The 144,179-nt window shown below is 42.5% G+C and overlaps 1 protein-coding gene across 8 annotated transcripts; it reads right to left on the minus strand.

Annotated features, from left to right (window-relative positions):
* Nucleotides 1-24,633: 24,633 nt before the first annotated feature.
* Nucleotides 24,634-77,073, minus strand: pcdh19 (protocadherin 19). 8 transcript variants are annotated; one of them, XM_047585032.1, is made up of 5 exons: nt 73,530-77,073; nt 70,854-70,968; nt 48,281-48,339; nt 46,421-46,605; nt 24,634-27,354 (listed from the first exon to the last, which is right to left on the minus strand). In XM_047585032.1, the coding sequence occupies exons 1-5, from the start codon at nt 75,674-75,676 to the stop codon at nt 26,795-26,797; spliced, it is 3,066 nt and encodes a 1,021-aa protein (XP_047440988.1). In that variant the 5' UTR covers nt 75,677-77,073; the 3' UTR covers nt 24,634-26,794. The 8 variants fall into 8 exon arrangements, with proteins under 8 accessions (XP_047440988.1, XP_047440987.1, XP_047440986.1 ...); XM_047585031.1 differs by having other exon boundaries at nt 46,421-46,593; nt 70,854-70,986; XM_047585030.1 differs by having other exon boundaries at nt 70,854-70,986.
* Nucleotides 77,074-144,179: the final 67,106 nt, after the last annotated feature.

Here is a 144,179-nt window from a genome sequence, read left to right on the forward strand (position 1 = left end):
CCCCACAGTTTCAAGAGCTGTCTGTTTGAAAGGCGAGTTGACCTAGACAAGACAGGAGCCTCTCTTTGCCTCGTGAGAAGCAAGAAGGAGGGCAATGGTCACCTCTGTTGGCCCACATAGCATTACCAAGACCTAATAGCAAATTGTCACTTCGGAACACACCTCAGCTGCAAAGAGGTCTTTCAGGGAAAGAGGAAAAAGCGACCAAGGTTTCAAGGTTTTAGTTTTGCATTGCTTCCAGTGGTCCTGCGATTTAAGGACTCCAGGCCAAAAAAAATAAGCAGATATTTCTGGTATTTCCTTTTTTTGTTTTAATGAACAAAAGGTGTGAAAGGTTCATCACTGGTTCTGGTTACGATTCACTCTATGCAGTGTCAAGTGTACTATATAAACATGCGTATTTGATTAAATTTACAGTAGATATATGGAGCATTTTCATTTAGTTACAAGTCATTACAGCTCTAGCTACAACGTTATATATTGTTATAATTAATTATAACTAAATATAATTATTATTAAATATAATTAATTACTATGTGTCATTAAACTTAATTTGTTGCTGCTGAGATAAAGGAAGCAATGGGGAGGTCTTTATAATGTATTGGTAATTAATTTCATATCATTTTCTCAAGATGGAATTTGAAATATCAAGTCCTTATTAGTGTTTTTGGCTTGTTTCAAAGTTGGGACGTTTGTGAACAAACCAAATCTACTGACCGTCTCTTTGAAACAAATCATGGAACTGTTGTGAGCATTTCTTTTTTTTTTTTTTTTTTTAATTTGTGTTTTTTGCTGTGTTTTACACATTTGCCCACAGAAGCTCCTGCTTTGCTTTGAGATGGTGTTGGTGACGGAGCTGGTATAGTGGTTGGCATAGCAGTGGACCTAGGTTCGATTCCCCATCAGTGTAAAGGTGTTTACCGAATATACCGAGAATATGTATTTGTGGGATGTCTTACACTATCACAGTACTTATTTCAACGATAAACTAAGTTACCCCGAGGCTGGCATCTTAAAAATAAATAAATATCAAAATAAGCCAGTCCTTTGAACAAATGGAATGGATCCACAAGATCCAGCTCCCTTCAAAGAGCCATAAATCCCACCTCTAGTCTGTTTCAAAAATACCTCTAGTACTGCTAAAATGTATATGCCTGTCTACAGGCTACATACAATATTATTTTTCCTAAAATATTACCAAATTGAACAGTTACGCAAGATCAATTACAGAATACATCACAATTCATCTCTTATGTGATTGAATTTTCCAGGGTTGGTTTGTGTCCAGGAAATGAATATCAAATACTGTCTTAACTTCTATTAAAGACTCTTGCACAGTATACATTACAACAGTGGTTCTCAATTGTTTTCTGTCACCCCTTTTTCTTTTCACCTCTGTTAGAAACTCTCTCATCTCTTCTCCTTTCTTTTCCTCTTCCTCAGATAGCCTACTACAGTCAGTTTGTTAATGTGCACAGCTTAATTGAGGTACGCTCGAAATTCGACTTTCTTTGACCAACTCTGTTTACGTTCTTCTTCTGCGACCAGGTTTCTTGGATGTTTTTGTTCCGGGGTCATATGCCAGAACAGTGATTGTGGAGCATGCATATATGCGTTGTCTAGTTTGAGTTGTATCTGGGTGTCGTGTCATGTAGGGCACAGAATTTAATTACTAAAGTTTCACCACTACAAAAATGGCAGTGGTGGATATCCCATCATGCATTACATCTCTAATGGCACCGCTGTTAGTGGCTGTTAGTGAGAAACATTTTGAAGTTTCGTCACGAAACAATATTTTACTTTTTATTTCATGAACATCACACATTTGTTTACCAAATCATCACGTTTTATGAATGTGCAAATGATATTGGGATAACCAGGGGAGTCGTGGCAGTCTGACACGTAATGATGCAACAGCAGTGACATCATTAACTGCGTTTCAGACGATGATACGATTATAGTGTCTGAAAGTTGTTTGGATTGAGCTCACTATAAAGGGAACAGGAGTTAGGGAGTGAGTGAACGATTTCGGACAGAGGGTTTGTTCCGAGGTCATGTGCCATGTGTGCCATATGTGGTGAATGTGCACATGCGTTGTCCAGTTAAACTCTAATTAAGCATATGTATATGCCGGAGAAAAACTATTACCAATCGCATTATCAGGGTGTCTTAATCGGAAAAGGAGAACTCAGATTTTAGTCAAAGTAATGTGTTTACATGCATTCAAGTTATCCAGTTAAAGTCGGAATAAAGCAATGATTAATTTCTTTCACGTGCATGTAAACGTACCGACTGTTTTTGCAGTATACTATGTTTTTGCAGGCAAGTGACACAATTATCAAAATATGCAGATCTGAGACCTCCTGAGGCCTCTCCTGATCACTGCGTGCCAAATTTCTCTCTCCACTGTACATTTTGCTCAAAGAAATTAATTTCCTAGGGAGGGAGGATTCATTTCCCCTCTATAATAAAATGTGATGTAAGCATATTTTCAACATCTCTAAATCCCAATTCTACTGCAGTGTAGTTCTCACCAACTCAAGTATCCACAAATTTACAGTGGCTGGCCCTCACAAGCCAATTTCTTTGGACCCAATGAACTATGCTCCAAATTGCATAGGAACACTACATTACAGTCATTCCTATTCTGCTGATTAGCTTGCAATCGAGGGCACTTATATGAAGATTACATTTCAGAAAAATTCTATAGCAACCCCTGCATATGTGAATAAGATGCTTTTTATTTGTGCAATTACTACTGTGACCAAACTTTTCACTGGAGACAGATTTGGTGTTTTTTGTTTTGACCCTCTAATTTTGTAATTTGTCCTCCGACAATATTTTGAAACTAAAGGAAGTCAGTTCTGCTGTTACCAGTCCAATTTCAATAAGTCATTTCCTCATCATCTTTTGATGCTTTTCTCCGTTATCTTGTCCACGCTGTACTTTGTATTGCGCTCCAACGTATTTACACGTGCACACAGCAAACCGACTACGGTCCAAAGTGCTGCTGACAGCTTCCTTCGGTCAGATAAAACAGCTGCTCAGGATTCTGCTTTAATTACAGTACATTTACGTGGAGCTGAATGGTAACAAGACACTGAAGTCGCATGGCAACCGTGAATAGCTTTGCTCAAACATAAGCTGACAACCTAGTTAATAATTAGGCGTCAACGTACACAGATAATTCTTTTTTATATCCACACTGCCATGACACTCATTTTCTAAAACGAGTCAAACATTTATCAATAGAAAGAATGAAGGTGTATATTTGTGCAACATTACACACACTTGTCTGGACTGGAAAATCAACCTGAAAAAAAAAACTGCAGGTGCTCCACAGACGTATTAGATGTCCTCAAATCACTCGCGGTTTCTTTAAATTGTTGGGTTTGTCACTTCAGTTTTGATGTGTCCATTTCTCCCCTATATTCATTTGTTCTGTCCATCAGTGTATCATACCCTTCACGTAGTGCTCTCAATATCAAAAAAGTGCAGTAAAACCTTCCTTTACAGACTGTATATAATTAGCTATTGCCTGATTTTATAGATGTTTTTATTGCAGGGCGGTCAGGAACCACTCTGTTGTGAACTGACTATGATCAAGCCAAAGATGTGAAGAGACATCAGATAATTTAGGCAGGCTTTATGTGAGGTATGTGAGAACAAAATGGCCATGATTGCTATTAAATAGCATGCAGAGGTATTTTTTTTTCTCTGCATTGGTTAAAAAATGCCCCATAATGGTAGTCCTATAGTATACTGTATGTGTAGTAAGAAAATAGTCAATTTTAACCCATATTTCTTGTGTGCACAAGTAACTATAAGTAACAACTATGACCTTGCAACAGATATATGTACTGACATACAGTGTCTACTGTGTCAACATAAGCTGCAGCAGTCTCCTCTGACAGCACAGACATCATTCAGTCCACCGTCGTTTTATATTCAAACCACAGAACACTACAAGGCCGGAATGTCATTAAGAAAAAGGAAGAGAACTCGCATCAAACTTAGATTAAAACAGAATAATAATGACTACATTTGATAGTCTGCCAGATGACTGCTGCAGCCCACAGTCACTTGAGCTCTAAGCAGTGAGACTCTGCGCACTGCAACAAAGGTAACAGACAGTCACAGAGCAATCACACCAACCACTGAGCGCAGCAACGGGCTGATGTGACAGCCTTGTGAAAACAAAGTCACCTCAAGGCAAACTGATGTTCATTGACAAGCGAAACATGCAGGGCAGACTAGCCACGATGGACATCTTACATCCGAGCTCTAAATATACTAAGAACAAAATTGTATCGCAGCACACAGGGTCAATGGAGTTTCTTCATTGTCCTTAAGTGTGCAAATGCATCGATCTAATCTTCAAATGCATGGATTCCTCCGGAATGAACTCCAGCAGTGAAGACAGCATTGTGTAGTGTTGGTTCTGGGCCAGTGGCCACACGTGCAGTCAAAACCCAACCTGCTGATGGTGATAAAATACAGTAAGTCTTTCTCTTGGGAGACTGTGCTGGGGAATCGGCCATGCAACAGGTCACTGGTAGGAGACGGTTCCTCTAATGCCTTGCAGGTTTCTCTGAACTATACACAGTATGTACTGTAGATATACTGTAATATTGTGTAGGTCTCCCTTGTGCCTTCCAAACAGATGTGACTCATCTGAGAATGGACATGGGTCCTCTGAGGGTGTCCTGTGGTACAGAATGTTATTGAGGGGAGGAGCCTCTGTGGATCAAATTTGTTACAGTTGCTGGGAATGGCTGCTGCCATCAAGGAGTCACTGCTATGGGGTTGGGGTGTCTGGTCTGGTCTATGTGGGTGGTACATGTCTTAGTAACAGCCACCTTAATGCCAGGTCGAAAAGCTTCCCAACAGAACGTTGAATTGTTACAAGATGTTTAATGTTATTAACTTGTTCCGTCAGTGGTTTTAATGTTATGCATGATCAGTGTAAGGCTGAAGAGGCAGCTCCGCTGGACTTCCTCATCATCATTTCTCCAAACACCCATCATCAGTGTGCTGCTGGTCCAGTTCCTCCTCTGGCTTGCCCTGATCCTTGCCCCGTTGAGTGCTCTCTCGTCTTTACTTTATCTGCCCCACAAGAGCTGTTGTTTAAAAGCCTTGCCAGGAAAACACTACTTCCGTTGCTGATGACAGCACTGATGTGGGCGGTGGGACTAATGTGTCCGCTCCAACACTACCACTATCTTTGCTGCAGATGTCTGACTGCAGCTACTCCTGGGAGTGGAGGTAACTGATGACAGCACCTGTTGCTGATGGTGTGATTTGAGAAGTTGTCTCTTCCTTCTACCACTGCCTACACAAGTGCCCAGTTAATAAAGCTAATAAGCTGCTAATAAAACTGCTCATTCAATATTTACTGTGACTACACAAACCGGAAGAAACATTCATAGACAGTTTAGATAAAAAAGTTTAGATAACCTAGAGATTTATTTCTTCTTCGTGGTTCACTGCAGTAAAAGCCACATTTCAGCATTGTGCGATCGTGGATGAGTGCCCCTAGTAGCCGGATGGAATATTGCAGGAATGCATGATGTTCTTAGTCTTCTTCTAATTCATTCTATTTGCAAAGTGGATTTTTCACCATATCCAAGAACAAGAATGACATTCCTAATGAAAATGTCTTGACAAGTGTTACAATTCTGAACTTAATCAAATATTAACAATAGGTATTATGATCAGGACTGAAATTGATTAAAAGATTTATGTAAAAAAGAAAGTAAGAAAGAAATAATATTTATCATTTTTAATGTTGCTTTTTAAGAGGACACCTCTGTCCCTTAATGTTAACAACATAACAATTCAGGTTACACAGTGAAAAAATAGAGTAATATGGGGTATCTGTTTGAATAAAAAAGATGAAATAAAAAAATAGATGCATTTGCTAAATATCATAGCAAAAACTATAACAGGCCAACAGGCCATGAGGGTTAAGTGCACCTTAAATACAAAGTACAAAATATTGTACATTTGCTCACATTTTCACAATGTAGTTGTTGTTGTACTGGCCTAGGTTAAGTAGGTTAAGATATATTTTAAATTTCCTTTCTCATTTACAGACATAAAGAAACAGAACATTTGAAACACTTCTCAACAAAACCAAATTGATGCAAAAAATGTAATTAAAATCTCTCTCTGTTGAGTGCCTATCGAGAAAATGCACTTCACGTGATAAATACTTCACACAATGCATTTTCCATCGATATTTTCATATGAATCAGATGTGAGCTCCTTGTCATTTTAATAAAGATTATCCAACAATCACTATGTTTGCATTCAGTAAATACAGCTCTTATGAGGCTCTCTGAGAGCCTCCCACTGGATAAGCCTCATAGGCAATCTTTACAGTTGACTGAAGGTTTACAGTTGGTTTATAAAAGGTTTAATGTCTGGTTTATATTTGGCTGCATCGTGCAGCTACAACAGAATCCTTAATTTAGCAAAACACAAGTGATGATAACTCCTGTTTGAATTTTGGCTGCTGGATTTGCTTTCATACCTGTTTCACTTAACTCGCTGTGCTTACACCACATAAAAATTAGAAAATCCTTGAATGGGCTGCAAATAATAGATGTCCTTTGAAAATAAGACTCGTGGTCCTTACCTAAGAAAGAGGTTTGCCTCATGGGAAAAGGCTTTTTTCCAGGTTTTTCAAAGAGATACAAAATAAAGCTATCATTAGCATCTCCTTGGTGTGAACTGTGACCAAGGATACTGCGCCTCTGAAAACAACACTTCCTATGACATTCCACTGTTTGATTCTCTGCAATAACCTTGGCAATTGCCTCAATCACAGAAAATTAATTCCAGTCATGCTGCTCCCTCCCCCTCCCCTGAGCTGTATCGGGACCGTGCATCGTACTATAGGCCCTGATTCACCCTGAATGCCAGCCAAGCCCAACGATTTTCAGGTCCCCAGGCCCCTATTGGTATCTGTCTGCCTCCACTCTAGAAATGGGCCAGTCTTTTGTCTGTACACACTTTCTAACTGCCAGACTGTGGCAGATTCAGTCCTTTCTCATTTCCATATTCTCGGAAGATGTCAAAGTGCAAAGGACTTTTTTTTTGTTTATGTGTTTTTCACCATTTCATATATATAAATATCTTTGAGAGAATGTTCATTTAATCCTTAGTTTTGCTCTATGTAGTATATAGAGGAGATATATTGCTGCCCATGGAATAAAAGATTTGGCATGGAATAAAAGATTTGAAAGTTAAGGATGAAACATTTGCAGCTGTCATGATGGGAACTTAATTACACGTTTCCTGTTCAGTGCAGTATATTTGCTCTGGTTAAAAAAAAAAAACACTGTTTAAAAAAAGTTACAAATCGTAAACTGGAGGCATGTAAAAATATATCTTTTTAACAACTTTATGGCAGCAATAAAATGCATTTTTGGTTAGATGTTCATTCCTTGGTCCATGCAGTCCTTGATCTAGGGAGCTCGGGCTGTAATCACCGCTCCCGGTCTCATCTTTGCTGCTTGCTGCAATTGTGCCATACCACTGCACTTTCTTACTCAAAGGGCCATGTACTTGTGCTATCCAGTATCAAGGATGCTGTGATTTCAGACAAGCAAGTCTTATTTCCACTGCCTGAGATTTGTAATGCACAATTAATGAGCCATCTCACACGGGTTAGACAAGGCCTTTTAATACTAAGGCACTTTCAAGAGCACTCTGATTTAGAGTCATCTTTGTTCTGCTAGGCTGACCACCTAGATGATGAAGTTTAATTTATATTTATTTATTTGTTTGAAGCTGCTGTACGACAGTTTTATTGTGAGCCATTATTCATGTTCTTACAGTGCTTTTGGAAAGGTTTTGATGAATTATAATTGCCTAATGGATACAGTCACCTATGGGTTTAAACCCAACTCAGCCAGGACCCTTTCTGTGGTTTGAGTTTAAGGCTAAAACAGCTCAAAGAATGCAGGTTGCAAATAAGGTAAATCAGAGATTATAAAATGATCAGTAGATGTGACTCTGCATATTTATAAATTTATATCTCCAGAGATGTATTGGTGACCCACACATAGTGTGCGCTGCCTCGTGGGTGTAGAAATACGCTCCATTCCTCCTGTGACCCTGAGCAGTAGCAATTCAGAGAATGGACGGATGGATAAGTGACAAGCAATTAAATAAAGCATTTCTTAAATTCGCAGGATAAAAAAAATTGGGTTAACAGAACATTTAGTTTTTTTTAGGACTTTTAGAAGCTTTCCTCTTCATATTCCATTGTCAGTGGCTATTTTATCAGCAAAAAAAAAAAAAAAAAAAAAAAAACATGCATAATGTATGCGCAGAATGGATTTTTGTCTGGGGGACATGATGTATGTGTGCTCATGTAAAGGAATGGCGACTGGGAGGAGGTGAGGGTTGAGTCTTCAGTGGGAGGTTGCCTTGGACCAAAGGCATCTGTCTGGGAGTGGCTGTAATTGGCTGCAGTGTGGCATTGTCTCATTAATATGGGGCCCAGGGGAAGGAGACAGCCAACTTCCTCCCTCTGTGTTTGGTTGTTTGACTGTATCTCCATTGATGCTAAACGCAGTGCTCCCGGGGCACCCCATGCTTGTTGCCTGCTTCGTTAAAACCATGAAAATGAATATTAATATTACACAGACTGGAAGCTTCAGAAGCAGAAAGGGGTCATCAGTCGAAAAGGCTGTTACCGCTGATTGCTGGGTGTACTTAATAGGGTCTATTTGGGAGGGTCCCATCCCGCAGGAAGACATGCTCTATCAACACGCAGAGTGCTGCTGACACCTTATTTCCTTGCCCACAGGGGCTCATGGCACATGGCATCCCTAATAAAATGTGCAGGATACATACGAGAAAAAAAAGCCAGCTATTAATCATTTGGAAGTATATGACTTAAACATGCTGGATATACTTTCATGTTCTAATTCTCATCAGTCACATACACACTGCAGAGTGTAAATATATATTGATACTTCCCCTGCCCTAGAGTGAAGTCATCTTTTTTTTTCCTTGGTCCTGGGAGGCTGTAAATAGCCTGTCTTACCACCACAGTAACATTTATGACAGCTACCACCACCTGTTTTCAATTTACCTGACACCAGTAACACCAGAAAGCAGCCTTGTCAATTCATCCGCGGCCATCAGCAAACAGCCCCAGACTGCTGCATCATACACTCTTTCTCCAGCTGATGAACTTACTGGAAGGACACCGGTTCGATCAGATTTCAGAGAATCTCTCAGCGCACTCAAAAAATCTTTCCCACTTATTGGCACATATTCCGAGCGTAGACATACTGTGTGTCCCAGAATAACTGCTGAGACAACAGAGATGTTTTGAGAAGCACCTTTCTTGCTGAAAATAGATGAGGGCGCTCATACAATATGGGCTGTTTGAATCCAAGGGTACAATCCGAAGATAAGCTGAGCATAAAATAAGTTATAACAGCTATCCTGGCTCTGTATGATAAGTGTTGTCTACTAAAAGACTATTCGTTCTATGCCTTGAAAGAAAATGACACCATATTTTCAGGGAGGATGTGTTTGTCTTATTAAGTATCCTAAATCAAATCGTGATAGGCTAGCAGCTGCCATACAATTCCAGGCTTTTAAGTAAGCTAAGCTAACTTTTGGCTACAAGTTGTAGCTGAATTTAAGAATGACATATAACTCCTACTAAGTGATCGAATACTGGTGTTTCCCAGATCATAAATGTATTTCTCCAGCATTGTCCAGTAGGTTTCTGGTTCACAAAGACTAAAAGCTTTGTTTATTCTTCGTATGATGGCGGTTGTGCGCTTTAGCCAATGATGTGCCACAGCTCCCCTATGGGATTGATATTTGCAGAGCACAATTGATTGGCAGTCCATCGCCGCTGGACGACTCAGTCGCCTCACGTGAGGTCGAGTCACGTCTTGTGCTGGTTGCGGACAAGGAAATACATTTTGGAGTCAACACAATAGTAACATTTCAGGCTACGGTGTAGGGTATGGAGCCACGACACATATAAGAAAAATATAATAGAGCTAAACTGCTTTTGCACTCAGATTCTTAAATGCAGTCAGTGCCTCAGCAAAAATAGAAGGCTGCAGCCAGACTTTTAGAGGCTGATTGTATCTTTAACTGTGTGCGGCTTAAGATAAAATAAAATGCTGCACATGGACAATATTAAAAGAATGGTAAAAGCTTTCTTTCTGAATAGTCAGAATGCTTTTGGAGAAGAGTGCGGTCAGTTGCGGGGGAAGAGTCCATGTTGAATATACATTTTATGCAATCTACTATAAACATCTCATTGAGGCTCAGTTAAGAGACTGCCCCCACACTACTAATGTGTGAGTCCCTCCACCAGGCTGCTATCTGTTAGCCATGAGCTGATGAATTATTAATTATAGAATACATAGAATACTCACTAGGGAGCCCCTCTGTACCTCAGAGCAGACGACCACAGAGGGACATTCAAGGTCAAATAAGATGGGATTCTTTGCCAACTGTGTGAGGATAAAGACACGGGAAAATACCTATAATTGGTTTAAAACACTGCAACGTGGAAGGCGCCCCACTAGCCCCGCGGTCATACTGGCTTCTTTCCCGACGCATTTCCGCGGCATTAATAAAACTTCAATTAACCATCAGGGGTCCATCTTCCAGCTCACCTTCCTAATCTAGTTCGATGGAGGCAGTTAAAGAATCAGCAGAGCCAATTTATCCCACTCCCGCCTTAGTAGTGAGCGAGTGTATTAGATACTTGTAGTTATAACAGGGACACGCTTTCACTGTCAGACAAAGTGTGCAAGGCTGCGTCATGTAGCGCCACACTTTCTTAACCCCGTTTCTCTATAGCGTTGCCAGTAATTTGTAGCTCCATAAACACTGCCACAATATAGACCTGATGTCACACTGGTTAATAGGATCTGACCCCTGATGGTTAAATTATTTAGGTGCTTTGAAGAGAGGAACCCAACAAGCCTCCCTAATTGATACTCCCCCACACAAACGCACACACTGCTGTGAAAGGATGAGCAGATCCTCACTACTGCAGACGCCTCCTGCGCCCATTGTCATTCTTCTCTTTCCAAATTGCCGGTTTTTTAATGAGAGACCACCCTGTTTGTCCATGGCACAGCTATCCACAGCTGGACGTTAGGGTTTGAACCACCTTCCATTATGTTTTCTCAGTAAATAAAAAGAACCGCACTATTAGCTTCTCTTTCGGTGTCACACCTCCTCTCAAATACAACTTTCTGTGTACTTCTTTCCACACATCGTTCGCATCAGGAACAACACTCAGTAATGTTTTGTCAAATTTCACTAAATAAAATGAATCATGTTTGCAAAAGAGCGTGTTATTGATTGTAGTTTCCTTATGGCTGATTCAAATGCATTAGTCAAAATCATTTTGGATTTGTGAATTTTAGCACCACTGAGTTGACACACAACATTCAACAACGTGACATCAGTGTGAAAATACAAAGCACGCAGCGCGCTGTGGAATTAAATAGTCGTTAACTTTTTCAAGGTACTTTACTTCTTATTCATACTATGAGAAGCTTTTAGAGTGCTGCTGTGTAGGAGACCAAATGTGCTAAAAGAAAATAATATTCCATCAGGTCTGACGTTTGAAGACAGTACGGTGGACTTCTATTTTCCTTTAGGGGCTCTTCAGAACACACCTGAAGGACTTGAAGGACCAGAAAGTAACAAAATGGAAAAATGCCATTAGTGTGCATATATTTTTTTAGACTCGAAATACTTGAAAACAGTCTTTAAAATGTGTGTGTGTGTGTGTGTGTGTGTATATATATATATATTGCCTGACTTTAGCAAAATGAGTCATGGGAATATTTAAAGAGCACTTTCATGGATCAGGGATTCCATGTCTGCTTTAGAACAGATGTTTGGTCAAGGTAATACAGTACACAGTAAACAGCAAAGTTTCTAACAGAGAAAAGTTTGTATCTAACCCTGAATTGTATCTTCATAATCCCCGTTCCTGTCTACATAAACACTTTCCTGCAAATTATTTAAAGGGATATCTATATTTTAACATTTGAGTATTAAGAATAACCAGCCATACTCTGTTGAATTTCCCCCCTCTTATCAACTAATCGATTCTGATCCAAATCTCATCAACTGCTCAACCATAGCACCAAGTGTGTTTTGCTTGCCAGCTCATGCAGCCGCCCAGCACACTTCTACAGTATAAGGACCAGATTAACATTTTTTCATGCTCACTGTAGAGCAGCCACCCGCTGCCATCTGTTTACACATGTAACTGTGTAAATATGTACAAAATAAAAGGAGTGTCACCACACGGATAAAGTGAAAATGTCTCATTTGAGTATGCTGACATTTTCAAGGCTTCTGGTCAACAGCAGCGTGTTCCTGAGCTGTTCATTCATTACTATCGTTGGTATTTGTCCTGTTTTAGTGTTTCAGAGTACTTTTTAGAGATTTTTCTTTTAACTTTTTAATGGAAACACAATATGTGCATGGCGATGTGGGTCTGCTTTCTGTAGGTCAAGTTAGGATTGATTTAAAAATACATCCATATACTTAATCATGTAAAACACACAAACAAGGTGATGGGCATTCATCCCCATTTCCATGGTGAGCTGGTGAATGGATCCAACTATAAATAAAAATACTTTTTAATTATAGTTGTTTGATAGAAATAATAATAATAATCACAAACAAGTCTGTTTTATTTGCACCATCATTTGGTTCAGTATGGAACTGAACCCACGTGCACTGTAAACATTTAAAAGAAAAATGCACATCATCATCTTCTCCTCTAGTCGACCCCTTGTTATAGAATAAAAATGCAAGAGAGGAATACAAAGACAAACAAAAAAACAATATACTTAAATTAAATTCAGGTTAACAAGACACAGTTCTCTGCAAACCAAGTTCAAACTCCCTGGTCAAGCTTCATCAAGGTGCATCTCAGGTTTATGAAATTTGTGAAAGTGTGATTATGCCTTAGCTTTTCATCAGCTCAATATGTGTGAGGATGCATTTCCTGCAGTATCAACACATTTTCTGAATTTTCCGTCTTCTCCGATCAAACCAAATCAACAGAACAAAGGATCTAAAAGAATCTGCTTTTATACTACAGATTCAATGAATGTGAATATGTATGAGGTCTGACCTGGAACTCCATTACGGTCCACCTATGTAACGTGCTGTGAAGAGCCAGGTTGAAGAGCCAGGTACATTTGAAACATATCTACTGCAGAGTACGGCGCATGTTTGACCCCAACATCTATGCTTAAAATACTGGCAAACGGTAAAATGGCACGGGATGAACAAACGTCACTGTGACGCTAACAAACTGGATAACGTAGTTTCCCAGGCTGCGTGCCAGTGTTCATCAGCAAAGTGATCATATTTGGTGGTGGACTAATGCCGGCTGCCATTACTAATAGCTGCAGAATCTGATCTATCTATACGGTGTCAAACACCCACATCTTTATGTCACGATCAATTGTTGACACCTTTTCCACCGCCATCTATTAATTTTGACGGCGGCGTGAGCATGTGTGGCTGTTTGATCCAGCATTTGAAAAGGTTAAATTTTTCTGGTGTGTGAGTCGAACAAATATCAAACAAATGAAATGTCAAAGTTGGTACCCCTGAACAAATGAAATGTCAGGGACAATGCCTCCGCCTAGCCCTCCCTCACCTGGCTCATCATTTCAACTCAGTCATATTCGTAGTCAGACATACGAATCGAGACCAAATAGGCTTTCTTTCAGTGAGATGACCTATTAGCACCCTATTATTTGAAGAGCTGAATGAAAAGTGCTAGGGTTCTTTCAAACCGAAGCAGAAAGTTAGGGTCACAAAGTAAAATTGTCTGGTACTCTTCTCTGTCCTTTGGCTCCTGGCTCAGCTTTCTCCCGTTTCCTCAGCTTGGCACGGAGCCTCGATTCCTCCCTGTGTGGACAATCTCCCATGCACCAACTCTGACTATCAAAACAACAGTCATTAGGCAAATTTGCTTTGGTGCAGGATTACGTTAATTATCATGGAATTATCACTTCATTAAAGCAGGCAGAGATAAATTATCTCTGATGAAACGAATGCAAAATGAGGAAATAATGATCAGGCCCCCCAAAAAAAGGGGGAAGAAAAAATTAAGAGAGTACTCGTCGAAGGAAATCAAGTCATTGTGTTTCAGAGAGTTGATCCCTGAGAGGCATTGCAGCACAGCACAACATGACAGAGCATGTGGGGTTCCACAGAGAGGGGTAGGGACCACCCACCCTTTTACCCAATGCAGTCGAATATGTCTTCCCAAGACTTAATAGAGCCTGTACTCTTCCCTGCAAATTGCAAGTATCATTAATCATGCCAAATACCAATTTTAATGAATGCCTGCATCAACCCAGTACCACTCTTTGTTTCTGTTCAAAGGGCTCTGGTGCTGCAGCAGAACCAGAGTGGGACTTTTATAATGATTTTGTTCACTCAGTAATATTTTCATGGCCAGAAGCTCGGCTCTGTTGACACCAGTGCGGTCACGACGAGATGACGGGCGTCCAGATTAACCAGGTTATATGTGATTAAAAGGGAAATTATTAATACGTTTCAGCCCCTTGCTGCAATCTTTGTTCATTTGTGAAGACAGTGATGAAAAGAGGTATTTTATATTTATAGATATTTCTGAAGTCTTAACATTGGATTAATTATTGAGCACCCTAGTTTTGCACTTTTCAAAATTCATTTGACGCATTGGTATTGCAGCTTTTATGACCTATTTTCTGCTTGTTTAACTGAATATTTTGGCATCCTGCAAATCTTTTTGTCACACCTTTTTTTTCTGCGATCTTTCAAAGATGCTTGGAGAGAGAATTAAAGCCATTTGAGGTGATGATACTCTTTTCGTAGTTGTTTTTGTTTGTTTCTTTTTTTTTTTTTTTACCCAGACAACAATGTAAATGACTACAGAGGAAGAGAATCATCATATTTCTATGGCAACATTACGCAGTAGCATTTGTCCTATAATTCCATTGCTTAGAAATATTCAGTGACGTGCAGAGTCTAAGAAATAAAATGTTCCTATTAAGGTTCATCCATTTGTTAGGAGACATTTTGTAGGAGAATCAGGAAGGAAAATATTGCTTCAAATTATGCTTGACCTGTTATCTCCCTTCTAATTTATTTGTGCACTCAGTTATTGTTATGTGGGTAAAACTGCAGTGTTATTCCCTTTGTGTTGCAACAGGTTTGATGATCAATTTGTCTCCTATTCTTGAGATTTTAGATTGTAATTTGTGATGTCATGTTGACTGACAGATTGCTGCTCTACAAACAGAAAAAGCTTTTGTCTGAACACAACGTAATATTTTGGTGATCTCGGGCAAAATACTGCCTCAATTACTGTCTCCGAATGCATTGAAAAACATTTTGTAGCTTCTCCCCATCACCCAGCAAATGGCAGAAAATCTGCCGCAGACAAAGGATGCAGACCCTCGCGTAAGCATTATGGCCTAAACCATGGGTTTGTTACGCACAATAAAAATTAGGCCTACCCTCATTGCTGTTAACAATAACATTCGCTCTTCCCCTGCAACATTCTCTTGTACAATAATTTGCTGATCCAGGGGCTTGATGAGCTGCACCACTGAAGCTGTAACACAGACTTCACTAAATCCCTAAAGGACCCTCTCGTAATGGTAGCACATTCTTCTATAAAAATGCTAGTTTGCTTTGGAAATAGAGGTGCCGGTTCATTATATGCCACCCTGTTGAATTTGTGAATTGGTTCCCAAGTGAGTCCGGGGTAGCGAGGCCAAAACAATCAGCAGAGATGGGGGAGGCAGGTTTCTAATACTCCCAGTTTTTCTTTGTGTGCGCCTGGTAGCTTTTACCCCCTCTCTCCCTCTCCTGCAGTGTTGGTGGTATCACCCTGGTCTTCCATTGTTGAGGCATTTCGGGGGAAAACCTCACACCAGGCTACTTATTCTTCACAAAGTTGCATTAAACAAAGACTCCAACTCCCCAGGGTTTTCTGAAAGAATTGCATTGAGAGACTGAGATGCATTGGCTAAATGAGGCCGAACACAAGTTTCCAAAGGGGAAAAATGACTTTCAGCAATTTGAATAGAGAACAATGAAGATGGGACTTTTAAATAAAGATGTGGGAAACATTAAGCGTGCACAGGAAGACATCTTGCAGGCATACTAAATAAAATTTGGGCCAAAAGTGTTGGTAAATCTTCAGCTATTGTGTGCTGTACCAGAGAACCAATACAATACCCACAGCATGGAGATATATACACTGCTGTGCTGACTATCCTGGTGTCGGGTAACAAATTACATAAACCACCCACAAGAAATCTGTGAAGATGTATTTGTGATGATGCAGCTACTCGCCACAGTGGCCAGAACGCACCGTTTCTATCCTAACGCTTTATTCCAGGCACTATTTAATGTTCTGTTCTATTGTGTCCTGGGGAAATCTGTCTCCAACAATTTCTACAACTTAGGCTCAACGAAAACCATGTCCAATTTCTTCCACCAGCTGCACTAGAAGCCACACACACCTGTAGTCAAAGCTGGAGGCGATCCATTCACTTTTGTTCCGAGATTTAAATAACACAGAGAACAATGAGTAGCGAGCACTTCATACACACCGTTCCAATTTCAGCTCCGAGTAATCTCTTATTCTTCTCTGTAGAATGGTGAAATCCATTCAAACCTTTTTTTTTTGTCGCCTCCTCTTATAACAAATACAATGGTACAACTTACAGAAGTCCAGTGTAAATAATATGCATAAATACACGTGTAAGCATTTTATTTGCATTTAATGTTATGCATGTATATGTAAAGAGGATGTATACACACTCTATATTTATGGATGTCTGAGTACTGAAGAAATACATGAACAGCTAATGCTTCAACAAATTTGATACAATTTCTGTTTGTCATTCTCCAAACAAACACTCACTGGTATTTGATTAGGTTTGCAATTAGATCAAACTGGCTGGTTGGCACACAAGAAACTTATTAGGCAGAATAGGCTTTAGAATGAAATGGAAGAAGCTCAAGTGTTTATGTAAAACTTTTAAGCATCTTTGAGAAGTTTTAATGAGTCCTGAAGATGTTTTCAAGAAAAGATTTGTTTGGCTGTGGAAAAAGTCAAAAGTGAGCTGGAGGATAGGACATGTTTACCTCAGTAAACCACGGCTTTCCCTTAAAACCTAGGTCCGGGATAAGATACAAAACACAGCCGACAGAGAAATGTCAAGAATAACATAGTTGGTTCAGAATCCCTGTGAACAGTAATATGAGTATACATCTATATAGTAACTTGAATCCTGTGGTAGGGTAGGTATAGGGTTGGTGTACAAAATCACTATAACAGTGCAACAATTAATTGCTCATATTTTAAATCAGATGTTACTTTTTATGTTCTTTACAGTTGCTCAGAGAGGAACTCATTCTGTCACAATGAGAAATTACACAGAAATTAATTAGGTAACAACCAAAACAAAACATATGTGTTTTTTCGTGTACCAGCTGACAGGCCATTATCTTTCTACTGATTAGATTTCTGAATTTGCTCTAGCAGCATAGAAATTAAGCAACTCATGTCCTTGTGAACGAATGCCTGTTTTCTTTCTAAGAGCCACACAGTAGATTAGGTAATTGAGTACATGTGGAATGAGAGTTTATTGTCATGGGGATGTGTGGACCCAAATGCAGGACAAAAATTTGGGTTCCAAATAAAAGTATCTAATAAACAGAACTAAAGACGCTGCAAGAGGCAGGAAAATCAAAAAAGGAAACAGGCAAGAGGACAAAATCACGTTGGAAACGCAGGGAGACTGAAACTGAAGACTAACAACACGACAGGGAACAAAGGGAAATACAGGGCTATATACGTTGCACAAGAAGACTGCGGTATGACGAGACACAGGCGAAACTAATGAGGGCAATCACACAGGGAGAAACCAATGAGCAATCAATGGAAAACACAGGGAGGCACAAATGACAGGAAACCAAAGAACTTGACAAAATAAAACAGGAAACTCAAAACATATTCACAAATAAAAGACAAAGACACAGAACCATGATATTTATAGTCTTATTCCATTCAATCCATAGCCAGCAAGATACAATGACAAAACATGTGCTGTGCATCGGTGAGATCCACCAAAGAGCCAACAAATATGCATGATGGCTCTGAAGTTCTCTTTTCCACTTACAATAAGCTCAATAGTTGTAGAGTATGAACTCTACAAACCCGTCTGCCAAGAAGATTGTTTTCAGCGTTGTATTCTTCCTCACCTGCACACAATGGAGGCAGTATCTGCCCGGACGGCAATCCATTTAAAAAGGGAGGGCCAGAGAAAAAGCACTGAACCGTGTAAACTGTACAACTTGCCTAAAAGCTTGTGTTATACTGTATACACTGCCTGGTCACGCACTCTAATATTTCGTTGGACCTGCTTTTGCTTTGATTACAGCACGCATTAACTGTGGCATTGTTTTGATAAGTAGGTTCTCCAAAGTCACCAGATTTATTTCCATCCAGCGTATTGATGATGTGAGAGTCTGACCACTGCGCAAAGCCTTCTCCAGCACATCCCAAACATTCTCAGTGGGTTAAGATCTGGACTCTGTGGTGGCCAATCCATGTGTGAAAATGATGTCTCATGCTCCCTGAACCACTCTTTCATAATTTGACCACGATGAATCCTGGCATTGTCATCTTGGAATGTGCCCATGTCATCAGAGAAGAAAAAATCCATTGATGGATCTGGACTCATCAGACCACATGACCTTCCTCTATTGCTCCAGTGTCTTTACACTTCCTAGTAAATTAAATCCTTTTTTTCCAGTTAGCCTCACAGGTTAGTGCTTTTCTTAAGGCTCCACAGTCCCAGTCTCTTGAGTTCCCTTCACATTGCACGTGTGGAAATGCTCTTACTTTCATTATTAAACATAGCCCTGAGTTCTACTGTTGTTTTTCTTCGATTTGATTTCACTAAACGTTTAAGTGATCGCCGATCAATCAGGAGTTTTTTTCCGACCACATTTCTTCCTTCAAGACAATGGTTGTTGTGAAATTAGAAGCTACTCATTGCATCAGGGTTTAATAACTTGGTGCGAGCTGAAAGATAATCATCCATGCAGTAATTATCCAATTATCGTACTTATTTGCTTAGTTAAATCCAGGTGGTGACTTTTTTTTTTTTGGCCAGGCAGAGTATTAGCAGAACAACAAAGAGAAAGTTAAAAACCACATGTGAATAAATGTATTTAAAATGATCAATAAAGCAGGTTAAGCTCAGTATTAGTTTATATTTTGTGTTAAAAAAATCTATCAGTCAAACACACTTTAATTCAATGCAGCGAGAAGGTATGTCCAAACTTTTGACTGGTGGGGAACATTGTTGAAATATCATAAAAACAGAACAGAACAACAGCTAGTTACTCTACAAGAAGCGCTTTCATACTTGTTGTATCACATATTTTAGAAAACTACTCTCTTGTCTGCAAACAACCGGAGTGACATCCTCCGTTGGTTTTAGCTTTTCACAGCACATTTTGTCTCACTTTGGACTGAAATCCATCTTTCTGAATTACTGTAGTGGTGGAACAATTGATCCAATCTTTTTAGTCCCCGAGTATACTCCTGTACAATGCATCGTCCCACAGAGACAGGAAAACAGATTGAGATGGACTAAAAAATGAATTAAAAAGACTCCTAAAAAAATGTTGAAGAATTTATAACACTTACAATCCAAATTTTAACAATATCCTGCTATTTTCTGTCACTCCAAGGGGCCAGAGAGGTTATACCATGTACCTGTGCCAAGGTAAAATAAATCATTGGCAAGTAGAGAGTTTAGGTCAAATAATCACCCCTCCGATAATGCATGTCCATGGAGAGGCTGGTGAGATTCATTGCTCTGCTCCGGCTGACAATAATAGAGGCTTTCAAAGGCCACAGTCTTTAATTTCTAGTCCCTGCTATCAGCGTTTTTATCCTCTAGAGAGGGGGAGGTCAACTGCCCCTGTTCCACAGCCCCAGAGCCAGCATCCTGGGCATTAAGGGCTGGGAGAGGTGACCGGGGTCAGGATGTGATTGCTGCTGGAGATGGCAGGCTGACGGGTCCTGGGGCTCATCGGACTCTTTTCAGACAAAGAAGCTTTACAGAGCAGCGCCACGGTCAGTTTTATCAGGGCATCACTAATGGTTATGATATGATCTGTCTAGCATCACTTCCAATTAAAGCTTGCTGGGGAAATGTGGCAGACGCTTTTCCACATCTCACTGGGGCCTCAGTAGTGTTCAGTGAATGTAGACTATTGTTTGAGCTACTCATTTCAGTGGCGATCAAAGTCCCATTCTTTTGACCACAAAAGGAAGTGGCTACTGGCCAGGCCTATTAGATATGTAGCTGTGGTGGAAAGATGGAGAGGGTAATCAGTCTTCCAACTGACAGCAATGACCAGCCAACTCCTCACTGTGGCAAAGACTAACCTCCTCAATACAATATAAAGCTGTAACAAAAGCGTATTCTTCTTGTTGAGATAGCCTTGCCTTTCTCCGAGGAAAAATATATCTCAGAGAATCCTCATAATTTCTACAAACTTTCTCTGGCCTCAGACTATAGTCTTGGAGCCAATGTCCCATTCTTGAAGCTCGCCACTTTCAAATGACTGTGACTACAGCAAAACCTTAGCAAAGTCTAACCGTCATCCACGCTGCAGCACAAGCCAAAATCCACCAAGGACCTCAAATCTCTATCCTGGCCCAGACTGATGGCTGGGCAGATGTGGTGTGAGGACACATACAAAGCGAGGTGAACTCAGCTCCGGGTTCAATTTGATTTCTCTCCAGTCGGGGCGATAATTGTTTCTCTTATGGTGTGGATCTGAGGAACAGACCATTATTTGCTCTGTACCTGGTTGAGATAACTATGTAAAAACACTCAAAAAAAGAGACTGGTCAAGGACTAATAAAATATCAGCAATTTGCTTTGAAGATAATCAATAGGTTTAAATTTGCAAGTCTGAGTGGGAGTTACAAAGATTCGCTGTCAGTAAAAACTTTCGTTGAAATAGACTCTGCAGTCTGACCACTTCAACTGCTTTTCTCAGGAAGAAAAATACAAAAGAGATGTAAGCCTCAAGTGCCAAACATCCAACAGAGGCTCTTTATTCTATAGCTACAGGCAAAAAGGAGCTCTCCTCACACAAATGCCTCTAAAATGTTCATTTTAAGACGCCCTTAACCAACAGTGTTATTTTATTTTTATCCTGTTTGGCAGACTGCTTGTATTCAAAAGACCGCAATAAGCTTTGTGGCAGCAAGACATTGCAAGCATCAGGCATGTTTGTAGCTGTCACATAATCCTTTCGTCAACCTCGACTAGAGGTTAGTGAAAGGAGTAGTTGGTCATAATGAGGAAAGAGCAGCTGCGAGACCTTTTCATCGAATGAGGTCAACAGAGCAAGAGCTATCAGTGTGCCTGATTGGGGGCTGGTCAGGTCTCACTCAAAAGAACAGGCAACAAACTGTTTTGTAGTGAAGGAATGCAAAGCGGCAGGCCCTCCTCCGGCTCGATTTCAACGCATGTCTGTGGTTGAAATAAATTATATCAATTGTTCTCCGACTCCCCCGCTCACCGTTTTGCTAAATGATAATTCAAACATTAATAGGATCTTAATAGGATGTGTGTCCTGGTAACCTTTGATATAAATCTTGCCTTAATAGAGAATATACTCATGAATCAAGAGTGGAATTATGTGTGGACAAGCATCGGTTTGGGGGAATTTTGGGATTGAAAGTAAGATTTAATCAACAGGGACACTGGGTTGATAAAGGATATTTTTGTTGTCTTTTTTTTTTCTCTTACATACAGGTTTTAAAAAATTAATAATGACAATGTCAGGCTATAAGTCAGGCCTTTCATGTTAATAATAATGAGGCAGGTCTCTTTAACATGGATTTAAAAATGCATACTTTGCCCTTCAGTTGGAGGCAGGACTGCACCTTTGGTTTGTTGTGGAAACCCAGGGGTCTAAACGCTGCTGAAAGGGCATGAGTAATTCATATGAGTGGGGTAGGGCTAGAATAGTGGTATTGCCCATGAGAAGAGAACTTAGCTGGAAGAAACAAGATCCTCCTTATAGACTAATGGATGTGTTAGCAAGTGCGCTTTCAGACCAGCTTTCATGTTGGCTCCACCAGGGGGTATAGAGGGAATGGCAAATTAATTATAGAAATGAAGCCAACCTCTTTTTCTTATCGTAGAGGGCAGCTGTGTGGCAGCTGTGTGTTTCCCTTTGCTTGTTTGTTTCCTACTCTTTCTTACAGTGCTGGAATGTGTCCTGTTCTGCATCTATTCTTTGCTTCCTTTTATCATTCCTTGCAAGCTAACTGAAGAGGAGGCTCCGCTGTCAATAGTGGAGGTGAAAAGGGGAGACTTTATTGAGCAGAAATGTCATAAAAAGGGTTGCAGACTTGCAAGGGAAGAGGCCGTCTCCGTCTTGCTTCTCAACTTATTCCATAGCTTTTAGACCCTTCCAGTCAAAGTCAACTAATAAATCAATTTTTTAAGCGGGATCTGGGGTTTTGATGACATCATACTTTTGGCCGCAGAAGCACATTAACCACCAGCAGAATGAGAGTCTCAATGACAGGCTACACGGTCCTGATCAGTGTCTACATTGTAGAGTTTTGAGCGACATCTGGAGATGTTAAATGTCTCAGAAATGGCATGTCAGAACCACTCTAGAAAATGAAAAGAGCACTACTATCAGAAATAGACACCAACACACTCACTCCTCTCCTCACTTGTTGGACGATTCCCAAAGGTCTGCTTTGGAAATAATGGGAAAGAGCAACGGTGAATGCATGGAATATTAATGCAGATTTGCAGCCTGCCTGCAACTATCAAAGCAATTATCAAAACGAATAGAGGAGACATCAGCCCGTGTGTTATCATGCCGTTTGCCGACATGTATTGCAGACAGACCAATTTTGTTTGATAATGGAACATTATATACATATACTCATCTCCCACATAGGCTTGTAGGTCATTATTATGGTATTTTATAATGTATTTTATAATGTATTATGGTATAAATATTAATGTCAAAGTTGAACTGACATTCTAGGTTTGGGCATCTACTGGGTAAAAACTGATGCAGAAAATAAGTTCTATTTATTTTGCTGCATACATCAGCTACATTAACCATTGCTTAGAGTTGTTGCTGCTGCTGCAGCTTGAGTACCTTCTATATAGGTTTTATTTACATTTTGTATACTGAATGCTGTTTGAGCTGCAGAAAAAAAGTACGTACATTACCTGCATCTGCATCTATCAAGACGGATGAACCCTCTGTGACAGCACTCATAGGATTCCCCAAGAGCAGCTTTGAAGCTTCATGTCAGCGGCACTGGTTATCACCGTCTTGGTAGTGTCTGACCACCTGAGACAGCATGAACTTGTCACTAAAAGTGGCCTTAATTATGTATGACTTTAAGCCTTGATACAGTTAAACTGAGTAAACTCATCTTCATATTGTTTTTGGGAACAGCAAATTTTGCAAACACTGTCACTGTCAAACTGAAAATGTCGTCTGGCTGTATTTGGGGAGGCCAAAACCGAAAAAGCAATAACACTAGCTTTAAGTTTTATCGCAAACCAGCCGCTGCCAGTCGTAGACAACTTTGGTTGATCGCGATTAAAAAGAAGGACTGGAGTGAGACAATCATCAACAGCTCTCTATTTGCAACGCACATTCAACATCAGGTAAGATTAATATTTAATATATAATCATTTAAGCCTGAATAACGTTATGGGTTAGACTAAATTGAGACTGAAATAACGTTGAGTTAATCATCATTTGGGGGATTCTTGATACATGCTCATGCTAACCGCGAGCTAACGCAACGTTAACTGCGTGTTTCAAAGCAGAAGTTACATTTACTACGTTACTCTCCACAGTGGTTCCACTTACTTCTTGTTATCTTTGTTGGAGAGGCTTCACTTGATAAAGACAGACCAGACTTCGTCCCCTCTGTGTCCTCCTTTGGTCAAATCGTCCATCCAGTGAGTGACAGTGTAGGGGTCGGTGAATATAATCCTATCAGTCAGAGTCGGCTTTTTGAAATAACACTCACGGCCTCAGGGAGTGAATGTATTGGTAGGCTATATTCTCTAAAATACGTGTTTTCCTCATCCATTTGTGCCAGAACAGTCCATTGAAATAATGCTAACTGCCTATTTGTAGCCAGTTGCAGAATTAGTTTTTTTTTTTTTTTTTTTAAGATTTACCTGCACATTGTTTACATTTTTTTCCACTAAATTCAATCAATTCAATCAGAATCTGCTATTGGCCTTAGGATGTTTTGTGAAAATGGCAGTAGTGACTCAACTCTGCCTCTTGTCACTCATTAGACAATTCAAGTGAACCTTTAATTATGGGTATAATTACAAGAAACTTCTACAGGAATTGACTCACTTGGAGGCAGCCTCAAGTGGCCATTTGTGGAATTGCAGTTATCACCACACTCTTTCCTTCATTTTTCATCCCCAGAGGTTGTCACTGTAACAAAAGGTTAACAACTAACGACAAGCAAACAAAGCAGAGAACATTTAATAGTTTAATTATAATCTGCTGTATACATTCAGTGATTATTCCGATTTTCATGTTGCCAGAAGCCATGGGTGAGACCAGCAAAACATTCAGCTACAAGATCTAGTTTGTTGTATGCAATTTGTCCATTGTCATTCATATTTTCCACATTGTACATAGTTTACTGCAAAGCAACATAAAACCACATTGCTGATGTGCAACACGGTTCTTCCAAGACCTTAGATCGTTCAAACACGATTCCACCCAGTCTGTTGTGTGGCGCTCGTAGGAGGAAGGGGAGCCCTGTTTATACCACTGTGGTCGCAACTTTATCTTTGAGATCTGTCGAGCACAGATGGCACAGGGACGCAGCAGTGCTGAGCGAAGCTAGTCTGCACATCAGCATGCCCTCAGTTGAAGCTGAAAAAATCTGGATTTAACTTGATTGGGCCAAATAGGAAAGCCAACCTATTACACAGATAATAGGTGGAACCCTGTCACAGCCTGAAGAACACTGGAGGCCGTTCTGTGTCCTCCTTAGATACTAAGATTAAGCAACATCCTGCAATCGTTAAGGTTTTGTTTGCATCTTTTTTGGTTTCTTTTGCTATCTCACTCTAAGCTCATTGAACTGACACACTAATGTTGGTGCTGAAATCGCTTTTTTTGTCGTCGTTTTTTTTGTCTTTTTTTTTTTGTCTTTTTTTACATTTTCTAGTAGCCCACACAGAAACTGGATGGCACAAGAACTGACCAATAAGAAACTCTTTACAACAAGGTAGACTGCAAGTCAACAGTTGCCAGGGATCACACGGTAAACAAAAAAAAAAGAAAGAATCCAAGTTCATTTCAAGAAAAAAAAATCAGGTTCAATAGAAAAGCAAAAGACAAATGAACAAAAGCAAGTTAATTCCAAGTATAACTTACTCATAAAATAACTACACAGCATTAAATATTCTCATTATACATTTTTAAATTATTTATAAAATATATTTTGGCATATATGTTTTTTTATTTTTGTGTTTGTGTAACAAACGCTACTGTAGCTTCAGTTGAACACCAATGTTTATTTGTTTTTTTCTCTTGAAACAAAACATTAAAGGGATTGTCACATAACAACAGGTTATTAAAAATGATAATAGTAAACCCTATACAGAGTTTCACATAGCAAGACATGAGTGACGATCCCTTCTATCCTAGCCCCATAGTCAAAAGTCAAAAAAAGTACAAGACCAAAGCACAAGGTTCTAATTTGTGCTCCACTGGCTACAATCAAGGTTGGGCACAGGAGATTTCAAAAGCAGTGAGTCTTTTTTTTTTTTTCTTCATACAACTCAATTTGAACACAAGGATCTCTCTGTCGCACGTCCAGTGTTCAGGGCGGCTTGGCAGATAGCGACAGTTCATTTAGCTCCAACCGTGATAAAATAGAAACACTGTAAGGACCTCACAGTCTGATGACACTAGGACGTCCTCAGGGATACACAGAGAAAGTTTCTCCTATTACTCAACGAGAGGGTGCGAGGGGGGACCGACCGGGGGGGGCCTCCCGTTCCTTCCCGCGAACGTACTGAAAAGTGTTGAAAGAGGAAATCGACAACATTTTTGGATGAATCCTGTGTGTATCTGTTATTACAGTGACGGAGCTCACTATACAAAGGAACAAAGAGCGATTTTGGCAGCTAAAACGGACTGCAAAACCAAAGAAGGCAAATGTCAGTTTGTGATACAAAATAGTTCAAAAGGCATAACCGTACGTATGAACTGGCACCTCGGGCGTCCAAACATGTAGCATCCTGCTTTGGCTCGGGGGGGGGCTGGAGAGCTCCGCCGGCCATGTCCACGCAGTCAACAGTAACCTGCCTGTCCACTCGTTGCAGACCGATAGAAAGAAAACTCAACAAAAAGCAAACAAGGAAAAAGTACTGCGACTACAACAAAGCCACATCCACTACCTGGGCTTGAGCACACAACTAGTCGCAGCATACTACAGTTGATCATCATCATCATCATCATCATCAGCCCAGGCTGGTTCTTGGATTTTTGTATACTGCAAATGGGTGTGTCTCTCTAATTCCACAGCCTGCCTTTCTCCTGTGTACACACAGCTATTGCGGGGTATATATATGTGAGTTTACACTGTAATGCATGTTGGTGTGCGTCATTGAGAAGCTCGCTAAAGCACAATGTCCTTCAGGCGCTTGCTGCTGGGGGATTCCTTGTCCCGGCCATCGTGGAGAAGAGTGTTGATCTCCCTGACAGCCGGCTCACTGTCCTTCCCCTCCGGCTGTCTCAGCAGGCTGTGGTTGGCGATTCGCTCTGCGTCGCGGCATTTCAGCGTGTTGTAGGCAGACGATGGCTTGGAGGCTGGGCTCTTCAGGTGCACGGGGGAGGTGATGGGGCTGGCCGCCTCGCGCCCGTTGCCAGCTTCACGGACAGCCCCTCCATTGGCCTTGGGGCTGCACACCTGAGACTCCTGAGTCCGCTTTCCCTTAATCTCTCCCCGCTCCACGTCCTCGGGCCCATCCTTGCCGAAGGTGGCAAAAGTCCTCTTGGTGGTGCCGTCCTCGTAGTGCGGCACGTCCACCGTGGTGGCCTCGATGGACAGAGCGATGACGTTGCGAGCGTGGTCGGGCGACTTGGCGCGCGCCGAGATTGGAACGCGGGGCATCCAGCAGCGGTCCGAGTGGCCTAGGATGCGGCATTCGTCCTGGCAGTGGAAGCCCTCGCTGGGATCTGTGAAGGGAAAAGACAAAGCACGACGGTTAGGTTTGTTTTGGATTTTCAACTTTATACTAAATAAAAGGCATGAAAAAATAGAGGGAGCATTTTGTTTTCATTTAACCAGTCCAACGTTCGTGAACGATTTCCTTTCACTCGTGCCGCATTCCCTCCACATCCGCTGGAGACTGCAGCCCCCGTTAACACTGCTCACTGATAACTAGAGCTGGATGTTTGGGGCACGTCTAATATGCCAATTAAATTATGTATTGTTAAATCAAAAGTCCATTTGCAGCTTTTCTATAATTGGGTTTTCTGTAGCAACATTAGATGAAAGGCAGGTTTAAACAGTGCAATCAGATATCGCGGAGAAAGACACCAGATGAGTTGCGGTGTTGCTGCCTGGTTCATATCTCTCTCCCTCTCTGTCTCTGTCATCTGGCGCCGAGTTATAAATATGTAATGATGTTTAACGCTGGAGTAAAAGAAAAAAAAAAAAAACAGAGTTCGTCTGCATCCATGCAGCTGTGCTGGTCTGCACTTTGTTGTGATGGGTGAAGAACTTCCCAGAACAGCAAAAACTTGGCCTTGAAAATGGTCTTCATGACAACACATTTATGGCACATTAGCAGCAGCACTTGACGAGGGAAAATGGAACAATTCTTTTTCTTAAATCCCTACAGGCGACTATACTGTTTCAACCAGCTCCGCTCTTAAGAAACAACCTGCCACGCAGATACGCAGTGACATATTTCTGTGCTCCACTATTGCTTGTTTCCCTCCTAGCAAGAGCCATCCTCTGTTTCAGAGGCCCAAGGTGACAAGAAGGGATTGTGAGAGGGATTGCGATCGACCCAAATGCATACGCTTACATCTGGCAATCGCAGCTTGACAGATCACCTAATTAAAATCACTAATGATCTGTTTTTCTCCCTTCTTTTCTGCACTCATGAGAGGCACCTCTACTAAGGCCCTGGGAATCGATATTTAAAGATTGAAGACAGACTTTTCAGGGGCAGATATGTCGGAGCTGTCTCTCATAAAGTATAATCTGATGAGACTGACAGATAGCATGGTAACTAAATGACTGGATGAGTGAGTCAAGGGTGTCATGCGCTGTTTGAACTCGAACATGGGGAGCGGAATTCTGGAGGAATCATCTTGTTTGAGGGCATGAAAGCGTGAACACCAGCGCTAAGAATGCAGATCATGAGCGGGCAACGTCCTCATGACGGGTTCATACTGAGGCAGAAGAATCCTGAGATCATGTCTGGTATAAGGCTTCACCTTGCAAGCGAGAGGATTTCCTAATTTGTTTTAGACAATAACAATTGGATGTAGTCTACACGAGCATATAATGTAATATTAAAGGATTTATTCTTGTGGAAAATATTAACTTCATGAAACGTTATTACATAACGTTATGCACATTATGCTTGGAGCTGCATAAACAGGCCGGTTTATGAAATCGCTATACAGAAAAAATCATTTGATAAAGCCAAAACTAATAAATGAGCCAAAACCCGAATGCTCTCCACTTGTTATAATCCTGTATATATGTAAATCAGAATGAATGCTGATTGGCGCAAGGAACTGCAATGGCAGCAATCAAGGAGACAAAAGGCATTAAGCTGGAGGTTTTGTTTAAAGCTATCCAATCAGGATGTAATAATGCAATCACAACAGAAAGTCTTTACCAGGTACCAAGAACATAATGGCGGGTGATGAACGAAAAATAAATAAATAAAAATAAAAGAGCATGATTAGATTGTCCACTGCAGCAGCACTTTTCATTTCAAATCCCGCGTCCTTCCTTTTATAATCCTAAATCACTGCTTTGTCAGTATCCTTGTTGTGAAATGACCCCTTTGTGACACCTTTACGTTGATACATTGCAAATAATAAAGATGCATTAGGCAGCCACTTCTTAAGAAGCAGAGGTTCATTCCAAAAAATGACATTTCAGTGTTAATTTGCAATGAAAACGTATGTAGCTTTTGAATGACATGTGCATTCAGGAGCTGTAATATAAATTTTACCTCTGCATTTAATAATCTGAGATTTCACCAAAAACGTTCTTTGACACATTTGACAAAGTCGATCTTTCGACTGATTAAAATTTTGCAAGCATCTTGGTAATGAATGCAATTTCCTCTAAACACTTTGGCTTATTTCAACAGCCTAAAGCATTTTCTAAGGCATGAAAAGCCTGGAGGCACAAAGAAATGTGCACAAGTCTTGTGCTCTCTACTTAGCGGCACATGTGTAGGCAGTGAATGACATTTTCTCTCCTTTCCTTTAGGGGTCTATGGGAGAGCAACTGGGTTGTAAATGACATTGTTACAAAAGGCAAGTGCCATTAACGCTCACACATCCTGCCTTTGCTCGGAGCTTCGTAAACCGCAGATGTTGCTCTAAAAGACCCGCGAAAAATGGAGGCAGAATTAAAAAAAAAAAAAAAAAAAAGTGACAGGCCTTTAACCTCCAACAAAACAGAATCTCATCCTGTTCAGAAAGAAAAGAAAAGACAAACAAAAAATGGGCAAACTATAATGGAAACGGATGAATTTGATTTGGAAGTCAACAAGTACAGAATAGAAGACAGTGAACGCACCTCCTGCTGAGAGCGTGTATTCAAAGGCATCAGGAAAATAAGCCTGCCAATCAGTTCCAGGAACAGACTAAAAGCACAGTGGAGCGCAGGATGTCACTGGGAACATTTCCGATCTAGGATTTAATTCCTATTAATTACTGCGGGAGCTCCATCGGGAGTTGGAGGCTGCTGGTGTTTTTTTCGTGTTGTGCGTTGAAATGAAATACAATTTATTGGCAACGGAGTCCTAAAAACACATGCATCAATAGCACAACACCGCTGTCAAATCAGACGTAGTGCGCTTTAATACTCTACTAATGTCCAAAGGATGCTGACGGCATTAGGGAGCACTTTATAAATGTATGTGCTGACACCCACGGCACTGGAAAATAATAAATATTTCCCCTTCAGGTGCAAAAACAATATTCTCCTGATAGTGCTGTCCATATGTTTTCAGTTCGTTGTTACCTGGAATAGCATCACTTTGCACGCTGGGAAAAAAAATAATACACGTTCCCTGCCATTTCATCTCGCGTCTGCCGATTCAGCCCTGCCTCTCTCCCTCAATCAGACGCAGGCGCCTGAACTTCAAGTTACAGCAGACAGTTCTTTACGTTCAGCGTGGGAATCCCACAGCCTGACAAGCTCATTGCTCAATTTACCCCTGTGCGCCGCATATAATGTTCCTTCATGATATACAGCTGCAGGTGATATCTGTTTGCCTCTGATGCAGCAAAAACAGAGGCATCAGCAAACGTGTGAAATCCTCCGACACAAAAGGGAAGGGATGTGCTCAGCGAGCGAGGCAACTCCCTGCTAAACTCCCCGAGCTTTCGCCAGCTATTTTGCGTCCTGTTTGGCTAACACGCGGAGCCTTGCCTTGGAAAACACACACGCTTATCCCTACAAAAAGTAGCACAGACAGCCTCAAGGTTGAAAACCATAATGTAATCCCGTAAGACGAATGTAAGCAGGTGCAAAAAAAAAAAAAAAAAACAGAAGGCCAGACTGTAGGGCTGGGGCCGGGGTTGAGTTGATCTGAACTCAGATTCAGGTGACAAAATCTTCCTTCTGCATTTCTTTGTTTAATTGGAAGTACAACGCCAGGGGGACCTGCAGTATGACACAATTCAGTCAGTTCGGTTTAACAGCAGTATGAAGCAGTGTGGCATGATAAATCATTTTACAAATAATGTCTGCCACATTTGGCTTAAGTCACTTTTTTTGTATTTCCTCTGTAGGCTGTCATTTTCATCTTAGTGGTAACAATAGATGTCCTGATTCTGTTTGTCACATGAAAACAGATACTCCTGAACAGACAGCCAGACGGTATAATGAAATGCATCTTCCCTGTGATGCAGCTGTTATGAAAGAAAATAATTAAGAGCAATTTAAACCTAGACGTACTTTACTTGTGCCCTGCGCAGACCTTTACAATTGCCTTTGACTATTTCTGTTGTTTCCTGTCTGTCTTTGATATTAAACCCAAATAAAAGGCTGTTGAACGTAGCCTGTCCATAGATTGAAAAGACGGTCGTTGAGCTCTGTTGACTGAAATGGCAAACAGCATCACTGTTTCACCGCTGTGAAAGGACTGGTGTAAAATTCTAAGGAACCACGTCCAAAGAAAGTTAAATAAACGTGACCGCAGCGCCGATCCTTTTTTCTTTAGCATTGTCGACACACTCGTTGTCGTGACTGAGCGGTGTGCAGAAGGTTTGCGTTTGCTGCTAAAATGCCGTCCACTTTTTCTGCTCTCATCTTGGTATTCTAGAGTATCTTTGACAGCGAGATGGCTGTTTTCTAATTGCTCTCCATATTAATTTTCCATCCTGGCAGTCACATGGCAAAGATTGATTAAATCTAAATTGTTACTACGGAGTCTTGATGGAGCATGTGATGCAGAAGCTGATGAAAATATCACAAGGGAGGGGGGTAAAAAAAAAAGGGGAGATAAAAAAAAAAATAGCACCAGCAGAAGAGAGGGTGACTGTCCGTGGATGGTTGGTGCTCGGAGTCCAGATCATGCTCGAGACCTAACAGGCTTGGCCCCGTCTGATCCTAACACTGGGAATGGAGCTTAACATCTAGCCTGTCCTAACTACAGTAGAGGACAGTTCTACGGCCAGCTGAGGCTGAAGCTCGGCCAAGCAGCCTCCTACACTACTCACCAGGGAGAGTCCAAGCACTGCTGTCATCCCAGCCAGCCAATTCAGTCTGTGGGCCATAAATCAGCCCGGAGGCTTGGCTCCTGCGGGAGCGGCAAGATGGAGTGTGATGGTCTTGTTTTTACAAACAGTAGAGGGGCACCCTTACTGCGCCACGCAAGCCATCATTCTCTGCACAGCACTGAGTCCTCTCCGTCTCCCTACAGCATCTGGTTCAGTCACATCAAGCCATCCCCCTCCTGAAAACCCCAGATTCATTCCTCACAGCTCCCCGCACAAGGCCATCCTTTATGCTGCTCCTCCTTCTGTCCTCTTCTCTCACCGAATCAGTTCTGCCGTCTCACGTACACTGATGTAATTAAATGAATCCTTCAACGCAAAATCACTTCCTCTCATTTCTGCCTATCTGACCAGAATTCCTTCAGCTCTCTCAGTAAAACATTAATTGTCGGGAACATTAGACACGCCGGGGTGCCCTTGTTAGTACTCTCGTATGGCTGGTGAGGCCAGGGGTTCGTGTGGCCCTGGTTCTATTTCTGAGCATTAGCAGCAGTCAATTTATCGAGAACAAATTCACTGTCTCAACCGTCTAGTGCTGCAGAAAGTGTCTGACAGCTTGTCACTTCCAGCGGACCCACGGTATCCTCCCAAAAGCTGATGTAAAATGGCAAGTCAGCTTCATTCCGAGACAGTTGCTTTTCTTTAAAGTGCTCGGCAATAATTGTTTTCAAAAGCCAGCGACAGTTTAAACCAAATTCAGCAAATGTTTACTTCCTTTGTATGTTTCTTCGCTCGCTGCCGCCTTGGCCATCCAGCAGAGCCGATGTGTTCTATAACAGGTCCCGGTATAAAGAATGAATTTCCAAACTGGTGTTGACAAACAACGCACTAGCTTCTAAATTGGTACAAACAGCATCTGTTTAACAGCTGTGTAACAGCAGCGGGAGGGAAAAAAAGCAATCGCTACGCTGTTTTATAAATCACTATGTCATCGCAGAGCATTGTTTTGTTGGAAAGCAGGACCACTAGCCAATGGACTGTTTGATGTAGTGGAAAGAATGTGAGCTGGTGGTCATGATGACATACGTGGGTGGGATGGCTTCAGTGCCCAGGCAACAAATAGTTTATTATTGAGCGCCACTCCTACCATGACTGGTTTCAAAAGGTTGCGATGTCACGGCAACAGTTTTTACGCCTGTAAAAGAATTACCATCCCTTTTCATGAGTCCGTGTCTTTTTTTTGATCAGATCCGGGCAATATCATAATTCATGCCCTGGTTTTCATATATTACACGAGCCAGTGACCATTTAACTCTCTCAACAGGCACTCTGACTGGATTTAACCCAGGCAGAAAGCCATAATGAGCTAAGCCTGGATGCACAAGGCTGAGCGCCATTTAAGAGGTAGCAGAGAGGTTCTCGTCTGTGGCTACAGCACCAATGCCATACACTCATGTGCTCACAAAGCCCGTGGATAGGCAGACACCGTATCTGCCTGAAAAGTTCCCAACTGTTCAACCACGCTGCCAGTCACTGGAGATTTGGTAGAGAAAAATAAAACTCTGGACACTCGAAAAATTCAAAAACAGCTTATTTTTGGTGTAAATGTGCTCTCTTCAAGACATTTTTAAATTCTCATTTTAAAGGTTTAGTTTAAAAGTAAGAAAAAATATAACTTGGAGGAAAATATCTGACATATATTTAGAATACAATGTGCTTAAATAATCAAAAACTAATGGGCAAACGATGTCAGGAAATACATCCTTGCAAATAATGCTATAATGATGATGAGAGGAGTGTCATTAAGTGTATTTTGGCTTAGGGTTTAATTACACACAGCTAATAACTTCAAATTGTAAAAGAACTTGTACAGTATTACGCTCACACTTTCCTCCGCCGCGAGATAATGATGCCAACCATATCGCTGTCACTGGAACAAGAAATCAGCTTAATAACTTTGTGGTGGCAAATTAGATAATTTCGTGGCCATATATAACATTTCCAAGAAAAACTAATCAAGGATGTAATTCAGTGATGAATGTCATCGGAGGAAATTCATCTTTTTTAAAGGGACAATTATTTTAAAATACGAGAGATGGAAGATGAAGAAGAGCGCAATTAAAGTCAAAATTAAACTGAAACTTGAGCTCATCCTGTTGTAATTTGATGTATTTCTGGTTAAAATGGGATCGCACGGGGAGGAATTTCTCAAAAGTGTCCCGGTTGTAAATTTGTTTGATTGGAGGAGCATTTTGGGGTAGAAGATTTGCAGCGTAATTAGTTTAATAATGTCCCCATAAATCTAGGAAAACTACAATAATCATATGCTCCCTACCTTCGTTCCTTAACAGAGTTTTTAACCTTCATATCACTTTTCACTTTTAACACTTCAGTAGGAGACAGATAATAAAAATTTTATATCATTTAAAACTCCAATCTTTGTTTTTTTTCTGTTTTATATGTATTTTATTCATTTTATGGTTCGAAGCAGAAGCCCTTAATGCAGGTTTCATTTCAAAACTAATTACATTAGTATATGCGTTACACACTCCAAATATTGCGTTCTATTGTGATGTACTTCGCTATAATGGCATCGCAAATGTCACCCTTGTCAATTCTGAGCATCCAAATTGCCCCTCTAATGATGAGCTTCAAATTAACCTGTGCTCAGGCGCTCAAGGCCCACAGCAACCATACAACGCGCTCCCAAAACCCAGCACAGCGGGCGGCTGCTGCTGCTGCTGCTGCTGCCTCCGTCCTGGGTGCAGACCTGCTCGCTCCGACATGCCAGCCAGCCCACTCGCGAGCCTCTGTCAGCTTGGCTCAATTCCTCAAATACAATGCATCGGCAGAGGACATCTTTAAATACACTAGAACAAATGCGGCATTTCTGTGTTTAAGCTTGACCGAGCTAGCGAGCTAATTTCCTCCTAAACCCTGGAGTCTGGGAGAAGCGAGGGGGCAGAAGCAGACTCTTAAATTACATCCATAAATGGGGATAGGGGGGTAGATGGAAGATACGTGGCGAGCGGAGATCGAGAGGAGACAGATGGATGGCAGCGCCGTGGAACGAGATCATTTATGCACAGCGTTTTTGCGGAAAAAATAATCTGATTAGAATCTCGGATATTTCTTAAAATAAAATCTAAAGGCGTGTTATTAACTGGAAAAAATATCTATAAGGTTTCAGTTAATGGGCAGGAGGGAGAATACAAACTACAGATGTCAAGAAAAATGACACTAGGAAATAAAAATAAATGCTCGGTGAGGAATGAGGATTTCATTAATATTATAGGAGGCCATAACAAATGAAATATTTTCCCAACAACACCGAGATTTCTATTTGTAAATCCACATTTTTCACCCCAACCGTCAAATTATTCTTCATGAAATAGATCGAGTCTATAACCAATAAACAGTCTAGACAAAGGAACTATTTATTCTCGCACACTTGCCATAAAGATATATATTTCTAACACTTTCTCCTTCTGATTACTTTCTCCTCTCTTAAGAGCTATTTTTTCCTCAGCCGTCTGAAATAAACACGATACTTCAGCACTTGTCAATGTGTCCAAACAGCTGGTGGCTGGCACACCGGGCGGCAAACCAATATCTTAGGATTTCCTCTCCCTCTGCGAGCTTTGCCTCAAAAGAGTGCCCTTACATAATTAATATAATGTGGCTTCTCATTCAGCCGTGTTCACTTTGTGTTAGCCAGGACTGTGTGTTTTCATTCCATTTTATCTTGTCACAGAAGCACCAGCGTGGTTCCTTCTCTCTCATGCCCGTTTTTTTTCTTCCTTTAAAAAAAAAAACCTTGTCCCCCCCTCCTTTTTTTTTCAACAATTTTAACAACCTCTGGAAATAGGACACTGAACATAGGGATTATGCTGGGATGTAGCGTGATGGGCAGGTTTGGCTAAGTGTGCAGAAGCATGTATAAAATAGGAGGAGGTGGGCCACTTCGGGAGACGGATCACGGGTTGAAAAAAAAAAACAAATACACAATGTCACTTCTGGATGAGTGGCAGATGAAAGAAACGAAAAGGAAATAAAAAAGCAGCAAGGCCCCCATTGCGTAGAGATGCATTAGATTTCCACCTGCTGAGTGGAGGAAAGGCAGGAGGGAGGCGTTCTAACACACTTCTTATTTCCCTGTCACAAAGGCCAATCTGTTTGGCATCTGGGAGGCCTGCTGATTTTCTCCCAGGTTCTCCATTATCCGCCAGAGTGAGGTCTACACCATGATACCACTTAATATAAGACAGTCAGAACCAATGTCCGTAGCATTAGCTACCCACCAGCCAGTGCGGAACTATATAGAGGATTGTCAGCAGTGAGGCAGCACAAGAGCAGAGCTGCAGGTCGTATCTAAGACACACAGATTGAGATGGAGGTGGGAGACTGGTCTGAAGAAAAGAGAAGGAACTAATGGGCACATCTTTTCTGATTTGAGGAACATAACTATAGCATACTTTAGGATGATGGCAGGGGTCTGACACAGTGGTAGTAATTGGATTTCTCAGGCCCTGTGCCCACTCGTGATAACATGCTGAGCTGTGACATGAAAAGTCCTTATGTGTGGCAAGGGAGCAAGGTGCAGCAGAGTGGAAGTGACAGGTGTCAAAGATCCAATTCCCCCGCTCCTCTCGATCCTTGAGTTCCTTTTCTCTAGAGACAGCTGTGGAACAACCTGCCCTGTGGTAAAGCCAAACGCCAAGCTTGACATTCAGTTGCAAATCCAAGCTAGTTAAACCCACGTAGAGTGCTGCAGAGGAGGGGGGAGGCGGAGGAAGCGGGGTGGGGTTGTGTGTGTGTGTGTCTGCGAGCACTGTGGATATAAGAGGTCACGGCCTGATTGCTTGCTTTATTTATTTTCTGATGCTAATGCGAGCTGAATACAGAAGGAGCACAGGATGCCTACGATGAGCTGGGGAGCACACTAAGGCGCCTGAGACCCCCGCTGCAGATCTTACAGATGACGGGAGGGGGGGGGGGGCTGAGCAGTGTCTGACCACAGTCCCCTCCCTGTCCTCTCCCTTCGCATTCTGGCCTCGTCTTTAACGAGGACTGCATGAGAAGAGGCACATCATTAAAAAGAGCCATTCTGAGATTTTCCTGTCTGCCATTAAACTTAACAGCCGACCTCTCTCATTACCTTTTATCCTCCCCTTTAAAGAGGCGGGGGACAGAGGGGTTTCGAAAAGTCACATTTGCTTGGCGAGATGCATCAGCTGGGTGAATCTTGACTCCATTCTGCTGCGACGTTAAAGCCTCCTGAAGTTTACCAAAATAGACGCAGCAGATGAGCGTAGCCGCAGCATATACATGCTTCACACTAACTAACCTGGTTTTATGTTCTATACGCATGCGATATGATAATTAGGTTAATGCCCAGGAAGATATGAAGTAGCCTAAAGGAAATATCTTATTAGCAGCTCAATTCAAAAATAGAGGGCCTCCGCGAATGTGTTTCAACGCTGATGAATTTAACTTCATTATCCCCCGCCATCAGCTACGCCTTAATGTAGAAACAAAACTCTGAATGCCGTTCGCCTCTTGACCTTTTCCCACAGACGAACCGAGTCCAAAAATGCAGCGTTCGTACGGCACAGTGATTCAGCCTGACTGGCGCATGTTAATTCACTAAGGTATAAAGAGAGGGCAGAGGATGAAAAGGCGGAGGGTCTTGAATATGAAGACGTGCTGACAGACGCTACGCATGCAGGGTAGCCGGTGGAAACTGGCAGCCAAAAAAAAAAAAAAAAGAGAGAGAGAAAAGGAGGCTCTCGGGGTCCACACACACCTCGGCAGGTCCCTCCGCTCTGTTGGCCTGCCCTCACTCTCTCATCAATAGTTTATAATCTGGGTCACTAGCAGCCACAAGGTGCCTCCCACTATTGAGACCGAGTCAAAATGTTGAATTACAACATACTGAGCTCATCCCTGCAAGGTCAACTAGGGGACAGCGGGGGGAACACTGACACTAATTGGTGAATGAAAGATAGTAATGATAGAGGAGCTTTGGACGACTTCTCTTTAACCTCTGTTTAACTTCTGCTCAGTACAAATCCAATGAGTGCGATCCGCCGTGCCATGTTTTACAGTATTGTGCGGGGTCTCTGCGCGAGAAATTCTGCACTTCAACAGCTATAAAATGTTACAGAATAAATCACTTTCGCTGAATATACATGAGGGGTGCGAAATATGGAAATATTATAGCTCTCTGCCTGAGGTAGTAACCTTTTGTTGCCACAACTGAGGAGGAGGACGACGGAGCTTTACATATTCCTGCTACATATTCTGTCTGAGTTATAATGTTGTCAGGAGAGCCAAGGTGATGAGAACTAAGATAAAAAAAAAAAAAAAAACAGGATGGAGGTGACAAAGGCATTCGAGGAGACGGGAAAATGAAAGAAAAATAAAATGTGGGAAATCTCAAACAGATTAGAGAGGATGGAGGTGTAGTGTTTTTCCCACAGAAAGGAAGTAATAGGGGTTAAAAAAAGAAATGCACATTGCTGCAGCACAGGAGACCCCCCCTCTCTTCACACACACACACACACACACACACACCTCCCCCCCTCTTCCTCTCTTACCCAGCTGCAGTGATAAATGTCTCTTTGTATTCTGGACAGAAAACTGCAGGCTACAATGTACTTGTCAGAAGACAGCTGATTTCCCCTTTAAACAGAGCAGAGTATATTCATAATCTTTCCTTTCACAGGAGGGAAAGATAAAACAAATGCCTCGCGCCCCGAAACAAAATGCCCGGAAAATCTCTCGCCATTCACGTGTGCGTTATGAATTTATTCCCAGCGCAGTGCAACGTATGCGTCTGCAGCAGGCTGAGCAGTGGCATGTGCGTGCAATCTTCCATTCTTCCTTAATTTCGCAGCATCTTTAATCCCCGCAGCGTAGCTGTAGTTCCACTATGAGGACTCCTAAATGGGAGTCAGTGCTACAGGTAATGGAGCTGATTATAGCTATCTGGGCTGTGGGCCAGCTGCCAGATTCTGCCCTGCCTGGAGGGAGCACAGGCCGCCTGGTGTCTGATATCCTGGGATCCCTGTAATACAAGCCTCGCATTGGCAGTCATTCTGTGACTATCCTGCCCACTTCCAGCCACACACTGAGGCTCCTTTGAGTTAGTCTATGTGTATAGTATGTCCTCATCAGACTGTTTACTCCACGTGGTATCACTCCAGAGTCATACCATTTCAGCAACAAGGCTGTGGTAAGTAGTGCTTTTGTAAGGGAGCATTATGGGCTAAGTGACATGAAGTGAAGTTGTCAACAGAGGATCAAGATCTTCTGTCCTCGGGGCAGATTGTTTGGAGTGCCCAAGGTTAGCGTTACACACACAAATTGCACTCCTCACACAACAGACGACAATGGCTAATCGACTGGGAATGCTTTACCACGTCAGCTGACCAGTTACTGTTAAACTGTTACTTCATATGTTAAATTTCAACCAACACACAACAACACGGTACAATTCAAGGAGAAATAATTGGCTTTGGCCCACTTTGCCTTTTGCCATCACAATAGGTGTGCGCGCAACACTCTCGGCACTTGCTGCACCATGGCGCGGCGGCCGCTGTGGGTGCTAAGTTTAGTAAAGAACGCCACTGCAGAGAGGACGCTTTATTAACCTCTAGCAATTCTGAATCTACACCACATGAAGATAAGATTGTCACTGCAGAATGTAAATCAGTGTTTAGATTACGATCAGCTGTCCGTGGCAGAATGCTACATCAAGATGTCGTGGCACAAACACAATTCCTCAAAATAAAGAAGCAGAGAGTGCCTTCGCTCTCGCAAAGACAAAAAGTGCTGAGAATCTCCAGGAGGGTAAAATAGGGACAGACGGAACGGAAAAAAAAAATAAGAAAGAAAGAGAAAACTAATTACTCTCCCCGTTCAGAGTAGGAGTAAAATAATTTCATTGCAGCCAATATATTAAGATTAATGCATAATTAAAATATTTTTTTTCTGACCAACTTCTCCCAAACAACTCAATTAGATGGGGGCTGCAGTGCCAACAACCCCACAGCCCTGCCAGTACCGCGTGCTTTGTATTACTGTGGAGAAGGGGGCGTGTCCACGCGGTGACCTCAAAGAATTAAAAACACAATGGTGCTGCCTCAGTTTCTCAGACAAGAACTAAAATCAATCAGAGCCACAAAAGGCGAGTAGACTGGAGACAACGCTGCAGCTCTGCTCTGCCTCTTGAATTTCACTCTATTTCCCCCTACCCATAGTATTTCTCTCTAGTGCCATCTCTTTATCTTCCTCCCTCTTTCTTTCTCCTCCTCTGATTAACCTTTAAAGGCACACTTTTACAGCCACATGCACACGCACACACACACACACACACTATATATATACTCGGTACACACTCCCAGGCAGATTTAAAATTCAGGTACTCTCTCCTCTCCCCTTTCTGTTTAATACACACTCGGCCCCCATCAACTTCTGCACATTACCTGTTCTTAATCTACCTCCCTCTGCCTGGGATCATCCTGATCCCCCTGTTTTCCCATCTGCTGTCGATTGGGGCCCAGCTTGGCTAGGTGTTCAACAAACAACCGTGATTCACTTGGTTTCTGCGGAGATTATTAACACACCTAGCATGGCACAGCGTCATGAATAAGCAATGGAGATCCGGAGCCCCATTTTCTCTCTGCCTCTGTGTTTCTTCCCTCTCTTTCTGCTTCTCTCTCTCTCTCTCTCTCACTCTCTTTGCTGCGTTGTGAACTGAATGCCAGGATTGTCTAGAAAATGAGCTGTCAGTGGAGGGCCTGCAATGAGATACATCAGGCTCATTGTGAGCCCTAGAAAATAATGAACTATTCCAATTTCTCTCTCTGATATGTTCAATATGCTATCCATGACAAGTGCAAAGAGATAAGCAGTCCCCTCTTGAGCTGATTAAATACACTGGGTATATTCAGGAGAGCTTTGGCAGACTGAGGGTTCAGCGGATGCCATTATGGTATTCTAACATTACTGTGTTTTTAGTGTTGGCTGGAAACTTAGACATTTGCAAGCATTTTTTCGTTTTCGTCTGCTGTGGTAAGATGAAGGGCAACTAGAGGCAACGCTTGCCTGAAGTTGTCCGAGAATCAGAATGTGTCAGGTTTAGGTTCTTTTTTTAATATCTGTTCACTCGTCTGCGCATGAAATTAACAAAAAAGCTGAAGCAACGCGCTTAGTGCGAAAGTACTGCAAACTCAAACTACAAAGAGGCCACGGTCGAAACAGAAATAAAACCACAATCATTTTTGCTGTAACACTCTACACTTTGTGAGATATGTAAAAATTACATATTTCCTAAAGGTTTATTTTAGGCAAAATCAATATTGGCCAGCTCCGTTTTTATTACATTAAGCCACCCAATCCAATATGACAGAGCGAGACACTTCATTCGGCGCGATGAAAAATATGAGCCCAGATGGACACAGCTTGAAATGACATCTTATTTCCCTTTTTTTTTTTCTTCCTCATGTCTCTATATCTCTGAGGCAAAAATCTGCATCTTGGTTCTTCATTACAGACTTCACTACACCTGCTTTCAAGCATTCTCTGGTGTGCGTGAGCATGCGTTGTGTTTGCGCTCTATCTTCCTTAATGCTTGTATTGCATTGAGCTCTTTGTCACTGTCAGCCATTTTACCTCCACTGGTTCCACATTAGATTAGGCAAATACAAATCAAAATGGATGGTCCCAGTATAGAGTTTATCTGTTAATCTAATCATAAGGTATCACACCGCAACATGTGTTGTTGCCAGCCCGAATCACAAACAAGGGTTCTGACGCTTAATCCAATCAAGTGTTGTTTGAGTATCAGTCAAATCCTTTGGCAAATTCGAAGCTACCTTGGAGTGAGAGGGAGAAAAAAAAAAATACCCCTACCTGTCAGAGAGATTGTTTCTTCTCTTCCGCTTTTTATTTTCCCTCGCTAAGACTGCTTACTAGACTCTCAGCTCATCTCTCAATCTCTGTCTCCTCACACACGCAGACTCTTTCCTCCTCTCGTGTTGTCAGCACAGCCCCGTTCCTGTTGCCTTCCTGATTCTGACACCTGTCAGCATTTTCGTTAGTAGATCAGAGAACTGCAAACTAGAGATGTTCCCGTGGCGAATTTAGGGCAAGTTTGCGGCAGAAACATGTGAGGTGCCTTTACTGTTTCCTTAATTCAACAGGGAAAGGGAACTGCTTGACTGGCACAAAGTTGGGAGATGTGCGCTGGAGATGTTTGCAGTCAGTAGATGGAAACAGAGGAGAGAGACGTACGGAGGGAAAAGGGAAGAGAGAAAGAAAAGGTGGGGGGAGATGAAATCAATTAGGAACAGCGAAACCCTGTGGATCTGCTGATGAAAGAAGGGAATATGGAGAAATCTGCGGCCCACGGAGGGGGCTTCCATTCCTGGGCTACAGCTTCAGGCACACGCCCATAGGGAGCTAACAGATAGATGAGAGATATTCTCCAGAGGTGGAGGCCAAGGAATTTGTCAGAAATAAAAGAGGCCTGTTCCCTGCTCAAGCTAATTGAGCAGTCTTGGAGCCCTTTGAGTCTAATAAGCCGAGAGGAAGGGATTTTATTTGAAGAACGCTTACACATTGACCCGGAAACAATTCCAAAACCAAGACCACAAACCTCTAAACTCACAAATCGGACGCTGGAAAAACGACATCCCACTCTCCCCTTCTCTCCCCGCTGAGATAACTGGAGAGATTTAACAATACATGAATCTTAATCCTCGAAGACCATGGCTCATCCATATCCGGGAGGAATTAAAGTGTGAGCTATGACAATCAAAGGAAGTGGAAAAAAAGAAATAGATTAAGCCTCCTTTGTCACGAGCCCCCTCGGAGTCTGTTCCCTTGCTTCTCCCTTGACACTAATGGTTCTACAGAGCCAAAGCTAGCATGTCGCACGTTTCAACCAAATCCCCCTAACTTCACAGACATGCCTATAAAGATAAAGAAGAATTCATTTTATATAGCTCTTCTTCTCAGTTTATTGTTATAGCAATATCATCCATTTTTATTCTATTGGCAGATATGAGGGACCCATTACATGTTAAAGATATCCCTTGCTTTATAGATTTTAAGAGATTTAATGTAATTTGTTCTTCAGATACTTTCCTAATCTAATCCACCGTGTAAGGATATTTGAGGTCAGGTTTTCAAAAAGAGCACAGACGCCTCTTTAGATTCTTGGCATGGCTTCAACAAAGAGTTATTCACTCAGATTAAGGTCTAAAATCTCTTCACAAGCACTTCGCTGAAAGTTACCTTGGTAGTGGCTGGTGCAGGGATAATGAATAGCCTTGTTGAAATCATATCACTGAAGGTGGAATAAAAAAAAAAAACAGAAAAAGCATGACTGATGGACATAAGCCAAATATCAAGCTCCTAAATTTCTTCAAATGGGAAAAATGTCCACTGTGATACGGCGCGGGGTCAGTTAGCGGCTGCAGTCTCCTCACACAAATGCGCTCCTACATAAAAGTCAACAAGATGACGTGGATGGAGGATCTTTGTGTGAAGGTAACGGCCGGTCTCCTGGGCAAACAATATCTTTACATGGCACTAGGAATGGTAAACATTTGCACTGTAAAAGCCCCAGAGTTTAACCCTTCCTCCCTTCCTCCCTTTCAGCTTCCCTTTGTTCTCTGTGCTTATCAGCACAAGAAAACAGAACAATAAAAAAAAAAGAAATCACACAAAAAAACAAGGCTGCTCTATCCTCGGCTCGTGTGTGTTGTTGTCCTTTGGCAATTGCAGTCTCTCAACTTGTTTTCTGCTGGCAGGAGAGACGCACTACACAACAAAGTTATTCCCAAAAGACATATAAGCAGCGAGGTGGTTAGAAAGCACGCTTATTTGTTTTCTGACAATTTCCTTCATTCACTTAATAAGGCTGGTATAAAGCGTCCATTTTTGTCAATTAAGACAGATTGAGCACAAAGTCAAACCGCATTCAACGTACGACTGTAACCACGGCGCTCCTGATACTGTACAGGCAGCTTTATTTCTGCCTTTATTTCAGGGTATGGCTCTCACTTTGCACGCAAGCACGGAAATGATAAAAGCAGTGTTCTCCTGAGGAGTCCCAAAAAAATAAAAAAATAAAAAATCCTCACACAACACTAGAGATGGATCCTACCGTGCTTCATGCTGAGTCTGCCCATCACTGTCAGCCCACCATGCCCTTTAACTGCCGGATTAGACCGTAGAGATGGTAATAGAGGAACAATTTCATTTGCCATGTCATTACATTTCTGCACGTGATCTTCGGCGAATTCATTTAATAATAACAAACGGACTCTCATTACTCTCTGGTGTGACCAGTGCCGCCGACTGACTTCCAAAACAATGGGGAAGAGAAGTGAAGCCATTTTGTGAAGTCCTTGCTGAAGAAAAAGAAAATTGCTGGCCAGAGAGCTTATTGCAATATAAGAAATAAGACAAAAAAACAAAAGCACGATAACAAACCGCCTTATTACAATTCCAAACATACTTTGTTATCATCTATTTGTTCTGGTCAAAAGGATGGACAGTGCTGTGAAATAGCCTCTTGTTCTGTTTACCAGCTCTGTGGTGCTACATTACACATTCAGGAGGCATGCATCCATTTTGCTGAAACAGATACAATCATTGGTGGTGTTAATGAAAAAAGGACTGCCTCGGAGAGCTCTCCCCACTTGTAATATTCTTCATGTACATCACTTCTAATTGTCTCCAATAATGAGATCCCGCTACTGGAAGACCTGTCAGCATGCATTTTTTAGAGGGGCAGGAATTTTTGCAGGTTGTGAAGTAATTACAGCTGGCAAGCAATTGTCAGCAAATTCCCTTTTCATTGTTCATTATCGTCTGAAGCCGCCGGGAGGACACCCAGCGTACCCACACCGAGTTCACCCTAATGGTCACCAAACTTCCTTTAACCTGTGCTTGTACCACATCAGTTACTAAACCTGAGATATCGGAAAAGATGGCAGATTTTTGTACGATTCTTAAATAATGTAAAATGCAAATTGTCGAGTGTTATTATCACCCCAGTAAAACAATATCAACAGTCAAGCCGGTCCAAGAGAAGCATCTGGTTAGTGAAATATGCCAGTGCCTTACTGCTTTTTCAACCACACCCACATGCTTCACAGTCCACTGATAAAAATAGATAAATAATTGAAAAAAAAAATTCACACAATCTTCGCTCCGTTATGCATTTTAATAAAGTAGGATGTCTTGCTCATTAAAATTTACTCCTATATGAGCTGACAAAGAAGAAAGCAAAGCGGAGTAGGGAGAAAGTAGACAGCCTTACTAGAGCAGTGTTAGTGAAAAGGAACCAAAAAACAAAAAAAAACAAAACTAAATTTGGCACCGGTTCCCAAATTGCGTCAAAGCGTCGTGGTGCAAATGTAAAGTTCAGATACATCAAGTGGTATCTGTAAGTGCTGTCCTCCAGAGTGTGCTTCTAATGTAAATCGGCCAGCAGTGTTTCCTCCTCGCTCTCAATGAAAGCGCTAATGGGAGTCATCCTAAAATGTCTACAATTTTCACACACGCTGACTCCCGTGCTCTGCCGAGCCACTGCACCTGTGCGTGTGGTGTTTCCTTTTCGCTCGGTAAATACCCTCAGGTGCATATAGTAACGTCCCAGTCTGCCCCAGACGGCTTCATCCTGTGTTCTCTCCCTCGCACTGACCCGCTCTTCCACTCAGCCTGACTGGCAGTAGTTAAGAATGAACATGACCCTTACGCTGACTTCTGCCAACCAAGTGGATGCCTTTTTAAACGGAGAGTCAGAAATGAAGCATCAACGCTAATTCCCTGCTAAATGATCCCATTGAATAATGGATGAGGGCACATGGAGATATGTAGATTTCCACCTTCTACCTTTGTGAGCCTAATTGCTGCCATTCAAGCGCATCTGAAGTCAGCCCAGCTTCAAGAGCATACATGGCTACTATCAGTCAATAATGTTGCCTAAGCCTGTATCAAAGGGTAGCCTTAGCTGCCAGAGATGCTTCACATTAGCTGCATGAGCAGGACATCAAAGACAAAAAAAAAATAAAAAAAAATACCCGTTATGTTATTCACACTTGCACATCTGAGACCTGCAGTGGGCATAATGCATCTTAAAAGATTTTCTGGAAGCGTAAAAACAGTCAAGCATGCACACACACAAACACACACCGGCCTTATCTCGGAACTACCGAAAACACACTCCAAACGATGTTGCAATCCCTTTAAACACACAAAGCACGTACATATGCACACAGGCGTGCATTTTTTTTCTTACCTTGGTCTGGCAGCTGGCAAACATTTGGCGGGACGGTCATGTTCAGCACGTCATTGACAGCCGTATCAACGTAGTGTCCTCTCTGGACGTCATGTTCACTGTCGGTCTGATCGCTCTCCTCGTGGCCGCTGTCCTTCAGACTGTTCCCCTCCAGGTCCTTGAAAGTCGATGTGCTACATGGGGGCCAGGAGGGAGGAAAGGGAAATGTTGATTAACTGTCACATCACCTATTCTCACACGCTCTCCTTGTGTCTGGCGGCTCGCGACGAGCCGCGACCCGTCCCCTTTTTTATGATTTCTCCAGATCCTCTGTCCTTTAACACGGTCCATTTCCATGAATTTAAATGGCAGTTTGCTTTGCTGTAAGCCACTACACCTTAGCAAAGAGCTATCTCCAGGTTGTGTTTGCAGTAAACACATAATAAGAAAAAAAGATTAAAAAGCCCTCTTAGATTGAGTATACTTTTACTCGGCAGATAACGCAGCAGCTACAGGATGTCTCAGACAGGGACGTTTTTGATGGATGCCCTGACTTCAAGGACATCGCATTGAACAAACAGGAGGCACTCACTCACTACAATCAAACAAATACTGCGGTAATCAGGAATTCCTGGAAGGAAGATGGATGCAGGAAACGCTAGAAGCATACAAACTGAGCATCTGTCTTGTTTGGGGCTCACAGTCAATAAAGAGGGTGGGGTGCGCGGGCACAATCAACAGCTGCACAGTAACAGCGTGATTTCCCTTCATTTGATTTCTATCCCACTGGAACAAATTCTGGTTTACAAACAACACTAAATGGGGGTGGATATATGAACATGTGTTCACGCAGCAGAGAGAACAAAAGCCACGGTTCGCGTAAGGACAGGCAAGAGGTTAGGAAGGAGAAAATGAGAGTAAACTAAAATGGGCAAACGAAAAGGAACGCAGGGGAAGTGAAGGACAGTACAAGGTAGCTGCATTCCCCAGCCCCAGCCTCACATTCTCCAGCCTGGGAGAGAGGACTGCAGTGGAGGTAATGCTGGCTCTCTGATGTTATCACTGTAATTGCACCTGTCCCAGACCATAGGCTCACTGGCTCCTGAGGGGATTTCTTTGTAGTGTGCTGCAGAGGCCCACACTTGAATACTCTTTGTTTACATTAATGCGGGGAATCTTTTGGGGGGGAAATTGCCATAATGGGTTTTCAAAAGTCCGGGAAGGCTTCAGACAAAGGAAAGCCCGGAATGTTGTGTAGCTGCAGGTAAAAAGGGAGAGCTGTAGCGAGCCCGGTTACAAAAACCTCCGCGGCTGCAGGGTATTATTATGTGACCCCCACACCAACCCCCAACGCTGATATCCTGCTTCGGGTCGACCGAATGACAATGCACGGTGAAAACATTTATTCGTCACACGCGGAGGAAAAATAGACTATAATTATTGACTATTCATGAAACCGACCGTGGTCTCGAACAACACAGGAGAAATCTTCTGAGTATCATTTAATCACCCGGTAGTTGTTTTAAGCCGTAACCTGATGCAATTCAAGCCACACGTGTTGCTAATGAAGCAAATTACAAGAAAGTAATAAGGTTATCCGCAATACGAAAGCCATTACTCGCGGATTTTCGCTGCTCTGCGTAATTTAATAATCGGAAAGTACGACTGCGTGGCTTGTTTCAACAAGTGTCTGCTAAACACATTATGGAGTAACGCTATTTATCCCCCAAATCTTATCCTCCCCGTTGCAATTATACCAAATGAAAAACACGCAGGTACACATGCAGACTGCTGCAACGGTAGCTGTGCACTCATTAGATTAAACAGTTACAGATAACAATGGTAATGAGGTGCTGGTAACAATTCCTAATCAAGACATACCTTTTAATGAGGTGGGCTCTGCTGTTCACGTAACTGGAGTCAATGGAATAATTCTCCGTCTGTAAGAGAGTGATGAATGGGGCGCAGGAGCAGGTGGGGAAGGGAATGTGGCGGAGGGGTGATGGGGCAGAAGGAAGAGAGAGAGAGAGAGAGAGGTACTTTTAATAACGGAAGCAACCAAAATAATGTTACCAGTAATTGGCTTTCAGTTGAAATGTTATTTTACACAAAGGCCCTGGTGAGCAGCCTCTGCTTTCAAAGGGCTGAATCCTATTCTCTTTCAAAGCACACACACAGAGAGGCTGACTGGGAGTTGAGAGCTGAGAAGAGTGCTGCAGTGAGCATTGCCTCTCCTCTCCTCTTCACCCTCCCCTCTCTCGATCCCTTGCTCCCTCCCTCCCTCCCTCCCTGCCTCCCTCCACCGCCGGTCAGCCCAATGTCTTTAAAATGGAGTCATTAGGGAGGACAGACTATCACGCAGACAGAGGGAGAGGAAAAGTTTCCCTTTTTCTCTTCTCTGAACTCTTCACTTTTACCATGTTTGAGGAGACATTAATGTAGAAATATTAAATAAATAAATGCAAGAGAAGTAGATGAAATTAAGAGCGTACCAGGGGAATCTTAACTCCGCAATTGCAGATGAAAAGGCTTTTCAGAATATGCATGCGATAGATCTCTGACCCACATTAGAGAACACAGTTCAAAGGGATCCTACATTCATTTTTTTAAACATTTATTTAGCAAGGAGAGCGTCTGACGAGAGGAGTGCGTACGCAGACAAGAGAGCCAGTGTAGTCTAATGCACCTCCTACATCTGCCAAGCGTCTACTCGCACCGGCTGAGATGTCAGAGGGCCGTGGGGTAACAAAGCTCCTCCAAGGACTTTCCCCATTTTCATGAGGAGCCAGGATGTGACCCTTTCGACAAAGTTTGATAAGATGCAGGTGTTTTGCAGACAGAAAGCCGAGCCTTCACTTAAAATTCCACAGCGCTGATACTCCAGCCTGATAAAAGCCGTGAGTCAATGGCCGACTTCCGAGAGGAGTCTACCGATATCAAAGCCTCGTTTAAAGAAAAAGTCACCCCGATGGTAGGAAAGGTTAATGCCGCCACTGAAGCACAGTTGCTGATTATCAAGCGAGCTACACATATGACACAGTCCTGCTGTTGATGCAGCAGCGTCCCACGCAGCTGTCATACATGGTGACCAAACGGATTTGGATTAAAACTCCAGTGCACGACTGCACGAACACTCTCCTTATTAGATGGTAATTGGGTTGAACGTTTAGAACTACTTCGCCGTCTCCGTGGAAGTGAATCCACAATGACGAGGAGCCTGAGCGGCGACGATCGGGGAGCGGTAGAAATGTCAAACATTAGTCCCAGTCTTCTTAGATCTCTTTTGAAATAAATAAATAAATACATAAATAAATAAAAGGGATGCTGGCAGATCACAGCGGCAAATGTGTGGTGTTTACCTCTGGCAAATAGCTCCTACGACTGGTTTACAGTCTATGAAAAATGTAAGAGATTGTTAATGCTACCAAATGCATGTCCCTGTTTGCTCAGATTCTTGGTTTTGATGCCATTTTCACAGGTCTTCAAAGACAACATATAACGTGCGCTGTGCTGCATTTTTGTCTGACTGATCCGGATACCTCGTCTCGTCTCTTCAGTTGACGCAAACTTTAAGGAGTGCACACGGGTCTACCTCAAATCATCGCTTGCACCTCCTTCACGCTTTTTGCAGAACCGCTGTATGACGACAACGAGCGGCGCGGGGGAGGCCAGGAAGAAGTTACATTATGATGCATGCGCTAAAGGTTAGAATCCTTCCATCTCCACCACCTTTTTTTTTTTTTTTTTTTTTTACCATTTACCCCTAATCAAACTTCAACTCATTACTATACAGAAGATAATTTATGAAAGGGAATTTAATTAACATTTTATTATTGCCCCATAATTTGGAGAACGGTGTTTGTTCTTTTGCATTACCCCTGACTCCTTTTGTTCTCTTCAGCTTGACACCATTAAATATCAAAGGTAACGATTGTAAAAACACACCGCAGCTGAGATAAATGATTAACTTCACGAATTTCCAAATGATGCCACATTTTTACAACTTTATATGTGGCATTCTCTCAAACAATCAGCGGTTGTTTGGTAGATAACAGATTATCATATATATGGTCTAATGTTTATATGCTGCAGCAATCGCGTGCTGCATATGCATAATGTTTTCTGATCCACCTGTGCTCCACTTCGGTCCCGCTGTACAGGAATTAAACTGCCTCATCTGCTACAGTGACTGCGCATCCACTGAGAGACTAATGAAAATGCAAGGCATGAGTAACAAGGGGAAAACTTCATTTAAAAGACAAGATAGAATATTTCTTGTGAATGTCACTCTGGCTGCAGCCTGTAATTGGTTTGGCTGGCATGTTCTGCGTGAGCACGGATGGAGAGGAAGGCAGTATGCCCCTGCTCTCAAGCTGTTCCTGTCCTGAAATGGAACTGTACTTTCCATAATGCGATTCTCTCTCCCTCTTAAGGGTGTAGTAGGTGCCACCGAAGGAGACTCTTCACAGCGTTCCACCATCCAGTGGCTTTGCGTCCGCTCCGGCTCTTCTCCGGCTCGGCCGTTTCTCATTAATGGAGCCGCGTGGTCATTTTCACGGTTTATCAAACTACGAGTGGAAATAAACACCAAACCATGTGAGGGGCATAACCTTGGGCACTGATGAGTCACTCAAGAGTTCCTATTCTGAGGAAGAATCGGATGCATTAGTGGAGGCTTCCTGTAAAGAAATGTAATGTCTTCCCCCACATTTCTGACCGACCTCAAATTGTAGGACACGTCAATATATCTTGCTGGGGGGTCAAGTTTCAGGCAAGTGGATGAGGACTGCTTAACTACAGCGAGGACGCCACAAATGGCTACTTAATCAGGTTGGACAATGTGTTGTTGTGATTTGAGCGGCCCCAGTTTGGCGGCCAGAGCCACTCTACCCCCATAATTATTGTTCCGTTTCATCTGGAGGGCTGGGGGCAGGAATGTAGTCCCTGGTGTCGCCGGCTGACTGATAGGTAGTGTCAGGATGAGTAGGGAGAGAAGTGGAAAGAGAGTGGAGGGCGGGAGACGGTGAAGATGGGTGGAAATGGGTGAGACTTGACCTGCAGGAGACTTGCGGTCCAGCTGCTACAGCCCAGTAGCTTTTCCCCTTTTCACCCTTTCGCCTCTTTTTCTCCGGCAGCAAAAAACCTGAGGCGGACGATGGACTCTGCCACTGAGAGGAAAAGCAATCTCCTCGCCTAGTTGCTGCCGTAAGATTTGATTTGCCTTCCTCCCAGCGTGACAATTGGTTCTGTAGTCGGGATGCAAGTGTATTCATTGTGTGGGGGCATGGGGAGCACCAGAGAGGAGAGGAGGGGCAGGGGGAGCGAAGGCACCAGTTGTTACACCAGTAAACACCCGACAAGTTCAGCAGATGTCACACAGATAGGAGAGAAAAAGAGAGAAAAAAATGTCATACAGCTGCCCTACTGTATGTATTATCGAGGCTGATGCGGCACAGTTAAACATTTAAACAAGAAAGCAAGCTAGAAAAATATAGACATATGCAGCAACATGCACTAATAACATGCTACTTTGAAAAAAAAAAACTTGAGAATTGAATTACAATGTTAGGCAAAGTTGTATTTTTCTTCTCCGTTTACAAGTAAAAGTAGGACTAATGTGGCCACCCTTTGGTGAGTTCCATAGACAGATCAAACAAATGCATCGCGCATCTGCAAAATTGCTTAAAAAATGCCATGTTTAAGTATGGTGGGGGGGGGTTATCAAAACGGAGCATCAAGGAGAAGAAAAACTGATTACAGAAGTGTGTGGTTCATGTCTGTCATGGTGCAAGTCTTTAACGTCATCAATTTAGCTGACAAAAAACATCCAGCCATGCTTCATGAGGACGCAAAATGTTCTTACTGGCACACTAAAACGCACAGTTTAAACATACAGGACAACAGACGAGACAGAATCAATTAAAACTGTCAGATCAAATTTTGCTGCTTCATTTTATACTTGAGCAGCCTGAGGTTGTGCCTCAGTCTTGGTCACGGTCTCCCCTCAGTCCCGGAAATGACTGTTACACATAATGTCCATTGTTACTGATATTACACTGCTAAAGGAAGGGACTAGCAGACAGAGAGCCGAGGGGTTTTACAGGGCATGCCAGCTGCAATTAGGGAATAATAATAAAATAAAAAAAAAAAGCTTAATAAAAATATGTTTGGCTGTGGTAAAGTTAATAGAAAGGAGATTCGTAAAAAAAAAAATAAAAAAGAGTGGCGGAATATACAGAAAAATATACGAATATGTGAAAGTCGCTGTTTAGTGGAAATTTGTGGAAATTTGCAGAAAGGAAGCAGAGGAGTGTGTGTGTCTGTGTGTATGTGTGTGTGTGTGCATCTGTAGGTAACTTTCTTATCCTACCCACTGCAACTATGAAAAGAAATGCTTCACTTTGAGCCTCTTGCACATTCACATTCTTGCTCACACAGACCCTCTCTTTCTACTTCCCTACAAAAGCACTGCTCCAACAATCCCTGACTTGCAGGTCTGTGCTGGCGCCCCGTGTCCCCGCCTCTAGGTCTGCACCCAGCAGCGCCTCTAAGCAGCTCAGATTCAGTCTGCACCCACACCCAAGACCAGGATGCGATGCATAAATGCACCTGTCTGGAGTGGGCTTACAGTTTGTTTACCATTTAAAAGAAAAAAACAAAAAGAACTGGCCTATGGGATGCAATAACCCTCTACTACCATCAACCCTTTGCTCTCTACCCCGGCGACCACTGTCATCACCTTCTTCCTGATTGTAAAATTTCTCATAGACCCTCTGCCATCTGTTAGATTATAGATTTCCCCTCTTCCTTTAGAGAGAGCAAGGTCCCCGAGGGAGGATCAGCGGTAAAAAGGGTGAAAGAGTGCCTGAGGCACAGCCACGGTTGTGGATGAGATTACATTTTCTATTTCTGCCAGCTAAAAGGGGCCCGCCGTGATGAATACAGAGAGTTGTTACCATTTAATATCAACTGGCTCCCCTGCAAACGCAAATTATACACAATCAGTTGTGACAGAGGGGTACAGAGGGGTGTGTGACAAATAACCTGCCACATTCCCTGCATCGTTTCACTTCATCACCCATCAATTCACCCCAAAACCAGGAGCCCATTTGGAAATCAATCATGTCATGAAAGCGAGCGATTCTGTGCACAAGCTTTTCTTTAAGTATTTGCCTGCTTTGTTGTAGTTTGTACATTCCTGAAGTCTTTGTGACTGGGCAAAAGAAATAAACTGGGAGCTTATCCTGAGGGCAGTTGTGTCCCTGACCACATGTGTTTAGTATTCAGCATTGTTTGAGCAAGCTAAATAACAGCTTTTCTAAAACACAATGAAACAGATACGCGTACACACTTCCTGCTTGCATTTCCTCCTTATACTTTTTTTCCCTCGCCTTCCTGTGTCAAATTGAACAAATATATGCCCATTCAGACCGAAACAATCACCCCCCCGTTCTCACAAAGTGCTCGTAAAGCTGTTTCTCGCTTCACCTGTGTATCACACCCACGTGGAAAACTGCGCATCATGCGGCTGTCTTTTATTTTGAAGGCGAGACAATAGTCCAGAACAGTCTCCATGTCACTCAGGACTACAGGCTCCACAGAAGTCCAGTTAGTAGAGATGTGATTAATTATACATACATTGATAGAAACAGCATTCATTATTCATGAGCTTCTCAACGCCAAAGCTATTTCCCTCCCTTTCAGTATGATGAAAAGATTTTAAATAATAGGCCCCCTTTGCAGACGTCTGCATTCCAGTGGAGTTGGCTGACGCTAAAGAGGCTTAAGTCAGAGCTGTTGTCTTACAGGGAATCACTGCTCAGACCCAACATGTTTCAAACTGTTGGTGGCTGTGTGACTTCCTGGGTCTGTGTTTTTGTTTTGTCTTTGTCTGCGGAGACGAGCCCGGTGCCTTTAAGCCTTTCAGAGAGAGTTAAAGTGTCCACTCAGTGAATAGGACTGCGCTACGTCTACCAGGCACATGAGAGCGGCTAGGTTTTCATTCAACACCTGTTCAGCGTTCAGGTCCGAACGGGTTATCAGTCTATCAGCAGGTCTGAAAGAAAGCCCGCGCGCTGCCACAAGATTAGGATTCACGGATTTACATACTAAAAAAGCCAGGAGGGAGGAGAAAGACTCGACTATCTGTTGCCTAAAAGAAATCGGCTTACTTTAGTTAAAGCCTGTGGAGCCCAATCAAACTCAAATAGCAGGAACTTCCCCTTTAGGCAAGTGTTGAGGGATTTTCTTTAATTTGGATGTCAGACTGAAAAGTTTTCCCACTGCTTTCATCCCCAAATCCATCAAGGTGTTTATGGTGCCATGTGCAAGTGGTAGGTGATGATTTCTTTTTTTCTTCTAATACAGGTAGATTTGAGGGTTTCCAAAATGGGTATCAGCGCTACTTTCAATTTCAATTCAATTCAATTTTATTTATATAGCGCCAATAACAATAGCAATTGCCTCAAGACGCTTCACAAAAACCAGCCTGAAACCTCCAGAGCACAACAGGAGGCACCGGTGGCAAGTAAAAGGAAAACCTCCCTTTTCAGCAGTCATTTTCATTTTTCTCAGAGAATCATTACTAGATAGTGATTTCTCTTTTCAGTTGTGGCCTACATTAGTCAGTGTTGATGGGGGAGGAGGAGGCACGCTAAATTAGCACACAAGATATTCCCAAAGGTTTCTCTCTCCTCCCCAGGGCTGGCCCTTCAAAAAAAAAAAAAAAAGAAAGAAAGAAAAAAGAAAGTATTCAGAAACACTACAGATTATATAAACACATTCTCTTTAAACGCTTACATGAAAGCAGTGGCTGAATAAACAGCATAACTTTCAGTCAATTTTGCAATCAGTAAACTCTGAATTAATTTTTGATAAAGTCCCTGCACATGAAGACAACACAAAAGACAAATCTGCGAGGAGAGCGGAGCAGTTTGCACGCCACAAGATGGGACAACTTTGCTTAGCGGCTTAAAGGTGGCTGCCAGTCACATCGGTGCTGCTGTAGTCTCTCCGTCTCCCCCCGGCCTCCCTCGCTCTTTTTCCTCTCGCTCACTGTGACAAGGCATCTTTCCAGACATTTTAGTTGGATGGAGATTTGCAGCAGCTCATTACAGACTGGGAGGCTCTGTGAGCGGATGCAGTCACTCGGAGATGGATTGAGTGGGTCTGTTTATTGACATGCCTTAATCTGACACTGGGTAAAGGGAATGAGTCACCGCCTCCAGACACACTACCACATCACAGCCACTCCAGCAGATAGCAAGGCAGCACCTAGGATACAAGTGGAACTTCATCAGCGCTCATTAATCCAACAACCCCAGGCCACTCGCTCAAACAAACCATGTTTACACTGCGCGTTGGCTGGATGGAGGGGTGATGGAGCTTTTCAAAGGGCATGTGTGCAGGTGCTCGGATCCGCAAAGCACACACAAATGTGCATTCTGTTGCTACACACACACACACAAACACGTACTCCAGGCCCCAGCTCATCAAAAATCCACCCGCCTTCCTAACCCACAACCCCCTAAACACAATATCTGTGTACAGCAGCTGCTAAAGCTCAGTTGATGCACTTTGTCTCGCAAATCAGAGCTGGTGCTCAAATCAGGGGTGGATGATTGGGCTTGATGCCAAAGCACATATAATAGAAAGGGTCTTTTTTTACTGAGCAGATTTTTTAAGCTTGCGTCACGACGCGGCTACTCCTATCAGTGAATTCAGCCGCGGTAGCCTAGTTAGCTTTTTGATCCTGTGTGCTCCAGCGCGAAGCACATCTGGTGCTAATATTTGGGACGGTCCTTCTAGGCAGCTGTCAGGGCTGGGATTGACAGCGGAATATTAGTTGCTTGCACATCAACACTGCATCAGTAAATCCGGCTTGTTAACAGGACAGCGACAGACTGCTACTGGGGCACAGGAAGAACAAAACAACATCCAGCGCTTTGTTGGCCGACAGAACTGTATGTTTTTGATTGCGCTACCGCTATTTAGTAGATTATCAGAAATGTAGGAATTAATTGCTCGCATTTAATGTTTAACTGTGCATTTATGAACCCAATTAGGGAAAGAAAACTACAAAAACAAAACATGGAAATGCGTGTGAAACACAAGCCAGTTTTTTTTTTGTTTTTTTTTTGAAGAAGAAATACACACACACATGCAGGCGGACAGGCAAGACAAGCAAGACGTGCACACGGGAATAAATACCGCGAGAGCCACAAAGAGGATGGCGCAACACAAGTTTACAGTAAAACACATTTTCATGCACAATCACACTCGTGCAGTCGCAGTGGGGCAGAAAGTCTGAGTGGGACCTGCTGTTGTCTCCGTCAGGGGCTGGGAGCCCGGCAGCTTGAGAGGAGGGGGCATAGGATAGGGGTCCAGATGCAGCAGGCTTGACCCACTGATTCGCGAGGGAGGGGAGGGCGTTTCAGCTGCCGAAACACACAGGGATTAGCTGCACTGACTTCATTTAATTTAATTTGTATTAGGGCCGTCTTTGGGGGCAAACATCGTTTTTCACTGCGGGGGGATATGTGGGGTCACGGATGGAAAACAGCAACAGACGGTGGATCCGCGCCTCCTACCCCTGCAGTGGATTCACAGGGGAAGGCAGGGCACTGTATTCTCAGATCTGAGTCTCGCGCACGCAAAAACACCTGAGCACATCCTTTATCTTGCTTCCCACTTTAATTATGTGTATATTATTATGTAGAATCTATCCAGCTGACATGCATTTTAGACCCTGCAATCACCTTTCCAGAGCTCGAGTTCTTGAAATTAAGATCTTGAATCCTTTTGTTCTGCCCCCACAAACAACATGTAGTAATTTTCTGTGCTTATCAAAGCTTGGCTACATGCGCATGTGTGCCTGTGTTTTAGTGCGTCGCATGTACACACACTAAGCTGTTATCTACCAAGAACATATCTTAGGGGTGGATGTTTATCTGTGCTGATGCAGATTGGAGTTTTGTCTCAGTGCAGTGGTACATCATATTATTTGCCTTTTGTTTTTTCATTGTTTATTTCTCCTAGGCTGATATAGTTTGATGTCCTATAGTTGAGAAATCCTTTTAGTTGCCCCCAGGCATCTAATGTGCTTTTACTTGTAATCTGGAAGAGGCAGAGGGAAAAAAAAAAAAAAAAAAAAATCTGTACACAATCGAATAATTCAACTCCCCTTTGTATTCTGTGGAACATGACTTACGCTGTTAAGCAGAGGCAGAAAACAACTGCAGTCAGTGAGCGAGTACCCAACATGCCTCCTCACAATTTACAAAAGCGCTGTGGAAAAATATGGCAGCGATCAGCCATCAAGCCTGCTGTAGCCAAAGCCCGCGGACATATAAAAGCCTCCTCTCCGTCTTGTGCAGGTGACACACTATGAGAGGAAACTAATGTACCATGCACCGGGAAAAGTAGTTTTATTACAAACACATCCAAAAAATAAAGAATGTCCTCGAAAACATTGCCTTGTCTTTGCCAGACAGAAAGGACTGTGCTGCTGGAGAGACTATCAGGCGCACACTGGCAACCGCTTTTTCTCTTCCCCTCTCTCCTCCAGCCCCTATCAAAAGATGTTACTGTGTAAAATGTCAAAGAAAAAAGAGGCAAGAGAAGTAATCTCCTTCTCCTTTTTGATCGCAAGTGGAATAATTGGAACCCTCTTAGGCTCATTACACGAGTTGCCTGCCAGCCAAAAGAAGGCTCATACTGCCCCATCTTCATTCATGTTGGAGCTTTGAAAAATATTGCTTCCTCTAGTAACAACTCTTTATGAGATGCTACGACTAGAGGTCCCGGTACCTACATTAACGGATAATCCAACAATGCCTTTGAAAATATAGCTTTCAACTACCACTGTCAAAAAAAAACAAAAAACGATTCAGAGCAATGGGAAGGAAACAGCAACAATCTGGCTCTGTAACGTGGTCATTATGCACATTGCAACACTTCTCAATTTTTTTTTTTTTTGAAAGTGCCATTCTTCTCAATTACATAAGGTACAGCATACATGTGGTGAGTTCATTTGGACCCCTATTACTGATGGGCCGGTCTTCATTGTTATTACGACGTTGCTTGTAATTATTGTGACTCTAATTACTATTACTGTATTATCCAAATTAACCTTACTCTGGGTTTAGATCACCCACACCGACGGCAGCCAAGACATGCCTATGAAGAATGGCACCAGTGTCCCTTCAGATAAATCCAGCGTAATTAGCTGTGTGCCTTACAGGGCCTGTGTGATGGTAATAATTAGAGCTACTGTAGCAAAGGTCATGCAAAACAATTTAGAAAGGATGCTGGCTGCATGGGTAATGGGAGGAGAGGAGGGGAGAGCACGGGCGAAAGCGGCGACTCCTCTCCTCTTCTGCCTTTCGCGGATGGAAGACGCGCCGCTGTTACTTTACCTCCGCACCAGCGTCTTTTTGAACCAATGCTCTCGAAATAATAGAAACCGAAAACCCATTTTAATAGCAAGAAGACTCCCAGCTAACATAGTTTAAATGGATCCGTGATTAGATTTGAGGAAAGTGCTACAGGGTGTATCTGTGAACTGGTATCAGCCGAAATCGATTCGCCGCCTTTGAGGTGTGATAGCTGCCCCTTCACCCTGTTGTCGAATCTGTTCATTAGCTAGAGTTCAACGTGTTTATACTTACCCTTAGTTGTTGTTATTAATTGTTAAAGGGAGAGAGAAACAGACGGAGGCAGAGGCAGAGAGCGAGACATTCGGATCCACTCCGCTTAATGAGCTGAGTCAAAAATGTTGACACAGAGGTAAACAAGTGCTCGCACAAAGGTACTTCTATTTCTATGCTCCCCCCATGTGGCTTGGCTCTCTCTGTAGCTCCCAGATTGCTCCTAAGCCGAGAGCTCAGGGTTCACAGCCTGGATCCACCAGGAATTCACTCGGCTCCCTCACCTCGTCACCATCACACCCCGATGAGATAAGTAACAGCCTCACACTCAAATATAGCATCTCAAAACAACACATATGCTTATTTGTGCTAGATTGGTCTCTATTCCCTGCAGCAACACGGACACCCCATCTACTCCCATCACTCCAAGCAACACTTGTTTAGCACCGAGAGATACAAACTGCCCTAAACCAGCAGGGATGAACATTTCTGCCGCTCCTATCTGTCACCTGAACTTAGCTGATGAACAGATGTTGCTGGCGTGCTTTTTGCTTCTTTGTTAAAATTAAAAAAAAAAAAGACAAAAAACTTTTGGAGTGCATTTTCTAGTCTCGAAATATCTCATGATTTTCACTCATTTCTGTACAGCGTTTAGGTAATTGTTCCACACTTTGGAAAATATAATATATTGTAAATGAGTTAAACACTTACTTAACTAAGTGTAAAGCTTTAACCAGTCCACTCAGCATCAAGTCTGGTAACATTTGAAAAGTTAGCCCGGCTAAGTGACAACAATCAACTACACATCAGCTGCTGATTAATCGACATGTTAACGCAGTGGTTTAACTTGTATAAAAGCCCAGTGAAAAAAAGTGTTGAATTTAGCCTTGGACAGGAGCAGAGACCGTCTCAACCCTCTGTTGGGTTGCCTGGCAGCGTCATAGTGGTGTGAAAACTAATAACCACCCATCAGTATGTGGATGCACAAGTATTTGAGTTATTAATATTAGTGGAGCAGATCTCAACAGCAGCACTGCTAGGAACAGGGATGCCCCTCTTTATTTTTACAAGAAAATATTTTAATTTAACAATAAACGTTAAATATAGGCACATTCCCACAGTCCGTTAATCCTGACATATGCTTAGATGATTTGACACTCGAATAGCCTTTCATTTTCATTGTGTGTCAAGCGGTTAATAAATGTATGTGTGGACGCGATAAAAGGCAACGAGGACTTCACTCACAAAGCGTCAGACGCCTAATTTCGCCGCCTTCCTTTTGCAGTTAGATTCTACTTACTGATGAAATGCACTCGGGCGGGAGCAGAGGCACACGCTAAGATCCATATGTCTTTGTGACTGCGGGGGTTTAAAACCCCGCAAATTGTGATTATCACTGATCTCAGTTGTCAGATGCCTAATCTCTATGACTCATATCCACACCGGCCACATTGGGTGACGACAAAACTGTCCTCCCCCACATCTGAAGCCCCAAACAAGTGTTGAGGGAAGCAGTGATAAGCAGGTCCTTATCCTTTTAAAGACACTCCCGTAATCCAGCAGCGGTGGGAGGAGGGGGGAGGCTTCAGCTTTGAGGGACTTAGTCTGGATTATAGCTAGTCCTCCCAAATTAAACCAAAAGTCAGCTTTCTGCAGTTGCTCATGCAAGCTGGCAACTGGCTTGTTACCAGCGCGACAAACAGGGCAAACGACGATGCTCTATAATTAGAATTTTTTTTCTCGCTCAGCCATCAGATGAACAAACGAAGGCAACACAGCAGCACAACCAGACCCACCTACACTGAATGTTACGCTGCTCTGCTCTGTATCCCCCCCCCACACACCATCCCCTCGCTTCCCAGCTGACCTCCTGTCACGATGCTCAAAATGTCTTCCGTACTTTGTACCTGACTCTCGCTGCCAACCGGCTTAGCCACAGACAAGCCTCTCAGCCGGGGCAAGGCTGCTCTGCCTCCGTTGATGCCACTTCCCACGGCAAAACAAGGCCAAATCTGGGGCTTAGGGGCTAAAATAATCATCACTTGGTAGCAAACAAATGAGAAGTCAGAACACTACTCCTATGTCTGTCCTCCCCCAACACGCTTGGCGTTTTGTCTGTCGTCCTGTAACATTTTGGCCTGAGAATCGAGACCGCGAAGGAAACGAAGCTGAAGGAACGCATAGCTTACTCGGGGAAAATGCACAGTTGAGCGATAATAAATTAAAGGAAAAAATTGACATTCGGGCGAATATTGACACCACTCACCCAGCAGTGTATTCAATAGAAAGCTGGTTATCTTAACTCATTACAATGATTTTAAACAGAAAGAATCCGCAAGACTGACTCAATCAAAAGGTAACAAAATCTGTATGCCAGCACTGCTAAATCGCACTAATTAATGCATTATATCTTGTTTTTTAACTTGCACGGCGAGATATCAGAGAACTCTCAGTTTACACTTAAGCATCAAGCAAAACTATTAAAATGTTCAAAGCCGGCTTACTTTAACGGTTTCTTTTAAGCTGAATGTTTGGCCATTTTGAGAAGATGAAAAAGTTCTCGCTGCTCGCGTTTCCGTCGTTCCTTTGTTTGCATGTATGTACGTCTATTATGTTGACGCACTCGAGTCTGCTTTGACGCTGCTACCTCTGAACTAGATAAGAGCACTTGATCCCAGCTTCACGGTGACCTTCCTGCAGCGCATCAGTCGGTCTCTGTTATTAAAGCACGGAATTTACAAGCGATTTCCCCTTTAACGAGTGCAGACATGCTGACTCCCGTACTCGCTGGCTCCCCTTAAGACTGAACTGGGAACAGCTAATCTCGAGCTAAGGAGGTTACTGGGAAACGTGCTGCACTCGGAGCAATCTGACCGAGGCCGAGTGCTTTTCATTCATTAACTTGGCTGCTTGTGCTGGGGTATGTCAAATTGTGAACGTGAGGGGAAAGTCAAAGCTCGTTCCCCATTGTGCTCCACGGCCAGGCGACTGAACCCCCGAATATTGTTTTCTGATGCCATCAGAGAGCACAAAGATGGGGGTGAAGTCATTATCAATTCCCTTGCCTGGCAATAATAACTATCTTCATTAGCAGTGTTTTCATCTTCCGCACTCAGTCCAGGGTAGCTATCTAATCTGTTCCCTAGCACACATTCTTGTCTTTCCAACTTGACCTGGTATCACTCAAGCAAAGAAATAGTTTCCTGCCTCCCTGGAAACCAGATATTGGTGTAAATAATATGCTTGGGTGCAGGAAAACAAACCTGAGTGAAACAGGCCTACCTGAATTGCTTTCAGGAAAACTAGATAATCAAAATGCAAAATAGCCTTTGATAGAAAAATGAGCCGAGCTCTAACAACAAATCCCCTACAACTAACATCAGCAATTTCTCCTCCTGAACTTTTATTTGTATTCAGTGTTTGGGTTTTTAATGTAATCACACTTCATTCAGAGCTCCATCAATGGGCCATTCTGATTTATGTCAGGCTGAATCAGGCTTACTGCTTAGACGTTTGCAGACATCATGAATGAGAAAAGGAGCCACACATTGAACACATTAGGGGTCCCACCGTCTCCTCCGACAGGGGGACAATGGCTAAGGGGACAGAGATAAAGGAGGGGGGTAACAGGGGTGAAGGAATGGCTGACGCTGATCGGGAGGAGAAGAATGGCCGACTGGGAGAAAAGAAAAGCGGGGGCCCAAGACATTGGCCACACAGGGCAGAGGGAACGCGAGGGCTCCGAGAGGCCTATACTTGGTCATAGCCCATTAAGCTGGCTGGGTGAAAATGCTACAGCTCATTACATGCTCTGCCTCTGTTCTGTGGATGAACAATGCACAATTACGCTACCCTGCTGCTCCTCTAGCCATACTGCTGCATGCCTCTGAGGGCGGCTGATATTGCTGCTATAGTGGCTCACCTGCCAACAGCCTCTGCGCTCATCAAACATCCCATACATGCACTCCCTGATGCAAATCCAGGTTTCTGTCTAGAAACAAAAGCACCGCATGAATTTGCTGAAATAAAATGAAAGGTAGGGAGAAACAGAAAAGGCTCATCCAACGCTGGAGTGAAACGGGACAAAGGAAGAATGCAGCATTCTGTGTGAATAATACAACGACACTTGCTTCTCTTTAATTTGTCTTCTCTGTAAAGTCTTTGTAGACGCTGATGGCTGTTTTGTTTCCAGCAAGGTTGACCCGCTGTTGCAATTACACCAAAGTCAGTGCAAATCTAACAAACGTAAAGGCGGTGTGACAATATCTGCAATGCAGTCAGCGACCAAGCTCAGGATTTCTCTACCCACCAGCAAATTGGTTCACTTCACGTCTTCCTCTTTTCCATTCCACAATTATGCATGCAGAAGTTGACATTTAATCTGATGGGGGAAATGCTAACTAACATCCTCCTGCTCCCTCTTTGTTTAAGGCAAAAAACAGGACACTTGGAAAGGTCATTCTTCCCCGGTGTCAGAGCCGGCTGCTTGAAAAAGTTTCCTTTCGCGGGGAGTATTGTTGTGTTTCACAGGATCCCTCCCCCATTTCCCCCGTCATTCAAAAAGCAGAGCATCAGCGCTCAGGAGAAAGCCATGGGAACTCTTTCAACAACGCGCCACCAACTCTGGCAACACGCAGTTCAACTAAGAAATGAATGATAAATGACATTCAAGCTTTTTAATTAATACCTTTTCTCTCTGCACAATTTGGATGAAATTGGTTTTTGGCACACATAATGGTCATTGCATGAGAATTTTAATTACTTTTTCCTCACTTAGTTTACTTTCTGAAAAACATCCAGCCTTTGCTGTTCCGTAACAGATCGCAAAAAGAAATTCAAACAAAAACATAAAAGATTTCCCCAAAATGGATGGAATGGAAGTCTTTGGTTAATGTCATTAGTATGGCGGGACAAATATATTCTAGGAGTGGAGTACACGTTGCAGGAATGCTGCTGTTTTAATATTCCTAAGCCACAGGGACCGAGGTGGACTCATTCCTCTTGACCCATACTGAATGCCGCAGAAAAAATAAGTATTGTGAGACTCCACTGCAAACAGATTCGACTGCTGGCCAGAGCAAATCCTGGGCTTTTTCTTTTTGAATGTGTAATCTGACCTTTTCTATGCTATATTAATGTAAATACATGCATTTCCACCTCATGCAGCAAAATCTTAATTAATGAGAGATCATTTTTACCCTTTTTTTCTTCTGTTTTCCTTAAATCTCCCACTTGCTTTTGCTTCACACAGAAGAGAAACTTTGAATGCTTTAAAATGTGTGAACTGCTGCATATGTAAGCACTTCAAAAATGTCCCAACAAGCCCAAGCTACATTTTCACACTTCCGTGTCCCTGAGCTTCGGGACTTGAGTGAAGGATTTTCATGAAAGAAAACAAAATGTATAAATTAAAAAAAGAAAGAGCACTGCAGGAACCTCATTTAAATGGGTAATTACGTCCATGCGGCATTGCTTGCAGGGCTTAACAAGGTGCGTAATGATGTCCCCTTCCCCGGCGATAAACATCATCACTGTCCATTTCCTTCACTCCATTTAGCCCTTTCTCATTTACGGGTGGAGCCATCAACCTATGAGCCCAATGCCATCATTCCCCTTTTCGCATTTAGACACGTGTCCAGTAAAAAAATCTTAGAACATAAATTGTTGGACAACTATTGCTGTAGCTATTTTAGGATCCCCAACATTTATTTGATGTTTAGTAGGTTTACAAGAATACTCAGAGCTTTTAAAGTAGTGGGCCGAGTATTCTCCTTCTCAGTGGAGTTACCTTAAACAAAGTCGGTGTGATTCTGTGTTTGTGTGTCTCACTATGGTGATTTTAGCTGGGTTGATCAGTGGCAGCACTAATGTAATGAATTTCCGAGATTATTTTAAGGAGTTGGTGGAAAAAAACAAAACAAAAAAACAACTCTGCACTTAAAGTCAAACCACTATCCTTTGTTAGCACCACTTCTCACATCTGCAAGTTGAGTGAAATAATCCTAACAACAGTTTTTACCAGGGAAAAGAGCATCACGTACGAGGAACAGAAACGTGACATGATTGCTTTCTGTAGAGGTTAATACGATTTGTGCAATAAAACCTCTTCCTCATCCTTGCACTGCACTTTACAGAGAAAAATAACATGTTTCAGGCAGCAGCAATACAGGTTGAGGAAAATCATTGACATTCTATAAATAGATCTCGTTCCCCTCTTCTCTCCCACTCGGTTCTCTCCTTGATTTTCTGGGCCTTGCCATTTTCCTGCAGTATTACTCCCTCTGTATAATCCATAAAAGTCGCATGTGGTTAAGGACACATATAGTGACATGTGTACATCAGCCGTCGTCACTCATGTGTTTTGACTGTTAAGCTCTTTTGGCTGGATGCTCTGATCCCAACGGGTGGACTGTAACCCGGCAGGCCTGGGTTCCTCCGACTGGCTGCCTGCGGTTGTTATGTCATTTCACTGTACGTCTGCAACATCAAGAATGACATGAAGTGATGGGGTTTTGCGGGTTAGGGTCAAGGCTATAAAAACCCAACCGAGTGTAAAACCAACGCCGGTTGTACATGAACTGAAAACCATCTTGTTGAGTAATGTTGCTCAATCACCCACAGCTTTGCCACTCCTGTGTGTTAAACATGTTGGGAGGAGTCAGCCGAGGGAGGTTAGAAGAGGGCGCCGAGTCCATCACTGTCACACCGTTAATTTATTTTTGACAGACACAGCTTTATTTCAACTTATAAGCGCCGACGCTTGAAAAGCAGGGCATTTTTGAAGTTTCTGCCTTACAAATACCCTCTCTAAATAATTAAGAGGTTTATGCCATTCAATCAGGGTGCATCTGTAGCTTTTGGAGATGAAACAATTCGTTGTTTTTTTTTATTTTGAAAAGGCTTTGAAAGGAGCAATGTGAAATATTCCTCCCAATCTTCGATGCGTGGGAAATAAATAAAAAGCACTGGCTTTAAAGATGATGCATCCCTTTCACTTATTGCACAAAAGCCGTATACATGCAATTGCCTCTTCGCGCTGTGATTAGCCTCAGACAAACTGTTTGCAGCTGCTCTGTATCATCAGAGACTGACAGGACTTCAAGATACTGGCTATTTACGCTTTAGCCTTTGGGATTGGATGTTAAATTTAGAATGACATTTGATCATTTTTTAAACGTCTTTTTTGAAAAAAACAATTGATCTAAATCTCAATATTTTATCTCCTCTCTGTTATCAATACAGCTACTATGACTCAGGGTATTTTCAGTTCACTTAATGAAAATGTCAGACCCATTCATTCTATTGGCTTTCAAGAGCCAAAGAAGTACTAAGCCAACGGCGAGATGCTGCAAAACTAATACCGAGCACTTCTACATTTTGAAGGGCTTCCAACTGTCTCCAGTTGCAGTAATGCATGCATTCAGCCACAACACGGGAGCCAAGGCCAGACGAGAATTTTACTTCGAGTTTCCGCTTCTCTGCTCTCTGTGTTGGGCCAGTGATGTCCGCTGCTTTCTGTCAATCACAGCTCGTACGAGACAACAAACAAACAAATCTAAACGGTTTTGCCAAACTCAGTCCGCAAAGACAAACTGGAAATGAAGGTCCAAGGTTCCACTACGCTAAAATCGATTTTTTTTAATTTTTTTATACTAATGCTGTGACACTGCCGAGGGAAGAATGCAGAGGAAAAGCTGTTCGGTGGAACTCTTTGGCACATTCATAGCTAACCACAGCTGAAACAAGAACTGATAATATCTCAGCAAAAGAGTACTTTAAATGCAGAAACACAACGATGTTTGATTATTGAACACGTTGGTTTACGCCTCTCATTTCTGCTTCTATGAGTTTTCTTATGGAGTCGTCCATAATGATGAGAATGATAATGTCACAGCCCATATTTCAAATAAATGTGACACTCCATAAGAAATATTGCGTGTGTGTGTGCGTGAGTACTCATAAGTACGCGAGTGGGTGCAGATTGGCAGTTTCAACAGATGTGTAGTATGCACTGACAGCATGACATCTACTTTGCATGCTCAATATGACACGTTTGAATGCTCCCGTGCATATTGCCCTGATGTGAAGTGATAGCGAGGGATGCGCAGCCTCGGTGGAACCACTCCCTGTTGTCTCTCCAACATCAATATCCAAACGGCTTCCTTACTAACGGGGGAAAACAGCTAGGCGGGTGAAGCAAGATCCCTTGTCGGTTGTTTGCTTTGAATTATCATTCTCTTATTTAGCATCCTTTTATTGACAGTGAGAGCTGAACAGACTCACACAAAAGGCACACTTGTGTTTTTATCACAATTTGGACCCAACACAGAGGCAATACAATTCAATCTCACAAAGACTTATATAACAGTGGCGCATTTATAAAAAAAAAAAAAAAAAGGGGCTGTGGTGAGCATCTGGAGGATGATTGCTTCGATTATCATTTAACTAAACCTCTGAACGGACTCCCTGCTGATTACAAAACATTTTACACCATGTAGGGCGATGTCCAATCACCTTTTTCTAATTCTTTTATCCCCTTTTTCTGATTAATTTACCACCCGTCTAAAAGAAAAATCATCATTCCCCTGCCCGCATAAGGCTAATCGATAAAGTGAGATAACTCATTTTCCTGCTGTGCTCATTATCTGGAATCACAGGTGTGAGGAGCCTTAGTACGCATTACAAATTCAAAAACACATTCTAGCCAAAGGCCATTCCTTTACTGTATAATTGTCTCCCCCACCAAGTGATTCACCATAATTAAGCCATGGAAGACAGCTCTATTCTCTTGTGAGCGTTCATATTAGTGCTACCACAGGCAGGTCTAACAAACATCTCACAGCTGATGCTTTTCAAAACAATGGACAGCCATGTTCGGGGAGGTATATACTGGTGCGCGTTCTCACAAGGGACGACACAATATACACAATGCAATCGCAGGTACGAGGCCTTTGGGGAGACTTGTCACCATTATCTCGGCCGAGTCTGCTGCTGCGCCCGCGCTAGTGTGTCTGTGTGCTTTGTCTGAAACAGGAAAAGCTCAACTCCAGCTCTCTGACACACGCAGGATGCTCACGGCCCCGCACAAACCAGCAATGGCGGAGAATATGGTATCGATCAAAAACATAAATTACAAATAGACACAAGCCCATATCCTGTTTCCCTCCATTAGCCAACCGAATGTGACTACGTTCTGATGACTATGATGATTTTAAACTACATGTTCAGAAAATAAACACACACACACACACAGACGTGACTGCGCCTTGGTGTAAAAACTAAAAGCTCTTCTGCAGAGGATTAATGAATCATGGATAATTATGAGGTTGCCCTCAGGATGAAAACAATTTTTTTTTTTTTTTTGGGTGGGGGCAAAGCAGCGTTAATAATCAGCCACTCGTGTGTCCTGGCCGGTCGATAGGATATGGGTGGGTGGAGGACTCGTGGAGTCAAGTGGTTACAAGCCCAATCTTGCTCAAGTAATTATCAGTCATTTCGCTGATATTTGTTTGTACCATAAATGGCATTGTAATTACGCCGAAAACATTTTTTATTTAAGGGCAACATTTGCACATACTGTACTGTATGGATGGCTCCTGTTGCTTGATAATGTCTCAGTGGGGGGGAGGGGGGAGCAGGGGGAGAAAACAATGCCAACTGCTGCGGTGCCGGGTTACTCTGTCTGAGGATAGGGCATTGCTTTTACCGCCAACTTTCTCGGCCTCACACACACACACTCCCTCTTTTTTCTCAGCGCCTAGAAAATGTGCGAAGGCCGGGTCAAAGAGATGTTTGTCAACATCAAGTGCAAGAAAGACTGAGAGGGAAGCTGCATGCTAAACAGCCCCGGCAGCCCATCAAGCCAATCTGCTGCCTCGGACGAAATGAGGAAACATGGTCGGGGCTCGGACACCTGGCACTAAGACTCGCTCGTCCTCAAATCGCGCCCTCACACAGCTCCATCACGACAGCTCCGAGCTCTGCATAAAGATTCATTAAAACCCACCTTGTTGCGCTCCCCTTCCACTTTTTCATTAGCTGGAAACGAATAAAGGGCGTCTTAATCTTGCAGCAAATGCGCTTTTTAGTCTCGGCCACAGAGAACGGACGCTGCCAGAGAGTTTTACAGCGCGAGTTAAAGTGACACATCCGCCTCCTCCTCGGGCTGAGGAATGGCGGAAAAGACCTGCACGGCATCGCCTACCAGCGAACTCAGTCACAGCATACGGGTCACTGCGTGAACCTGCTGAATCCCCCACCTCTCCCTCCACTGACCGGATAACACCACAGGACAGCCCCCTCCCTCCCGCAGCATTTCCACTTGCGTTATTCACACACACACTCGCACGGAACCAGCTCAGACAGACTCAGTAAATCAGCATGCATGTAAGTAGGTCTCATTGACCCCTCACAATCCATCGGTGCCTGGATCTCCCAGGATTATCCAGTCAATATATCAATATCCATCCTGTGTTTCTTGTTTCAAGACCCCCACTCCTTCCCAAACCATCCCCTCACTGAATGTCAAACAGAGACTGGACTCATCAATTTTAAGTGTGTGTGTGTGTGTGTGCAGAGCTGCAGCTTATTTGCTGCAGTATATGTGAATGAGCAAGATACACATTCTCATACACACATTCACATTTTTCTCTGAGACACACACACACACAAACAAATGTCCCTTTCTCCCATGGGATCAAGGAGAAGTGGTCCATGAAGAGAAAGAGGGAGGTTGCCAAAAGAATCCAATAGAAGAGTTCATACATACAAAAATCTATAAACCAAAGATCAGCTGGTCGGCATACACCTGTCAGCTTGAATCGTCTTTCAGCTCAGACTTTCGCTGCTCAGCTGGAGCCATGCGCGGCACGTCAGGGCGATTCAATGGCTGGCTGTGCAGAGCGGCCATGCGGCTACGCTGCAGCCAAATGGACAACATACAGATTTGAGCAATAATTATTCTTTCTGCTAGCACCTGTAATGATGTGTGGCTGAGCTGATTAGCCCGGTCAATACATCTGGCAGGTGCTCAAACCCCTGCTCTCTTTTGCAACAGCTCAGCGTGCGCAAATAAAAGAAGGAGGAAAAAAAAGAAAAGAAAACAAGTAGAGTAAGTGGGGTAAGAAAAAAGAAAAATCCACTTTGGCAAATTCTTCCTGGCAAAGAGCTCTCATCACGGGTCAGCTCCAGTGGCTCGGCACCTTGAAACGCCTTGAAGGATTCCACTCAGATTGACTGACATATTGCCATTTCAAATAGCTCAGCTTTCTCCATCAATAACAGACAGGCATTTCACTGACACTTTATCCATCAGTACAATTGAATGATAAATATCACTAGACCTTGAGATGTGTTGAAATGTGGTGCGGGGAATCTCTATATTGCTTTTCTTAAGATGTGGTTTGACCAGGGAGACCTAGCGACGATAATTAGCAAAAAAACTGGATCTAGAAAGGTGACCATTACTTCACTGCTACTAAAACATTTAATCATGGGAATCAATTTGAAAATCAATAACCCCCTTTATTCTAAACATAACAGCCAAAGCAGCCGAGCCAAAGATCAAGGACAGAGCACAGTGGATTGTATCTCACCTCTGGCAGTGGCATGCCGTTGATGATGAGGTCTGGCTGCTGGTGGCCCTGCCCTGTGAACGGGTGCTGATAGCCATGGTTGGGAGCTGCATTGCGTGAGTTCTGGTTCTCCACGTTGAGGAAGGTGCTCTCGGAGCGCCTGCAGCCCAGCGGCAGGCTCTGCTGGTGGTAGTCGAAGTAGTTGAGCGAGGAGGTGAGAGACGAGCAACTCACCACATTCATCTTGTCCGTCTCCTCAACGTCTCGTGGCACCAAGCGGATGTCGTTCTTGCTCAGCTTCTTCTTCTTGCTGGACTTCTTTTGGTTTCCATATGAGTACTCCGCCACCCTGCGCAAGTAGAAGAAACTGAACAGACTCAATAAAGCAGTGCTCTACCTTCCCCTCCCCTGTCCACACGGTCAAAGAGCTCGCCCACCATGCCAGCCAGGGCGCTGTTCGACCATGGGATCCAGACAAAGGTTCATTGCCCCTGTCCGGAGATGGAACGGCACACCTAAGTGACTTCCCGCTCCCGGCGTGTAATGGAGCTGTCATTCCATGTTTGTCTGCATTTGCATGCTCAACAATCAACTTGTCACAAACAGGCAGACGATATGCAAACATGCCAAAACCACAGAAGCAAAGCAAAAAGAACACAATGATACCGAGCAGCACCACCGGTATATGCAATCATATTCAAAGCACACAGCCCACACTAATTCCATTTTTCTTTCATTATCAAGCGAGCCCACTAGCAATACCGAGTGCAGGAGAACTGCAGATTCAAATTCATGTAGCTGCTCTCAGTGGCTGCTGCAAACTTGAACTGAGTATTTTGACTTTAATAAGACCAAATGAGCAACACAGCCAAGTTTTATCAAAGGCTCCTCAGACTGGGGGAAATATCCTTTCTTCGCACAGCCTTGCAGTTTTCCACAGGAGAACAGATGCTAAGTACTCTACAGTGATGACTACAAACCTCACAAGACATATTCTATTAAATTTGTGTTGTTTTTTAGCCATCTGCATTACTTTAAATTGTGGGAGAGGTCATTTTTAACCTTATGGCGTGGAGCATATGGTTTATTTCCCACATTTAGCCCACAACACAACTATAGCTACCCATGAAATTGCGAAATCTGGAATGCCTCTGGTCCTGTCTCTTGTCTTCCATGAAATGTCTCTTCCATGCTGCTCTAGGCCAACCTTTCCTCCTCACTAAAATGCGGTACTAATCTTCTGTCGCCTCTAAAATCACACTTGCTAAGAAGAAGCACCATTGTAGTTTGTCTTTTTCATCTTTCTTTTAGATTGCATCTTGCAAACAGTTCCCACCCTCATTCTGCTCTCCCTTGATTCAGAGGAATGAAAATGGGCAGCACCCAGGGCTCCATCCCTTTTTTCATTTATCGTTTTAACATGTTGTCTCTCTACTTTGTGCCCAAATTGAAATCTAGGAAGGGAAATCTTCAGAGTCAGACAGACCGACAGAGGACAAGCAGTAAATTGGAGATAACTGCTCCTCATATTCGAGGTGGCGACTGAGAAGCAGAGCACATCAGTGCTGATTAAAGCGCCCAGCAGGGAGAGTGGCTCACACTAGGAGAGCAAAGTACTGGGAGCAGTTTTGAATTCAGAATTTGTTGGTGTCTCTCCGAACAAACTGCACAAGAGACATAAAGAAAAATATGGCAAACTTTTTGTTCTCGATGGGAGCATGCTGATTTCCCTGCATTTCCATTCCCATTTAAAAGTATTTATAGAGAGGAGATATCCCTTCCTCTTGTCAACAGTCTAAGTGCAGGGTCACTCTGGACAGTAATGATTTGTTCTATGAATTTCCCTCAGACCCGTTTCAAATGTTAAACAGACACAGTGTGAATTCCCCTAATCTCTGCAATTAACAAAATGTCGAAAACCACTTCTGATTATGTCAACCAAACACAATTGACATGAGAATAAAAAACATAATTGCTAATCAATACTGAGGAGGAAAAAAATGTCCAATCAATATCGAGGGAGTTTTAGATCCTTTTTTTTTTCGTGACCACTATTGCTTGAAAAATGAAGTTAACTCCAAATCAACAAAAATTATGTTTGGAGCAAATATGATTATAGCTTCAGGTTAAATTCTCAAATCCAATCTATATGTAAATTTATAGTGGTAATGTGGCACAGGGAAATCAAAGCCAGAACTGATGCTCAGATTGATGAACAAAACAGAATATCCAATATGCAAAGAGGGGGGAAAATAATAATCGGCTCCTTTCCATGAAACTGCAATACGTTAATGACTCTGATATGTTTTTGTTTTTTTTTTTTATACATGAAAGCTTATCAATTATTGTATTTTAATTGTTACTTTTCTTTTATAGCATGGTAGTTGCTATGGCGTGGTATACCCTGATGTAGAGGAAATCGAAGGCGAGGTATGATGTAGGCGAGGGGGGGAAACTGACTTATCCTAGAAGACTGAGCATAATCACACTAGATTAAAGCTGATAACAGCCAATCAGGCACGGTGGACGTTAAACAATAAATGTCTGGGACTGATATTGAGCCGGTGGGACGTTAATTGTCCGGCAACACACCCGCAAATTGAACATGACAGTTGAACCGTCGTATTTATGAGTCAATTGGTTACAATGGAAGTATTGAATCCATCAATCACGTTTCCCTAACACGGAACAGTGGGCCTCAGCAGAATGTGTCTGATTTAAAGCGTTCTGGTTTATTTAGCTCTAACTCGGTTTCAGCTGTGGGGGGGAAAGAAAAATCTGCAGTCCTCACATCAGGGCCTCAACATGCCGCACGACAAAAGCAATGCACCGGCAACTGGCAGCTTCAGGCGCGCCACACGCACGGTCCCTCTCACTCTCTCACTCACAAACACGAGATTTAGTCAGTACCTGCAGTTGTACGTCCGGATCTCCTTGTTATCCCTCTTGCACTTGACCGCCACAAATATCATGGTGATAAACAGGATGGCTGCGATAGAGCCCAGGGCGATGATGAAGATGAGAGACAGGTTGACGGGTCCAATAGGCTCCTGCGCGTTCAGGTCTGGCGAGAGGTACACCACGATGTAGGCCGAGGCGGATAGGGAGGGCTTTCCGTGGTCCCTCGCCACCACCGTGATCTCGTACGTGGACTTGGCGTTTTCTCCAAACATCCTGGTGGAGCGCACCTCTCCGTTCACCTGGTCGATTTCAAAGAAAGCCCTGTCCCCCTCTGAGATGGTGTAGGTCAGCCGTCCGTTCTCCCCCTCGTCATAATCATCAGCTTTCACCTGAGTCACCATGTAACCCACACCAGCGTTTCTTGGGATAGAGACCTCCGCCGTGCCATTAACCAAGGGAGGGTTTGTCATCACAGGTGTGTTGTCATTGACATCCAACACCACAATACGCACCGTAGCGTTACTTGATAAAGAGGGATTACCGTTGTCTCTGGCCAAAACTTTGAAATCAAATGTCCTGGTGTATTCATGGTCGAATGATCTCATAGAGTAAATGCGGCCTGACGGGTTGATGCTGACATATGTGTTTACATCCATGTGCTTAATCTCACCAGGGACTATGGAGTATGAAACTGTGCCATTCATCCCCAGATCCGGGTCTTCTGCTGATACTGCTAGCAGACATGAACCAGGGAGGTTGTTTTCCATCACCATCTCTTGATAGTGCGGCTTAAGAAAGTGGGGAGGGTTGTCATTTTCGTCTGTGACTTTCACTACCAAAGATTTTGTGGCGCGTAAAGGAGGTATGCCACTGTCTTCCGCTTGGATGGTCAGGTTGTATGTGTCCTTTTGCTCTCTGTCCAGCCTGCCATCAACAAGTATAGTGGAGAAGCTCTCATATTCTTGCAGCCTGAACGGAACATTTCCCTGCAGCCTGCACTGCACTTTGCCGTTTGCCCCAGAATCCTTATCTGACACCCTCACCAGCGCAATGACATATCCACGCTGTGCGTTCTCGCTAACTTCCACCATCTCCGTGTTCAGTGAGAGTAAACTGATGATAGGCGGGTTGTCGTTCGTATCCATCACATTCACTGTGACTTTGCAGTGAGCTGGGATGGAGTTGGGACCTAAATCTTTAGCCTGGACGTCGATCTCGTATATTTGCGTTGTTTCATAATCCAAAACACCGTTGACAGTGATGATCCCTGTTCTGGGGTCAATTTTGAAAGCATCCCTTGTTTTCTCGGTGACGTAACTGTTGAAGGAGTATACAACCTCTCCATTAGTGCCTTCGTCGGGATCCGTTGCATTCAGGTCTATGACTAATGTATTGATGGGGGAATTCTCCATCACATTAACTGTGTACACCGGCTCGTCAAAAACAGGGTTGTTGTCATTGGAATCAATTACCTTGATATTTAGCTGGACCGCGCCTATCTTTGGAGGGTCTCCTCCATCTTCTGCGCTGATTTCATACGTATAGTGGGACTGTGTCTCCCTATCTAAGGATTTTTGCACAACGAGCTCAGCAATTTTGGACCCATCCCCTCTCGTCTTTATTTCTAGTCCGAAAAGCTCATTTGGGGTGATAGAATAAGACTGCACTCCAAAGATCCCCGAGTCCGGATCGCTTGCCCCCTCTAGGGGAAACCTGGTACCAGGGGAGGCATTCTCTGAAATTTCAATGTCAATATGGCTCGTTGGGAATCTTGGTGCGTTATCGTTCAAATCCTCAATTTCAACTTTGATGACACAGATCTCCATAGAGTTTGACATCACTTCTAGGGAAATAATGCACTTTGGGTTTTGTCGGCAAACTACATCCCGATCTATTTTCATTTGGGTTGTAAGGATTCCGGCTGGACTCAGTTCCACCCATCGTGGTTCGGAATTGGAAATAACCCTCAAGTACGGGGGCTGCGGTGCAATCTGAAATCCTTGCTTTAGTGCGTCCTTTGTCACGTTTCCAATCACTGACCCGGGCTTCATCTCCTCGTTTATTCCATACTTTAGGTTGATAACCGCTTCAGTCCCGACCCAAAATATAAGGAACACAGCAGTTAATTGTATTAATTCCATCTCCTTGGTATGCATTGAACCTGTTGAGTTTTTCTGTGCCTAATAAAGACCCTAATAATTACGCACAAAGACGCACGTCAGAGAAAACTGGAAAAAATATGCAAATGAAACATCTCATTAAAATGTCCCCAAAAAAGTGTTTTGGTGATGAATATTTCTTGTGAATGCAAATTATATCATGGCCTGAAAGCGATAATTCTAACAAGTCCTTATTTTACTCTTCTCGAGCAGAGCACATCCTCCGGTTTACTGCAGCGGATGAAACACTGGGAACGACAGATCTGAGAAAACATGCTGAATCTTCTCACAACAGTGATTTAGTCGTATAAATCCGTGCAGCTCTCATCACGCGGCAAACTGGTCTTAAACATAACTCCTATAATGAACTGTCCATTTTCAAGTGCGCTGGCAGTAGGGAAAATGCTCGGGCTGCAGACGCAAAATGAGAATTCCTGTGAGCAAGTCCACAATAATTTTTAATCGTCCGTGCAGATGAAGTAATGGGGCTTAAAAGTCCGTGTTAAATTCTCCGCCTTGAAGCCAGTCAGCATTCAAGTCGCATTTTGGATAAACATCTTGTTCTTTGCCATATATTACAAGCAGCGATGTCGTCCCTCTTCTCTCGGCGGCTATATGCTTTGAAACTGCACATCTGATGAAAAAAAGCTAAAAAGATCTGCAGCCACACAATTATTGAACAGCCTAAGTCCGGATATCTTTGCGTAAAGAACAAGGGTGCAATTGAAGGAATGTCTCATCACATCACTCAAGTCCCGATTACCTTTTTATTTCCAGCACATATAGTCTCTCATCCCCTCCGAAAGTCTTGAAGCTTTTACTTACTAATTAAATTTCTCGTGTCTCACTCGGAAAAGGCGTCACATATCCCGATTATTAGTCCATGCAATGCAAAAAAATCCGTTGAAAATGTACCCAAAAGCCAGTGGGAGGAAACGGTGCCAGAGCGAGCCTACTGTATGTTCAAACCGCATTTCATATTGAGCTGCAGCAAACTGAAGCACAGTAGCCTGTATCCAGCCAGGCTGGGGCAGGGGGAAAAAAAGAGAGAATCACCACTCGTTGCCAGTAGGCTGTCTAGTTGACTCCAACAAGCGCTCCTCTCGCTTCACGGGTGCACACTGGCGGACGCGCAGCTCCGAGCCGAGCGCTCAGTCTCTGGACCCGCAATCCCCTCAGCCAATCAGGGGTTACACAGGAGGGCTGAAGCTGCTTGTGGGTGGGGCAAAGTACAGCAATGAAACACGGCCAACTACCTGTTCTCCTGCAGATGGACGACTCAACGGGCAATTACAGCGCACACGTTGAAACAAGAAGCCGACTATGAGACGATCGTTAGAGATGCGGTTCCAAAGAAGTGACCTCTCCCGTGGGTGCAGCAGGAAATAAATGAGTAACGAACTAATTTCTTTTCACAGATTTACACTTTTTTTCCTTTTTTTTTTCTTCTTTCGTCGGAGTTGTCAATTATATTACCCTAACCCCAACACGGCCCTTCCCCACGGGGGCTTTACCTGCGGACTAAAATGGATCTGTGTGAGACACGGTGGCATGTGTCAGAAGTGGTAGCATCACAGCAGAGGCAGATAGCATTCCCTGCAACCTTAACAATTTTTTTTTTTTATTTGAAGACATGTGCGCGCCTGCTGGTCTATACAGCGGCTGCAACTGTGCGCATTATGTTACATCAGTTAGTCTAAACTCTAACGTGGCTCGCTTGCTTTAATGTATAACGCTTCTGATCTTGAACAACACGGTGAGGCAATTCCCAATAATGAACAAACATTATAGGCCTAGATGATGGTTTCCATGTAGTAACATGAGGGGAGGATATCTTGCCAGGGGCCAAATCAATAACAACCCATATTTTTTTCCCACAGATGTCACGAAAATAAAAACCCGAAGCTTCTGAAACTAAACACCGCGTTTGAGCTGCACTACTCCCGTGGTCACAACCAACTGTTACTGACTCGCGCAGCGACTCTTCTATTAAATACCTTTAAATGAACATATCACATATAGACAGGTTATAATAAAGTGTCTTTAATTAGAGAAAATAATTGTACGGCATGAAAAACAATAATTGGCTTTCACTATGTGGAATCCTTTGTTAATGAGGTTAATGAAGTGTGTGGACTATGACCTCCATCCTGCCGCTAATAACCATAATAAAAGGAACAACACATCAATTATTAGCCATTATTCGAAGCGTCCCTTCTCTGTTATCTCCGTGTAATTCAGGGCGACATTATATGGCTCCTTATGATGTGAACAATACACCGAAGCCAGTGCATGCCAGCCAGGACAAGTGAGGAGACTGCCAATGAAAAAAGGGGCTGGAAATAAAGTTCCTCGGCACATATTGCAGACTGTCACCGCCCTCGCTGAAATCTCAGTCTTCTCGTTCAGATAGAAGCGACACTCGCTCACAGCCGGTCCTTCATACGAACGCACGCGCACACACACGCGCGCACACACAGACAAACCCCATCCTTCCATGCATCCTGCCTGCCCGCCCGCCCGCTCGCTCTCCGGCGCGCTCAGCCGCCAGCACATCCTGTCTAGGGCAGGCCGATTTCAAAGTCACAAGGGTGACACCTAGCGTTCGCAGCCGAAGCTCGATTCTGTTATTCCAGCTTGTCCATTTTGCCCCCAGACTGTCTCACCCCAATGAAAAACAATAGCGTGCCGCAAGAATAACAATGAAACGCACCGGCAAATCAATTTCCTCTCTATATTGGAACCGAAGTCTGCAGTTTGACTAAACAATTAATATTCTGTCCGGGAGATGAATTAGTTCTGAACCATATCCAATCATTGTTAATCAATAATGAGTGTCTGAACCCTATAAGGGAGAATAAGGTCATCATTGTGTATATGGAGATGTAGCTTATCTCCTTTATTTAGAGTTTGGTTTTATTTCGAAGAGTTCAGCTTTTATCACACTAACGGACGCTTGCAGATAATTTTTTTTTAATTACATAAGATGTGAGTATGTATATACGGACACTTAGAAGGACAGAAGAAGGTTAATATCCTTAAAGGTTAAAAATCAGTCATACTGAAAAATGAAGAAATTAGCAGCCTAATAGAATCAGTTTAAAGGCTCAGATGTCAAAATGTCTGTATCCGAATATTTCTCTGTTGCATAATGCATTCGCAACTTGGCAAACAAGCCAGAATCAACAACAGCAAATTGTTTGCTCTACTATAACACCTTTCAAAGCATGCTGCAAAGCGTTCTTGTCTTTTCTTGAATTGGTCAGACTAGTAGATTTGCAGATTTATGTGCGGATGCTTATTATGAATGCATGAAGGACCATAGAAGGTCACTATCCTTAAAGGTTGGGAATCAGTCATATTGACCCCAAATGAGCTGTTAAAAATGAAGAAATAAGAGCCTAAAAGAATCACAACTTGGCGAACAAGCCAGAATCAACAACAGCAACATGTTTGCTCTACTGTAACACTTTCCAAAACGTGAACACGTGACTGCACTTGTCTTTCCTTGAGTTGGTCAGATTGGTGGATTTGAGGATTCTTAAACATCCTTGAGTCTGAAAATTCTTATCCGCTTTGCAGAGCTAGATGATGAGGGCTAAGAGGGTTAAAAATGTTGCAGATGCCCCCCCCCCCCCCCCCCCCCCCCACCACCACCACCACCCTCACCCTGCACTTGAGCGCAGTGTGAATAAAGGCAACAGCACTGCCCGGAGCAGCAGGGTTGATCATAAACTACAACAGTAATTTAGTCACAATGTATTTCTTTCTCTCAGAGAGCGGTGGCATATTTCATTTATGAGCTACAATCTACCTCAATATACTTCCTGCTGCTGACGTCCCTTTGTGTCTTTTATTGATTTTACCACTATGTTAAAATCCTTAAATTTTCTGTTGTGAGCGCTGTGACATTGACTGTTTAGCGTTGGTGTTTGTTTTCGCGATCATTTGTTCAGTGAGGGGAAAAGAGGGAGGTTAGTGAGGAGGTAATGTGTTTACTTGTCCACTGATTCATTAAACTGTCAGTCAGGAAGGCTCAGCAGCATCTGGCCAGTCACACTTTATGTTCTTGTCTCTTTTCTGTTCTTCACCAGTATAGCTACACTCAAAGAAGACTTGGAGTACTTCCACTAAGAGGAACATGTACAAGTCAAGTTTGAGAGTAATAATTAATGCTCATTACGGACTTGTCAGTACTGGGTTCCACAACTGAAATAATGCTGCCAAAATACTCCTCAATCCCCAAAAAACTAAAACTCCACTCCTTTTCTTTAAGCTTCAATGAATTTATATCATAGTTTTTTATTATAATTTAAACAGCCTCAGCGTGTTGATGAAAAACAGGAATAAATATATTAAAGTCCAAACTCTGTGAACTCTGTGTTTATTGTCCCTTAACAAAAGTTTTTTTATGCTGGGGAAAAATCCTGTCTTTTCAAGCACAGGGGTATTTCTTCATTTATCGTGAAGATATTATTATCTTAATATATTTCCTGACGTGATGCGCCGCACCGTGCGTGATTTAAAGCCGAGGTTTATTCTTGAACTTGAAGGCAGAAGCGAGAGCTAGGCTATTTAAGTCCATGGGAATTTCACAACCTCACATCAGTTTTGAGCATATTTGAAGCATTTGTGGTGGAAAGCTCAAACCAGCGCGGTTGAAAGTACACAGAGAATGACTGATTTTATTTCACATCTTTTTTTCCCCCTCTGCTGCCAAGGAATGGCACACTTCTGTAGTCCGTCCCTGCTGCTTGCTTGGAAAGGAATATTGAAGCGTCTCCGACAGATGCTGGCATTATCACCTCTATGTCCTGCCCGGCGCTGGATCGCGGCGCGTGCACAGACATGGACTTACAGGAGCTAGCATAAGATGGCAGAAACAGTGGCGTATTGATTCAGTATAGGCAGGATGGCCACGCTTGTTTTTGGCCAGAGCGGAAGATGATGATGTTATTATTATGGTCCTAACCCGTACTGCTTCTCAAAAAAAAACTGATTCATCCTGAGCACCCCTTGCCAGAGGCATAAAAAGGAAGGGGAACTGACAGGCTTAATCTATGGGCCTCTCGTCAATGACGATACGCCCTCCACTCCCTTCCACACTGTGCCTGTCCATGATACATCAATTAGTATCAACTCTCACCATCCATCTGAGCGTTCACAGAATCGCTTTGGGCTCACCAACATGGCTGCGAGTACAACTTAACAGCAGAATGTGTTTTTTTTTTTTTTTTTTTTCCCACCCCCTGTTCCTTCAGCAACTATTTTCTGATGTGCTGGTGGCTGTTGTGTGACTTTTAATTTAATCCTGTTTTTAATCCTAATTTCCCCAAAGCACTGACCTGGGACCCCATCATGGCTGAACAGAGGAAGAAAGAGTACAGTGGGTTACACCTTAGCTTTGTGTCATTCATTCAGTTAATACCACTCACTGCCACTTCTTTCCCTCCCTGTCACTACTCTGTGAACCAGAGTGGAAATAAAGTGTATGTATTTTTGTTATTGTGTGGGTATTTATAGCGTACTCCCTCTACCACGGTTTTAGCAGCAAACTCATGGGCACAAATGTTCGCCTCGTTTACTCAATAGAGGGTATGAACTGACGCCACTGACGCCTGAGGCCACGCCCCCCGAGTGGCAAAAACATGGTGAAATGTATCAGCAAATACAGTGAGACCGGGGGAAATTGTGGATGATCAGATCAAATTAACGACAAATGAACTCGACAATGATCCATACAGACTAGTATGGATTTGAAAAAGTGGATTAGCCTCAGTTTCAGTTAATTTAAATTAGCTTTAGGTCATTTCAGTTATGATAAATGTAGCTAAATAAAAGATGCTAATGCTAGGAGCTTTACTGAGAAGTAGCGTTAGCCATATAATACTGTAGCGTTAAAAGGACGATGAGGAGTGATCGCAAATATTCATTTATTTTCATCATTTATTATTTTATTGTTATTTATTAGTGGAACTGAAATAGTAACTGTCGGCCATAACTACACTAAAACAACAACATCTGCAAACTTATCTGACAGCCCTCCAGAACGTAACTTAAGAGGTGACTTAAGGTATGATGTTTATGTGTTTATATGTTCGTAATGCAGCGATCCATTCACTTATCTCTGACTTTCGGGAGCCTGTAAAAATATATCTCTGACTGCTTTTCATATCAAATCACACAACAGCTCCTCCCCATTTTTTAAAATTAATTTTAAAATTTAGACGCTATTAGAGCCCATGATTCAAACTAATGCTGCTAATTTCCATGTTCAACTGTCACTACCTGCCACTCAGTGACCGTAACCATGGAGCCTTTCACGTCACGTCCATACCGTCTATAGCTGCATTTAAGTTTTTCAAAATTCTGATCGGGCGCATTCTAGAGAAGTGTCGAATATTCCTGTTTGTACAAACTCAGGTTTAATGCCTTGCTTTGCCCAACATAGGCAAAAAAAATGGATGCAGATGGTCTCGTAATAGATTGCATGTGGCCCCTGTTTCATACGGATGCAAATGAACGGAGGAATTGTTGAACGTGGCTGTTTGAAGTTGCGTGGTTGGTGGGGCTCCTGATCATCAAAAGCAGCGGTGATTTAATATGCAGTTTGTTGATGTTTAAACAATTAATAATTTGTAACCCAATGACCCATTTGGTTCTGAAATGAAATATGTTTAAGAGAAGCTTGTTCTCTTTGCGCATAATTGGTTAAGCTATTTATGCTGTTGGCTGGCAATTAACTGACTTTGTGTATAGTCCTCTCTCATATTTAAAGCCAAATGTGCACTCAGTGTTTCTATTTGAATGTCTGCATGATAAATAGCAACTTAAACTCTAAACGGCTATTTGTTGAGTGGAATTACAGGTTGAGAACATTTGCAGTTAACTGCATTGTAAATCGTAAACGCTATTTATTTAATTTTCTCATTTTAAAATTACTCTACAATAAGAATAGTAAATGTGATATATATGTTGCCATGACATTGCCGCATGATCTCTTGAATATAAACATGCATTAAGAAACATGAATATGCTGTAAAATGCACTACACATAGCCATAATAATAATTAATGTGATAAATGAAATATTTATAGAAATATTCTCTAGTATGGTGAACATTTTGGTTCACTCATTGATTCCGTCTTCTCTGCCTGCAGTAGCTTCATTAAAAAGAAAGAAAAAAAAAAAGAAATACTTGCTTTAGAGATTGCTTGAAGCCTTGCATCATTTTTGATATTTGCCATTTGCAGTAGTATTTCTCTCAGATCAACAAAGTGCCTTTTAACACATTTCATTTTCCCTTGAAAAGGACTGACCTCTAAGTAGCCTTCTTTTAAATGCTCCTGAATTGGGAAATCAAACATTTCACAGTAGCCACGAATGCTTAAGGCAGCCTGAACTGATGAAAAATATTCTTTGTGTTTTCGGATGAAGTCTAATATATTGATTGTAATTTATTATTTTATTTATTTTTTAGTTGTGTATTTCTGATGCTTGACTGTTTAAACTGTGACATTTAACATTCCTGCCCTGTTAGCATGAAGCACAATAGGTGTAATCAAGAGGCACAATAGCATGCCACAGATTTCATTTTGATCTGATTACTCCGGTGTTCAAAAATCAGTTGTCTTTGTTAGAACGTCTGGGCCCATTCAAGAAAAAAAAAAAAATAAAAAAAAATACAAAACAAAACAACAGAAAAGCCAAGACTCTGAATAGACAAAAGACAGGATCTGTGAACACACAAGTTTCTGTTCACCTGGTGTACGGTCAATTAGCTTTGTGTTGCTGTGTTTATTCAGTGTCAGCTCTGATTAATAGGCACAACATGGTGGATAGAACACCTGAAAATGTAGTGTGGTGCCTGGGTGGGACATTGTTGCCATCTGATACCATCTCGACAACATGGCACTTATCTCATCGCCCCCCTCGGGGGTGTTTACAGCTGCTTTCTCGTCAAGACAAATTAGTGTAGCTGCGTACCTTTTTCACCTCCTCAGAGTGAAGCAAGGGGAAGGAGGCGTCATGGTCACTACCTCTGACTGTGCTTTTGGACCGGTGCACGCTCGGGCTTGCATATCACTGGTAATGACACGTGTCAGTTTTGAGCAAATGTGTTTATTGATCTTCGCGTTCATAACCTGGGAGGGCAGGAAGAGGAAAACATATTGTTGGGGGTTTTATTCCTCTTTAATCTGTCTATCTAATCTAATATCCTAAATGTTTTGAGCGGCTGTGGCTGCTTTAGCCTTTGTAATACTCTAAATCCTGACTAGCCTGCCTGGGCAGGGCGCTGTCAAAAAGAGACAACGAGGTTATATTAACAGATGACAACTCCTCTGCGCACGAGCACACGCCCATCCTAATACTCACCCATCCTCTCCGCCTGCCGTTGCCTCCTTCATTCTCCAATGACGCAGAGAAAAACACTGGCAATTTCTCTTTATATATTTCTTTTTTTTTTTTTTTTTTAATGGAGACCGTTATAATCTCTCTCTAACAAATGTTGACTTCCTGCTGACAAAGAAAGCAGGTTTTGTTAAGAAAATGGCACTGGCTTTTTCACTAACCATGACAAACCCCAGGCGGGTAAGCACAGCCACCCCTGCGGGAACCCATATGTTTTCTGCGTGATAGATGCAGTAGCATGAGGCGGGGTCATGTTTATTGCTTTCAACGTGTGCCACCAGTGCCGTCACGGTAATGAGGACTTTGCCCTGTGATTGTGCCAGTTTAAAATGTTACACTTCATCACCTTAATACCGGGCTTCGGAGACATTTGATGGCACAGGCTCCATAAGGCTGGCCCGCAAACGAGTCGGTTCTTGTTATTTCAGCGTTAGCTCGTCAACACCTGATCCTAATTTCAACCGAACCATATCTGAACCTTATAAATGGGGACCTTGAGCACTTTGGCTGCTTGTGTCGAGGCGAGGCACACAGTTTGTGTCTACGCTACTATGTATGGAGCCAAGCGTGCGCGCATGTCAACATGTGTCAAAAAGGCCTCCTCCGCCTCCTCCGCCTCCTCCTCCTCCTCTGAGAGGAGTGAATTCAAACTAACAGAGATCGAAATAGAGGGAGAGAGACAAGCGAGAGTGAGCACAAGAGAGAAAAAATAATCTCATGCTATGTTATCCCTGCAAAACCTGACAAACCACCCCTGAGACTGATCTGGCTTAGCATTCAGTCTGGTTAGGGGCTTGTTTGTGCTCCTATGATTGGAGCGGGCTGGCTAAGTTGGCCTCATAACAGTCCAGTCACAGTGGAGCTCCATTGGAGTCATGCTGCCTGGGGATGGCAGGCCTGTCTCTATCTGGCCACAGATATCAATAAATGCAGCAGAGCAGTCTTCTGGGAGGCTGGACAGTCCAAATTTTTCCCCCTGAAGGAGGGTTATTAATTGTCTCGATGTTGTGTGTGGTCTGCTTGCACAACATGCTTTTTTGTTGGACATTTTGAATTCCAGGCATGTATCCCAGAATGCAATTAGTCCTCCACCATTAGATCAAGCGACACATGTCTTCTTGCCGCGTGCCTGGTCTGGAATTACCATGAGGGGAGGGAGAAAAGAAAGAAATTAGTATGGAAATTAGCTGTCTTCAAAGCCTTTGGCGTTAAAGGTGGTGTAAGGTGCTACAGGAAGGTGGCAGTTCCCTTTGCAGATATCCAGGTAACAGAAAACACAGGGATAGGGGAGGGCGGACTTCCTTGGGAGACTCATTCCTCTGTGCAATGTGCGATCAAGGAGATGGCACATGAAAAGGCACACCCTGCTGTTTAGTATAATCTAATTGTGAAGGCGGTACGGAGAGATGTGGGGTAAGCAGATTGTATTTTAACAGCACGCACTGATTTTTGATCCGTGTGGAGTTGGAGGTCCTTAACATTTTAAAATAAACATATTAGTGTGCGTTAACTTTACTTAATGGAACCAAGCCCAGGCCTGAGAGATGAGTCTGGTTTGCATTCTGATCTTTTCCTCACTTCTTCTGGGTGTTACAACGGGCTGGCACACGTTTCAACTGTCATTAAACTGTTGGGTCTTCAGAAGGTTTACTTTAATTACATTTTTTTTTAAATGAATGCATTTTAACCCTAAACATACAGTTATTATGTAATTGCCAAAATAGTCATTTGCTGCTAAAATACAACATTAAGACATATCTAAAGTCTAGCAATGTTAAAGGACAAGATTATGCTATATTTAAGGTTGCAACTTTTAAAGATAAAATTAGCAATTTATTTCATGTTGAAACTATGTCTATGCTGATGTTACAGTATTGGCCATGTCAGGATCACTGGCGCCAGTTATATGCTGAGGTCAATGCTCTTTGCAGGTGATATCAGCTGTAGTAAACTACAGTGTGGTAGTGGTGGCGCATCGTACCGTTACAATAACATGCAGCTTTACGCCCGTAGACACACACTTCCTTTCAATCTTTATTTGAGCAATAAACAATCCCTGTGCCTCCCACCTTCACAACACAACAAGTCGTACATATTAAACACAGTAAGTCACGTGACACTGCTTCCCAAAAGGATCCGCATGAGGTTGTTTTTTTTTTTTTTATCCTGCTGTCCTAATGAAATAGTCGTTGCTGTCCAAAAATTGCTTGAGATGGGTGGTGTAACCCACTGGTAATTCATTGTGCAGGAAAATGTTATTGTCCAATGCTGAAGGTCCTGAACCAATCAGGAATTAATGTGGGCAGCATTTTGCTCCTGAATAAATCCAGTGAACGCTTTTGCTCTTCTGCTTCATTTCCAGCGGCACGCAGGGCGCAGATCTGTTTTACGCATTTCAAATAACGTCTGTAATGACTTATTTTTGCACTTTATAAATGCAAATATGTTATCAGCTGAGCATCCACGTAAACAGAGAGACTCTCTAATCACAGGTTAAGTCTGTGTAAATTTAGCGATCAGCCTGTGTCAAGTAACAGCTATAATTGACATGGGCACTAGAGGTAAACAGAAGCCTTAATGAGCGTCTGAATAAACAGCCAGTGCTGTCTTTTTAGGCGTGGGCTGTCTACTTGGCGAGGAGCTCATCATTTAAAAGTATCAGCTTTAAACTACAGGCTACTCCTTCATTAGTGTTCACCGGCAAAAACAAATGACAATGGTGCAAGTGTAAAGGAACTCATTCAAAGTTGCCGCAAGGTTAAATGCAGTTATTGATATCCGTTTCTTTTATTCAGTACAATCTAAAGCTATGCTAAGGTCGTTAATACCTGAATATTTAAGGTAATTGCTCTTTATATAACCTCCTCGCTTTGTCATCTCCCACTACTGTATGTAGTGGAGTGCCGCTGCTTATTTTGGCAGGAGGCAATCTGGCCCTGAGGCTATCGGGATTCCTTTACCCCATGTGTCAGCTAATGTTTACTGGGGCCTGAGGACTGAGGATGGATCACAGGATTTCATAATCCACTGCCCGTACAGTGGAACAAGGGCAAAAAAATAATTCTCTTTGTGTCAACAGTTGTTTCATTCACGGGTAATTTCCTCAAAGCTAGCCTCACGCTGCATCCAGAGACAGAGACGGAGGGAGAGCGAGGGAGGAAGATGCAGCGAGAGAGAGATGTCCGCACTCAAGTGCCCTGCTTCCCTGGAAACCACTTGGTGATTTGGCTCGTTCGTGCTCCTTCACAGTCATATGTTTTTAGCCAACCATGTATTCAGATTTATGAGAGCTGTATAAGTCAAGAGATGCAGATGATGTCAGCAGTTCTTTCGGCTGGGGGGAGGGGGCGTGCATCTCTGGAATCACTACTCAACAGTTTTCTTCTTGCTCCCTTAGCTCTGGCTATTTTCCAGGACGTAAGTTCAGGATCAATGCGCTGTGGAAGTGAACTCTGACTGGCAGCACTGGAGGTAAAACTCACTCAGACCTGAGCATCGACTGTGTAACTCGGAAATGTTAGAAATGAGATATTTCATAAGCTGTAGAGCAGCAGTGTCTCCTCTGTAATACCACTGACCAGTGGCAGGGCTTTACCACTGTGGTTTTAGTGCATATATATGGGGTTTATGCATATATTAGAAACACACTTCCTAAAAAAAAAAAAAGAAAAGTTTTGGTTGTCCGTATATTAAAATTAACGGCATCACAATGAATAAATGCCTTCCTTATAGACCTTTGTGTGTGTGTGTGTGATACTGCACATTTTTGCGTTCCAGTCTTTAATTCATATCTTCGTGGAAAACCGCCGGGTCCTGCTAAATCATGCACTCTGTAACCATCCCACTTGGATCATTTTCTTACCACTGCCCACCTTATTAAGTCTAGTCAAACATCAGAGGGGCCAGAAACGGCTTCTTCCAGCCTCTCCTGCAGCCACACTGTTAAACATCCCCATCAATATGTGTTTATACTGCTGTCAGCAGTGCATCCTGGTCTTCCTTTGCTGTGTCCCTCAGTGGCCACAAAGGTGGAACAATCCCACACTGTTTGTGGGCGAGCATTCATAGCCCTTTGCAGACCTCAGGACGTACATTCAATGTGCACATGTGTCTCTCCTCAGCTCTGAGGCTGATATCTGGGCAGCACAGCACTGCAAACGCTGGATCATCATAAGTTGGATAAAGAAGAACTTTCGCCTTCCATCGTAACCCTGTGGATTAACTGGTCCCTTCTGTGTGGTGGTATGAGTGCGCTGCATTGCAGGAACGATACATGGCTACAGACTGTGAGTCATAGCTGTCAAATTGTTTTGCTTTGTATAACTTGTAAATAGGTACCTAATAGTGTTGTGTTAGTTGACAGGTACTGCGGCAAAAAATATGAAGTCAATAATACATAATGGAGGAAAAACAAGGAATGGCAAAAGAAATGCAAAACCCTAAACCTACGACCACCACTCCAGAAATAGCAACAATGAAGAAATAATAACAGGGGAATGAAATAGTAAAGCAATAACAAGAAAGCAGAAACAAACGTTGACAAAACATCATAAACGCCCTGCACCATTTGTGACCACGACTCAAAAACTTTCTCTTCTTTCTGAGAGCTGCGACATCTCCAGAAGTAAACCTCAGTTCATCGGTTTTGTGAAACAACACTGAATCCAATATTAACACAAGTACAACTGATTTTAATTAACAGACACCTCGTATCTGCTTTAACTTACCAATTAAGAACTCTGATATCCAATTCCTTTTCATTTTAAAATCTGTCTGCTTTTCCGTTTATATAGCATGAGAAGGATGTGGGCATGCCTTTCTTTTCCCACCCTCCTGAAATGGCGTGAATGCCTCCGTGCATCCGAATATTCCACCGAGTGGTATTTCATGATTCACAAAGAATGAACAGATGAAGTTGGAGGCCAGAGCAAGTCACGTCTACTGTACGGTCGCGCTACAGAAAATGCAGGAATGTGAATCAGCATGCTCCCACTTCTGCAGCTTTGAATAAAGTTCTCTGTAAAGGTGACCTGATAAGCTCCAGCTCCGCCAAGTTAAGTGCACCTCAGCCTTTCACGCGACTGAAACGTTGTGATCATTTCTTGCCTTCACTGCCTAAAACTATTGACAGTTCTGAGTACAAGCATGTAGTTAATCAAGGCAGAAAGTTGATTATCTCTACTTATACGCTGTACCTTCAAATGCAACACAAACGCAGTGGCTGTGTGAGATTGTTGTGAAATATGGATGAGTGTTAAATGGCATCAGAGACGCTACTGTGAGAGCACATCTATTGATTTAACTCCTGTGTTCTCATATGTTTCATTAACTTTTGTAAGAAAATGATTGATTTTAACAGTATGAGATCTGGTTCAGCTGGGGGCCGTGTTAAAATTGAATTTCAGTCTCAGGTTGACTGTTTGTTTACAGTGTTTATACTAAATGTGGATTAGAATGTGTGTGTGTGTAAACACGTTAGAGTCAGCAGACATCATGTCTGCAGCGCACTTCTGTTTTTGTCACTCGATACCACCGATTTCCTTTCCGATCCGATACCGAGTAATATTTAAGGCTAGTATCGGCGATACCGATCTGATACCAATACTTTGTAAATACACCCTAATGTGTCTGGTAAACCTAAAAAACAAAGTACATTTCAAATCATAGCTTCATAAATAATACAAGACATCAGAGTAATTTATTCATTTATTTATAACTCTGAAGTATATTGAGGTAGCAGCCTCATTTACCATATAGCCCAGCTAATACCACAAGAGAAAAAACAAACACAAAAAGTATGTGAAAATGGTGTTTCAAAGTAAAATAATTAGACCATTAAAATGAATGATTATAGGTGAAAACTTGCACCTTGTGACACTGTGCCTCGTATTCTGTGCTGTGGTTTAACCTGATGTGTTTCACGAGGTTTGTTGCGTTACTGTCCACTGTGTTGCTACATTACCTCGAATCACTGAAGTATCGTAAGTATCGATATTTTGACCTGGTATCGGAAGTATCATTGATCCTGACATTTCAGTATCGATCCGCACGTCACTGGCACTGACTTCCTGACTTTCACCTGCCTCAAACAAACACAGCATGTATCACATCACCTGCTCCTGTCACCGAGATTAATACATGTCAAACTGTCACCTTATTGGTGAGAAATTACTTCTGACATTACTGCATGGGTATGACCAAATCAGATGGGCAAGTCATCCATTAAAGGCCACAGCAACCCCAAAACTTTAACTGTGAATTGTTTTTTAACAGTGGAGGGCAGCAGACTGCACCCCCCCCCCCCCCCGCCGCCCCTCTCTGGCTTGCAACTCGTCAGTGTTAGATAAGGTTGTAATAAGATATAGTCAAAGCCTGGCAACTCATCTGATATTTCACCTCGGTGAGAGATAGGAAAGATATAAAAATGTATTAGAAGTGGGCACTAAGAGGATTAGAGTATGGGAACGGATGTGTGCCGGCGTTTTTTAATCCACTCGTGCTTAACCCTTTCAAGCTGCCCAATCTGCTACAGACAAACAATGATTATTTAGCCCCTGCCTTTGATGGAAGCGCTGCTCTTGTTTCAGACCAGCAGCTCTCTCTCCACAGACACACATATACATCCCACTTTCTCTCGTTTAATTTGATTTTGTGCTTTGAGGGGGGAGGGGGGCAAAAAAAAAAAAAAAAGGCGAGCGGCGACCTGACAGAGCTCCAGTTTGATTAAGATTCTCTCTCCTGTGACAACACGGCACGGGTCTGTCTCAGGTGAATTACTCTGGATTGAAGGCTGACATTTGGTGGTTGGTTTAACAGCTGTGTGTGTGTGTGTGCAGCATTTATTTCCATGTGCATTTGTTCAATTTGACCCTGTGTGTTGGGGCAATCACCCGCTTCGCTGTGTGTGTGTGTGTTTTATGTTTTACATATGTGCGCGCGTACCTCAATGTGTCCCGGCACCGTGTACGCGCTTAGTGGCTTAGTGCTACCTAATCTTACACAGCCACACTTTGAGGACACCAGATTAACTAAAACTAGACTGTAGAGGGCAATTAATCTTCCTTCCACATCCAGACGGCAGCTTTCATTTTGGTGTGGGCTGATCATTGCGTTTGCTTGTCTGAAAACTAAAAAAAACAAAAAAACACGTATTTGCCCTTTTGACACATGTTTAAGCCGATATTAGTTTCAAGGGGACGATAGCGTCGAGGGACGTTTTCAGGGGTGGCCATCGCAGTCGAAATGAAGTCATCACTCCAGGAGAGACAGCCGTAACATGGGATATGAGGACCCAAGCTACAAGAGCAGCCTCGTTCTGTCATCCAGGTCTGCCCTTAAGGGTGGCGTCCTGCATCCCAGCAGCCGCCGCCGACTCGTGGGACGTGACCCCAGTGACAGTGAGCTCCGAGGAAGCGCATGTACCTTACAGAAGGACACGGCCATTAATAAATCGGGAGACGGAGGTGGGTGGCGGGAGACGGGGAGAAATAACAGGTGTCAATCTTCATTAAACGCGATCTGCCACCTCTCCAAATTCCAAATTATTCCCCAATTAAGAAGAAAAATGAAGGCAAGGATGCTCTCGGAATTTGACATCCTAATTAATTACTTCCTTCACATGAAGAATTGACTCATACTTCATGTCACCTTGGAGCCCTCTTGTGTGTTCTGAATTGCATAATTAGTCAAGAGAGCTCACTATAAAATGAAAGTTTTTGAAAGTATAAAGGGTTCAAACCTCTTTTTTTTTTTTTTATTTACGGCTTATAATTATCTAATAATCATCTTTGCCGATGAACTATATGTAAAATCCCCATAACCGCATATGTCAAGGTATTTTCAAAACACGTTATTAAGTGACAGGCAACATGCTGCTTTTGAATATGTCACACAGTTTATTGTTAGGCATAAAACTCCAACCGCTGTGATGGCAGAACTCACTGAAGACATAATTGGCTATACTGTGAAATGGGCTTGAGTTTTATTATCAAATCAGTTGTGGTGAATTAAAGCAGTGTCTTTCATCCTGTCCTCTCATTTGTTATTTAGTTCCCTCATCCAATCCCTCCGGCAATTCCATCTCAGATTGTAGCGGGCAATTTCATTCTTACAATCAATTACAGGTTGATTGTGAATGGTTTACTGTGAGGGGAAAAATGTGAAAAAGATTGGAAATATGATTCAACTTGCATGGGTGACCGTCTGTAGCAATAGGGAGAGAAAAAAAGGAGAAACGAGAAGGGCATCATAACAGATTTTACTTTTCAGAGTAACCAGTGTCCTTGTGGATGGCGTAGTGATGTAGGGATGGTATTGCAGCAATAAAGATGGTCTCATACAAAGTGCTTAACAAAAAAAACAACCCTCATAATCACCTCTGCAATATGACAAGTGGAGGGGAGCAATAAGCATCATTACAGGACTTGGCTCCAACCACATGCAGTTGTGCATCAGTTGAAGCGTCTCATGCATGCCGAATGTATGTTATTCCAGCTTACAGCCGACACAGTACTTCGGTGCACCCTTTCCACTTGGCAGGGTGATTAACGCATGTGTTGCACTAAATCTGGGTAGCCCAGAAAACACTGCGACTGGATGGAGTGGGACTCAAAATCCTTTTCTTCTTTTGCCTTCCGGCTCCTCGGCCTAATGCTGCGTATCTGTCGGATTTCCTTTGCTTTTGATGATTGCCACTAAACAAATATTTGTTCTTTGAAATAACAGCCATATCGCGGTTATTTGAATTTATAAATTCCTCATGCCTTCGCAGGTCCGTCCTTCGCATTCCACACGAATGAGGGGGTTCAATATTTACATTTTCGCTGCAATACGTGGAATCTGAAATGGTTCACGTAACCTTGCAAAGCTGTCTGTGGAACCTCTTGTTCTGCGAATGCTCAGAAAGCTATAGCACTTCTCAGTCTTTCTGTGTCCCTGACTCAACTGCTTAGCAAATTTGTCAGACAACCTACAAAGAGAATTATGGGCCCTTAGGGGTCTCGGGGAAATTGCACCACTGGCAGTTTTATCTGGGCGAGCTGCGGGGCCTAGACAATGCTCCACTTAAGTGTGATGACAGACTAGAGGGGATGTACCCAGGCCCTTTCTATAAACTTCACAAAACCCTCGTAGCTGAAAACAAAAACTCCTGGCATCCCTGTTGAACTTTTCACCACAGGACACAAGTAAACTACCTTAAATTTAGCTCATCAGAAAATCTGAATACTGAAAGCACATATCACTTCTGGATGTGTTCCATTAATTTAAAGGAACTCAAATTTCATAGTGTTATACAAATATTTTTTTTTCTATTCATTAGCCGGGTGACAAGAAACCCATTTGAGAGTCTTGATAAATACTTTGCATGGCCATCATTCGTCAAAAGTATTGGCTTTTACGTGAGAAGCAAATCAAACAGCTGACTTTCACGATGGCAGACTACAGCTGGTAGGTCGCAGCGCATTTGCTTTTGATATGTTTACATGCAGTCTGCTGTGGGGGTTCATAACAGAGGAAGATAGACCACTAAATGCATGCACAACACATTCAGGGGAGCCAGTCGCTTTGAAGTGGTTATTAATGCACAGACAGAAAATTCCTGCAGGGATCAAGACGAGACACCAGAACGACGCAGGAGACTCGGTGCGGCTGCGTCCAAGGAAGCTCATTTTTCTTCCTTTGCGGTGTTAACATGTTGTGGGTCGATGTTTTTTTCTTCTCCGGTGTAATTTGAATTAAACCCCGCACATGATAGCAGAGAGAATAACAGATATGAATGAGTGTTTGTGCACCGTCCTGTTTATGAAGGTGTTTCCTCCGTGTCGCGTTGCCTGTCACATTTGCGATGAAACGCCCGCTGCCTGCAGTTCCTCCTAAATGCATTTCCTGCTTATTTGCGGAATGCGCACTCGCTGTGTGTTCTGTGCAGTGTTTGCTGAAGTTTCTCATTAAACCCAGTAATGAACAGAAGTATCAGCAGCGGGCGAGGCGTTTTATCGAAACAGGGGCGGAGAAGTAAACTAAGCCACGCGGCTTCACTTCTGACAGAGAGTTAAGTAAGTGAACATTGGACTTTTCCATTATTTCAACATTCAGAGAGGGAGATAAACAGCAGAATGAGGCTGCTTGTGCATGTGGTACTAGAGGAGCCTCTTGCTGCCTGACCCGTCCGTGGTGATGAATAATGAATGAGCAGGACAGAAGCAGTTACCATTTGGAGACAGTTTCCTGATGAATGATTACTGGCTCCATTGGGTCTGTATTTGCATAGGAGATGAAAATGTCGAGGGGAAGACACATAGCTGTTACAGTAGTAATACTTTTGAATGCTGAGCAGGCAAGTCCTCTAATGTTATAATCAACTGGCATGGCTGGCCATAAGAGACCACACATAAAACAGAATAACTGAAGATGGGCGATGGGGTGCATGAGGTGACATTTCAAATGAGATGTATTTATCGGTTCCGCTGTTAAATGGGTTTGCCCGCTCCGGCAGAAATTCCGAGTTATGTTTGCACCGCTCTGTACAGCTGTTCCTTTAATAACCGCATTCATTACCAGGCGACAATTATTAAACAGAGCACAAATAAGCCCTGCAACTGAAATTTCTCAAAAAGCGCACATGAATAATGAGGTTAAAGATAACGATCACTTCAGCAGAAAATTAAACATAACCACTTCATTCATCCTTCTGCGGACAAATAAAAACTGACAATCACTTATTTTAACGCAGCGGCCGCTGTGCAGCGCCATGTGTAGGAGATAAGGATTTCATGGTCGTCGCATCACAAGTTGGTCGCGGCCCTGCGAGGTAGGGTGCGGCTGGTCTCAGCCCTGCAGGGCAAGATGCGACGTGTCCCTGTCAATGTCAGAACTCTGTTTACATCTCAGAGCGGCCACCTATGCCACCACCTCGCCTCGCCATGCACAATCTTGCTGGGTTTGATCGGCTTTTTTTTTTTTGAGTCGGCTTAATCTTGTCAGGCCTGACAATGATGGCTGATCTCCTCTGTTCTTCTTAGCAGTGAAATCAGCCTACAGCTCACCCTATTCAAACAGGGCCCAAGATTCCCCCAGAATCCATAATCATCTCTACGAGGGATTTCTGGACGTATCAAACATTCTCAAGTAAAAGCACTGATCTGTATTCATTCCAACCATAAGCCGGCCCGGCTGAATGCAAAATTCTGAAAGGCCCCATTTTAACAAGATTTGCATAAGGGGGTAGAATGCGAGATAGAAGTCATCATCTTTTCTGTGTCACTGAAAAGAGATGAAGAGACAAGCGTCTTTTAGTGCTCTTAGGGTCGGCTGGAGCTAAGAAAAAGACATGGAGGAGAGGAAAAGCACTGGAGTAAGAGTAAGAGAGAAAGCAGAGAGAGAAGGTGGGAGCCATCATTACCACAAGGCTACTTAAAATCCTCCACTGAGGGCACTTAATAGAACCATTTGTAATAGAGGCTTCCTTTCACTACACACCATGTCTGCAAAGTAAGTAGACGCTCTACATGTGGGTGGGTGACTGTAGAGACGCTGAGTGGATGTTCAGCCCCCCAGATGTTTGCCTTTTTTGATAGAAAAGAAAGTCAAAGGCATTCCAAATGTTGTTTTTTTTTTTTTTTTTGGTCTTTTAAGAATGTAACAAACATTATTGGACCAGGTCGTTCAAGGACAAGTCACCTTCCTGCTCTGCTTACGACTCTCTAAACTAACACTGTAGCATTACAGCAATGTTAACAGGTGAGGTCAGCTTTGCAAATCGGTTATGATACTTAATAGTTATTATAATGACTCATGAATTATGTAAAGCAATACCAGCTGCTTACTGATTAGTGTATGAACTAGAAAAACAAATAAAAAAAAGCTTTTTTTTATTTTTATTTTTTGAGAAAATGTCTCTAAAAAGTGAATATTTGCAGGGTTTGATCGTTTAGTTGCCTTTCCATATTTAAGCCAATACTTTAGTAAAGTGGTGGCATCCCACTGTCAAGTGACTAGATTTAAGGTTAATCATTTTCCAACAGCCAGTATTGACCCAGCTACTGTAACTAAAATGTTTGCTAAGGCTAGTCTCTTGAAGGCCATATTAAGTGAAGAATGGAGCACCTGTAGCAGGAAGTGGAGCTTGTACCAAAATATTCTTAAAAATGATGTTCCGCCAGTGCATACTGGCGCTGAAGTGCGTCTCCACTCCTCCTTTCAACACATGGAGGGCTTGGTGAGTCATCTTGCACTCAGAGCATGAGATTTTTAATTGATCTGTCTAAGATATTGCAGCTTGAGGCGCTTCACTTCCATCCCCAATGAAACATGCATGCTAAGTGACATCAGCAGTGTGTGCTCTTCTCTCCTGCAATGCTACAGCAATTATACTCTAATTATAAGCAAAGACTCTGAAAGACTTTCAAAGACAGTGAAAGGAAACAGGTAAGGACAGTGAAACCTGTTCCTCAGCAGGTATGATTCAACATCCTCAGGTCTGCCTGTCGTGGCCTACATTAGCACTGCAGACGAACAATGATCTGTTTTTTTTTCTCCACCGTGACTCACACATGCTTTTAAGGGAGAACAACTGTGAAAATACGACAGTGTGAACCGTTCAATCACACTGAATCTGCCTCCTCTGATTCTGAGCTTCATGTATTCTCCAATCCACCACACACATTGTATGCTTTAGATGTTGGAAAAAGAGAGACTTGATTTGACCGTGCTACAAGAAAATGGTAAATGGCTAATGGTCTTGTTTTTATATCGCGCCTTTCTATGCTTTGCAGTCACAGACACATCTACCCATTCACACACCAGTACCGCTCACTGGGAGCAACTGGGGGTTCAGTGTCTTGCTGAAGGGCACTTCGGCGCGTGGCACGGGATCAAAGCGCTAACCCTCTGGTTTGTGGCCAAAATGTGCCTTAACTGGAAAGTTAAGAGTAAAAACTCAAGCAAACTAGATTTTGTATCCAGACATGAAATTCCAAAAATATATGTAATGGCTCCATTGCTAATTTTGTCAGGAAACACTGATTCACTGTAATTTGCCATGCCATTAACGACATTCAACAATGAGTGACCTTTAAGAATAACCCTATGCTTTAAAAATGTTGCACCCCTCTGCACCTGCACTGGCTTCGTCTGACGGTATAAATGTCTTTGGCTGGTTTGTGGTCTTAACCTGACAAGGTGTGGAGAAAAAGCAGTGATAGAAGAAACATCTATTTTTGTAACTCCGACTCTAACTTCTCATCTCCACTTTATGCTGCGGCCCTCGAGCCAACAAATAAAACTCTCTAAAGTTAGAGGGTGCTTTAATTCCTTGAGCTGCTGCACTTATGCGTAGCAACTTTAACTTGAGTTTCAATATTATTTACCCACAACCCACTGGAAATAGACACGAAGCTACAACGAAAGAGACAGCATGCCGTCAGAGCAAGGGCAAAGAATCTAACATAAACATACTTTCACGAAGCTACCTCTCATAATGTGAGCAGCTGATCAGAACACAGTAGAAAATGTAGCTCTGGTATCTCGAGAGGTGCCTCAACCGTGGAATAAATGACTTCCTCTCAAACAGGTGGCATTTTGTTCAGCTTTGCAGTAGTGTTAGACCTACCAAGGGATGACGCATGGATCTGGGCTGTCACCTCTCTTGTTCATTCTCAACTCCACTAATTTGTGATCCAGCTCTGGGCTATGCCACCTCCAGGATTGTCTCCTCGTTCCTCTCCTGTGGGATACTTCTCTGAAGGCAAGAAAGATGGCACATATGTAGATGGGAGCTTTGCTAGGTGATGCAAGAAGAAAATCTTCAGCTCAATGTCTGAGTTAATAAGAGATATATATAATAGAGCAGTTAAGGTTCTCCAAGAACACCAGTAAAACCATGATTTCTGGGTTGAGTGTTGGGATTATTATCTTCTACTTTTTAGCATTAATGAATAACGTCATCTTAACATATGGACACAGTACAGCAGCACTGACATGTACTAGAATAACTTCATATTTGTGCACATTTAATTGCAGAGCTGCCACTAACACAATGCCACTTTACATAGTTTCTATCAATTCTAGTGGGATTTTGTTTCAAAACGCCAGTTTATCTTTACAGCCTTTGTAACTGTTCAGCTGAATGATATACTAGACATATCATTTCATTGTCTGTAAGATAATTACGTCCGCATAGGACTGCTCACAATTTATGTCCGGTGCTGAGGCTCCAACACCACTGCAGGAAGTAGCGAGGCAGAAAGTAAGAAGATGGAGGTCAGGGTCATGGATGGGAGGCTGACTTTTGTTCAGGAGAAGAGAATTAGCATTCAGCCCTAGTCCTATAACAAATGCCTTTCTCTTTGTGAACTTAGTTGTCTGAGTTATCTGTAAAGTAATACATTGTTTTTACAAAAAGCTTTTTAAAATGCTGGCCTTAGGTGTTCCCAAAAATAAACATTAAGAATTCCAGTTCTGCTTACAGGCTTTGTAGTATGAACATCTAAGGCTTTCCATAGTTCATAAAATATGAAAATAACATACATGCTCATAAATGCTGTGGATAGAATCCCAATCACAGCATCTGCTTCATACACACAACAAAGAGTCCAGTTTATATGACTGAAAAATAAAATAAAACTACCAAAAGCCGCAGATTAACCTCTAATATGTACCGAATATAGTGTATAAAGGGGTGTATTCATCTGTCATTTAAGAATACTGACAAACAGTAAAAAACTGAAGATGACAAAAAAAAACGCATTGGATTACAAATGGTGGACAGTGGGACATCGGTTAAACTAGGACAAAGGGTCTTTCAAGGTCTGTCATGAGAAAACGTAATGTAATATTCATTCTTGTTCTCATAATATCTATGCCTTAAATAAAATGTGGCATCCTGGTTGGCGGTACTGAATGAATTCCCACTTGCTATTCAACGCATTTTGTCAAAATGTGCTTCGCTGCCCTGACTGTTGCAAAACTGCTTATCTTCAGGCTAAAACCGCTTCAGACAGACAGCAGAGAAAAAGAAGGTGATTACTGGAGCTAAGGGGTGTGTCAACTTCCCCCCTTCAACTTTGGCCCTTGTTCTGAAGCTAGCACTTGAGGAGGCGAGCGGGAGTTGGCTCCACAGGTTGAGCACAGGGGTTATATGTCGGAAGCACTGGGCTCTTCTGGCTTAGAGGCGTAGGTCTGCGCAAGCATGCAAAATTGGCTCTGAGTTCAAAGAGAATCAGTGAGAGCAGGGAGTTGAGGTGAAACCTGTTATTTCTCTCTCTCTTTCTAACTCTCACTCTGTTTGATTCCAGCTCTCTCTCTCTCTCTCTCTCTCAAGCCTTTTCTAATGATGACTCTATCTGCCTCCCACTGGAAGGCAGAGGAGCAGAGGCCTAAGGGCTCGCAGCATTAAGGTATCAGTCCCACAACCCATGCTTTCCTCCGTCTCTGCTTTTCAAATCAGTCCTCGTTTAGCGATTTAGCCTTGAATATGCACAAGTGGAATAATTTAAGGATGTCCGGATTTCAAAAATTGCTGTCTTACAGTCACTGATTATTATCATCAAAAGTGTTTTTCTTCTTTCTTCAAAGCTGCCACATGGATATGAATGTCAGACACTAGGGGTACGGCTGGACTAAATCTAAGCTGCAGAATCCGATTTCAGATAGCTTTTACAACATGAATGAACTGGCAAGTCACAAAGCCTTTAATCCAGAACATATTTTTTAACATTTAGAAAACACACCTGTCCACATGACACACATGGCACTTGGCAGGACTACCTCAGACTTCCTCTTTGTTGAATGTAATTTAAGTAATGTTCCATCATGATGTGTTTTTCCACCTGCCGACAATTAGCTTCACCACAAAGGTGTAACAAGCAGATACCATCCTACTCAGTGCAGGTGCCCCAATCAGCCAGTCCAAGTCACCAGGATACCAACAAGGATGAGAGCCCTTGCTGGTGCCAACCCCCTACTAGTGCCTATTATGTTTGTTTGAACAAAATTTAATGACCAAACATGATGTGCCAGGAAATCAGCAACCACATTTACAAATAGAATGAATTTGTGGTCAATCAAAGAATGCGAGCCTTTCACATTTCATTATTTCTTTCATGAGGATGGTATCTTTTACCAATCATCTAAGGGATCGTACCCTGTAAACACAGGGGAATTGTTCAATGAATAGGAAAAACTAAAAAATTATGCCACGTGTGATTATGGAGTGCGATAATCAAACCAAAGCAATCTTTTTCAGTAGAAATTGTAACTGTACTATTTAAGCAGCGTATGATCACAAATATAAATAAATAAATAGCTACAGAGGACAGAGAGATGTATAACCTGTTAAATGTACTCCAAACATACCTTACAAATTGTATAAAGTGAAGAAAGGTAAGGTAAGTGGCTTGCCACTTTGTGGCTTATTTGCTGTCGTCCCCAATTGCTTCCACTTTGCTAATAATACCACTGACAGTTGACTGTAGAATATTTAGTAGTGAGGAAATTTCACGACTTGTTGCACAGGTGGCATCCTATCACACTACCATGCTGGACTTCACTGAGCTCCTGAGAGTCACCCATTCTTTCACAAAGCAGTCTGCATGCCTAGGTGCTTGATTTTATACAGCTGTGGCCATGGAAGTGATTGGAAAACCTGAATTCAGTTATTTGGACAGGTGAGCAAATACCTTTAGTAATATACTGTAGATATAAGGTTATTTTGAAGGATGTATTAGCAATACCTTAGCCTCAGGTTGGTGAGCAAAGTTGCTAATGTAGTTAAACATAATTTAACATTCCAAGAGCCATAAATTAAGCTGCAGCAAATGTCCCAGACAAAACCAAACAATACTTATCCAGTAAAGGCATTTAAGGTGCAGATTTCAGGTAAATTTAGCCAGTCACAGATAGGACTTAAAGGAAGATGTAGTACAAGTAGCTGGTGGTGAAATTTGGAGGGTGGTCTAATAAATACATAATAACGATTAAATAGTCAACACAGTAGCAAAAGAAACATCACCTACAACACACACAGTTACATCAATTACAGGCACACTACACTTTTTTAGTGATCTACATCAGTGGTTCTCAACTGATCTGGCTTCAGGACCCCTTAAACCCCTTAATGACAAGCTGTGACCCAAATCAAAGAAAAAATTCAATGTCTTAAATTTATTGATGAAAGAATTCGAACCTGAGGCAGTAGAATATGATATCACAATATGAAAACACACACACACAAAAAAAAAAACATGAACCAAAACAACCAGCAAGTGGCGATGCTAGAGAGGGAACTATTCGCTTTTACCCTCAATTAGCTGCTAGTGTTGTTCTATTCAATGACTTCTTTAAGCATTAATCATAAGGCTGAAATGACAATCACAACATTTCACTAACAGACATTTTTAACAGACTCAACTGGTGTTTTCATGCAAAATATGTTAAATAAAAAAAGTGCAACTTCTGGGAAATATTAACACAAAATGAGACAACTTTAATTAGGTAGGTTTAGCTGAGAAGCTGAAACTATGACAACCAACACTGCACTATGAGGGGAAAAAAATACATTTTGCAGTAGTCAGCATCACTAACCACTGTATCCAACCATAAGTCCTGGAATGCTGCATCAGTCTTTTCATAACATGTACAGCCTAATGCTGTTTCCAGTGTGACTTGCACTGCATCCATGTTTCCTAATTTTGTGTGAAAAATATTTCAAATCCACAATTCCTTGTTCGGTCTATGTGATATCTCCTCCAAAAAGCAGGCACAGAAAACAGAAAAAGTGAATTCTTGGCTAAACTCGCCGTTAGCCAGTCATTTCTTTCAAACTGATCATGGCTTGGCCAGTGTGCTTCCAATATCTTAACTTCCAACTTTTCCTCCAAAGACATTGAGGAAAATGGATTAGAAATGAAGTATTCCACCTCGTTCATGCTAACGCCACCATGAACTTCTTCTCCCTCCTCCTACTCTGACACCAGCAGGACTTTTAACCAATGACCAGTGGTCTGAGGGCTAAAGTGGGTGGGTACAAAGTTGGACTAATATCAACTTTGAAGAGCCGCAATTATGGCAACTGATACCTGAATGGTATTTACAAACTGAGAGATGGTAACCATTTAGGAAACACCATCCACAGCCTTGGTTCCACCACCAAATTGACACTGGTCTTGGAGCACCACATAATGGTCTTGTATTTATTTAATGCATTTATGTATTTAACACATTGACTAAATGATATCTGAGCAACAGGTTAGGCACTAATGTAGACAACATGTCTTATTATCAAATAAATCTGAAGCAGGTTTTTAAAATCAGGATCTGTGGTTTCTCTGATAGATATGTCTCTTAAAGGTTTAGATATAGTACTGAACTCAGTTGATTGGCTTGCTTGTTTGCACTGTGTTATTGTGGATTGAGTTAAAAAAAACATATTTGAGTAAGGAAAGGGAAGGTGTTTGTTTGCCTTCCTTACTCCATTCTTAGGCAAGGAACGCTTAAGCCTTTTATTAAATTTATTTGCAGAATGCTAGTAGGCCTGAATTTGAAACCCAATTAAAAACACAGCATGGGAACTCTAATAACAGTTAAAGGCTCATCTTTAAAATATTAGGTTTATGGAAAATGCGTAATTTTTTTTTGCACTTCGTATTTAGTCTACATTTGGATTTGACAAGCCATAAGACATGACGTAAACGGCAAAACAGGATGCAGGGTGTACACAGTGGCATGGTGACAAGCAAATCAAATATTGTGTGGCTCAGGACTCCAACTGTAAATCTAGAGATGCTAGATTCATTGGCAAGCCTTTGTCAGATGACCTTGCCAAACTGACGGGCAGAATGAGTAGCAGGCTCTTGGCTGTGATATCTCAGTGCTTACAAGAAAAAGTACTTGTGTTCTCATTTCCACCGTGACCACAGCTTTTTTTTGGTTCAGCAAACAACAGTTCTTTCAAAGGTTGCACTCATTTAAGGGCTCCCAGCTGGGCAGTGACCTGCTGGCTGTGTGCTCATTTTACTCTAAGCTCCTGACCTGGCCACTCCATCAATGGAAAATAACAGCCAATAACAAAATGGAAAGCAACACGTCAAAGGAAAATCTGAAGAACACTCCCTAATTTAATAGACGGTGAGTAAAAAAAAATGTGTAGGCAAACAGTATAATTTCAAAGTTCAGGTGGCACCCTTATGCACTGAAACAATTGTTCATTGCACTGTAGCTGATGTGCACCTCGCCAGAAATGCAACCATGTACCACATCGCCATGGTTGGTTGTTTTGGATGAATAAAGACGGAACACATCAAGCAAATGTTAGCTGAAGAGATTTCAGTGGAAAGTAGAAACAAAAATGAAGACGACTGACAAAAAAGGAACAGCGCCGACTAGCGTTTGGGTGTTTTTTTTAAAGGGCAGGCCAGACTGACGAGTGCACAAGTGTAAACGGCTATGTGCTTAGGTTACAGCGTCTAGGTCCCGCCGCACCTCAAATGACCCTATCACTGAAAGACAAACGGGCATTCACGCTCACATGCACACCTACGGTCAATTCAGAATCACCAATTAACCCTAACAACATGTCTGAAATGTGGGAGGAAGTCGGAGCACACGGAGAAAAACCAAACAGGCACAGGACAAACATGCAAATTCTGCACAGAAAGGCTCCAGCTGGCCGGCAGGTTTGACCCCAGAACCTTTCACACTGCAAGGTGCCGCTGCCAACCACTGCACAACCGGGTGACCTTTTTTTAATCTGTCCTGCCCAAATAAGTTATGAAGTCATCACTATATAACACAATTCCTATCTAAGACAGGAAAATAAAATCCACGACTCTTCTGCCAATTACAGTCAAAGATAACCTGAGGCTTCTGAGATGGTTAATAATAATAGTAAATGATAATATTTGATACTGTATTGATCCCCGAGGGGAAATGATGTACCTGCTGTTTGACCCTACATTTGTTCACACAGTAGTGTGTACAGTTGCAGCAGTGGACTGCAGCCTCAGGTAGGCCGCACCCAGGGAGCAAACTGAGGGTTGGGTGCATGCTCAGAGCACCACAGCAGGAGCAGGGCAGGAGGCAAACCTAGGACCTTTAAGCCCCCAAGCTACACCTCTAACCACTACTTCACAGCTCCCTCCAAGTAAGAGTTTTTAAATTTTAAATATTTTTACTACAAATCTGCAGTGAAGAGCGATGAACTTGAAAATGTAGTTGAAGGTAGGGTTTATTTAAAGTGTTATTTAAAGAATACTGAGTAAAGCATACGGCTGTAGATGAAAATATGTTGATTAGATGACATTTTTATGAGTGAAGTCCTTCTATGTGACACCACAGCAGAAGGTTGAGGTTGTCAGGATGGATTATTGTATTGCAGTGTTTTACATCGACGCTAAACATGTTCTTGTTTAAAAAAAATGCCTCTTACCAGATAATTCACAAAATTACAAATTGACACAACTCACAGGTTCCTATTATTATGTTAATGGGCCCTGAACTGGTTCTTGTCCTTAAATCCATCCACACATTGTTCCCACTGATAAAACACAGGTTCTTAGTTGCAGGTGTTTCAATAAAATTAGTTTGAGGCTAATATTTGCTAAACCATTCGGACAAAAACCTTCAAAGACTGTATAAACCACACATTAAGATGGTTTTGTCTTTGACTGTCATAAAGGAGCATCAACCTTATAAGTGATTAGCCCCTTAAAGATGTTTTGTTACATAGTTGTCCACTGAAAAGTTCTTCCTCCTTTCCATTTGTCCAGTGCACTCCTGCACCACAGCTCTTTTTTCTTGCATGTCATCTCTCTGCTTTTGTTATTTACTGGTGAATCTCCCTCAGGCGACACCAGCTGCCAAGGTCAGTCACAAATGGTAAGTTTTAAAAGATCTTTTAGAACTGTCAGAACTGTTCCTGACTGGAATTTTAGAATTTAGCACAAGACTTTAACAAACATGGCCTGTTAAGTCATGTCTCCTAAATTGTAAGTAGCTGTAATACACGTCCACCTGTGATCTATTTGCCTATGCCTATGAAAATACAAACTGTGACTATCAGGAACAACCTCAAGTCTAAAGAAAAAACATGAACTCAGAAATGATTTGGATCCATATGAGAAATACACAGTTATAATATTATATTATATATTATTACAGAAGTGGTGGATGTGGAAAAAATAGAATAAAAGCAGGACAAACATAAGAAAAAGGAAACCAAAGTGAACACAGCCAAAATCCTTTAACTTTGTCACTCTACAGGATGGGACCAACCTTGGATCCAGAGGTAGAGTGGCAGTGTCAGGGATGGTGAAGGTGTGGACCCAAATACAGGACAAAACACGGAGACAGGATCATGGGGACAAAAATGAGACGACAGGGAACAAAGGGAAAGGCAGGGCTATATATATAAACACACATGGGCAGCGGGATGACGAGACACGGGTGAAACTAATGAGGTCAATCACACCAGGAGAAGCCAATGAGCGATCCACGAGCGCAGGGAGCGACACAAAACCGGAAACCAAGAAACTTAATGAAATAAAACAGGAAACACAAAACATGACCTCAAGGAAAAGACATGACAGGCAAGGGTCATGACAGTGACTGAGAAGCTACGTGACTGCACGTGAGAGATAACCGAACCAGGCCAAATGACTGCAGGTCAGATAGTAACACTAACATCTGTGGGGACAGTACTGATCACTGACACACAGTGGTTTAACTGAAAATCTGTTGACATCATTTAGGCCGTCATACTCTGGAAACCTTGTTCAGCACATGAAGTTGGTCCACAGAAGCAATGATAATTATTGGAAGGTTTTACATATGACGACAGGAAGACGGGGTATAGCTTTCTTAAATATAATGAACATACGATTAATTATCATGGCCTTCATATGAGCTTTAGCCTTCATCAATCTGTCGTAATGTGCTCTACCACAGACCCCATGTCCTTGTGCATTACCATAACAGTGAGGAATAGAGGGGATTCTGCAGTACATGTATCTTTCTTTACAGTGAAAGCAACACAATCCCCTTTGGCAGTATATATAGGACATGGGCGTGCTGCATGCTGCCATATATGCTTCTGTTTGAGGGAGAAGGCGAGCCACTAACATATCTCACTTGTACCAGCGCCTGGGGAAGCTGGCGGTATTTCAGGCTCCACTACAAGGTGCTTCCAGCAGTGTACTAAGCAGAGCATGTGTGCTTTATGAACAACATGTCCGCGCACTTGATTTCCTAGCTTCTGGCCTCTGACTCTGCATCACATCACTCCCCACTTCCAAATCCACAAAAAAAAAGTCCACTTATAATCATTAAGTCAGTGGGGTTACACAAGAAGCTGCTCTAACCATTTAACCACGGAGGTCGCACCCTTCATTCATTACTATCGCTTCTTAGAGAGCTCGAGCAACTGCAATGCAAAGGTAACTCCCGCTGTCAACAGACACAAACAGTACCACTGCAGTCTGCTGTGGAGGAAGTGGATGGGTGTTTGCGGTTAGTTTGGAGGCTGCGACGGCTGCCACCCATGTCTTTTTTCTGAGGCAGTTGGTGAAAATGAGGCCTGGTGCTCGAGAGGATGTGTTGCTTTGAAGCCTAGCAGGATAGCTGTCAGAGTCAGTCATGGATGGGATGTTCCTATCCACAGCCTATTAGAGAGCTGTTTATCAATGCAGCTGCCAATCCTGGTTTGCCCGTTCTAATCTGGACTTCATAACTGCTACATGTAGCTCAAGTTCTGTTCATTATGTCTGGCATGCGCAGCCTGATTCCAGTCCTAATGCTATTCTAAGGAGGACAGACCACGGGTAAACCGAATGCCACAAGACTGCAATGCTCTTGTCTGAGAAGATGGGTGCAACTGAGTGTTTGTGTGTATGTTTGTGACAGTGGGGAAAGAAGGAGGAGGACAGAGTGGCACAAAAAATGAGGAGAAATCCCAACTGAGTCATAGTATTAAAAATACAAGTGCACTCATACCACTAGCAATTTATTCACATGGTTTGCCAATGGACACATTTCCTAAGCCTCTCCCTAAACCAATAATAACTTTCTTTTTTAAAAAGTGTGTAGATGAGGATTACATTTTTTTTTTACTTTTATTTATGTAACAAATCTAGCTAATATATAAGCTTCCCATCAACAGTAGTAAACCTCTTTCATCACTTGCTTTGTGGATGTCAGCTTGCTCAATGGAGAATTGTTGGGAATCGCTTTAAAATATCAAAGGTCTTAAAGAGTCTTAAAAGTACCCTGAGATGATTTATATTATAATTTTGTGCCGTATTAAAAAAATAAACTAATACAGATTATATTTATAAAACATGTTGACTAAATTTAATCCTTGCTCTTATGCTGCCTTCAAATGGAACTAGTAGCATAAGCTTGTGGTTAGGATGTGTATACTAATCATTCAACATAGACGCTTTTTATAGATTGTTTTTATTGTCATTACACACATAATAACAGTGCTGAGCTGCTGTGTGTAGATGTACAGCCATCATTAGCTGTAACTTGAGAAAACTGCTACTATGCTCAAGCTGTTGCTATCTAGAGACCACAGGGTCTAACAATTTAGCAAGCTAATGACAGGGGGAAAACGTAGAAAATGCAAAGATATAATGAAGGGACGAGGCAGTTAGAAATATCAGCATTTTCCTCAGACATATTAATATTGCATAAAATATGAAATGACAATATATTAAGTTACCATCCATCTGAGTTTATTCATGGACGCCATAAACACAACACTATACTTGGAGGCAGCATTAGTTAGCCAACACTCATCAGTCTTCCAAAACTACGACTTAGAAACTTTACAGTGCAACACCAAGAATGTTTCTTTATTATCATCACCTAGAGGAGAGGCTGACTTTTCATCTAGGGATATCCAGCTTGAGCCTCAGTATCCATCATGTATCATCAGCCGCATGTATAAAAGACATTTTCATACATTGAAAAGCTCGGAAGAAGCTAATGGAGCGAACACTTAATTAGCTACAGATGATAAAATCTGCCACAGTGACAGCTGTCTTTTCAGTAAGCAAAGTTTTCAAGCTTCATTGAGGAAAATTAAAAAAAAAAAAAAAAAAAAAATCTGTATGGTAAATCTGCTCGTTCTTATAAGCTGCAATATGTGCTATATGGTAACCAAAAGCTTGACTGGTACAGTAACAGTAACTGTGCCACCTGTGAGTTGCTGTTCATACTGTGGATAGAAATACAAACCATGCACACTTTTTATTATGTTACAACTTGTTGATTATAACTGTGAATAATATATTATTATATTTTAGGCCATTCTTTTACTATGAGTAATCTTTAATGTTGCATTCTTTACTAATATTGAACAAGAACAGACTAAGACAGCTCGCTAGCGATCTGCATGACCCCAGATTCCACCCTCCATAATTTATTCCTTTTAGTGATATCTCTGTAAATAGAGGCACATTGTATTCTTCAGGTGAAGCAGCCCTAACGACCCCTTCTAACTTGATATTGTTAGAAAGTATAATAGAAACTAAAGTCAAAATAAGTTGCATCGTGTAAGAACAAAAGGTGAGAACACCTGCCCTTCAATTGACAACTGCTGCTCATCTGCATAAAGTTGAACGGAGCCCAACTTCTGCCTGTAGACGGGTGACTGAGACGTCTCTGCCCACCGTCTGCCACTGTGCTCAGACTGTTGCTCCTCGTCTTGCAGCTCTCATTTTAAAATGGGCACTGCCTTTCTCCCGATCTCTAGATACCAAATGTTATTTGGCTCACTCTCCAATGTTTGTCCTGTTTTAATTAATCCAACATAATGAGTCAATGATACCGTATACGTGTGTTGACTACCGCCGGGTTATGTTTCTTACAGATGAAACTGCTGCTGCTATGTCGCTTGTAGGGGATATAATTACGTTAGGGATTTCTCAAATTTAAAATTCAGTTGTTTCTCAACACTTTGCTGAGTGTAGACCTATAAATGTAATCTCAGTAGGAATTTGGACCAGGCTTGCAGTGGTTAATAATTCAGCTCAGAGCTGCAGGCTTGCATTGAGGTGAAGTATGCGGCAGTCTTGTTAAACATTCATGTTCTCAGCTGTGCCTCGCTCCTTGAGGGCATTTGACCGCTAGAGCGATAACTCAAAAGGTAAAGGCTTCCCATAGATATTAATATCAATTTGACGTCCGTGGTGTCAAATCTGCCCCTACTCCACAATGGGGCTGTGCTTCTAGGTGCATCTGTTGTTTCTTTCTCTCCCAGTTGCAACATCGCAGCAAAGGCTTTCAGTGTATGTTAGACTTTATGTGTGTTGTTGGTAAGTATGGTAGTTATTGAATCTGTTTTTTTTTTTGAGGGGGGGGATCTCTCTCAGTTTAGCAAGGCAATACACAAGAAGAAAAATAGGCGCACACAGGAGGCTCTTCTCATTTCACGTCTTTGTCTCATCTGAACATTCAAATAAACACATATTTTCACCACTTGATAATCCAGAACGAATGAACTGTAGACCAGTTTATCAGTATGACTCAAGAGGCCAGCTCTGTACGACGGTTTGTAGCTCTTCCTGACTTCCCGGCTAAATCCTCTAGTTTTTCCTCTTGCACAGCAAATACAGACACGTGCCACCTGCTGGTATTCCACACCTCTCGGTGTGTATGGCCCCTCTTAGGTGGTTTTCAGTGCCCTGACATGCTAGTGGACCCTCTGCCATGCTGTGCGCGTGCATGTGTGTAGGTTATGCAAGTGTGCGCGTGCATGTGTGGGCCTAAATGTGGGGTTGGCTATTATTATTTGTTACCAAGTTTTAAGATTTTATTTTGTGTGAAGCATGAAAAGTGCCACATAAATAAGGTTTGACTTGATTTGATTTGATGTGCTAACTGTCTGCTGGCTGTAAAACTGCAGTGTGTTCAAGTGCAACCAGGCACAGGTGACATGACACAACATCATATTGCGCCTTTGTTGCTAGTAGGACTTTGATGTCGCCTTGGCATGTCTGCGCCTCAAGAATTGGAGGATATTTGCCAAATGACTATGGAACACTGATAAAAAAAGAAACACAACACAGAAAATAAAAACACTGCGTGACACTACAAGCTACGATAACGCACTCCACGCTCATTCTGATTAGGACATGATCTCAGCTAGTGGGGCTTTTTATGTTTTGGCAGGTATTATTAAAAACAGCTTGAAAGGCAAATGGAGAAGTTTAGCTTTCATTATAGTCAACAACGGTGAGGATTCAGAAGCATGGCAATAGAGAATGGACTGGAATAAATTTAGACGGCACGATCACGAGTGACAGCTGCTACACATGACAACAAGGTTTCGGTGGAGCACTAAACAAAAACAATAAAGGTGATCATTATTTTGGCATTAGGTTGAGAAGAACTGCAGTCGCATGTGGAAGTACAGGCACATCAATATCAATGATGGGTGCCGGTTCAAGGGATTAAAGACACAATTTTTTTCCCTTCACAGTTTTAAAGATATAGCGCAGCACTGTTGAACTGTGTCTCCTTTACTGCAACCCAGAGTGTGCTCATCAATCATGTTCACAGTGCAACAACACAAATTAGTTCTTTTTGGGTGGCAGTGATTTATTAGAACGGCAGCTGGATATGCAAGACTAAATTGTTTTTCTGCACTTTCATAATTCATTTAATTCTCCAAACAACAATTTTCTGGCAGGTCAGTGTTGTGCTCAGGGTTTGAATTTTTCAAAGTGGTAGCTGATGTAATTATTATTTTTTTCTTGCTCGCTGAACTGAGCCTGTAGCTACTAATACCAAGTGGTAGGTGATTTGACACCTCACTCTACATAAGGCACTTTTGTTGTTGTTTTTTTTCTTTATTTTTATATATATATATGTTTGCACCTGTACAAACTGTCAACTACTTGCATCCCAAAATCACAGATGTGCCTCCCTCCCAGCAGGTAGTGACCTAGATTTGGTCTTTTGTCACATGTAGATCAAGTACTTTCACAACACATATACAGGCCAGATACATATATGATATGATATATGAACAAAATAAAAAGCCATTGTCCCTTTATGTGACTTGATAATAAATAAATAAATAAATAAATCATGAATATCACACTGAATTAATTATTTTTTGTTTAACCAAATGTTTTTTTTATGGAAATTGAACAGCTGCCCAAATGACTTTTGGTGGAAACTTTTGTTCAAGGGAAGGGAGCCTCTGCTACACTAAAGTTGTGAGGAGGTTGTTGAGATGGAGATTTGACTTGAGAGATACTGGTTTCCTGTGAAGATCTCGATATCTTATGGCACTGTTTGGTTAAATTTGAAAGGTAAATTTTAACCTTCAGTATTTACCCAAAAATTCCCCTATAGAGGGTATGCACTGATGTCACTGCTGCCTGGGGCCACGCCCCCCGAGTGGCAAAAACATGGTGAAAAATGTGGATTATCAGATTAAATTCAGGAAAACTGGACTCGATGATCATCCCTAGGAACTAGTGTGGATTAGGAAAAGTGGATTAGCCTCAGTTTCAGTTAATTTAAGTTCATTTTAGGTCATTTCAGTTATGGTAAATGTAGCTAAATAAAAGATGACCGGGAGTGATCACAAATATTCTGTTTATTGTCCTATTGTTATTTATTGTTGCAACTGAAATAGTTACTGTTGGCCGTAATGATGTCAAAACAACATCATCAACAAACTTATATGACAGCCCTCCAGAATGTAACTTAACTTATGACTTCATCAAAAAATACAGTATAAAACTTGACACTAAATGTGAACCACAACACCAGGTTTGTGTCTGGATTCCAGTTGTTTCTTCGTAATGCAGCGATCCACTTATCCTTTTTTGGGAGTCAGAGATACCTGTAAAAATATATCGCTGACTGTTTGGTGCAACTGGTCCAATGGTACAACAAAATAAAAAGCAACACTGTACAGAAGCAATACTGTACAGCATAAATAGACCTCCAGAATAAAGAATATGGTGTGTATATATATATATATATATATACTGAATATGAAAAAGAGTGCGAAACAGTATAAAGTACCTAAACATACCCTTTTTTCAAATTCATTCATGACCAATACTTGGCCAGTCATCATTTGACAGATGCCTTGTCAATGAACATTTGTAAACTAAATGCACTGATTTGCAAATTAGAATTTGATTCTGACTTCACAGAGAGACAACAAGTAACAAGAAGTGCTTAGTGCCTGGCCAGTGCCCTGCCGCTCCTCCAGATGACCCTCTAAATTCAAACCCTGTCTCCAATTCCTTATGCCAACCCCAGCTGACCCTCCAGCTTGCATTATTGTTTCCATCCTGTTTGCACCGCAGACAGATGGCAATTTGGTTATGCTCATATGGTAAGGCTTGATCTGATCTGAATTTATGTGCATAGAGTTAAGAGTAGAGTAGAAGTAAGGGAAATAGACATGGCTGAAATGTAAAGGCTAGGTCTGGAGATGTTTTATATTAGATTTAACAAATCAACAATTCAACATTTTCTGAGCTGATCCTGGGGACGAGTATCGCATATATGGCAAAAACTGTTTAAAAATGATCAGTGAGTAATCAGTAAGTCACAACATTGCACTGGGAGACATGTTCACTGCAGTGCACTACTGATGTAGTAGTACATAACTACCAGCTATCCCATTGCATGCCTTGAAAGAGCATCCTCCAATGGAGGGAGTAGTGGAGGATCTCCAGTCCTTCGATTATTATTGGCTAAAAGGCTAAAACCCACCATTTAAAGGTGTCTTCATTCAGAATAAATGTGAATGGGTAGGACCCCATACTTTATAAGGCAGAAAAATATTTCATTTATTTGGTATAAACTGTTCCTTGTGCAAAATTTCCATCTAGTAATGTAACTTTTCAGAGTCAGATCCAATTTGACAACTTTTGAAAGGATTTTAGTGTATGATAAAAGACATGTAATGATCATTAAACTGTATAATGGACCATAGTTGGATGCTTGTTTTATTCAAATCTTCCCGAAAAAAAGATTTATGTGGAGTGGAATGGTGATGATTAAATCCATTACAGAGAATATGAAATTATATTATAATAATTATCATCATCATCATCATAACCTCCACTCCTTTTGTAGACTTTTGTTTTTCTCCTCTAAAGGTATAATAAAAGCAGCATGTTATGAAACTGAAAGGGAGGAATGAGAATGACTAAAGCAGTTGTGCCAAGACTGCCTTCAATATATAATTTACATATTCAGCACTCTTTTCATCTCCTAACTGTCTGGTCCACGGTAGCAAAGAGTGGTAGGAGCATTAAACAAAGACAAAACTTATAGTAGAACCAGCACATTTCATTATTTTATCTCAGCAACCCCCATAAACGTCTCCATTAATGTAGATATTAGCTATAAAATACCAATGTGTTTTGTATTTCAAGGGACAGCCATAGTAGCCTAGTGTGATGCCAGAATTAAATGGTTTAATTGTTATCACAGATGTTGGCCACCAGCAGAAGAATTTAAAATTCAGAGACACGTATGTTTGGTGCTTTGAGGTGTGGGTGGGACCATTTTGTAGAAATGCCCAGAAGCCTGTATTTTAACACCAATGCTGTCAAATCTAGATATGTAAACACACAAGAATCTCACACAGCAACAAGGGCATTGGGGGGGTGGGGGGGGATATCCATCACAAGGATGACACCCCAGGATTGTCTTTAAGCTGTCTTGGCGTTGCACACATAAATTAGCCTGAGCCAAACTTGGATCACTCAATTATGCCGGAGGCGGTGATTTGTGTTTGAACACAACCGTTTTGGAGGAGGGGATTATCCCTGTCAGCCAACAGAGGACCCCAACCTTCACCTTTACAAGGTGAGAATCTTGACTTCAGCAAGAGGTGGAGATTTGGCTTGTATCTTGTAGACAGAGAATTACTACTGGAGCCTTGGTAAATGTGCTTTTGTTGTTTAAAATAAATCCTTGACATTGACAGTTAAGGTGAACTAAAAGATATACGTTTTGTCTAACTGCCCATCTGTGGCTTGGAGGAACTTTATCCCATTCATCTGCACAGAATCATTTCAGTGCTGAGATGTTTGCTTCAGGTTCTCCTCCCAACATTTCTACTGTCCCGCTCCATGGACAGGTGGAGGAGCAGGCCATATGATTCAGAGTATTATACATATATACTATATATATATTTACACACACACACAGTCAAAAGTTTGAACACACCTTCTCATTCAGTTCAATGAGAAGCTTTTGACTAGTTCTATATACTGTATGTATATTATCTAATATATTCTCTGGTATAATTGTGAATTCTATGTCAAGTCGCCCTTGTGTGTGTCCTGTATTTGGGTTCTCCCTTTTCCTGCCAATAAAACATGGGGACATTGAAGGACATCTGACTCTAATTACAGCAACTAATTGAAATTAACATGTAATCCCAGAAGTGCGCTCGCAAATAAGAAATATTATAATATTCTCCCAAACACATAAACACATTATTTCATTTGTTAGTTTGGATTATCCCTGCATCTCCACTGATTCTTTTGGTTGATCATGCGCAGGCTTTTATGTGATGGAACGGTGTCAGCGAGAGCCTCAGCAGGAAAGCTAAAGCAGGACTGCCAAGTAGTTGGGGTATGTTTGATATACCGTGCTGTCTGGAAATTGCATGCATTTATTAATAACGTGAAACAGCAAACACATCATGAGAGAAATGTTGTAATGTTGTGTTTCAGTTACACTGAGCCACTAATAATGAGCAAACATTCACCCTCAATCCACCTCTGACTTGGGTGAAAGTGATTGCGTTTCCTTGAAGGAATTTGTGATCAATAAATGTAATTTTCTAGGAGACAAGTTAGTTTAATTGCTGTTACTCCACATTAGTTATATTTTACATTAAGTATATGAACAGTTGTGAATAAAGTGATTGTCTGCCTTTCTCTGCAAATTAAAAGCAATAACAGGGGCTTGTGTTAATACATGGTACATAACAGTGCTGAATTGGTAAGCTTGGCAAGCCTTTATTAGACTGTTGTGAAACTGGGGGGATCTGTTGGGTTTACACATCCTCTGCATGGTGTCATTTTTGCCATTTGGTGACTGTGGGTAGTGTAAATTTTCACGCCCTCTCTCATTTCTTAACTCTTGTTTCATAGAAGTGGCTATACCATGGAGGCTATCCACATAATGACTCTCTTTGTTTCATTCAAGCCATGGATTATCATTGATTATGAAAAGGTTAGTCTCTGTGGCAAATGGCGCAATAAGACGAATGTATTCACCTATACAGGACACCATTACAACATCTCTCTCCCTCTCGCTTACACTCACGCGTTTTATTCCCTCTTCCTTCTCTTCCGCTTCCTCCCTCTCTCAGTCATCTAATGCTGTTTATCTTTCTTAATCTACTGTATCTGTTCTTCGATCGCTGTGCTCATTCCCCCTCACCCACCAACTGATGCAAGGCGAAGTAACTCACGAGGGAATTAACAGGTGAAATGTACGCTATTTATCTCGAGCCACTGTGTGCTGCATTACTCTCCATCCTGCACCAACTCGACCAATATCTTTCTCACACTGCGCAAACACGAAGTTTATATAATTAACTTTCAAAGACATTGTTGAACCAACCCTATATTATAGAGGAGATGGGGAGCTAAGCGCCTTTCCCCCATAATTCCTGGGGATTAAGGTAATGACACAGAAAGACAGGAGTAGACAGGTGGTCTGCAAGGAGTCTCCTCCTTTTTCATACAGAGATGAAATTGAATTTTAAACCTCTACTAATCTCTTCCGCAAAGGTTTGAACGATATTCTCCACCTGCAGGTGTGTCAGAGTTCTCCAATAAGCTCTTTTAAAGTCTGATGCCTTTCTTCTCGGAGTACAGCATTTCCTGTGGCAAATACAGGTTTTGCTTTTGACACTATAAATTGATTTCATTGTCCATATAAACTTTTTTTTTTAAGTTAAACGTAAATGTTTCACCAAAACAATTTCAATCATTCAGCGACGGCTGTACAGTATGCAGACATGAAACATAAATGCGGTGGGTAAAGATTCCTTTCGCAAACCAGAACCTAGGTTTTTGAGTGCTGCTGACAGCCCCACATCGCACTGGCAGCATGATTATATCCCCTAGCAACAGGTGATGGGGCTGTGCATGCACTTCACACAACCTTCCTTCCACGCGGCGATAACCATTACACTCAGCCGCACAAAGCTGCTTTTTGTCCGGTGCACAACGTATAGTTTCACTGCCATATGAATCTGCAGTGGGGTTAGTGTCAAGCTGCATGATTCTCTAAATTTAGTTCAAGGCCTTGCCAGTCAAGGAGCTGAGCTCATAACTGTCAAGCGCGGTGAAAGAGAGGTGAAAAGAGACAGGAGAGCACACACCAGCCTGCAGATGGTGACTGCATTATTCTGTATGGAAGAACCCCTCAGCATGTTTATACTCATTCAGTGAGACAGCTGTGGGCATCTTGAGCCTGCCTATGCCTATGTTTCTCCTAGGCACTCTAAGCCAGCCCCATTCATCATCCTCCAACAGCCCTGCTCTAATTGGGCTGCATCCCCACCTGCTGTCACTCACCACCTCCTCCACATTGCGCCAGAAGTGATACAGATGTACCTGGTCCGGCACAGCCCTGTCGCCGCACACCAGTGTCTGCATTTGAATCGCGTATGTGGGCAGCTGAGCCCCGGCAGCTACACTGAGCTTATCCCAGACACTGCTCTTTCCTTTTCACCCCGTCGCTATCTGCCTTTCCCTCTATCCACACTGGTGTGGAAGCCCGGTAATGATGTGGCCTATCAGTTTAAATGGAGACGGGAGTACAACACTCCGGGGCTGAAGGCATCGTCGTGGGTACCTCTGTCCTCCAGTTCGGCAAGGACATTAAATATTCCCCTTCATTGGATAACATGTCTCTCTTAAAGTTGGGCAAGGACTAGTTTCATAATAGCTCTTGTCTTGTTTGAGTGGAGCCTGCCACTTCAGATAAGAATTGCAGATACCCTTTAGCTACCAAGCATAGCCCAAAGACATCTAATGAGCCTTTGAGATTTCCCTGCTAAACTTACCATAAAATGTCCAGCGTGCATGGAGCCGTGCCTTCAATTTGTTTGAAAGAAATTCCACGCTTTCAAGTTTCAGCATAATTGACAAGACAGCAAGCAAAAGTCTCATTTGCTCAATTTGATTTTATTAATAAATAAAGGATTACCACTTTTGTTCAACGGAAGATTGGGTTAAGATTCGTAAGGGCTCTGGCTTTGTCTAGCTGCGCTAACCAAGAGGAAGATTTGCATTTGTTCTTTTCTTGAGTCTACATTCTGTATACTTTAACCCCCCGTCAAACATCGGAAACCTCCTTGTCACGGAGCAAGGAGCCTCAGTTTTATGAGAGAACAACATTGGCGGTAAGTGACATTGGCTGATAGCTGCTTGGGCACACTCAATATCATTTTTATGATGTATGCCCTAGTTAAAACTGTGCTGAGTTTTTTTTTTTTTTTTTTAAAAGTCACATAAAATATACACAAAAAGAAAGAGAAATTGACAAATGAGTGTATATGAAAACTTGTCACTGGTGAAGTAGCGCCGTATCATATCGTGGATGTGCACACAAACAGCACAACACTTCCGGCACCTGTTGTTTACAATGGCAACACCTTTTAGGCTTCACCCGATGGACTAGTGAGGTACAATTTTGTACCATATGCTACTCATTTGGAGGAGGTCGAGTTGTATGGAGACGACACAAAGTAGCTAAGACTTTGCCACCAGAGTCTTGTGTTTGCACTTTGAGTCACAGGTGTGGTCAGGTGAATGCAAGGACAGTTGTTCCCCAAGCCTTAATCAAGAGCTGTAAGTGCCTAAACGTACCAACAAATGATCCTGAGTGGCTATTTTATGAAAACAAAATGAATGCTTCCCCCAGGTAATCAACCTACGGGGGTGTGCAGTGATTAAAAGCATTACATTTCTATTGTGTATTCTAGTGTCCACCATAAAACACCACATACACATTTAAGTTTATAGTAGATGCTCTACTTACATTACAAAAAACAGTACCTGTGACTTTACCCTACTTTGTGCACCCAGCTCTTTTTTGAAGTAAACCAGGCTGTCAGAGTTTAATGCTCAAATATCCTTCCTACATTTAACAGAATACACTTTCTCATGCGACCATATCCTGCTGCCATATCCTGCCTCCTAACTTTTTAGACAGTAAAGTTTGAAATATCAATTTTTATGTTTCTGGCTACATAAACATGACTGCTAGGCTGCTTCCTGGAGGCAACATTATGGTTTAAGTGATCTAACCATAATGAGGCGTCAGCTGTACAGACAAAACACAGGATGTTGACTTTGATTGTAAAAACACAGAGCAGTCATTTCAAGTTGCTTTATATTGATGCAGCCAGTGAGTATATGATGAATCACACAGTACAGTGAGAGCCTCAGGGTCAGTGCAATACAACACTCTTGTGGTACATGTGTTTCTGGTTTATTGTTGGCATTGTGACATTTTTTTTTTTTTACGGCATGATGTGCAATATCAGTCTGCAATATCACAGCAGTGACGTCGATACATACCCTATACTAGTCCCATAAGTAGCGCAATGCTGTTGAGACTGTATAGGATGTGGACTAGTCCATCAGACACTGATTGTTTGATTTCTTGAATGCCTTATCTATACTAATATTTAGAAATCTCCTGAATGATACAGGGAGATTGGTGTCGGAGATGTTAGGCAAATAAAATTAAAATTACCGGTATCAGGCTTCAGCTAAGCCAGATCTTTTGTAGTTTTTTTATTTCAGCTCTGCTGCTTATCGCATCAAAACTTCTACTTCCTGTTCTGTTTCAGTGGTGGTTGGCTAGCGTCGAAGAAGAGGAACCAAAACCACGTGACTAAACATGCCAGCGGGGTGGAAATACTTTAAATTGGAGGATTAAATGAATCATACAGTGATTTGTAAATTATGCAATGTGGATGTTGGCGATGTGGTAGCAAGAGATCGTTATTCAATACTACCAATTTCATTCACCACTAAAAATGTAATAAAAAGTATACATCGAGTACACTCAAGGCAAGGCTGCACGGATATCGCTGCTGATATTTCTTGCTTTTTATATAAGTGTATTGTGTCTTGGTTCCGTTTACTATGCTCTGTAAGCATTTACTGGCACAAGAATCCCCTCCAGGATTAATACAGTTATCTTACGAGTACCTGTCAAGACTGCGTGGTTCTCAAGACTCACTTTGTTAATGAGGTCAACCTGTTACACATGTAAATGATCACACAAGGTCTTTCATTCATATTCAAAGTAAAAACAATGCATTCATTAATAACTACTAATTAGCAACAATAGGCGCACATGGAGCTGTCTGAAAAGACAGCTATAATAGAACTTGTTAAACGTGATTTTTTAAAATGAATATATAGACACAATAGTTCAAATAATTTGATGAAATGGCATTTATGGCAACACTATAAACGGATCTGTGTTCAGCATCGATAAAAAGCAAACAAAATTTCATTCATTAGGAACATTTTACTATTTCAAACTAAGTAAGAGCCATCTGTTTAGGTTTGCTAAGCATTTGTTCTAGAAAACCAGAAGACAGTCAGAAGATATTTAAACATCTGTTTAATCACCACTGCAGACTAAAAGGTCCAACGTTGAAATCAAACTATTCACTAAACATTCTGAGGCAAAATAGTTTTGATGTTTACTACACACTAGCACATTTATATTGTCAGAACAGCCTATATCCTTTTAACCATCTCAGTATTATTATGGCACTTTTAACAACAGATGTATGTAATCCACTAACAACAAGGTTGGCTCCTTGCTCTGAACCTCTAACTTCTCTTAATCATACAGTGGTGTGAAAAAGTGTTGCCTCCTTCCTGATTTTTCATGCATGCATGTGGGCATTCCCTAAATATGAGTGAGACCATTACCAGGGCCCAGAGTCAGGTCAGAAGCCCCAGCGCCCGAGAGCCTCCACCCCAGTGTGGGCCGCATGGGTGACAGGACCAGAGAACCACCGTAGCCATGGGGCAAGCCACACCCCAGCGCAGATGGCGAGCGATGACCAACACCCCCAGACCGACCAAGCGAGCACAAGTCGGTGCAGGCCAGAGCAGCCCCCCATACCCCCACACCCCCCAGCCACCGCAGCCCGTCCACCCACCGCCGCCAACACCCCCCCAAAGACCCCACCCCCCGCCCGCAGGGCAGCCATGGACACCTCTCCAGCCGAGAGGACTCCCCCAGGAGCCCAGCAAAGCCCCCGCAGACGGGCACCGGCCCAGCGCCCAACCAGGGACGGGCCATCCGAGCAGGGGGGCCAGGGAGCCGGCCCCATGCCCCTGGCGCACCCGGGCCAGGGAGACCACGGGAAGAGAGAACCCCCACCCGCCAGGGAGAGATCCCAGTCCCCCATCGAAGGGAGAGGGGAAGCACCAAGCCACCACCTGAACCAGTCGATACCGGAACAACCGGGTACCCAAGGAAGCCGCCACGAACCCGTCGCCACGCAGCACCAGGAGACAAAGCCAGGCCAAGAGGACACCAGAGAACCTAGGTAGATACCCCTACCAACGGCCGTGGGGCCACAGACCGCCAGCCCAAGATCCCCCTGCTAGCGGAGGACCAGGCCCCCCAAGTCGTGCCAATGGATAATGAAAAGTGACAGTGTCCCTATTACTGTGCTTCCTCAGTCCCTGATGAGGAAGCAAGCCCCTACACCGTGACCCTGTGACCCTGGATGTGGTGTGGTGCATTAAGACAGGGGCAAACAGGAGGGTCAGGTGGGTCAGAGGACTGCAGCACACTACTGTCCTGCAGCCTGCCCTGACCCTGACCGATCCTGGGTGGACCCCTAAGGTGAGGTGCATTAAAAACTTGGGATGGGTGTGTGTGGTGTATCTAGCCTTGGTTGTAATGGGCGACATAGTGTATGGTGGAGTGTGAGGTGAGTGCAATTTAGGAGGCAGGCAAGTGAGGGCCAAGTCCCCGGCAGCAGGGCAAGGCGCAACAGCTGCCCATGGGACCCACAGACGGGGCGAGGGCCCCCAGGACTCAGGAAATCCCCCGACCAGACCCCGCCCCCAGCCCAGAACAGCAACCAGGATGCGACAGACCCCCAGGAAACCCCGAAGAACCAACACCGACCAGCCGAGCAATGGCATCAGCTACCCCCCCATCCACCCCCCGGGGTGGCAGGGGTGCCCCCAAGGCGGACGGAGACCCCAACCCCCACCCCCCACAGCCCCCCCAGCCCCAGCGCGACGGAGCGACCGGACACGCCCAGGGTGGTACTCAGGCAGCCCCCCACACCCTCAGGCTCCGACCCCAAGGCGCCGGGCGTGGCCCCGACCGACGGGGCCCCCTGGACCCCAGGAAGGCCCCCCACGACCAGCGAGGGCCCAGCCACCAGCGGAAGGAAGGAGGGGCCGGAGGAGGAGCCGGGCGAAGGGAGGAGGGCGCTGCAGAGGGGAGGGAGAGGAGGGGACAGGGAGCCCGCCAGCCCAGACCAGCCCAGACCAGCCCAGACCGCCAAGGCCCACCAGGAGATCCAGGGAGATCCACCAATACACCACGACCCCAGGAAAGTGAGCAAGCGCCGAAGCCACAGGGAACCCCAGGCAAGTCTCCATCGCCACCCCACGTGGGGGAGAGGGAGGCCAGCCGGGTAAACTGCTCAGGGCCGGAAGTCAACCCAGGGGTGAGAAGGAGTAGGGCACCCCTAATGCATGCTCAAGGTGTTGTGGTCCGGGGATCCTCCTTAGTGAACCTGGATGAAGAGGGCAATAAAATCTTTTCCATAACGACATTCATCACTGTAAGAGAAATATTATTATAGCATTACAGTAAGTGGAACAGAAGTGGCAAAAGCTAGCAGGCAAAGTCTAGATGTAAATTAAGGTTGAGGGAGTCGCAGAATACAGACCATTTTTTGGCAAACAGAGTCAACTGATTTTTTCGGGTAGCAGATATTTTCTCCAATGATATATAATCGGAAAGAAGGTTCAACCACTGGGAAATGTTTAGTGACTGTTTGTTCTTCCAGTTCATAAGGATTGTTTTCTTGGCGATGGTGAGAGCTACAAGGACAGATTGTGATAGATGGTGAGGAAGACTGATTGTTTCCAGGTCACCAATGAGGCACAAGTTAGGGGTTAATGGGATTCTGCAGTCCAAAATTAAGGCGAGTTTCTGTGTTACAAGTGACCAGAAGTGCTGTACCGGAGAACAGAGCCAGAGAGCGTGGAAATAAGAATCTGAATAGTTTTGGGTGCATTGCGTACATTTGTCGGATTGGGAGAAGCCCATTCTATACATCTTGTACTGAGTTGTGTGTGATCTGTGGAGTACTTTAAACTGGATCAGCTGTAAATTCGAGTTTTTGGTCATTTTAAATATATTTTGGCAGATCTGAGTCCAGAAATCAAAGTCTGTAGACAGGGAAAGATCGGCTTCCCATTTTGATATTGGTACATGTATTAAATGTGTGGTTGATAGCAGCTTATATATTAAAGAGAGAGTTTTCTTCTTTTTCGGTGTGAGTTTTTTAATGTTGGTGACGAATTGTGGTGGCTGTATGCAGTTCTGGAGCACTGGGATTTTCTTTCTGATTGTCTTGGTCACCTGTAGGTATTGGAGGAAGTTTCCATTTCTTATTTCAAACGTATCAAATAAATCTCTGTGATTCATAAGTAAGTTCCCCTGGAAGAGGTGATGGAGGTGGGTTATTCCTTTATGCTTCCAAGTGCTGAGGTGAAGAGGGACTTTGTTATTCACAAAGTCAGGGTTGTGCCAAATTGGGGAGAACCCACAGGGATCCAGCAGGGATCCTGTGGTCTCTAGACTCTTCCACCAAGCCGACAGGGTGGCGGCAATAATGGGGTTTTGGAAGCAGTTATGACGCTTAAGGGTGATTGTAATGAAGGGCAGGTCCGAAATGCATATGTTGAGGCAGTCGGCCTGTTCTATTTCTAACCACGAATTGTAATCTGCCTCTGGGTTTATCCATTTGGTGATGTATTGTAGCTGATTTGCCAGGTAGTAGATTGTAAAGTTCGGTGCATCAAGTCCTCCTTCTGATTTATTTTTTTGAAGGGTGGTGAGGCTAATTTTTGTCTGTTTGTTTTTGGAGTAAAATTTGGTGACTGCAGAATCTAGGTTCTGGAACCATTTTGCTGTGGGTTTGAATGGGATCATGGAGAATAAGTAATTAATTTGTGGCAAAATTTTCATTTTAACTGTTGCTATGCGTCCCATCAGAGAGATAGGAAGATTGGTCCAGCGCTTCAGGTCATCACAGATTTTATCCAGGAGTGGATCGAAGTTCAGTTGCACTAACTCTGACAATTTAGGTGAGATGTTTATGCCCAAGTATTTGATATTTCCTATGGAAAAGGGTAGTTGGGGTTTATGGTCTGCAGGATCCCATGCTTTGTCCGTTATTGGTAGTATTGTTGATTTGGACCAGTTGATTGAGTAGTCAGAGAGGGCTGAAAATTTTGAAATACAATTATAAGCTTCCTGTAATGATCTCTGAGGTTGTTGCAAGTAAAGTAAAACATCGTCAGCATATAGATTGATCTTGTGTTCAGAGATGGATGAGTGGAACCCTGGATACTGGAGTTCTGACGTATTGCTGATGCGAGCGGTTCAATAAATATAGCAAACAGTAGGGGAGACAGGGGGCATCCTTGTCTGGTTCCCCTCTGTAAGGTGAAGCTTTGTGATGTGAAACCATTGGTGGTGACTGTGGCCTTAGGTGAATTATACAGTGCAGCAACCCAGTGGATAAATGACTGACTGATTTTTCTTTTTCGTGTTTGTCACGTTTCAGGTCCTCACACACATTTAATATTCGTCAAAGATAACGCAAGCAAACGCAAAATGCAGTTTATTAAATGTAATTTTTATCATCAAAGAAAAACAAAATCCAAACGTACATGACCCAGCGTGAAAAAGTGTCTGCCCCCTAAACGTAATAAATGGTTGGGCCACACTTCAGCTGCAAGTATGCCTCTTCAAGGACCAGATGCACGTAACCCGCGCCAGTGTGAGACATTTATACTTGTGCGCTCTCCAATCTGTCTGTCTCTGTAACAGCTCCACCCAAACATTAGACGCCGCAGTGTCTTCTTTGCCAGTCAGGTTACCAACAGATTTTACTGTCGCTATGATGTTCTTTTTCTGAAATGCAGTGTTTTGCTCCAGATGTAATGGGACACACACCTTCCATAAAGTTGTCTCGTCAGTCCACAGAGTACTTCCCTCAAAGTCTTGGGGATCATCAAGATGTTTTCTGGCCAAACTGAGACGAGTTCTTTTTGCTTAGCGGTGGTTTTGGTCTTGGATCTCTGCCATGAGGCCATTTCAGCCCGTCTCTTTCTGATGGTGGAGTCATGAACATTGGCCTTAACAGAGGGAAGTGAGGTCTGCAGTTCTTTGGATGTTGTTGTGGGGTTTATTGTGACCTCTTGGATGAGTCGTCACTGAGCTCTTGGGGTAAGTTCCTGGGAAGGTTCACCACTGTTCCATGTTGTCATGGAACTTTCATTATAACCCCTTTCCAGACTGTTAGATCTCAGTTACTTTTTTTTTCATTTGTTCCTGAATTTCTTTAGATCTCAGCATGATGTCTTGGTTTTGAGGATCTTTAGGTTTTCTTCACATTGTCAGGAAGGTCCTACTGAAGTGATTTATTGACTGAGAACAGGTGTGGCAGTAATCAGGCCTGGGTGTGGATAGAGTTATGTTTCAACAGGAGGTTGGAGGTTTGGATTTTGTTTTCCCTTAATAATGAAAACCTTAATTTAAAAACTACATTTTGTGTTAACTTGTGTTATCTTTGTCGAATATTCAAATTAGTTTGATGGTCTGAAACATTTAGTGGCGACAAACATGCAAAAAAATAAGACATTGTGAAGGGGGCCAACACTTTTTCACACCTCTGTATGTGGTTAATGTACACACTAGGAAAAAGAGACACCACATTATGTCCATTAAGAACTTAATGTTTTCCTATTGACAGCCTGATTATGGTTGGCTAGCTGTATGTAGGTGCATCACCACCAGCTAGAATGGGACCCACAGTTACATACACTGAAAATAGCCTATTATGTGTATGTAACTATGGTGCACACATATTTTTTTTCATGTAAATTTTATTCCCTCAATCAAAACTCATTTCCTTATGTTTTTGTTGCTTCGTTTACATCTATTTTTTGCACTGTTTCCTCCCTGCTAATGACAAAATATATACACGATCAGCATCGTATACTGGAAGTGAGTACAGGGATGTGCGTGTGTGTTTGCGCAGCAGAATTACAGATGGTATATAATGTGTGTATGCAATTAATTTGGTCACTGGGGTAAACTAATGTATCATAAATTCAGGAGCAAACAAACAAAAAGGCAAACACTACAAGCAAAAATAATGTCATCATCCAGATACAATGCCTCCTCATCATCTGCTTCTACCCCTCCCTAAACACACAAACAGAGCCGCACACAGGAAAGAAAAACAGCTGTGCAAGTCTACCCCCCGCTTACATCACACGCACACAGATAACGCACTAGTGATTGTAATCATATGAATAAATTAAACATACGAGACAGTAATCCCCAATACAAACATCACACATTGTGCAGATTTGGTGGCAGCTGTTTGACGCATTAACAGAGAAATGAGGGATTGCTTAAGCCTTGTTGTTTTGACATTAGTTCGCAGTTTTCGGGATCTCTGAATCAGCTCTGATTCATTGTGCGTGGACCCTGTTCTTGTCTTCTTTTTGGTCACCTCCGACTCCTATTGGTTTGTTGGCGTTAGGAATAAAATATGCCGCCATGTCAGACGTTATTATACAATGCAAAAACGAGTATAGGTGAGTGATCAGTGAGGAATGGGACCCTAGAAGAAACTCTTCTGCTTTAAGTGCTGTTCACTCTGAGGGCTAGCGTTCCATGTGCGGAGATATGCTAATGAGGACTCGCTTTGATTGGGCCACCCACGTCAGTGACTCCGGCTGACAAAGGTGCACAAGGCTGCATCCGCCAGCCTCATTAAAGCCCTGTCCAATTATAGAATAGTAATTGATCGTCTGCTTTGTGTGTTTCTGCCCTCTCTCCTTGTCTCCAAAGTATGCTCTAGGTCAATTTAAAATGCATCAAAGCTGTAACATGGTTAAATCCCCACAGACAGTCGCTGGCCTTCCTTGGCTTTTTGTTAAGCTCATACGAGCACCTGCGTACTAAGTGTCGTCCCCGTTTTCCAGTTCATCACCGCGTCCCTTTGCATCGTCAACACGAACCGTCATCCTCGGGGAATTTTAGGGGAGAAATTTGAAGGGTTCTTATTTGACTGCTTGCAACATTGTGCAGCTGGGACAATTCTGTAAAAAAAGGCTTCAGATTACATGGATTTTGCTTGGGTTACAAATAAAAGTTGTAAACAAATCTGTAAATTCTCTCAGATAACTAACGTTGCAGCAAATCGAGATAATTACTGTGATATGGTGGTGAGATGGCTGCATGTAACGGGTTTGTCCTATAGTTTGCGGTGTGTGCTAAAATGCAGTGACCTGTATGAGTGACTCCATGTCAGTCAACCTTGTTGAAATCATACTTTGAGCAAATATTCCCCTCCCCTCTGCTGGTCTGCTGTTTCAAACTGGGAGAAGTGATTTGTTGTTTTCTTTTAGACGAGAGCGTGGCATGGGATCCTGAACTCTCCTGCTCAAATCGAGAGAAATAAACACCGAAGTGCGCTTGTCACAGCCACCGACAACCATCAAGGACGTCGAAGCGGCATCGGCACAAACACAGCAACGCCTTCAGATCTCCATATTTAGATACGTGTAGTGGTGTGTGTTAGCACAGGAGGCTTTCAACAGACTCACAGAGGCCGAGCTCTCATACAGACAGGGACTAAGTTCAACTGATTCCTCAGTCAATCAGTGGCAGAGGTCTCATTTATTCCTCAATTAGATCTCTCCTGCTGTATTGCCTTGGTCCTTCATGATTTGTATGCCAACCAAGATGGCTCCACTGCTGCCCCATTATGAATAGAGACAGTGTCTTGTGTGGTCTCATTATTAAATAAGTAAGGGGATGGAGGAGGCAGACAAACGATTTTAAGCCTCGTCGGAGAAGACGCCATGGCCATTAGAGCCTGAGCATTAACAACAGCAAGAAACAACACAAACCAGAAGGAGGGGTAGAGGGCTGGAAGTGGAGGGGGGGCTGAGGAAGAGAGGGAATGAGTTGGCCGAACAAGAAAGAAGAGAAGTAATTATGGTAATATTTCAACCTTGTTATAACCTGTGAAAATATCTTGACCAAAGGACAGATGAGTCAACGAAGTAGTCAGTTTTGTTAATGCCATACCTAGCTTTCTGTTGTGTTTGCACAACTTATTCTACAGCATTCATCAACGAGTGTTATTATTATTATTCATGGCTGCATCAAAACAAAGGAATGATAAATTGTTGTTAAAAATCATCTCTGGGCTTCATAACAGCCTGGGCATCCTCACTGGCACGACTGAATACATTAAATGCAACATGAATTGTCCCTTTATTGATGCCATTCATTACCATGATGAAACCTCTTGGTAATTATCAATTTTGTTTAAGCACATCTGAAAGCTTTGTGTGGCACATTAATGGATGCCACCGGTGAAGCCGGTCTTTCAGATATGTGTCAACGAGTCATTAAGCCGCCTTTGAGGGAAGTCAGCAATCTGATCCATCATGACAATAATGAGAAGAAGATGAACTCATCAATTTCACTCTCTCAAGCACTCGCGTCGGGCATGGGTGAGAGTCGCTGTCTGTTCTTCCGTGACTCGTGCTACTCACCGCACTCCTTTCACCCTGTTTTAACGTCCATACCCCACTACTGACTTTAGTGTCAACTTCTTTAAATTTTATTTTTCATACAACTTTGTTGCCATGATCTTCTCTATTTCATGATCATTGATAATAGCAACGTGTTTCCTTGCTTCTTGTTCCTATGTGGAACCAAAGTGTGCAATTTTAGGTGTACTTCTTCAGACTCCAGACACACCAGTCACGGTGGATGGATGAATCCTTGACCATGTCGGAAGGTTTACCTACTTGGGAAGTCTTGTCAGCAAAGAGTCCTCAACACCAAAGGACATTAGAGCGAGGTTAGGGAAGGCTCACGGTGTTTTAAGTCAAAGCAGTACAGCCTCAGAACAAAGGTCCGGCTGTGTAACAGCAATGTGAAATAAGTGCTGGTGAATGTTTCAGAATGCTGGTGAGTGACTGCAAATGGCATGCAGAACATTGATGCCTTCCACAATGGATGCCTCTGGAAAATCTGCCGCATCTTCTGGCCTGAGAAGATCTCAAACAAAGACTTGCATAGGATGACCAAGTGCACCAGCGCTGCAAAATCAAACGCCACGGTTTAAAATGGCTGGTACATGTGCTCAAAATGGATCAGGATCGAATACCAAAAGTGGCTTTGAGACTGGTTTGTGACGAAGCACATGCAGCGCAAGAGAGGTCCTGATGGAGGCAGATCGTCAAAGCCTTACGTCCCACCTGGGACATAAGGCAAAGAGTATTAGTAGTCGTCTTTTGTATTATTTATTTGCACGCGCTTAATTCACTTTGCCTTCAGTTTTTTTTAAGATTTTGTTTTTTTAAATAGTGTGCAGGCTCCTGGTGAAGGCAAGACACTTGAGGAAACAGTGCGTTAGTTTGTTTCTCTGTGTTCATCTTCATCTCAATGCCGTTGCCAGACCTAAAATGTAATTAACGGCCTTAAATCGTTTAGTTTTGATATCAGCTTTCTTTGCTCAGTCTCACAGTATTTCTCACAGATTTTTCACACCATACCTCATCTCAAAAACCACCGTAATAAGAAACTGTTCATTTAGCCTTTGAGAATATCATATCCACCTGTGACCCCAGGCAGCTTCAGCCATTTCCATTTCCTCAACGGTTCATCCGTTCATCATGGAGCTGGCTGATCATAACTAGCACTTAATGATTCATGAACAGAGAAACTAATGGAGTACTTTACACGCTGTAATCGAATGAGGCCATTATGGTGAAACTTGCAGCTTACTGGAGACTTTGATCAAAAAGAGACTCTGGATGTGAGCATGAGATACAGCACATGTGGAGAAATGGCACGGATCCACATCAAGTTTTTGGATCGAGGTCCACATTAGCATGTCTTTGAAAAAGAGGGAGGCTGCCAGTCCACATTTACTACCAGGACCCAGGGCTGTTAAAATGATGAGGGCTTCACAAAGAGAGACTCATCAAGTTGTCGACAGTTTTTAAAATTAAGAGAAGAGATGCTATCAAAAAATGCAGTTCCTCAAATGACCACTTGAGGCTGGCTTAAAAAAATAAAATACATAAATAAATTTAAAAAAAGCACAAACAAACACATTTACAGTCGCATACAAAAAAGCTATTTTGGTCTCTGTAGCTTTGAATGACATCTGTAAAATTGTTTAACTATTTGTTATAACTGGTACAATTACACCCACATTCTACCTCCTCTTTTCCCATTTATTGATTAGGAGGAGTATGGCAGAGACAAGCTGAAGACTGCTTGTGTCATCATTGAGTATCAAATCTGCTTCCTTGGAATCTGATGAGTAACACTGAAATTCAAGGCTTGGGAAGCAGAAGCCATATAAGAGCTCAGAAATGAAGAATTATGTGAGCACTTTCTGAACTTCTGCTGCTAATGTACCGTTACATAGAAATTAAAACTGCTTGGCTGAGGAGAGACAACTAAAGGAAATGAAAGTTGCCTCTGCTGTGTCAACCCCATCCTCGATCCTATTTTGACTTTTATGCGCAGTAAAACACCAAAATGCTGCTTTTGCCCCTGCATCAGGATGTAAACAGTCATTTAAAAACAGCAACCAATTGTATTTTCCTTGGGAAAGACATTCATTGTTCACATAACCGCTAGGCAGCTTGTCAGGAAAACATAAACATGGGTCATTTTCTAGAAACAGATTTTATGAAATTATGGGAAATGAGCTTCTTCTCATTCTTTTTCCGATTGAGAGATCAAAAGCAGGACTCTCGCTCTGTCACTATGTCTGTATGGTAAACATGGCAGCACAGCTAAAGCTGTAGCTTTAGCATAAACACGGGTAGAAAGGGAAAGGGTTTTTTGTTGTTGTTTTGGTTTTTGCCTTCCAGTCTTTATGGTATACTGTATGCTAAGCTAACCTGCTGCTGGAGCTTCATATGTAGCGCTCAGATATTAAAGTTCAGGTCATTATTAACAATCTTTATTTATTTATTTATTTATTTTCTTAGGGGAAAAAAAACTCAAATAATTCTCTTTTGTTCACAAACGTCAAACCCACGAACATTCTTAGTTCTGCAGTAATGCCAGCCATCAGTCTAGTGTGCGAGCTGTCGAAATGATTTTCAAATCCAGTTTTAATTGAACTCTTTTCATCTGCAAGGAAAATGGCTGAGGCATTGTTGTGTGATTCTGCACAGGCGGACACGTCTTCTACCTGACTCTCATGCCTTTACCTTCCTACCTGAGGGGACATACATGCAAACATTGCAAACTTCTCACAGAACACCCAATGAATGGCACACATCTTATAAATGTACCTTACAAAGACACGCCAGCGCTTACATCAGTATTCGCACCCGCACACACACACACACATATCTCTCTCCCCATCTCCCGCTCTGCCACATCTCTTAGCTTTGCACCCACTTCTTGGGTGCCAGCACTTGTTGGAAGGAAAGAAGTGTTGACAATTGTCTTCTCCTGCCTTGTCACCAAACAACTTTGTCACACTTCACTGCCAGATTAATTCTCAGACATCCCTGTCAAGAAATGACATTTAATTTTCACACCTCTTCTGTCTTCTATTCTTTCTTTCATGAATTTTATTTTCCAGCACACCCACAGTGCATTGGCTGTCTGGCAGTATCGATATCGCTGACAGTATGGAAGAGTTTAATTCAAATGAACGCTCCCACTATCTTTGTCTTTCTTCCACTAACAACGTATTGTGACAAAGGCGGATTATCTTTAAAATATGATGTCGCCTCCACACTGCACAACCACAGTATGTCTTTTATATATATATTTATTTATCGATACAGCATTTAGCTGGTATTTCTTTCCGAGTATGACAGTTTACTAAGTGAGCTAATTAGTCACTAATCCCTTAGTTTTATTTAGTTGTGGAGTGAATAAAATAAAAATAGACTTTTCCTCATTTTTTTTTCTTCTATTGACTTAACAAGATAATATATTTTTGTTATGTTTGAGATTATCTTTATAAATTGTTGTAGCCACAACTGCTCATAAAATACTAAACTCTGCATGACTAGTATTTGCTTTTGTTTTATAGTCAATTTTGAATATTTTAGACTAAGATATCTTAAGAGGTTAATTCACGGTCTTACTTGAGGTTCGCTCGGTTTGGAAAGGCAAGGAATGAACATTCCCCCGTTCCTTTCTTAGCCCTTTAAATTAAAACGCTGCTCCACTTCTTAGTTTTCATAAGATTAGAGAGAGTGCATGTCCTACTCTGGTGTTTTATCCTCCCCATTACATGTAGGACGAGAGCTTAACTTCCTAAGGGTTTCCATTTTAGCCAGGATCAATAGCCAAGTGCTCGTTGGCCGAAGTGACTTTGGTCCTCGGCATTCAGTCTTCTGAGTGCCCACATGAGCAGAAAATACAGCTTGGAAGAACCATACCCATCCACCTCAACTTCATTTGATATACACAAGTTTGAGGCTGTTATGAGAGTCCTTTTCATGGTTTAAGTAGGTGACTGGAGGGAGCTGATCCAAATGGCCAAAACAGCCCCTGGTTCATTATCAAGAGGCCTAGAATTTGAGATTATAGGTGATTACACTCATCCATCCCCTTTTTTGAAAAAAAAAAAAAAATCTGTTTAATCCCCCTCTCTGGTGCAGCTTCGAAGGGCGCCCAGGGACGGCTGGCATCCATCACAGGCCTAAAAAAAGCACAGAACATACGGAACCAGGAGGAGCCCTGGCCCCGGTTTGCAGGGAAGAAGGCCAGTTGGCCGGCGAACAAGAGGTGCTGGGTCTGATCGGGCAGAGGGAGACGCCACTTGGCCGCAGATCACAGCGGTCAGTGGGGACGTCGTTGGCCTGCCGGCTTGCGTGGGGAGCTCTCATGGAAAATGGGAGGGGGAGCTAGGAGTGCAGTTTTGACCTTAGACTCTGGGCTGCAGTCACACTCAGTGGCTCTCTCCTTCCAACCACATCCCCGCCGTCTCCGACAGCTTTGACTGACGGCTCTTAGAGTTGCACGTTTGCTGTGCGCGCCTCACTTTTCTGATTTCCAGTGCCAACGCACTGATTTAGACCGAGTCTCTTTTACAACCGCTTTGTCTCTCATGTAAATACGGTTTTCCGTGTAGTTTGCAACAAAGCAGGCAACACATTTCTTTTTAATGAAGACACATACTGGGAATAAACCCACATCACAAGGTTCTGACTACATTGTTTCTTTGTTTGAAAGTACTCTGAATCCACGTGTGGATTTTTGGAATGGGAGCCTGGAGAGCGCACTCCGTTTAAAGTTTGGATTGATATACCATATTGATCACCTAGAGAGTTTTGTTCTCATTTAATGCTGCCGCTTAGGTCAAGTTCACACAGAGCTCGTCTCTTCAGTAATTCCATTTCAGCAGAGCGTTGAGCTAGTCACAAGACATTTTGTGAGCTGTGAGACACAAATAACAAGGTTATTTTTTTTTTTTATCTTTGTCAATTTAGCATTTTATTTCTTCCTCCCCTGTTTGCAATTTCATACACAGCTGTAAAGAACAGACATCACAAGCATGTGAGCCAACGCTAGGGAGTAGCTTTGATTATATTTAAAAGGGAAAAAATGGGGATGTAGACCTTGAGGCCAGTCAAGATTTTATAATCTCCTTCCCCTCAGGCCTAATTTGTCCTTCATCACAAAAAGAAAAATGTAAATAAATACAAATGTGTTAAAATAAGTAAAGGTTTGAAACACACAAGTGTTAAAGGCAGCTGTCCATTCATTTACTTAGTGGTTTTAGACATGGTTGCCAACCTAAGGCCAGGGAATTTTTAAGGCGAGTGTGGCTCCTCTACTAGTAGGAACAACCAGGAACAAAACCTGAAGCCTCAGTCCAGATAAGCGCAGTGCTAGGATACATACATAACATACTGAACCAACAGAACCCCAGGCCTCTGGTACAGGACATCTGTGTCATCTGTGTCAACCATGGACATGTTGCATTGGCATGTGGTAGACAGAAAGACTGTCATTTATTGTTTTCAATAGGAGAGCATCAGTAAATCCATAAAGTACCACCTAGACAGACAAGACAGAACTTCACAACTAAAGCTGAATCCTTCCAGCTTTCACCGTCCAAGAAGAGCAGCGTAAACAAGACAGAAAACATATCTGATAAACTGAATGTAGCCAGATATGTTTAGGCAACAGCTCTTCGTCTTATGTCTTCTGATGAAGATTCAGCAGTGAGCAGACAGAGCAGTTTCCATTTCAAGATTTAATGTTGACCAATGATTTTTTTTCTAATATTCAAATAATCAATGCTTTTATGTTATTAAATCAAATATACATGCATTCTTACCATCCAGGCTGAACTACTGCAACTCCTGCTACTCAGGTATGACCCAGACCACCATCTCCTGTCTCCAACTAGTCCAAAACGCAAGGTCAAAGAAGCGAGACCACACCACTCCCATTCTTGCCTCATTACACTGGTTCCCCGTTCATTTTAGGATACACTTCAAAATTGTTTACAAATCCTTCCATGATCTATGCCCTTACACCACCAGTTCTTACACCAGAACCCTCAGATCCTCAGACCGTGTTATGCTGGCTGTGCCACATTACAGCCCCCCAGCTCTGGAACAGCCTGCCAGAAGCTATTAGGAGCTCTGACTCTGTTGAGGCTTTTAAGAAGCACCTTAAGACCCATCTTTATTCCTCGGCTTTCAATGGAATTTGATCTGTTTTTATTTTCTCATCTGGTCACCTTGGGTGTTAATAGCTCTGTATTTGTTGACACAGTGATGTTGATTTGTATTTTACATGCTCATATGACATTTTGAATGTGAAGCACTTTGGTGCAAATGCTCTTTGCTTTTAAAGGTGCTAAATAAATGAAATAAACTTAAATGTTTGTGGGATTTTTCCAGGTCTGTGATTAAATTCCTGGGTTGAAAAATACTGATTTCCACATGCATTTGAGATGCACAGCGATCAGCCTTCTATGGGTTCAGTTAATAATGAAATGATCAGGTGGATGACACTGCTTTTAAAGATGTAAACACTGACCAAGACGTGCTCTGCATTCAGATGGATTCAGCGACTGAAAATACAGATTAACGTGCTGTTTGTTTCCGTTAAATTGCCTTGCTATTCAGACACGACGGCAGATGATCATGAAATAAACAAGACCGTCAAACGTCTCTTTGTACCTCGCCGTCTCAGAGACAACTTCTCTCCCCTCCCTCCTCTCCCCACCTGTCAGTGCAACCCAGAGTGAAAGTCAGGTCGGAGTCTTTCGGCAGCGTGTCACAGACACAACAAGGATGAGGGCCAGACCACACTGCTGGGAGGAGGAACAGCCCTCTGACCAAAACCGACGCTCATGATTCATTCATTACATCGTTACCAGTTTCCAGAGGGTGTCAACAGCTTGTCTTTGAAGTGATAATCTTAACATTGAGGGTGTCCTTGAATTTCTTCTCCGCATTAAAACAGTTAATGGGAAATGATTTCTATAATTCAGCAAGGAGGAGTTCCCTGAGCCTCCTATTAGTTAAACCATGTCTAATACATCTTTAGGGGAAAGGAGGTGTGTGAAGCTCCTAGAAAGCTTTGGGCTTTTCTCTCTTAGTTAGGATTTGGTAACATGTTATCTCACATTATATTGATGCTTTGTTGCTATTCTAGCTAAAATATTCTACAGTGACACCAGTGTTCATTATGTTACTTTTGAATTATTAATTGCAAACGTTTTAAGCACTTTAGAGGTTTATTACTAGTGCCCTCAGGGAGGCATCTGATCAGTTCCATATTTATTTTGCAGTATTTCCAAGCAAATACAGGCACAATCATAAAGAAATATCACAATCAACGACAATACCAAGATAGTTTGAAGTCTTGTGTATTAATTGATTAAAAAAAAAAAAAAAGCCTACTCGCTGCATTACTTTTGAAAATATTATCCTCTCTATCCACCGCTCCTCTGTGCCGCCCAAAGAGTCATTTCGCAACAAAATAAATGATAAAATGTTTTATAGCCACCAAAGTGAAGAAACACAGGAAGCTGGAGCAGCTGGCTGAGTGAAATAAAGATTTAAACAAAGACTGATATTCTAGCTTGTGTACTGACTGTGACAGGCTTCAAATCATGACCACAATCCTCGCACAATTTCTAACCTACAGTGTTAATCTCGTATTTAAGAAAGATGTTTTCCCAGAGCAGAGGAATTCGTTTTATTGCCTATCTGAACCTCAACCATTGCTATTTTAAAATGAAAAACGCTTTGAAGGCACAGGAAAGGGATGTCGCCCTGCCACTGGAGGTATCAGTTATGTGATGTTCTACAGAGAACGATGACAAAGAACGCCTTCTGTCATTTCATTTGGGGGACTTTTTTACAGGTACATGAAAGAACACTTGAAAAAGACGAAAGACATCTGGCTGCGCTGCAAGACGCACGCGTGAAACCAACAAACTAACCAATTAAGTTACCTGTAGGTGACAAGAAACAAAGGGAAAGAATGTCCTTAAATGTCTGGGAAGTCCTAAATAACTGCGAGAAAATGCCAACAAAAAGACAAGAGAGCAGAATCCCTGTAATTCTTCCAGCTCATGAGCAGTCAAGAGCAGACACAAACACCAGGATCAAATTCTGTCTGTCCCCATAAACACTGATATAGCGCTTTTAAATTACAGAACAGGATGTAAATAAAAACAGATCAGAGGCCGTACTGAATCAGACTTTAAACACATTTAACTGTGATGTTTTGGTCCTGACACTCTATCCAAATGGTGGGGCCTCGAGACATGCCAGGTCTGCCAACGAATACAGCTGTGTTATACTGTTAGGAAAACTAACAGTACATTTGTTAGCAGATACGGAATTTAGTTTCAGGGAAAAAGACCGTCGATGAGAAGGATTTTAAGAGAGAGAAGTAAAACACCATCCCCGTTCACTGGCCATGATTCAAAGACCAAATATTGGTGTTGATTACAAAAGAGCTAGAATGGGAATGCCCAGCTTAAAATCCACCACATCAAGGAAATACTTTAAGACCCGCGGCATTTATTTCAACTCTTCACCCTAAAACACAGATATAATTCACTGGGTTGCTCATTGTCTGATTAAAAGCTGCCAAGAGCAGTGGTAACAATTCCCCACAGTAAGCATAATCCATCCTCATTTCAAGCTTATGTTCTAAAAGGGGACTTTACACACAGGCATATGGTGATGGCTTTATATCATACTCAGTGATCCCTGTGGGGGGTCTAATCAATAAAGGACACGCTCTTTAGATGTACAAGTCTGGTTTTTGAATGCAATCCAAAAACGAAGCTGGAGGTGGGAGTACACTTTGTACTTTGAAATCCATTGCATGGACCATATTTAGCAACATATTGCAGCTTTGTCGTTTTGTTATACAAAGATTAAACTATTTAATGGCACGTTTCCTTTCACAGAAAGAGACCAACGTGAAGCACTTAACATAAAATGGGTTTTTAAGTAATGTGATGAAAGGAAAGACGGATAGTGATCTTTTATTGTCCCTAGTTTTCTTACAGATATGCTCCCCACAGGACATGGGGTATGTTTAGTTGAGCTGGAGGTAGGAGCTGATTCAGAGAGGGAGATAAGCGCTGCTCTTCATAACTGGGCCATTTAGTCCCTCGTGACCTAGCCTCTCTGCCTTTGGCAAACACATCATTTTATTGTGACCCCAGACTGCTGCCAAACAGTCAGCCTATAAGCCATCAGTAATGAAAAGCACTAATTCCAGCCTAGTGAACACAAACGGAGAGGGCCGATTCATATTCATGCGCTGAGCTCCTTCCTTGAACTTCGTGTCAACCCATTCATCCATTCATCGCAGTCAGACCACCCCTGACGTGTAAGAACCCTCAATTTACCTGGAACGGAGAATAGCTTGTATTAAACACGACTGTCACGATGAGCAGATCATGTCTTTCCTCTCAAAATAATTTGGTTAACACATATTTGCAAAAGCAACTGCGATTATTGCTTGCGATAATACCACCTCATGCTTCAGTGGTTCTTACATACCAAACATGTCATTCACATAGAGCGTGTGACATTTTATAAATGCTTGATAAATTACTCTGCATCTCATCCAACTGAGACGTTCTCTCTTATGTTTTTAGCCCAAAGCTGGAGATTAAAATGTGAATCTACAATTCCCCTGTTTAGCGAACACACGTTTAAAGGTATTATGCACCCACAGGAGACTTTGCATGTAATAAAGTGTGTATTCTCAGCCGGGTGCATTTGCGGAGGCTACACATGCCAGCAAGGCTTCACAGCCCACGTCTGGGTGATTCCAACAGATGTTTCAATGAGCCTAGGGAGAGAGTGTGTCAAGTAGGATGGCTTCTGCTGTCACAAGCTCCTCAAGGTGTTTATTAAAAAAATGTTAATGCCATCAACATAACACACACATCAAGACTTGGACCTTGCGACAAGGATCTGGCAGCAGCAGATTTCCACTTGTGGGATGGTCTGGAAGTGTCTTCTGGTTTATCACGCCCACACAGCTGGGGGTGTTAGTGGGCAGCGCACTTCACTGAAGTCCCCGGGGCCACAAGGGATTTACTTTAGATGTCTTAGCATCTCCAGTGTTGGGAAATATTGATAAGGCATTCTAAATTAAAAGGGAGCACAAATCAAATATTCACTTTGGCACAAGTGGACACGCACAAGCTGTCCACAAACACAGAGTTTCTCTCTTCTTTCTCCCTGTTTTGCTCCGAATTCCAGTATATGATGTTTTAGTTATTTCAGAATTCTCCTATTTAATTCATGTGGACTGTAAGCGAAAAAATTCTGTTAATGATGTCTCTGCCAGCTGAACCTATGGACCTTTGCAGATTTAGCCATGTCAAGTGGAAGGCCAAGTTAAAGGGGATTTGAGTAATTTATGACTTTTATCGACCTCTATCGGCACCTGAGGAATTGCATCAATATCCACGGGTATCATCCAAAGCTTACTTTGAGCTTGGCCTGGGTAGAAATATAAAACTCATATTTTCAACTATAGAAAGACAGCACGTCCAAAATAAATGCCTGGAGAGGATGTAATACATCACATTATAATCAATATACTTTTATCATAAGGAATTTGCCAAAGAATTCCCAAGAATACTTAGCTGCTACAAAACTATTTCCGAATATAGTGGTCAGGTCTAAATGCTAGTTAGGTTATTTGAATCAGAAGTAGAAATGTCTATCTTTAACATCTCTAATCTGGTGCCTCTTGTAGAGTACTGCTGGACCTAGACGCTGTAACTTATGCATGGTGCGAGCCATTTACTTGTGCGCTCGTCAGTCTGGCTCGTTCTGTAACAACATCACACAAACTCTACTTGCAGTTGCTTCTTTTTTGCCGGTCGGCGTAATTTTTGTTTCTACTTTCTGCTTCACTTTCAACAATGGCAACTGAAACTTTCGCTGAAATGTCACTGAAATATTTCTGAGGACGACCCATACATCCTGGAGTCGGAGAAAGAGGGGAAGCACGTTACAAGCAAGTGGACCAATCACAGCTCTCGTGTGGGCGTCTACGCTGGCGCCGTAGCTTAAGCTACTGCTTATTACTCCATATAAACCTTAAATACCATTTACCTTTTTTTTTTTAATTGTGGTAATTTTCCACAATGTGAAGTAAATGTACCACAAACCAATGCACATGATGCAGCTGATTTCAGAGAACACTGTGTATTCAGTAACTGAGAATACAATTTAGGCCTAGGACCAGGATGAGAACAAACAATGAATACGAAATTTCTGTCCACCAAAGATGTGGACAAGTCATATTTAGCCCTGTGCCCTGTGGCGATCCGTGTGTTTACTTCTGAATGCTACTCCTTGATTCCTTGAAAGTTGAGCAGTCGCCTGGTGGAATTCAACACTATTACAACTGCAAAATACTACATGCAAAACAGCTGATGCAAGACCTACTTCTCAAACTCTGCATTGATCTGAGCACCGCTGCAATTGTTTATTGTTGCCCTAAATAATGTTCCCGCTCGTCATTAATGTCTTTGAACAAGATTCTGTATTTAATATTTTGATGAACACGGGGCACTGCCATGAGCAAAGTCACATCACCCTAGTTTAAGGACTTACTTGACGTAATCTTGTCCCCATAGGCTCATAATGAGCTCACCTGAGGGCAGAAATAAAATACAAAAAATGGCTAAATCCAATGGTAATAGATTAAATGAAACTATTTCTCTCTGGCTTACTGTGATGGAAGAACAGTGCTTTTGGGTTTATGAGCTGGTAAGATTTAGTCTTTGAGGTGCTGTCAGACATTTCCTGTGGCAATTATGGAGGCTTCTGGTTTTGTCACGACCTTTTACCGCTAAAGAATATCTTTGCTTTTAATTAATTTAAACTGGTATTACAAATGCGATGTTTCCACATATAAGAATGTTGTGACAGCGCGAATAAAAGAGAGCATAATGGCTTTTCAATTCTCAGTGAGAAGAACATATTACACGAGCCAGTGCAATGGCGAGGTGCTTTTTGGGTCAATACTGCGCAGACAAAAGAACAAAAAGCCCACCCACGTAACACATAAGCTATAGAGAGGCCCCGCACTCATCTGTGTCAGCCGGAGCCGTTACCTGCCATAACAGTGTCATTACTATGACATGTGTAAATATGTGACATTACCACTAATGAGTGCAGAGGAGAGGATGCAGTGTTGTCAGGCTCATCATGAGTGCCCTGATGAGCTCACTGCTGTATGGCATGTTCACACTGTGTCACAAGTAACATGGACAGTTCACCCGGTACTATCGGCTCCGCGTTGAGGGCTATATTCATCAGTCTGGCGTTAATTAATGCCTGCATGATTGAACGTGAACGGGACGCGCGGGAGAGATAACGCACACCTACAGGTACATCGCCGGCTCCACTCAAAGATATGATGATTAATTTATTCTTGTCTTCTGCTACAGAAATTAAAATCAGACAGGCTGTATTTTGGTGTCAAATGCTTGCCGAACAAAACAAGAGTCATTTTGAAAGTAATTAGAAGCCTGCTGGAGAAAGGCATCACTTTTATGTTACGAAGACAGCTCCGAGATGCACCCACCCCCACACTGGAAGGGTGACAGACACGCTCGTTGTTCCAAACTTAGGCTCTTTGATTGCAACAGATTGGCAAGGAAGGGGGCTATTTGAAACTGGGTCTCTGGAACACCTGCTTTGAGGTTAGGGTTAAATGGGATTGCTCCTTTTGAATCATTTTGATGACCCACTGCAGCTGAGTCTGCAGGTTGTCCTCCGTGCTTTAAAGAGTATTATGTGCCTGAGATTGAGCACAACTCGGGGGCTTATCACACACACACGCACGCAACACGCGCACGCATGTGCACACAAACACATGCACCCCCTGCAACTCAGACGCTGACTGGATGGTAGGTGATAGTGTAGACAGCTCTCTCAGGGAAGGAGGAACTGCTCAACCAAATTAAATCCTTAAGGGTAAACAAGTGTGACATTGTTATTTAAAGACAACATAAAGCCGTAGGATTGCCTTAATCTATAACATACAGAGGCTCTCAACCATAGCTTTTAAAATCTCTTTCTCTGTCTATCTAAGCAGTGACTTCAGAAAAAGGCAGCCTGAGACAGCAGCAGTTCCTCAATTGGCCACTTGAGGCTGTCTCCAAAATTGAGTAAATCCCCATAGACCTCCATGTTAAAATGCCCATTTAACAGTGGAGATAAACATGTTTACGGCCTGATACAGAACACTGTTTTGGCATCTATAGCCATTTTCCCCATTTCCCCATCCTTTGGAATTATATCAAGGATTTAAACTATGCATAATTTAAGGCGTGGCTGCTGGTGGGTGCCTCAGGTTACTAGCCGTCTGCTTTGGCCTATCTTGGCTTCACTCACACTCTGCCTCTTTGTCCATTATTGAACTAGCTGGGAATTCAGGCATAGCCAAGGTCTCCACAGCTAGCGCCACCTACATTCAGCTTCAAAACCCTTCATCAAGAATCCTACAGGTAATGTTATGGAGGTCTAATCTATTTTAATATAAAGTTAGTGTGCACTATGTCATCAGAATGTTTAGAGTCAAATGCAAACACAGTGACAGACTCGGACTGGCAATCTCACCGCATGAAAAACAAATGGACCTGTCAGTTTCAGCCACTTCATGTAGGAACAATCTACCTTGGGGTTACATATGGGTACAGCTCAGAAAAATATTTACGTGTAGTGCATGCATTTAGCTGTGATCTGGCTTGTTCAACTAGCATTTTAAGCAATACATTTTATTTTTGAGTTTTGATTGTGATGTTTTGTTTTACCAAGGTTAAGTTTGCTAGTTTAACTGTTCCGTCTGTTTCAGCTGTCTTTTTCTTTTTACTTCTTACTTTCGTGCGCTCCAGCTTACAACGCTCACACAGTTAAAACAATTTATGAACAATATGGATCAAAGATTCACGGCTGTGAAAAACCCAGCATGCTCTGCGTGCATCATAATTAGCCAGATTTATACATTAATATCTCTCATAACTGTGCCACACAAATGGCGCTCTCCATGGTTCTGAAGCAATGCTGCCATTGCCAACTTAATATCTATTGCTTAGTGCACACTTGTTGATATTGTTATTCTATTAAGGAAAAATCCATCCACCCATTTGCAAAATGTGATTGTGAGTCATCACAATCCATTTAATTCATCACAACTATATATTGTTCATCAAGCAAAACTAGAAATGACCACATTTCCATGTCTATATCTACAATCATTTTGGAGTTACACTCAAGCCAAGACTACCAGACACTAACAGGCCACCACACATGCAGATACACACATTTCCACAATCGCTGTTTTTAGCTGTTTAGCGCCACATGAGCTCCATCTGTACTCAAAGCCTCCACTGGTAACATGTGGCCTGTCCATTATTGCTCTATTAAAAGCTGCGCTTGTGTCGATGGGGCTCACGCTGTTCCACAGCAAATAGGCATCTTATACTCTGGTAGAGAGATTAACAACATCAAACACAGTGACTTCTTTTAATGCCAGTCTCCCTTTGATACTTGCCACTTACGTTTGGGCATGATTGAGATTAAATCTTGTGTAAGATGATAATGCGTAAACGAGGGCGAGGCCCCTGACATCCGAAAGAGCTTCTTTTCACTATTTTTCAAGAAGTTAGTTAAGTTTGCACTTAACTCCGTGAGTTTATTTATTCTCACTCTTTGTGCCAGGATGTCTGCAACTCTCTTCCATTCAACCCTGACCTTTGAGTTATTCTCTAAAACTAATTTGTCTACCTGCATTCACCTGTGGATTCAATAACACACATGCTCTTGCAGTATGACGCATACTGACACACGCTTACGTACACGGTCACAGAGGCAAACAGACACGCAGCACCTTTATTTTCTCTCTGTTTCATCTCTCCCCGGTACCCCCGTCAGCCTATTTTTGCCTTAGCCTACTGATACCTGAGGGGCAGCAGAAAGGTGGTAATGGAGGGCTGACTGAGGCCTGTCACTTCATGCTCTTTCACCCCGGGGACTCTGAGTGGGAAAGTAATGGCCAGGCTTGCCAGATGTAGCAGTCACTTTTAATCAAGTGCATGGCTGTCACTCTGCCTGTATTGATCCCTGTGAAGTCCCCAGGCTGCCTGCAATCGGACCGGTTTCTACACCACAACAACTTTCCTCTCACCTTTCAAACAACTCCCCATGTGGTGGCATCTTGGCCAAGTTAATCATAATCCAGCTTTGCCGTGAAAAACAGCAACTATGGAAAACAAGATCGGACAGGGTCACTGCCCCTGCCACTTACAGCGTGCGTCACTCGCACGCCATCTCCAAGTGCATGTTGTGATTTCAAGGCTGAGATCTACATGGAGCTCGTGTGTCTATGTGGTCCTACGCTGGCACATTCATGTGAGTCTAAAGACAGCATATCTACAAGCTTAGCACATTACAGTGCTTGAGAAAATCCTCATTCTTCATATTGTTTGGATACAAGATTTGCTCAAAATATCACCAAGGTTAAGTAGCCACCCTGAAACCGTGGAGCCATATTTGTCTTGTTTTCACCTCACTTGACAGGAATTCATGCTATTGTGAGTCAGGATTTGGCACCTAGCTCTGGATCTGTTGCAAGGCTCTGGTTTTATTGTTCATTTGTTGAGGCCACAGGGGCTGACTATTACTGGGTCATAACTCGGCAGGATGATGAGGGATGAATTCTAATGTGGATCCATCAGCGATAGGAATGGGGAAAGAGGTTGCGGGAATGAGAGATGGGCGATTCATGGGGAAAATGGGAATAAAGTATATGCAAACATAGGAAAGCACATATGCGCACGTCTATGCAGACGCATGCATGGTCCTTTTTTACCAGAAATGTCAGCCATCTTTAGAAATGCCCATATTTATGCAAATGTGTGAAGATTTCTGTGAAGATTTATTCAGAGTCGCTTAAATATGTATTGAGGAACCTTTTCAACTCCATTCTAAACATAAGGAAACTGCACGGCACACTTTTCTCCATTGTGCAGCACCTTGTTGTTTTTCCACTAAAAAACACTTGTGTGTAAGGATCATAGCTGGCTGGAAAAGAGAAATGGGAGAACCGTTTCAGAATAATCTGTTCCACCATCCAGGCACATGGTTGACTCCATGTGGTAAACCTCACTGACAGATGCTTAGAGTAAGAGTAAAAGGAAAGGTATTAGGCAATGACATGTGAAATAGAGGGCAGACTG

Source organism: Mugil cephalus, chromosome 5, assembly GCF_022458985.1.
Source record: "Mugil cephalus isolate CIBA_MC_2020 chromosome 5, CIBA_Mcephalus_1.1, whole genome shotgun sequence".
Taxonomy (NCBI): Eukaryota; Metazoa; Chordata; class Actinopteri; order Mugiliformes; family Mugilidae; genus Mugil; species Mugil cephalus.

What these genes read in the sequence shown, in the direction of transcription:
- pcdh19 (XM_047585026.1), bottom strand. Translation starts at nt 75,676, where the DNA reads ATGCATACCAAGGAGATGGAATTAATACAATTAACTGCTGTGTTCCTT. An exon ending in ATCCGGACGTACAACTGCAG is followed by an intron (nt 70,987 to 73,529) that starts GTACTGACTAAA and finishes GAGTCTGTTCAG; the next exon opens with TTTCTTCTACTTGCGCAGGG. An exon ending in AGAGCCCACCTCATTAAAAG is followed by an intron (nt 46,606 to 48,280) that starts GTATGTCTTGAT and finishes TCCTCCCTCCTG; the next exon opens with GCCCCCATGTAGCACATCGA.